Source organism: Schistosoma haematobium, chromosome ZW (genome assembly GCF_000699445.3).
Source record: "Schistosoma haematobium chromosome ZW, whole genome shotgun sequence".
Classification (NCBI taxonomy): domain Eukaryota; kingdom Metazoa; phylum Platyhelminthes; class Trematoda; order Strigeidida; family Schistosomatidae; genus Schistosoma; species Schistosoma haematobium.
Window position 1 is genome coordinate 12,631,204 of NC_067195.1, and position 135,435 is coordinate 12,766,638.

The window sequence follows — 135,435 nt, forward strand, 5'->3', positions numbered from 1 at the left end:
ATGTGCAACAAAAAGACGGATCTAGCCCTGTATGTATCCATATATCAACCATAACTTATAATGATATCTGAAGCATGGACTAACAGTAATATTTCCGACCTAAGTACATCTCTTGATAACTGTTTCCTATACAGAAGTGATAGATTGAATGAACGAGGCGGATGATGCCTTATTTACGCTCACTCTAGCCTGAACTCACTATTATGTGATATGCCTGGACTAAACAAACTGAAGGATTCGGTATAAATTGTTTTAAAGCCATCGAATCCCGTTACCTTACTGTTCGGTTGTGTCTACCGTCAACCTGACTCGTCAATGGGTGAAATAGCAGTATTATCGGGGGTATTACACTAGCATCATCCCTTCCATTCACAGGCAAGCTTATTTGTGATGACTTCAACATGCTCGAAATTTTCTTGGCTCGCAGTCAAAGCGCTGAGACGTTATGAATCACTTATTGAATGTCTAGAGCTTGGACAATGGAATCAGTATGTCAATAGCCCTATCAGACACCAAAATATCTTGGACTTAGTCTTTACCAGTGACCTTGTAGTGGCATTCGGCCCTAAAACAAGGCGATATGGGAAATAGACATTCAACATTTAACACGGAGAAAAACCCAACGATGAAAGCGAGAAGACTAAATTGAATCAGTTGGAGTTGATCGTATGGCATGGCTCGGCCATGCAGGCGTGGTCCCCGCGGAATGTTACTTTATATCTTTTATTCATATTAACTATATTGTTCTATCTCTAGCCTTAGTTTGTTCTCTATCGTGTACTGGTAGATGTTACAATGTAGTGAGTTGATGAAGTCGATGATGTGACTTCCGCGTAAAATCTTATAGATTAGGCAGTTATATCATGACAAGGTCCCACACAAAAGGCTACTCGTAAAACTAAAGTCCTTCGGAATAAACAACCCACTATACTCATGGTTTGCTTCGTTCTTAACAGAACGTAGACAGATGGTAAAGTACAACGACTGTCTCTCGTCACCTAGACCAATTACCAATGGAGTCATCCAGGGAAGCGTATTAGGTCCACTTTTGTTTCTTATGTATATAAACGATATTTGTAACACCATAGAATTTTGGAAACCATACTTATATGCTGATGATCTCAAAATATTATACAGCTATAAGCCTGAGACACTAAGCGAAAGTGTATCCCAGATCCAAAAGGACCTCAATAACTTAACTATCTGGAGTGAAAAATGGAAATTACCATTTAACCTCAACAATTGCGGGACCATGCACTTTGGAAAGCATCCCTATGAACTGCAACATGACTTAAATAAAAGTAGATTCCAGACACTCAAATCAGTACATGATCTAGGAATTAACTACACAGGAAGCCTGAACTTTGAAGAACATGCCTCCTCTGATATTTTTAAATGTAGACGGCTAACTGGTTTCATAACAAAAAATTTCTTCACAACGGAGGCTGAGCTTACTCTCTACAAAATTTGTGTGCGATCTTCCCTTGAATACTGCTCTTTTATCTTCTCTAATATGAACACCACAGACAAAATAAGAGTAGACGTTCATAGACGCTTCACACACCAACTGCTAGGAAGTGACTTCAATCTCGATTACACATAGAGATGTGAGCACCTCTCTTTAGAACCTTCATGGCAACGTAGGCTAAAGGACAATCTAATATCTCTCCACAAAGCAACATATGGACTCTCATTTCTGACCTCCTGCCCATGACCCACCCTATAGACTAAGAAAAAATGCATATACACTACTTATCATAAAACGCCGAAAACAAATTCGTTGTAAGATTTTTACAGTACGGTATAGTTTATTGTGGAACAAGCTGCCAATATCTATCCGTAACTGTGACACTTTTATCAAATTCAAAATGCTAATAACACTATTACTAGACTCTAAAGAGCTTCAAATTTTCCTTGAACTCCCGCGCACCAATGAAGCATTTTATTATGGACCGCCTAATATCTAGACAGAACAAGAATATAACGGACTCGATTGTTGTTAATATGAATATAACTAAATTACAGAACACTAGCTTTATCCTCTCCCATAATTAATTCGCTATTATTCATGGTCTAACGCTAGTAACCCCGACATTCAGATTCCAAATTTCTCTAATGGTTAAAAATATATTATTCTTCCAAAATGTGATGTCCTTTTATCTAATAAAAGCAGAGATAACTCACTAATCATATAATAATAATAATAATAATAATATATTTCTGAATGTGCAGGTACACACCGTTTTTACAGGCAGTGTGATATACTAAATGGATATCTTACCCATAATACAAATGCTTTAACCATTTGATTTGCTTGTAACATGGAACTAGTGGAGACAGTGTATTCTAACTATGTGCTTTGATCAAAGCAGTATTCATACTTACCACAAACGTAGGAGAGCCTAACATCACAAAAGAAAGAAGGGTGGCGTTACTGACCAGCAACACTAATGGTGAGGAGATAACTCCAATGCACCTATATCTGTAGGGCAGAACATTTTGTTTATTTACGGCTCCTTAAGATCTAGTGGAATGTCACGAACCGGTGGTATTGATGCCAATTCATAATGCGAAATACACCTTTAAATCATGTGTGTGACGTTCAATTGGTTTTAATTCCTACCGAGTAATTCTATAAAAAGAAAAAGCAAACAATTTCCTGATAACGAAGCTTGCTTAAGACCCTATAAAACCAATAAAAAATGAGTTGGGATTACTTACATCCTTACTTACGCCTGTTACTCCCAATGGAGCATAGGCCGCCAACAACCATTCTACAAACCATTCTGTCCTGTGCCTTCCTTTCTAGTTCCATACAATTCATGTCCACTTTTCTCAGGTTTATCTCCGTTTCCCGGCATAATGTGTTCTTTGGTATTCCTCTTTTCCTTTGGCCTTGAGGATTCCATGTGAGGACTTGTCTTGTGACGCAGTTAGGTGCTTTCCTCAATGTGCAGCCTATCCACTTCCAGCGCTTCTTCCTGATTTGTTCTTCCCCACAGTTGGTTGTCCGGCCAACGTATCTGAAGTATTTTGCGTAGACAACTGTTAATAAACACCTGTATCCTCTTGACCATTTTTTCGTAGTTCTCCAGGTTTTCGACCCATACAGTAGAACTGTCTTGACATTTGTATTGAAAATCCTGACCTTGGTGTTGGTTGACAGTTGCTTTGAGCTCCAGATGTCCTTCAGTTGTAAATATACTGATCATGCTTTGCCAATCCGCGCCTTCACATCTGCATCAGACCCACCCTGTTCATCAATGATGCTGCACAAATATGTAAAGGTTTTTACATCTTCCAAGTCTTCTCCGTCAATTGTGATTGCATTAGTGCATGCCGTGTTGTATCGGAGAATTTTGCTTTCTCCTTTGTCTATGTTGAGACCTACTGCTGTTGATACACTGGTCGTCTCCTCCTGCATTTGTTGCTGTGTGTGCGATCGAAGAGCCAGATCATCTGCGAAGTCTAGATCGTCCAACTGCATCCTAGATATCTACTCTATCCCGTGCTTCCCTTCAGATGTTGACGTCTTCATGATCCAGTCGATCACCAGGAGAAAGAGAAAGGGTGGGAGTAAGCAACCTCGCCTGACACCGGTCTTTACTTCGAACGAGTTTGTGACCTGTCCTCCTTGTACGATTTTGCAGTTTAGTCCATCATATGAATTCTGTATGATATTGACTATCTTCTGAGGCACGCCGTAGTATCAAAGGAGCTTCCATAGTGTTGTTCTGTCCACGCTATCACGTTTGTCGGTTATGATGCTCCTCTTCACCTACTTGTTTACTTCTGTGTATTCAGCTTGTACCTGGGCTTCTTCTTTTCTTGTTCGGCTGGTATTGATTGCTGCCTTCTTGTTCCTCCTTTCTTGAATCTCATCGTCTGGTCCTACTGCTTTGCCACTCTTTATTTGCCTGATGGCTATGCTTATCTCTTCAATTGTTGATGGGCCAACATTGCTTGGGAGGTCCGTGGGTGCTGCTTCGATGTTGGGTGGGTTCAGTGGGGCTGGTCGATTTAAGAGTTCTTTGAAGCATTCTACCCACCTGTTTCGTTGCTCTTCAATATTGGTGATTACCTTGCCTTCCTTCCTTTTCATTGGTCGTTCTGGTTTGCGGCGATTTCCAGAGAGTTTCTTTGTCATGTCATACAGTTGTCTCATGTTTCCTTCTCTTGCAGCCTTTTTCCGCTGTCATTGCTAAATCTTCCACATATTTACGTTTGTCGGTTATGGTGCTTCTCTTCACCTACTTGTTTACTTCTGTGTATTCAGCTTGTGCCTTGGATTTTTCTGCTCTTGTTCGGATGGTATTGATTGCTTCCATCTTGTTCCTACTTTCTTGAATCTTATCCAGTGTATCAACAGTGATCCATTCCTTGTGATGTTGCTTCTTGTGGCTTAGAACCTCATGGCATGTTGAAGTGATTGCTTCTTTGATCCCCTTCCAGTCGCTCTCTATGGTAGTTCCTTCTCCATTGAGTAGATCATGAAAGGCCTGGAACTTATTGCTGAGGGCTATCTTGAATTTGTTGATTTTGTCAGTATCCAGAAGAAAAGCCGTATTGAACTTTTGTGATATTGTCCGCCCCGTTGTCCAGTACCTCTCGAGTTTCAATTTCATCTTGGCGACCAGCAAGTGATGATCTGATGCTATATCAGCTCCTCTCTTGGTTCTCACGTCTTTCATCGTCCTCCTGAACTTTTTGTTGATGCAGATATGGTCGATTTGGTTTTGCGTGGTTTGATCCGGTGAAGTCCATGTGATTTTGTGAATGCGTTTATGTGGGAATATAGTGCCGCCTATGACCAGTTTATTGAAGGCATATAGGTTTGCAAATCTCTCACCATTTTCGTTCCTTTCTCCCAGTCCGTGTCCCATGTTGTCCATTCCAACCTTGGCATTTAAGTTGCCCATCAGAATGGTCAGGTCTTTGTTGGGCACTTCTCGACGATTGACTGCAGCCTATTGTAGAATTGATCTTTAGCGTCTTCACTGTAGTCGTTGGTAGGCGCATAGCATTTAATGATGTTCATTGAAATGCCATCTTTCTTTGTTTTGAAGGAGGCTTTGATGATCCTTGGTCCATAAGATTCCCATCTTATAAGTGCATTTTGTGCTTGTTTGGACAGCATCAATGCAACTCCTTGTGTATGTGGGGCATTTCCTTCATCATGGCCGGAGTATAACAGAAGCTCCCCTAAAGCTAGTCGTTGTTGTCCAACTTTCGTCCAATGTGTTTCATTGATTCCAAACACCTCTAGGTTGACTCTCCTCATTTCTTTATTAATTTGTAAGAGTCTCCCGGTCTTCCATATTGTACGAGTATTCCGTGTACCTAAATAAGTGGTTGCTCTGGTTGTCAGAAGGAGCGTTGGCCTTGTGGCTTACGAAGGAACTCGGCTTTCATCGTGAGGCGCTATAACTCTTCCAAATGAAGACATTCTGACTCCCAGGGCAGAGTTTAAAGGTTTGAATAATTTTTTCTGGTTAGCGTTTTTTTAGCGAGTTAGTTTTCTACGGGATGGGGTCGGTAACCCCACGCCCAACCCTCCTCCTGAACTGTCAGTAGCCCCAGAGAGACTCCAGGCGGAGTTAAGCTGAAATAGCTTCGACAAAAAAGGAAACAGCCATTTTGTGTATCAGAATTCTGTTTTCAGCACTACATTTTATAACTACACATAACCCCATACTTTCAGCTTCTTTTTGAACCACCTCCATTTGTCTGTTGCTTATCCACTCATACCTTGTTTACACTTATTTTCTTTAACCCATTAGAATGCTCTTGCTTAATAAGTGCCTTGACAAAAGAGAGTTGGACTGAGTAGTCATATCTTCACTATTTCACCGCAAATGACTCAATTTCAATCGGCATGAACATTGTCTGCCTTGTTTTTCGCCCTTTCTTTTTCTCCCACCCTTTCTCAGCTCCATTGAGATATGGCACCGAAAACAGGTATGGAACATGTGACTTCGGCCTGCACCATCATTAATGCCTCAGATGTTTCAGAGAGATTTAGGGTCACGGTTTATAGAAGCTCTCAAATGTACTTGGATTTACTCCCGACTATCGTTTGCTTGTCGCAATGCAACCTTCATAAAGCGCGCCAACTGTGATACTGTCTAAAACTATCTACATTCACATCTTATAAACTGACAACCCAGCTGTGTTATCTTCTACAGTGAAAATTGTATCTTTCGTAACAATTTGATCTTGCCTGTAAACTGGCATTCCTCATGTAATTAACTGTTGTTTGAGAATAAATTAATATTATTATTATGTAAATTAAGTACAAAAGCACCAAAGTACCGTCATCAAGGGACCGAGAACTGGCCGCAGCACTCAAAAACCTTTAGCAACTGGTAAAGTACTGGATTGAATTTTGATGCTAAATCAAATAGTTCATTGTTACTTTTTTAACAGGCTACCAATGGAAATAGTGAACTACCTCGGAAAGCTACTTATAGGGACAAGAATTTTCATTGTGAGCAAGGTACGATTTGCAATTTTGCTCCAAAATATGGCGTTAAGATTAACCACGCGTTTAAGAATATGTCTTAATTGTTAACGGGATAATAGCTCTTTGATTGTTAGTCTGTGTTGTCGAAACCGACTTAAAAACTCCCGACGCTCCTCGTAAAACTGAGGCTTCGTAATTATCTCATTGCCTATCTTTGAATAGGATCTAGTAATCAACAAACCTAGTGATCTACATTAGTAAACCGTGTTCCCACAGTCTTCAGCATGTATTGTTTTACTGTTAATGCTTCATTGAATAATACTGGTGTCAGACTGATGAAGAATGTTACTGGTAAATGAGAGCCAGATTGAAACAAGATGATATTGTACCAAAAAGTAATATTCTATGAAGCAATTAACACTAATAATCATAATTATTAATATTGTCGGTGTGGTAGAATCCAGAAATCTTTAATTTTGGCGATTAGGCTGGTGTTTTGGACTGTACATGCTTTCAGTGTCATATTAGAAATAGATTGCCTTTCACTTCCTCTGTAAAATCTCATCAGTTAAGATCCTCCTAAGGTTCCGGTCCATCTCCATAATTATGAATTTCTCTTAAGCGAAAGATGAAAAATATGGGGGAATCTTACTCACATGTAGTCCTATGAGACCGGAGAAATGTCACGTGGCGCTAGCCAAATCGCACGGCAGTTGGATCACTGATTATCAAACAGTTTAACAATCCTTGTCAAGTTCAAGGACAGCCGATGAGCATCAGTTAATTGAACGTCATGGATTGACCCATGCGGTGGTGATCGCAACTTCTCCCTTGTACCTAGTTTTACTAATACATTTCTGTAATAAAGTCCCTTGTGTCATACGGTCATCAAAGTAGCCATAGTACCTGGGTACGACGAAAGGGTAATTCACGTTATGTACTAACCGTGAAGTGTGACTACGACATTATCCGGTTGGTCACACCATTCCCGTCTAGCTCGAATAAACTCCTAACCTTTTGAAACAGATCATCTGCGCTGGTGATCGACAGACCTTAGGCAACACACTTAAGCTGAAGATATGATAATATTATGTGAAGAAAGATAAGTTGTACCATGTCTGTGAGGCTGAACCGTGCCATCTGACTAAATTCACTTAGTTCTGCCCGCCTTCACCATCACTGATGGACCAAGTCGAGATATATTTGCTGGCGATCTCGTGGTATCGAAAGGATACCGAGATCGTGCCAGGATACAACCTTGGTTACAGAACGTAACCGAATTCGCGCGAAGTTACAATCAGAAAGTGTAAGAATAAGAATGGAAGCACAATATAGTTGTCATTAGCACAGTCAAACAAAAGCACATTAAAACAACCACTGGTACAGTTGGTTATAATAATAATTGCTTTTATTAAACCAGTCGTGTTCTCGTGATAAATGTGAGTCACTACAGTGTATTTATTGCATCGAAGCATACTTGGTCGACTTTTACTCGATTTATTTAGTTAAGGTTTGAGAATCCTTTAACATATCCTGTTTTTGTCACCGTTCTAGTTGATTTTCAAGATGGCTAGATCTGCTCATAAATGTGGACAACCATATTGCTTATTTTCCGTGGAGGAAGGGATGCAATGTGATTAGTGTAATAAGTGGTTCCATAAGATGTGCACCCGATTAAGCCCCACTGCATATAAAAGGTGCTCAAAGCCCAACTCTCATTGGCTTTGTAGTTTTTGTTGCTCGAGCAAAACATTGCTTATCCAGGAAGCAATTATTCTCCTGGTGTTGGCTAATAAGAAGGTTGATGAGGGCTGTACTGGCAACATTGGTACTGATGGCAAAGATTGCGTTAGTGTCGTAAGTGCTGTCACGGCGCAAGCCAGACATCTAACTGTGCAACCCGCTATTAAACCGTCTACCCCGAAACAATCAATGAGTGACACCTCATTAGATATTGGTGGCCATGTTGCTACAGCAGCAACCGGTGACCCAGATAAAACAATTACTGTCCCGAGTGGTTCTAATGTGGATGCTACGGCTGTTGGAATATGGATGACACGGAAACGCAGAAGGGTAGGAAAGGCAGCTAAAACTAATGGCCGTTTACTTGATAAGTCCTTGGTGGACTTGTAACAGCTTAGGTTGGTTGGTTAAGAGTTGACCCCAAACAACCAAGCATATGCCAAAACAGTATTGTTCAAGTATTCATTCACTTCCTTATTTTGTATAAGCGTTATATTCCCTATTATCTTATATTGAATGTTGAGAGCCTTTGTTTGTCTGAACAGATAATCCCACACTCCACTGTGACTGCGCGAAGATCGAAATAAAGACCTATTCACTACTTCTCTGGTTTCTTCTATCAATAGCACGAGGGTTACCTTAAGGCACGAAAGACTCTCAGACCACTCCGCCAAAGTCCCATAGTAAAGCTACGTCTAACATTGGTGTGAGTCACTCGCTCGACTCCCAGGACTCCGTTACAATAAAAACTAATCGTAAGATACCAGTAGTTAATATACAGGATCTAACGTCACGGTCGAAAGCCGTTAACACAATTTCAACAGAAGCAAAACCCTTCTTTAGTTTAATTATTTGGAATCTAGAGGAGTCGAAAGATAACGACCCTTCTAGAAGACATGCACATGAACTGCAGTAAGTGGAGTCTGTGGCAAGGAATGTACTACCCGAAGAGGTTTCAGGGGCACATATTACAAAAGTAATACGACTTGATAAATGGGTTGGAGGCGAGACCCAACCAAGAAGAATCCTGAAGCTTGTTCTTGAGAGTTTTGAAGGAAGAGACATATTATTGAAAAACGCACTAAAAACTCGTGACTCAAATATCCTCATTCGACCAGATTGGCCGCTTGAGGATCGAATCAAGTGGAAGAATGCTCTTACGCAGTTGAGGACTCGCAAATAAAACCTTAGCATTAAGGGTTTTCGGGTAGTCAGGTCTTGGAAGCCAATGCTTCCGAGGCCTGTATGGGTAGAATGATTGATTGCCAAAACACCTTAAGTGTGTGCTACACGAACGCTCGTAGTCTTAGAAATAAAACGTCCGAGCTAAGTCTGATGGTGGAAGAATTATGTCCCGATATAATCGTTGTTACAGAAACTTGGTTCACAGTAGATATGGACTGTTCTCCTTTCATTGCAGGTTATATCTGTATTAGAAGTGATAGAGTTTCAAGTCGCAAAGGGGGAGATATAATATTATACGTTAGGGATCACTTTCGTATACAATCAACCATATCGGAGGCTCATATCAGTGGCACATGTGAGGTTGCATGTTGTAAGATTAAATCTAGAAATGGGTTAGTGACTTTAGGGGGAATATACCGTAGTCCGTTATGTCTTGCTGACGACTTTATCCTAAGACACATCTGTTCTTGGAGTATGGCAGAATGTTGTCTTATCATTGGGGTCTTCAACGCACCGCATATCAACTGGATAGAGCTTACAGCTGCAGGTAGTGGTTTCGATGGCGACCTTTTATCTACTGTCATTCAGTGTGCACTTGTACAATGTATCACAAAACCGACACATATTGATTTCAATCATGATCCGTCACTGCTGGACCTCGCCCTCACCCACCACTGTGAGGATGTCTTTGATATTCAGCACCTTCCCCCACTGGTTAACAGTGATCACGTTGTAATTCACTTTAAGTTTAGGACACATGGTATACAATTCGTATCTGCTCCACCCCGTCCCAATATCTGGCGAGTCAATATTCCGGAAATCAGAAACTGTGCTATCTCGACTGATTGGTTGGTCGACGCGGATGGATTGATAGAAGATGAATGGAATAAGTTTAAGGCTACATTCGAGTTCGTAACGTCGCCGTTTATCCCATGGTCAGTACGTAAGCTATCACATTGCCCTCCATGAATTAATAAGGAAACCCGGAAGCTGTTAAAGCGTAGGAAACATTTCTGGGACTTATTCTTGTTGACAGGTCATGCATCATTTAAGCGTGAGTACCAAAAATACCGTAATATCTGTAAGAAAACCATAGCCGAATCCCTTATCACTTAGGAACGACAGTTAGTATATGATAGCCGTACTTGCCCGAAACGATTGTTTTCGTATGTTAAACGGCGAATGAAACGTAGTGATGGTATTCCCCCGTTACTGTTACACGAAAATTCAGAATTACTAGCTGAGTCAGATCGAGCAAAAGCTGAGACTTTTTCAGACTATTTTAGCAAAGTCTTCTCTACGTTTATCGTACCAAATACTTGTCCCACTCACACCGAGATACCAACCATTGAATCTGTACAGGTGACTGAGGAAACTGTCCTTCCGTTGATAACTAACCTCAAACCTGGTAATATACCGGGCCCTGACGGGTTACATCCACGGTTGCTGACATCTCTTGCGGACATTATTTCAAAACCGCTCGCGACACTCTTCAACATGTCCCTTTCACTCGCTCAACTCCCTAGATATTGGGAGGACGCTATAGTCAGTCCTATATTTAAGGATGGTCAGCGACAGATAGTATCTAACTACCGGCCTGTCAGTCTAACTAGCATAGTCGTTAAGTTACTTGGAAAGATAATTCGGGTTAGGTTGCTAAGCCACATAGATTTACACAATCTGTTAGCTCCTGAGCAACACGGATTTCGTAACAAGGGTTCATGCTTGACTAACTTGCTTATTGCGAGAGAGGAATGGGTAGCAGCCCTAGATAACGGTCTGTCTGTCGATGTGATATTCATAGATTTTAGCAAAGCATTTGACAAGGTTTCACACGTAGGTCTTATGCAGAAGCTCACGAGCTTCGGAATAATAGGTACTGTACATGAGTGGATAAGAAATTTCTTATGTGACCGCAGACAGAGAGTGAGGGTCAACAGCACGCTATCCGATTGGAAGCCGGTCAAAAGTGGTGTACCCCAAGGCACCATCTTAGGCCCTCTGTTCTTCCTTCTCTGCGTTAATGAGTTACCGCTGTTACTTACGTCGTCAACATTATTGTTTGCGGATGATGTAAAAATCTGGAGAACAATAAAAAGTGCGGCTGATCATCTGGATCTTCAAGCTGACTTAGACGATTTAGTTAGATGGGCTCGAGAGTGGGGCTTAGAAATCAATGCTAGGAAGAGTGTACTAATGCACATCGGTCACGGTAATAGTTACCGTTACACTATTGAGGGTAAACCTCTTCCTTGCGTTCAAGAGCATAAAGGCTTAGGAGTAGTATTAAGTCATGATTTAAAAACAACTACGTATTGCAAAGCAGCCGCTGTCAAAGGTTCTCGTGCGTTATGGTCACTTCGCCAAGCGTTCAAATCTTTTGACGAGTAAACGTTTCGAATTTTATATCACATATATGTTAGACCACATTTAGAGTACTGTATCCAAGCAGCTAGCCCGTGCCTGGTAAAGGATACTAACTCCCTTGAGCGTATGGGAACAAAATTAGTGAAGGGTCTTTCTAGACTCCCTTACGATGAGCGTTTAAAACGCCTAAATCTTTTCCCCTTGTCGTATCATAGGACACGAGGTGACCTTATACTGGCGTTTCGTATCTTTAATTATGATTTGGGTGTTAATGTCTTATCTTTTTGCTCCCTCCAGTACTAATAATCTCCGAGGTCATAGCAAGAAGGTTCATAAACCACGATCTAATAAACTTAAAGTGGGGTCCCGTTTTTCTCATCGAGTAGTCAATGATTGGGACGCCTTACCCGAACAAGTGGTATCAGTCCCATCAGTGGTTACTTTCAAGGAGAAGCTGGACCTTCACTGGAAAGCAATGTGTCAGGATTAATACAGGTTCATCAACCTACTATCCTTATTACTGAAGACTGAAGACTGATCATTGTTATTTTCTTTCTTTTAGTTCCTCTTAATTGGTCTGCTGGCACGGCGGTCGGTACTTAGTGAAATGCTACGGTGCCTTTACAACAGTGTGGTGGTCGTTGTGTTTTTCTCACTGGTTGCAAGATCTTCGGAAACTGAAAGTATGTGAACCTATTGTAACTCATTTCTCCATAGTAAAATGTGATACAAAGACAGAAAAAAACTTTTGTCTGCGGTACTTCTCATACGCAGCGACTTTTAAAGATGCTCAGATTGAATGCAAACAACATAACCTCTCTCTAGTTACTTTATCTACAAAATCGCAGCAAGAATTTTTGAGGGAGTTTCAGACAAATGTAAGCTATCATGCTTTTTGATGGAGTACCGTTGTAAGACCACCCAATCTTCCTATTTTGAGGAAATCTTGGGAAAATGGCACAAAATCCCCCCGGAATTGGGGGACCATCCTAAGCTTTGGGAAAGACTCCCCATTGTCATTGGAATTTGTGTAAAATCTCGAAATTTCTCCAAAATCGGGAGTTTGGGTACGGATATAAAGATAAACAGTGATTCTCCATTTCTCTACTGTCAAGTTAGGCACATCGGACCTTTCAATCAAATTCTTCTTATATGTGCTATACGTATTGGGACTGACTACTGTGTCGGCAAGTACATAGATAAGCAAGTTGCCAGGTATTTTGTAGTTGATTCGTGCAAATTATTTTCTCATGATGGAGGGACAGCTCAGTAGCACAAAATAGATAAACAGTTTAGTTATCTTGATCTTGATTATTACCCTGAAAATGTCCAGACAAGACTGCTGGACGGGACTTTGGAATTATTTGAATTTCGACCCCTGTAATTAGTTCAAATATAATTTCCATAAATAATGTTTTTTACACCCGGTGCCCACATTCTGTCAAACTGTTTGTTCAATTATTGACGAATATCAACATAAAAAGTAGCGAGGTTGAGAAAATCAAGGGTTTTCTACAGTACTTTGTTTTCCAAACTGTAAACCAGGTTTGGAGTAGTATAGCTTTTTACTCAGTACGATTTCCATTGTGGATAGTCTTGGAATTCAACATACAACAGGGGTCACTGTAGTGAATCGATTTATAGTGCCCACCTAAAATAGACATTAATTTTCAAGTGTGGCTCAGACTTTTGAAAATTCCAGGGTGTTCATCTCATGACGTTGGCTCGTTTCTTTTCTAAAAAAAATTTTAATGTTTGAAGCATATTTTCACACCCTATACTCACTCATTTGTAATTAACCGTTCTCAAAAATATGTCGGTGCAGATATGGTGTTTTGCACCATTTTGCCATGTTTCTTTGTACATCTCATCTCATCCGAGCTTAAAAACCGAGAACTGCTTCATCAAACGCAAAAATGATCTGATTGGCCAAAGTTTTGCTTTTGCAGTAAGCTAGAGATTTCTTTCGTTGTGTAGTGGATGTTTATTCCTCCTGATGGTAGTCTTTAAGCTTAGTTTTCAACCCGTAAATCAATACGTAATCAAGTACCAAAAAACGTAAGGCCGTAATACCGTACTCTAATTGATTTTTCTGTCATACGCAACTGCGGGCGATCAAGAGGTGTTTCGATAGTGAATATTTGCCGACAACTTATCGTTGCATCTCCCGACTTGAATGCGTCCCAGTTTGATCTCTAAATTTACAGACGTAGTTTCTAGATCAAAAAATAGTACCAAATGTTCTCTTAAACATAATAAATCTTTTGCTAGCCAAAAACTCTCAGGTATATAGTGCATCAATCTTGTCGAAGTGAACTCGAGAAATTTCGTACTTTGGATTCCTACTTTGTCTCTTGACTCTGGTTGGTTAAACGCTAATTAGGCTTACAGTGAGACGATTGGTCTGCTGTTAATAAACCAGAATCTGAAGCACTGTTGAGAATTTGAACCTCACTACCTGATTATGTTTCAGTAGTTTTGTGGTTCCACTTGCCCACGCAGTAATATCTAAGTCAACACCGCCCGTCGCTACTACCGATTGAATGGTTTAGTGAGGTCGTTGGATTGGTGTCGTAGTGGCGTTGCCGCTCGACTGATGCTGAGATGACCTAATTTGACTATTTAGAGGAAGTAAAAGTCGTAACAAGGTTTCCGTAGGTGAACCTGCAGAAGGATCATTATCATAACCCAAAAATATATAATGATGCATGCACCTGGCTTCGTGCTGGACTGTATGTACCCTGGCTTGGTGGTTATTACCCTAGGCTCCAGTGGTTGAAAATGGCATGCACCTGGCTTCGTGCTGGACTGCATGTACCCTGGCTTGGTGGTTATTACCCTAAGCTCCAGTGGTCTAATTAATTGTTTACATAGAATACGATAAAAGTGATTAATTAATCAATAAAATAATTCTATTCATAAGCCATTATATAACGAATACGCTGTAGTTCCCTAACGTCTGTGGTTTTTGATGACTTGATTAGGTTTGGTTTTAGACCTGATATTTACAAGACGAATAAGAGAAGTGTTATTGAATATCGTTATCATTGTTTATCCACTTATAGTTTGAGCCTCCAATCATCGCATCATGGATTGGCTTATTTACTGAAAACGGTCATTTGCGCTGGTCATCTGGATATTCTGCAGTGCCACAAATTTTTATTTCTGGCAGGCCGGGAAGTGTCGAAGGATGTGCTATGTCTAATATATGTAAGTTACAATACCTTAGTCTCACACCATATCATATTTCAAACTGAATTTGTATCCTGATTTGCTGAAATCTTAAAGTTGTTAATTATTTCGCAATTCGAGTATAGTGTTAATACTAAAAATACTTATTCAATTTTAGCCTCAGGAGGTCTTTTTACATGGGAGTTTATTCCATGTGATACAAAACTAAGTTTTGTGTGTGGCAACATTCCTCAAATATCCTATCGACATCCATTTTCTAATCAGAGCACTCTTGTCTGCCCTCACGGTTACAAACTGTTCGATAAAAACTGCTACTTGGTGAGTTAATCATTTCGGTTTTAGTCTTATTGACTGGTAACAATAATATTTTAATTTGTGCAAAACGTTTATAGCTGTATTAGTGTAATATTAGTGATTTTTAATATATCCCGGAGAATCCTCGAGTTTCATTTTCTTGCTTGTTGATCCAAAAGAAGTACATAGCATTGTAATTATCTAGAGTTGCATTAAAAATAACCTGAGTTTATGGCCACGTGTATACAGCCACTGCTGCAAGTCTTACTGCCTTCTCGCGGGGGTAGGGCGTTGTTTACGAAATTGAGAGGATCCTGGGGGAACAGATAGCGTATGAACCAATCGTTGGTCACCGGCTACCACGGGACTGCATTTCCTTACGATGCTCCACTGCCTTGTGGATTAGACCTCTAGGTCACAGGCTCCCGATGTGCCCCCCTTAGAAAACCACCTGCTTCGGTCTGGGCACCCGTGCAGTATCACAGCCCACACACAAATAAGATGAAATAACAATCAATAATGGAAGTAGGTATCATAATAAGAAAAGCGGTAGTCTTCCGTAACTGTCCGCTAGCTCTGATTGGTTTGGAAATAGCCAATCAGCTCTAATCTTTATACCGCTAACATCTCCCCTTCGAGCAGATTCGTAGAATCCATCTGCAATCGCGTGACTGGTCTGTGCTTCCGATTTGTCCACCTGAGCAATAAAGAAGTGGTATCACTCTTTGTTCCCACAGAAACTAGCCTGTTTGTTTGATGGGTTTTAATTTCAAAGGTGTCCAGCAAAACATCAAAATGTATTCTATGTCGGGTGTCATTGCTGATAATCGAAGTTGCTTTTAGTTGGTTAGCGTGACACCCAAACTCCTGAGCCAACTGACAACTCGTAAACCACACTTCCTTTCTTTTGTACGTTTCGACCAGCTGCCCTTGTCGAGTGTTTGCCACGATAGTCCATAGCAAGTACTTTTTGACCCACAGTAAACAATCATCTTTGTACCCCATGTATATGTAGATCAAATTGCTTCTCTAGCAATCTGTTTCGTCGAGAATCAACAGCTAGCATCGGACGAACGGCATCATAATGTGTTCGTACTTTTCTGCCGAGTAAAGCTTCTGCCAATGAGACCCTGTTAATTGTCTGAGGATTTAGTGTAGACGATAATCAGGAACCCCTCTAAAATTTCTCCTGTGGTCCCCTTCCCATTTGGTTTTTTCAGAGCATTTTAAAATGTACTAGCAAAACCTTCTACTTGGAGATTGGATTGGGGATGGGATGGAGGTGTCCGGACATGACTGATTCCGTTCTACCGACAAAGTTTTGAGAAGACAGCGGACGTAAATTGTGTTTCATTATCGCAAACTACCAATTCTGGAATCCCGAAACGACTGAATAGTTGACGTAGTTTTGTGTGTGGCGTGCAGTTGGATGTTCCGTGAGGAAAATTTCTCGCCACTTGCTGTATGTATCAATTACTGAAAGGAAAGTTTGTGAAACTGTTCAAGCACTTCTGGGTTCAGATACTTTGGGATTAGAACAACCGTGGATACACTGATCATTGGATTACACGTTCTGTAGTATTTCTCTGTTATTTTTCTTTTTTCCCCGTCCTTTTACGAAGTAGTAAAGTTAGATTCTAAGTATTTTATTTGAACTTGGTTAATTGAACTAAAGTGATGCATTTCTGCAATCCCCTTAGAAACTGCAGTTGTGAGTATTAGACTTCGATCCACACAATTTATATGACACTTCTCGAACCAGTGTAGGTAAAGTAGCGTGTAAGACGGCAACTCTTAATGGCTAGAATTCGAGTTTCTCAACCAAAAAATCTCTATTTAAACTTTTTCGTGAATTACACATCATGGTTTGCAAGTCACTAGTTATAAGCATTTAACTAACGAGATTATCAAAAAACAATGCTTAGATCAATGATACCTCGTGTTATATTAACTTATAGCTAAGAGAAGTTCCGTCCAGCAGATTAACGTGGGACAAAGCGGACGAACAGTGTAAAGCCTCAAATACTTTTGCATCTCTCGCTACTGTTACATCACCTATGGAACAAGGTAGGTTTAATCCTAATATTTTCTTCAGTTATTTATTTGCCAGTTTTCGTTAATTTAGTTACAGTATGTTATATGTTTAGCTTTTAACGAATAAAAATGATATGATAAACTGTGTTCGTAGTTAGATTTTAGGAATCATTATTGAATTCTTAATAATGGTTCAAAGAAATTCATTCTGTAATAAAAACCACATTTCAAATTCACTAACACATCATCTGTCAACTAATAAAGCTGTCTTTATTTTGTTATATGAAAAACATTCACGTATTTTATAATCCGGTGCATTGCTTTTATTTTGTTTTTCACGAAAAAAAAACAGATGCTATCTCTGTATTAATTGCCCGTTCTTCCCATCCGGTATGGATTGGTATGTATCTTGATCAAAGTGAACGTAAATGGATTCGTGGTGATGTTATCAACTATACAAATTGGTATCCGAAACAAATACTCGACACTGAAAAGGTGAACTATTTTGTGTTCTGTTAACTAGTCAATATTTAACGTATGAGTTGTCATCTAAGGAAAGAAATGAATTTCAACCAATTAACTGCGCATTTCCAGGTGTAGCTGAAGTTAAATACTTGGGACGTTCGATTTTCAATCGCTAGGTCACAGGTTCGAACCCCATTCTATCTACTTCGGTTTAGATAACCAACCACACAGTATCACTAGCTCTCACGCACTTAGAGGGTTGCTTAAAGCCGGTTACGTGAATTTGTGCCTAGTGAACGGGTTAACAAGAAAAAAATTTACTAGATCATGTGTGTGACCATCATGATCCATGGTTGGAGCGGTTGAGTGATATGACTCGAAATCACTACACGGCACAAATACAGGTGTTCTTTTCCTTCCTCTAAGTCCTGGATATAATGTTTTTCCATTTTTTAGTGCTTCAACATCGTTAATTTATTTCCTTCATCTTTAGCCTATCGTTTTGTCAGCTTCCATTCTCTTGGTATCCTGATATGAGCTGTGGCAACTTGGAACGATATGTGCTTTCACGTGTTTTCGATGACCACTTGACTATTGTTTTTTAAATTTTATGAAATATAACGTCGGTGATTTAGTGCTATTGTCATTATTCTTGAGCTGTTATTCTCTTGCCAAACGTGAAAAAATGGATTTTTATTTGATAATTGGATTTGTTCGAGATGAATTTGTTTGTGGAAGTCTATGGTTATTCAAAGACAAGCATCATGTGCATGGTAAACTTAATTCTACTTGATTAGCGTAGAAAGAACACCCGGCTAATAGCTAATTTGAATAAGTAAATTATTTATTCATGAATCATCTATTACAAACGTTTCTTGATATAATGAATCTGTAAATTATATTTTATTTCGATTACGATATTCGCATATAAACGAATATCAGTCAGTCTTGAGTACTGTTAAAGATATGAGGGCGGTTATCACTTCCTGGTTGCCCACACCATGGAAGTGTTCTTCTAGAGGTATGTGAAAAGGAAACTGGGTTAGAGTTGATCCTGAGAGCGTGACCGCAGTGCCCAGGGGACAACTACTTGAGGCTAGTCACACACGATCTTCTGGTGGGTAATTTTCGTGTTAGCTCCGTACTTGTTAAGACCGTATCGCCGCAGACGGAAATCCGCGGGATAAGGCGAGGCGTGCATTTGTAAGGTTGACCTTTTCTAACCACACTCCTCCTTGTGGAAAGGTAACATCGCTGTATTGCTGGTTGTCTCAGGAAAACACCTTAGCGCCGTCGCACCTCTGTACAGTAAGCAGTACAACTCCGCCCTCGGACTTTGGATTTGCTTCTTTTAGTATTACCGCTCTTCAACCGACATGTCTGGCATGGTAGGACCTTGAGGAACAATTGTTCCAACCAGTACAGTCCGATTGGTTCATCACGATAGGTAAGCCTGGCCACCACGTCAAGGTAGCATTATGGGTTGGGGGCTACCACTAAAGCAACTGCTTACAAAAAATATGTACTACATCCTGTTTTTCAGTAGATTGTGTTTATTTATATATTTATTTATTTGAACACATAGATATTGGTACAAGAGGGCACCAAATATATATGCGCCACACAAAACAATGACAATTCGAAGAGAATAAAAGAACAATAACGAATAGATTAGTGTAAGGTAGTATAATAATATTAATAGTAATAATGGGGGAAACGGAAAGATACAGTCAGAAAAAATCTTTTAGTCAGAGAAGAAACAACCATTTTTTATGAAGAAAATAAAAGAAGGTTACGGCAGGATCGTCACTGGCTTCTATTCTGAGCCATATCTGATAACGTCTATAGCCACTGTGTTGCATCATCTCTCGGACCCCAGCCAGGGAGTCGTGAAGGACCAACACAAGCCAGCCCTTTACAGCTTTCTTTTATACCACGACACCATGTAATACACTGACCACCTCTCCGCTTTTTACAACCAGTCCCAGAGTCTGAAAATACTGCACGACGTGGAATTCTCTGGGACGACATTCGTAGAACATGTCCAAGCCACCGAAGTCGGTGTTTCAAGATGGTGACACTAATCGGATTATCGTCACTCGGCCCGAACACACGATGCCGAACTTCTGCATTACTGACATGATGTTGCCCCTGGATGTCAGCAATCCTTCGGAGACAACGATGATCAAACACAGAGGGTCGTCTAACATCCTCAACTCGGAGAGGTCAGGTTTCACAAGCATAGAGCAAAACTGCTCTCACCGACGCGTTGTAGTTCGGACCTTTTACAGCCAGACTGACATCACGAAGGCGCCAAAGGTGGCCCAGATTGGCATAAGCAGCTCTGGCTTTCACTATACGTGCATTGATCTCATCACTCACGCCACCACCAGCACTTATGCAGCTACCTAGATACACGAACTTCCCGACTACTTCTATCTGCTCACCAGAATCCTGCCAGTCTTGTAAAAGTACTTTGCACTTCGAAGGTGCAAAGCTGATACCATAACTACGGACACTAATTGCCAACTGATTAAGTGTGGATTGCATGGCTTGGGCATTATCGCTCAGTAAGACAATATCATCCGCATACTCAAGGTCGAGAAGTCTTTCTCCAGGCAACAGATCCACACTGTCATTACTTACATCCATCAGGGCTGTTTCCAGAATGTCATCGATGGCAAAGTTGAAGAGGAATGTTGAGATTGGGCAACCCTGTCTAACCCCACTGCTCGAATGGAACAATGGAGAAAGGTGGTTGTATGCCCTCACCCTGCCTGAGGTGTTTGTATATAGGGCTTTTAGGATGTTAATAAACTTCTCAGGCACACCCTCCTTCAATAGACAATCACAAAGAACAGTCCTGTCCAACGAATCGAAGGCAGCCGTGATGTCGAGAAACACTACGATTGTTGGCCTGTGATAAGTATGACGGTGTTCTAACACTTGGCGGAGGGTGAAGAAATGATCAATACATCCTCGACGAGAACGAAAACCAACCTGCTCCTCGCGAGTCAATCTTTCTCGGGTTTTGAACAACCTACGAAGTATGACGGAAGCCAATAGCTTGGACGCAATCGGAAGTAGACTTATCCCCGATAGTTGTTACAGGAACGACGTGAACCCTTTTTAAAGATAGGGACAACTATCGACTCATTCCATGACATTGGTACACTCTCTAGTTCCCAGACCTTTGGAAAAATAACGCAGTCAGCTTCTTAATCAGAAGGTCGCCACCATCTTTATAAAGAGCCGGAGGTAAGTCATCTGGGCCAGGTGATTTTTAGCGCTTCAAAAGTTGGAGTTCCCTGTGGACTTCCACCTCATTCGGTGGATCAGTCGTCACCGGCCATGGAGGGCAGGACAATCTGACCGATGTTGCCGGAGCAACAGGCCAGTTGAACTGCCCTTCGAAGAATTCTGCCCATCGTCCAAGACGTCGATGGATGTTGGTGATTGGCATCCCATAATCCTTACAGATTGTTTCGCTCACACCAAACTTCGTGTTGCCAGTGGCTTGGATGAGTTGGAAGAGCCTCCGGTAGTTACCAGATGCAGCTGCTGTTTCCAGCTCATTAGCACGCTCCGACCACCAGGCTTCTCGGTCCTTACGCAAGCTTTGCCCAATTTCCTTACGTAGCAGTCGTCGTTTGTGGTCAAACTCACGGTCACCCGGAGTAGACCGACGGGCTTCAATGAGTTGTAAGGAACCTGAAGAAACCCAGTGCTGAAAAGCGGGACGTTTCGCAAACCCACAACTGACTGTACCCACCATTTTCATGGCGTTATGCAATTGCAACCAACGCTCATCTATGCCTTTCGGTGGAATGGTAGCTAGCCTAGAAACTAGTTCGGTTCGATACTTACTAGCAACATAAGTTGCAACCAGCTTGCTAACATCAATCCGTTGATGGCGGTCACTTCGTTGTCCACTGAAAAGTAAGGTAAGATTGGCGCAGACCAAAGCATGGTCAGAGTCCAGATAGGTACTCCAAAAGAAGCGGCAGTCTTGTACACAACCACGCCAGCGGTAGCTGATCGCGATGTGATCAATCTGAGTCCGGGCTTGAGATGCAGAGGGAGGACGCCAGGTGGCACATCGGCGATGACTGTGCCGGAAGTTAGTGCTAGCCAGAAACAGGTTGTGGTCTGTGCAAAGTTGCAGTAGACGGTCCCCGTTATCTGACCTGCGATCAACGAGTCCCCATCGGCCACCTAAACGACTCTCTTCTGTGGATCAGTCGTCACCGGCCATGGAAGGCAGAGCAATCTGATGTTGCCGGAGCAGCAGGCCAGTTGAACTGCCCTTCGAAGAATTCTGCCCATCGTCCAAGACGTCGATGGATGTTGGTGATTGGCATCCCATAATCCTTACAGATTGTTTCGCTCACACCAAACTTCGTGTTGCCAGTGGCTTGGATGAGTTGGAAGAGCCTCCGGTAGTTACCAGATGCAGCTGCTGTTTCCAGCTCATTAGCACGCTCCGACCACCAGGCTTCTCGGTCCTTACGCAAGCTTTGCCCAATTTCCTTACGTAGCAGTCGTCGTTTGTGGTCAAACTCACGGTCACCCGGAGTAGACCGACGGGCTTCGATGAGTTGTACGGAGCCTGAAGAAACCCGGTGCAATCTGTCAGGGCATAAGCGGAGATGACGAAAATACATCGTTTCTCACGCCGATTTCTTCTCACTTTGATGAAACTCTCTAATCGAACAGCACATAACTGACTGTTAATGGGGATCCAATCGATTAGTGCTGCCTCAGCTCTAGCGCTTAGTGCGACACCAACGCCAGCAACACCAGACGAAGATGCCACAGCATAACCGGATAAACGCACGTAAAACAAGCTTTTCGAAGCGACAGATGGAGAGGGGATTTGTAGTACTTCACTAGAGTCTTGGATACGGGTCTCGGATAGACGGCAGACATCGATATTAAGAATTTCCGAAGACATAGCCAGCCCTATCTGTTGTCCAACCTGCATAAGTGTGCGAACGTTGAAGGCAGCCAGTTTGAATGGTTCACGTCGTTTTCGAAAAACTGCTTCAGTACTCGTATTCGGTGGTAGCATACAATTTTCAACCGGACAGTGACCCGAGAACGTTTAGATAGAGCCGAATTTCCACCACAGGCGAGCTGCTGTATAAGTCGGAAAATAAGTATACACAGAGTGGGAATAAAAAAGGGTGAATAAATGTCGTAGTAAATAATGATAATAATAATAATAATAATAGTAATAATAACAATAGTAATAATAATGTGAGTCATTTGATTGCTATTCGGAGCAAGAAGAATATTTTCCATAAATAGACAGTTCATCATTTTTTGTGTGTGGGCTGTGATACTGCACGGGTGCCCAGACCGAAGCAGGTGGTTTTCTTAGGGGGCCACACCCCGAGCCTTTGACCTAAAGGTCTGACCCACAAGGCAGTGGAGCATCGTAAGGAGATGCAGTCCCATGGTAGCCAGTGACCAACGATTGATTCATACGCCGTTTGATCCTGCAGGATACCGGAGCCCATGTGCACCATTGGTTCGGGATCCGGTTAATGCACCTGAACATTCGTTTTTCGTCCTCTGATTTTCGTAGACAACACCCCCGCCACGAGAAGGCAGTGAGTAGGACTTCCCTGGCAGAGGCTGTATACGCGTGGCCGTGTGAGAGTATTTCGAGAGGGAGAGCGGACTCTCCCCACTCTCGGCCGTACCAGGGCATTTTGGGGCAGTGAAACTGTTAAATTTATTATGCATATCAACAGTACACAAACATAGACGGCTTGAGTAGACAAAAAAATAAATACATATATGGCTAGTATCAGAAGGGGTTTTGTTGAGACTGTAACTAATGATCTGAGTATAAGTTAAGAACGGCAAATCTTACAATAATTATCTATAGATCAAAATGAAGCTTATAATAAGATGAATATAAATATACAAAATCTAATTACTGAATAGTTATACCATAAGAATATATAGATAATATTGGTCCATTAATAGGTCTCAGAAGTTACTCGTAATTTAATCTTCGCTAGGATATAACACTTTTCATCTTCAGAAGTATTTACAATGTTTTGTGCGTTAAAGAAGAAACAAGAGGTGATTAGTTTGTAGTACAGCGCCTCAAAATGATAGCTGGTCGTGTTTGGTTAGCACACTCATTTGGATTCAGTCCTAGGAACCGTATAAATCGTCACCAACTGAGTGTATTTTGGAATGGGATAGTTTATGCTAACTATGCTCTTGTATAAAACTGACCTTTTAATAGCAAAGTTAAAACATTCTTCATATTTCTTTCTTATTAATTAAGCGATTATGTACAATGATGCATCAGCGTCCATTGCATCTTGGACAATGGGAAGAAGTTGATTGCTCATCCTCTTTAAATTATATCTGTCAGGTCGCAGCTAAACGTAAGTTTCTCTTTTTTTCAACGTTATGTTTGGATGGTGTAATAAGAAGTTAAAGATTGCCAGAACTATGTGATGTATTAGCACAATACATTTCGAACATTCTGATCACACATATACTTGTTAGGAACATTAATATATGAGAAATTAAAAGGTCAACTGGACAAGTGAAAAGTAAGCGGAAACAAAGATAATAATCATGAAAACAATGTTAACAACAATCTGAAACTCATTACACTGGATAATAAACTGATATTATCAGGATATTTGAGGGTGAGAACAAACTGTTTTGTGAATACATAAAGGGGTTTTGAATTTTCGTATTCATAAGGCTTTAATAAACCTTAGTGTACGTCCTTCGACTCTTGCATAACACCACAAAATTCGAGTTAAGATCAATCGAAATGTATTACACTAGTGTATCACATAGTTCTGATAATCTTCGTCTTCTTATTACACTATATAAAATGAACTAATTGCTTTAAATTTCTAAAAAGAAGACTCATTCAACGTTATCTGTTCACAAGCGTTAATTGTTCGCCAGCTTATTGTGTAATCTGATTGTTCTGACTTCGTTTTATATATATATATATATATATATATATATATATATATATATATATATATATATATATATATATATATATATATGCCCTCTTACTCAGTGTTATGTTTACACCCTCCAGTCCAGGGGTTTTGTGGAGATTATAGTACTGTGTGCTGTTCGGCTCCGTAAGAACTCGGAAGGATAGAGACGCAAGTTTTCACATTTTCGTCGTTTCTGCCTACATTCCCACTGACTGCAGCCCGAATGAAGTGAAGGATGACCTTTACAGAAAGCTTTCATAACTTCAAAAAGCAATTCTTTCAGACATAGTACACGTAGCAGGTGACTTTACTGCCCAGGTAGGTATCGTAAACCAAACAGAAAGATATTTAGATGGGTATTTTGGTATTCCGGCTCAGCGAACAGATAATGGTGATCGTCTGCTGCAACTGTGCTCAGACAATCGTTTATTTTTAACCAGCACTAATTTTAATTATAAGGAGAGACATCGTCTAACATGGCGACCGCCTGCACCAAACCAACGATGGACTCACATAGACCATATTGCCATCGGTCATCGTTGGAGAGGCTCGATAGAAGACTCTCTCTCGTTCTGGAATACCCGCTTAGACCCGATCATGCTCCAATACGAGCGCGCATTTACTTACGTCTCTCTGGACGCAGGAAAACCACATTAAGAAGACCCATTAGACTTGAACTTAGCACGAGGAAGCCAAAAGTAGATTCCATCAACAACTGAGGTAACACTTAGGTAGTTCTGAATACGAAACTGACCCAGATGTTGCTTGGAAAGATATACGAACAGCTGTGGAAACAGCAGTGATATATATTAATAATTTAAACCATAGGGTCACGAAAACCCAATGGATTTCTACTAAGTTTATTGCACTAATCGATTCTCGTAAACATTCCATTCCATGCTCTGAACACGATGAAGAGCGAAAACGAATCAGATCTTGGTTAACCAAAAGTCTAAAGAACGATCGTGAGCAGTGGTGGGCAACCCTCAATCCCAATTGAAGTTCAAAAAGCCATAGCTAGTCTGAAACGAGGAAGAGCATCGGGTCCAGATGGATTGGCTCCAGAGGTCTATAGTCATGGTGGTCCTATTTTAGCGACTAGGTTGACTGATATTTTAGCTAAAATCTTGGAGTTGAACGTCATCCCATCTGACTGGTCGCAATCACTGATTGTTCCAACATATAAGAAAGTGTCAAAATCATCCTGTGATAACCATAGAGGGATTAGTTTAATTAACATAGCATCTAAAATATTAGCCCCAATAATTATTGGACGCCTAACAAAGACTCGTGAACTGCAAACATGAGAAAATCAGGCTGACTTCATACCTGGTCTTGGCTGCATCGACCACATGTTCACCATTCGTCAGGTCTTAGAACACAGGCATGCTTGTCGACATCAGACAACGATAGTTTATTTTATTTAAAAGCAGCATTTGACTCTCTAGACCGAGAGGTTCTGTGGCATTTTCTGTCATTGAAAGGCGTACCTCAGAAGTACATAAACCTTGTGAAGGCTTTTTACTCGAACACTACTAGTGGAGTCATAGCTTATGGCGAATTGTCATCTGATTTTGCAACTTCAAGTAGTGTCCGACAAGTCTGTCCACTATCTCCATTTTTGTTTGATTTCATCATAGACCTACTGATGAAAATAACGCTCTCATTGACTGAATGTTCAGGAATTGATCTTTTTCCAGGAGGTCCACTTGTCGACTTAAAATACACAGGTGGTATAGTCCTGTTTAGTGAAGAAGCTCATAAAATTCAGTCTTTTGGTAGCACTAGCAACAATGCCAGAATGTTTGGGATGAGCTTCTCCCCCTCTAAATGCAAGCTGCTGCTTCAGGACTGGCCTGCGTCAACACCTGAACTAAGAATAGGGAGTGAAGTAGTCGAATGCGTTGACAACTTCACTTATCTTGGAAGTCTGATCAGCCTTAATGGGTTGGTGTCTGACGAAATCTCAGCACGGATTCGAAAAGTTCGTTTGGCTTTTGCCAACTTACGTCACCTATGGCAAAGGTGAGATGTCCGTCTATCAATTAAGGGACGAGTATACTGCGCAGCAGTTCGTTCTGTTCTACTTTACGGCTGCGAAACGTGGTCATTAAGAGTAGAAGATAATCGTAAGCTACTAGTATTTGATCACAGATGCCTTAGAAATATTGCTCGCACCTGCTGGGATAACCGGGTAAGTAATAGTGAGGTTAGACGTAGGGTATTAGGGAATGATGGTAAATCAGTCGATGAGGATGTGAATGTTCATTGACTGAGACGTTTAGGCCACGTGCTACGTATGGCTGAACACAGATTACCACGACGCGCAATGCTGACTAGTGTAGGGGCAGCCAAACCAGAACGTGGCATCTGGTCTTAGCCATGTTGGCAGATGCAGACTACTTGGTTTGGGTCTGCGCGACTATCGTAACCAATGGTTGGAGACTATGGGTGACATGGCTCAGAGTCGATTACAATGGCGTAGGTGTATACACTCTTTGTCTTCCCTTAAACTGTGAGATTAAAATGGCTTTATATCTTTCTACGAACTGCTTCTTTCTCCCTGTATCATATCCTTTTATGAAATCTTTCTTTTATATTTTACTACCATCAAGTAACTACTATGAATTTAGTGTTCATCTTGTTGTGCTAATGAGGTGTGGCAACTTGGACCGACGTTTATATGTACCTGGTCCTACGTTGTAGCTGACTGACTGACTGACTTGGTGGTAGCCCCGAAATGCTCTCACATCTTCACGCGTATACAGGCACTGCCACAGAAGTCCTACTCACTACCTTCTCGAGACGAGGGTGTTGTTTAAATTTCAGTCCCATGGTGGCCAGTGATCAACAATCGGTTCCATATGCCATTTGTTCCCTTAGGACCCTGGAACCCATGTGCACCATTGGCTCGGAATCAGGGTTTTCCAACTCCCCTTAGTGAACCCTCCGTTTCCACTAACCCAGTTAGAGCACCAGACATTCGCTTTTCATCCTCTCAATTTCGTAAACAACAACCTCACCGCAAGAGGTCAGTGTGTAGGACTTCTGTAACAGTGGCTGTATACGTGTGGCTATGTGAGAGCATTTCGAGTGGGGGAGCTGACTTTTCCCACCCTCGACCGTACCAGGGCATTTGGGGGATTGTTGTTCATTAACAAGTTTTGAATTATTGTTGAAGCGTAAAATGTAAAGTAGCCTATAAAGTTATTTTCAGGTCACCGACTATTATAAGATGAAGTCTTTCTAGGTTTTCCCCTTACTTTATGGGATAAACCTACAGGTTAAAGGCTTGGAGGGTGGTCACCTAAGAAAACTGTCTACTTCAATTTCGATTTCCAGACAGCATCCCAGCGCACACAAATATTTATGTGGAGTTTGTTGTTTTTGATACAGAAATTTTCACCAGATTTCACGTGTATTATATAAATGACTTGGAAAAAGAGCAAAATCAACGAGTTGAGTAGAAGAATGTTCGTATTTCTATGTGCGCTTTCAGCCCATTTTGCAATTTCGATATTAAAACATAAGTTTTAAGCACTCAACGAAAGCCATCTAACAAAAGAAAATAAATTCATGTTACCTAGTTAAAATCGTTCTACTTGGTCTTTTTTTTAAAATCACTATTGTAACTGATTAGCCGTGTATCACTACATTCAGTATATAGATTTTATTATTCAACTGTTTGTGTATGAATTTCAATCAGTCATAATCACAATTAACATTGAACCTTGGAAATATGTACATCAGTTCAAATTGTCACACTACATCAGCACAACGAGGTCCCATATTAACAGAAATAGTAACACTATCAATATTAGTCGAAACGATCGGGTACAGACTATGATTCAAGAAGAAAATATGAATTAGCAGAGTAAAATATGTGAAATAATTTTGAAAATCACCATTTAACGGAGTACAAAAATTACATCCATCTACATCATCGCCACCACTTCTAAACTATATCACACATCTGCAATTATTGGTTGTGATAATCACAATAACCCCATCCAGATAGTCTACATATACAAACACAGCTAAATCCAATGGTTAACTCGATCGTGAATTGATGCCACTTTTTTTTTAGCTTGACCACTCCTTTTTGTCAACCTGCTTATACACCTGTAAACACTGCCCATTCTGGTAGGCGATGATTGAACATACACATAACATGTTCTAACCATCTCAATCGTTTTGCCATTCTTACCTAGTACCTTGAGTCTAATCACAGTATTGTTGACTCAGTAATCCCCACAGACATGAACAATTCTTCAAAGGCGTTTATGATCAACTACTAGCAACCCAAAAATGAATCTATTCTCCTTCTGCAGTTTTTGTTTGCTCGATTCTTCCATAAGTAACTTACATTTTTTTTCTATCTTTTGTTATTTATTTAGCTAAAATTTCATCTGTTAGCAGCACTAGTGTGTCTACTTCATCTCTTATCCTTACTCAAGGTGCATGCAAAGCTAATTATTATGAATACAATGAACGTTGTTATCATCTTTATACTGGTAATGAAACTGAAATTTCTTCACTATGCGGTATCAAATTATCACCTTATTCTAATGACGAAACCGCTTTCATGCGTTTATTACTACAGACTACGCCTGATTTAACTGTTGATCGAGCTTGGACAGGTGTTTCACTTATGTATGACTTAAATTTAAGATCGAAGGTGAAGAAAATTCTGATTAATTGTTAATATCTAGGAATTTTCTTTACTTAATTCACGTATTTTGTAACATAAGAATTTATATTTTTATATTCATTCTTTTGGTTACTATATTGTATTTCTTTATTTTGCTACCAAAAAGTACAGGTTTGTGTACCTGGGTTGTGCCATACTTTATTTGGAATTTAATTATACTAGTAGGTTACCCAAACCAAAGTACGCGAGGTCACCATTCAAGCCTACAATATATATGATTTTATTGAGTTCTCCAAGCTAGATAGTTTATTTACAGACTCTTCCTTGTCGTTCTGTACAACATTATCAGCGCTTACTTCATGGAGAAGTAACTCCCTTAGTTATACTACAAGCGTCTTAGTATCTCTATTTGCGACTGGCTGTTGTTGTAGGATTCGTTGTCTTCATTTGTCCTTGCGTCCAGGTTGGCTATTTCGTTCAATCGACCCCTGACTTTGTGGCCGACTGACCTGAATCCCGTGCTTCTAGGATCTTTCTGGCATTCTTTGCATTTCCTCAAACCAGAATTTCTTTGTTCTATAAGTCAAATTCATGTCCGTGGTTATCAACATGCATTAATGTCAGGGATAATATTCTATGTCGTTTTACCGTTATTTTGTATTTGTATATATGTTCGTGAAAGAGGCTTTCACTAGCCCAATTTAGCGTTCATCACAGTTTGTACAGTTTATTGTATAAATGTTTCATTTGTACACTTCTAAATCGAGGAAGTTATAGCTATGCTAGAGAATTCCTAGAAGCCTAGCTGCCAAATTACTCGAGGTTGATCCGATCTATCAACCCGTACAATAAAGATCAGTCAACCACATTGTCACAAGTCAACTGAACAAGACAGTCAATTTGAATAGCAAGATGAATGAAGGCAGTGAAACGTACGAATGTAACCAATCACAAACAAGGATACCAAATTAAATTGTAGATTATTAGCTTAATTATTGAAACTTACTTTCCAACTATAGGATTGCAGATTCGAACATTGCTGTGGTAACTTTACTTTGAACATTTAGGTATTGTCACTCGTCCTGAGTGATAAAACTATGTGACTCAAATACAAGTGCATGAAAATGCGTCATATTACAGTGCATAACTTCTAGTAAACAGTACTTATTTACAACATATTATAAACAGATTAGATTCATGATTGTGATAAGTCTTTCCCTATCATTCCTATTACTAAGTAACTCTTACTATCATGTTTATTTTGTATTGAATTTCTTATTGTTTCAGTGGGTTTACAAAACAGAGAATAACGATTCGTATTACGCTTCAATGATACACGATTTCTATATTTTCTCGTATAAAAATGTCAATCTATCTACAAGTTCGAATAGTCGTTTTTGTGTATCAATTAATCGTGACAATACAATGATGGATGTTTTGCCTTGTTCGTTGAAACTACCATCAATTTGTGGATATCATTTGCGTAAGTTCCTAATTTATGTATCCCTTCTAGTCGACGTGTTTAATTAGATAAACGTCACTATTTATAACAGATAAAGTATGCCGTAGGTAAAGTTGAATGTCTATTCAAGCTTTTGTAAAACCTTTGATCATAATAATATCAATATAGGGGTTGTGCAGATTGTTGGATTTTTTTAAAATCACTAAGCAGTCTGCGCTAGTTAACCATTAAAAACTTAATGGCAATAGTCAGCTGATTGACGTTAGACTTTTACAATACTGAACCTTGGCTTAGTGGTCTAGATACTAGGTGTTAAATAAAGGAATACTTACTCTAACCATTCACGGTTCACTTGAACCCACTGGATCGAACACACGACGACTCTATGGCTTACTCAAAGTCCACGAGACTAGACTTTTTCTTCATCCAGTTTTAGATATATATAATTCGCCATATCATAAAACTGCAAGGTGGTTAGTTCGAATCCTAGATCCTTACAAAAACTGGTCGTCAACAGAAGCGTTAAAGATACGTTCGATTTCACTTCCAAGGTTGAACATACGAACTTATATGGAAAACGATTATATCTCTAAATGTTGCTTCCTTGTTTACTAATGTACCATTAATTCAGACTATTGACTTTGCCAACAACTACTTGGAAAACGGATCAATATTTAATTCCCGAGGTTAGCCTCAAAGAATTGCTTCCAAAAGGTGTTATGAATATCCATTTTGTCATTAATAACACATATTACAGACAAATTGATGGATTAGTGATGGGTTTACCTCTTTTGTCGTTACATTGATGATACTTTCATTATCGTCGCTCAAAACATTGGAAAAGTAGAACTTTTAGAGCTATTTAACAATAAACATTCAGCAATCAAATTTACGTGTGAAGAGGAACTTAATAAACTACATTTGCTTGACGTTTTGTTAAACATAAAAGAAAGTGGTTATATCTTTAGAAGTGTGTATAGGAAAAGTTCTTCAGCAAGCCAGTACACACATTTCTTGAGCTTTGCGCCCATTCATTATAAGAGAAACCTATTTAGATGTCCCGTGAATAGAGCTAAGAAGATATGCTCAGTCGATTCTATAAACAAACAACTATAGCTCATATATAATATGTTGATTGAACTGGGTTATCCATAAGGTTTCCTGAAGAAACACTTGCATGTAACAAGCAAGAAAATAGCGACATCAATGGCTAGTAAGAAACCTCTCCTCCTGAAGCGGTAGTTCAACGAAGATATAGCTGGTGATTTGCTGCGGGAATAGACTAACTAGAGCGGTTAAAAGGACGTTTAATGCAAATAATCTCTGTCTGTCGTACTCTACCCGATCTATGGTAATTCCTCGACTAAAGGCTAAGTTATCTGGTTCTATGTATATCTACGAATTCAGCTGCTCATGTGGAGAAAGCTACATTGGGTACACTGCTAGACAACTGCGTTAACGAATTAGTGAACACCTCCCTTCGTGGTTAGTAAAAGGTACTGTCAAGACAATACGCAGATCGGTTCTATCACACTTGATGGATAGCGGTCATATGGTAGACAGAATTAAGTCATTTGTCGTATTCCTACTAGTTTTTCTTATGGGGTTCGATCTCGTCTCTTACACAAGCAGACGCTATAGGAATCTGAGTTAACAATCCGAGTCTTTGTGTTAGTAAGGAATTTGCAACACATTTATCTCTCCCTTGGTCTTATTAAATGATTTTATTAATCATTATTTTACATACTCTTTGTTCGTTTATTTTTCTTCATCCCTTCCCACCTATTGTTTTTGCAAATATACGATTCATTGTTTAATTATCTGAACACCTGTTGCACAATCCTAGTTTTTACGAATGTCATTTCATCCTCTATGTTTTTTTCAAATCACTTACTTGATTCCCACTATGAAACATTTCTGTAATATATTCCACTGTTATCACTGAACAATAAACTGCCTTGATTGGTTTAATAATTTCGTATATGCATATAAATATTGCTGTATATTAGAGCAAAGCCTGATGAGGATCTAATCGGAAACAATATTGTTCACTTATATATGTTCTAATTCACAATATAGGAATTTTTAAAATTTCAAGCAATTGAATTAAAGTGATAGTGATTAAGATTATGTTTTACATTTAGTTTGCTTTTCCACTTATTTGATATATCTGAATTTGCCTTATATCTCGTTGATTAATCTAATAGTTGGCGAATAAGCAAGTTAAATACATTTCACGTAATCAGCAGCTATGACTTACCATAGACAATGCACACGTATAGATAGTTTGGTGCACAGAGTTGTACATATCTACTGAGATACTACAAGCATCTATAGTTTATATGATACATTTGACTACTGATAATTAAGTCATGTACCCTCCATGGGACCTGAAAATTTCAGGATCTAGTCTATCCCTAATGGAGTCCCATACTAGTATAAAATATCTTCCCACTTCTCACTGGTACATTAAATCAATCCATGATGAATATCATCTTATAGATGTAAACCATCAAAATTAAAAATTCTAGTTATTTATCAATGAAATGAATGTATGAACATCTTTAAACAAAACAATCTCTAATAAATTAACTTCACTGTGCACTGCATGCATATGATACAAGTAAGTTTAAAACTTGACTGACTGATTAGTATTTATCTAAACACATGCTCGTGTCTACACTAAGTAAAATATGTATTCATCTTCAACTTTTTTAAAAAAAAACATTCAATATATGTTTTGCATAACAATGTATATACTGTCTATGTATCAATGATGTGTATGTATATTATCAAACGTACGAGTGATGATAACTCAGTAATATAATTTATTATGACCAATAGATTAGTATCTAATTGTTTGTATTCCTAAACTCGATCATTGAGTGATAATACGTAACAGTCATCCATTCCTATTGGTGAAATTTGTCTCACACCCGAGGCAGTTAAACTCCACTAACCACAACTCATTAAAACACCCTATATTAATGATATTTGCTAATCGTTTATATCGAATATTAGTAATTGTTACTCTGTCTCATCTGTATAATACTTGACCGAGTTGTATTGATCAACTATTCTACTGTTGACTAAGTGACTTAATAATATTACAGCGCATTTTTAGTGCCTTTTTCTTCTTCACAAGATCTAATTTCATGTTCATGTTAAATTTCAAAATACAAAATATTTTTCTTGATTCACATCCACTACATTTTTGCCTATTGTCATTTTCTTTGTTAAGTAAACCAAATCTTTCCCTAAAAGTGATTTTTTTCCCCAAAAAATTCTTTTGTATAAAGCAAATTACAAACACCCATTACCTCAAGACAGTAATAATTCCATATCATCTTGTCCTCCACATTGGATTCAGTTTGGACATAAATGTTTCTCGCCAATTCATGATACACCTCTTCCATGGTCTGCAGCGGAAAAGCATTGTTCTAATTTCGTTGACGGAAAAGCTCATTTACCATCTGTTCACAGTCCAAGTGAATTAACATTTATTGGTAAACTATACACCGAAGTGAATGTTTGGCTAGGTTTACAAATTCATCGTAAGTTTCTGCTCATTTTAAAGTAATTTTGTTTTATTCTCAGTGTTTTTTTTGTTAATGTGAAATTTTGATAATGAATCAGTTTTAAGTGAAGAGAGTTACACCTAAAGCAATGTGTATTATAACGGGACGATTATTAAAAATGTTGAACATTTGAAACAGCCCTACTTGAAGTTTTTGTCTATATCTTTGTGGCGCTGTCATTAAAATTGATATGCTTGAATGATATTACGAGTCCACCTTACTCGGTAAACAGAACGAAGGCCAAAGATACAGTGGCGCGATAGGCTATTCTAATCCGTTGTCCTCGGCCCTGCTAACTAGATCAAGTCTTAATGAGGTGTAGAGAGTGTATTCTACAACACTCAGAAAATACGAGGTCACTCAGCACGCTAATCAAGCTTAATTATATGATGATAGAAACGCCATTGGGAGAGCCACACAATAGCGTACTAAAAAAAATCCGTCAATAGATGACAGTCAAGGATTTCCGATTGTGGAATATAAGCTGTAGGTCAACTAAGCGTCTCTTGGCGCGAAAACATAAAATTCAAATTTTCAGAATAAAATTACAAAATTAGGATTTTGTCCGAGTGATTTCTGGGGATCTAACGTCCTCAACAAAAATACCTAAATTATTGTATTTTTATACTCTCTAGCTTGTAAGTTTTTCCGTGATGCATAAATTTTTGTTTTATATTGTCTTTTTTAAGTTACTGTTTATTACTTAGTTCTCTCCCACTTATGGTGTAGTTATGCCCATATTGTAATTTCTTAATTATATTGGTGCGTGATCAAGACTTTACTCTATATTACTGTATGAGTTTCGAGTCATGAGTATGATAGAACCTAACTTCTGACTTTTCTCTCAACTCAACACGAGATGCAGAAAAAAAACTTGTTTCTCTTTTGTAATTTACTGTCAGAGTATATGTCTTTTAATGAAATGATAAATATCAATTCACTTAAGACTGTTAAGTTAACTCAATTGATTTTTCAGTATTTAGCGTAGTGACTATTGTTGTGTTTTCCTAGTACTGAATGACTTCTATCTATCAAACTGCAAGGTGGCTTCAGTAAGTGGACATAATATACACTGTGTTGAAATGTGAAATGGTGATTAAAGGTAGTCGAAACTCGGTCGACTACTTCCAAACACAACCGAGTAATCAAAAATCATTTCATGTATGAAAGCCTTGTACACTGTCCGTGTCGATACCATTGGAGTGTGACAATTGAAATAGGTGAACTAAAGTTCTAATATATGTTCTTAATATTTCACTCTCAATCTTATTAATTATTTTAAGCTTCATTATACTTAACAGAAAAAGAGTATTGACTTTTTCTTTTTATTCTTCCTTAAATTCGTGTGTTTTGTTTTTACAGATGAATTTACAGAAGACAGATCATTGGCTTTGAATAAATCAAGCTTGTATTGGTCTGACGAAAGTCCTGTGGACTACTTATCATTTGCTCTTGATGAACCTAGTAGACATTTTTCGAATGGTGATATTGAAGGTTGTTTCATATCACATAGCCGTACACATGATTGGAACGATGTTAACTGTAACAGTCGTCATTTATACTTTTGTCAGTTATTATTGACGAATGTGTCGGCACCGTCACATGATCAGCTTCCAGGTAAATGTTGTACTGCTTTTTAATGTTTCAATACTATGTATTTTATTGTCTTCTTTTACATACAGGAAGGTTTTATGGTCCTTATGTTATTTCAGGGTGGAGTACTTTTGTTAATAAACTGAAAACCACCACGTAGCTAGTGGGAAGGCTGTTGTGATTTAACTAGGAAATTTGGAAACTCGTGACTGTTTGCATTATATGAAGATAACAGTCGGATTTAAAAGAAATATATGTACATATGAAGTTGATATTTCACTTATATACTTTTTATATCCATAAACAAATAGATATCAACATAAAATCTCTTGTAAACATTCATACGCTTTAATTATCACACCTTGTTAGAATGCGTAAATAGTCTATCAAAAATAAACAACTGAGTACGATCATATAATAATCTAGAAGAAATATGCATCTTGAAAGGGTAAACAAACACAAAACACTAATTGGTTAAAGATTTCTGCAGTGATTTGACGTAATTACTCACTCTGGCTGACCAACGTTCATAATTAACAAATCCTCTTTGCGTAGAGTTTTGTGTTTAACGTCAATAGTACACTCGTATTATAGTCTAATCATAGTCGGGCGTTGTTGTGTAACAGACATAATCGAATTATTGCAATTTTTTCTTATTGAAGCCGTGTAGAGTAATACATATAAACGTTTTGCGCAGTATACGTAGGATGGATTGGAAACTTTTTAATATATTTTAAAATTTTCACTACCACAAATTAATATCGATTGAGGGAATTCATTCTTAGTGTTCTAGTGTGAAGCATTGACAACTGAAGTTCAAACATGTAGGGTTTGAGACATCACTACTAATTACATAGACAAGTGGTTGAACATTATCACGAATTTATTGAAACTAGAAATATAACCTATTGAACACCAATTTAATAGTCTAAAGGTTAAGCACTCCTCACAAACTGCAAATCCTAAGTCCGATCCCCTATGGCAGAATCATGGATGTCAACTGTTAAGGGATCCCTTGTCGGAACGAAACAGCTGTCCACTGCTTCCTAGTTTCTAAATGTTACCTAGCTAAAATCATACTTCGCAATATAAACTATGATATTCAACAATCTCCACCACTCCCTACACAATAATAACAATCGAAAACTTATGCTAGTCAAGTGTTGTTCATCTCAAAATAAAATAGAAATCATTTTAATTTTTGTAAATCAAATATTAATTTACGTGTAATTATTTTCATTATTGTCATTGTTTGTTATTTTTTATTATTGTTTAGAAGTCGTTAATAACGAAATATGCACAAACATATCACGTAAACCCTATTGTATACGTTATATTTCACAAATGGCTACTTTTTACGAAGCTGATTATGTTTGTCGTAATTATAACATGACACTAGCTACTGTACCTAGTGAAGAGCATCAAATGTTTATTATGAATACTCTGAAACATGTAGGTGTATTCTAGTTGCCTTTATTTTGTATTTTAATGTTAAGTCAGTAAGAGACCGGAAATGTAGGTATCGTGTTACTTAACACGCATCGGCGAAGTGTACCTTCAGTCATGAAGGAGCAAATACTTCCTGTGCGGTCCTAACCTTTCACCTCATTCAGTTTTACAGTGTGCGACGCTACCTTTGAGCTTTCATTATGATTCTTGGATATTTGATCATGACAGGTCGTTCTCATCACGAGCAGCAGGTTTCAGGTGGAGCATGATTCAAAACTTGAATAGCTGTTTCTTCACATTTTATAGAACTCAATAGTGAACAATCTTGGTCATATGTTGAATCGAATTGTCTGATCTGTTGACATCATTTGGTCATCCATTTGGAATTCAGTTTTTAGCATTTTCGATAATCAGGTTTCCAATGTTTCGATATCCAATATCATTCATCAATAGGAATTATTATTGAAAAACTTTATTCGACTTATCAAAAACTGACAAACAAGTTTATCATATATATGTTCGATGCTTATTCTGAGAGGTTTCATGAAAAATTGATAGATTAACTAACTTCAATCTATTTGCCACTGCGGATTCTTTTTTGTAAATTCATTCACCGGGCACCTAGATATGAACCACACTGTAAATGGAGTGGTGTCTTAAGGCGTTCAAGTTTCAGCCACTAAGTCTCACGTTCGAACCCAGATCCATCTACTTCTGTTTGTGAAAATAGATAGTATCATTAACTTTCACACTTAAAGTGTGTGCCTAATATCAAAAGCATCTAGTGAATGAGTCAACTTAAAAAGTGAGAGATAATGATACTACTTGGTTATTCAAACCCAATTGTATAGAGCGAAGTTAAAATCTGGGACCTAGTTACCAAAAGTCGAATGCCTTAACCATTAAATCATTCCTCTATTACGTCAAGCTAAAAACTGAGAATGAAAAAAACAACTTACAAACAGATTATACGTGACAGTATATGTTTTCGCATTCTAAAACTTTATTTAATCACTAACCGCTTAATGGTTAAATATATTGTTCATATACTTGAGTTCTCCCTAAAGTTCTGGTTGTGATGAGGTATTGTTCTCTGAGCTGGATGAATTGGTCGTGAAGCTTTCACCGTTCTTCTGAACGACATCATCAGCACAAACGTCTACCTGAAATTCTGGTTGTCTTTAGAAGTTATTCAAACTCACATGTAGCCAGAAAGTACCACTTGCTCTCACACACACAAAGTATAGTTCAAAACCGAAAACATCTATTATTTGGTGAGCTAGATCATTGTTTGCAGCTGATAATAGGTATTACTTTCAAACCGTTCTAAATCACTATCTCAGCTGAAGCCTATTTTAATAAATGGTGTTGAGGTAATACGGATATGTCATATTGGCATGGGATTTTAAGCCGAAAACACTTTTTTAATTATTAATGCTTTATGACTCAAAAATTCAATGCCATTTTCCAAAATATATTTTAATTGTTTTTTTTAGATAAAAGATAAAGTCATTTCTTATTTTATTAATTATGTAAATAAATATAGGAAACTAGTCATAGTAATTTGTCTCAGGCTTACATTGGACTTTTCAATTCACATGATAATCTATTGTGGACATCCTCTTATGGTGCCGTGCCATTGACGTTTTGGCAATTGAGATTTCAAAATACTAAAAAGAAATGTGTTTATATCGATACTAGTAAGTGTTTTTTTCTTCTATTTTATTTCTGTTTCGGTTTAGAATATGTTCTCTTCCCTTGAAAATAAGAAACTATTGGCTTGTGAATTATTGACTTGAAAACCTTTTTACTATCTACTCCACATTAAAATGCAGGTTGATGTGCTGACTTTCCTTCCTCGGGTTAGTATCGCTCACATACACACATATTTTCTGGATTAAGTAGTGTTCTCTAGACGTATGCTTGTGGTTATTTGCAACTATAGTGACAATAACAGGAGTATGTATTTATGTGTGTGCTTCAATTAAATTACTAAAAGGAAGAAATGTTTAGACTTTCATTCGATGGCTACTTTAATTTGCATTGCTTATTAAGTTACACAAACTGTTGATAACTTGAACGTTCATACTAAGTAAAACATATTGTAGATCTGATTAATACGCTAAAAAGCTGTACATTTCCGATCTTCCTCTTGTTTCGCCCCTAAGTACCCTGGTACGACCGAGAGTGGGGAGAGTCCGCTCTCCCTCTTGAAATGCTCTCACATGGCCACGCGTATATAGCCTCTGCCAGGGAAGTTCTTCTCATTGCCTTCTCGTGGCATTACTGTTGTTTACGAAAGTGAGAGGACGAAAACTGAATGTTCGGCGCTTTAACCGGATTCCAAACCAATGATGCACATGGGCTCCCGTACCCTGAAGGAACAAATGCCGTATGAACCAGTCGTTGGTCACCGGCTACCATGGGAATGTATCTCCTTACGATGCTCCACTGCCTTGTGGATCAAACCTTCAGGCCTCCTAAGAAAACCACGTGCTTCGGTTTGGGCACCCGTGCAGTATCACAGCACTCACACATATCGAATGAGATTCGTGTGGTGCATATGTATTTGTTGCCTGCTTGTACCAATATCTCTGTGTTAAAAGAAATAATTAAATAAATTGAAATTTTAACAATATCCACAAACCTCCCATGGAAGTATGGAACAATCGGCTTAAACCTCAGTGCGTATGTGCGTTTCCAATTAAGATGTTTCACCGAAGCACTTTAAAAACAATATCCAACCCAGTCCATACAAATGCAGTCAATTTTTTCCTCTTTCTCGAGTAAGGCTATAGGAAAAACAAATCCTAAAATTTAATATAATATAATTGCTTTAAATACTCATCTGTTAACGTCGTGTAATTTAATCAATGTTCTGTTTTTATTCAACAATCTCAAATGATTTTCTGTCTTTATCATTATACATCTCTTTATTTCTTTGTACAGAAATTGATGGTTTACATACATGGGGGACTATTTCATGCTTTAAACCATTACCGTATATATGTTCAACTGACATATCATCCAAAGTTAACTTATCGTCTATCCAAAAAGCCTATGACAATATGCTGTTTTTTAAATGTCCTGAAGGTTTTATGTTGGTATCTGGAAGCTGTTTCATGGTAAGTTTATGTTACTTACGTACACATAGCTGTATTGACGTGATCTCATCTGTTATTTGGCATTTTGCTTACCTTATAACTTTCTGATTATTGTACAGAATAAAAACATCTGAAGTACTGCAATTTATCTGGAAAGCAAACAACAACAAGGATTTGAATACTATTTTGTTAAGAAATGGGCCTACCTATCTTGGAAGTCTCACTAGTCTTTGTGGATTGATTATTAAAAAAATCTCTGCACAGAAGAAGAAGCTCGTACGGTTTTCACCAAATTGTACAGACTGCTACCTGTCAAGAGCTAAGTACACACCTTAACAACTCAAGGACTGTAATAATTTACATCTAGGTAGTGCTGCTTAAGCTTTCGTCTTATAAATACTCATCGTATTTTCTTTGTATACTTTAAATTTTGTCTGTCTATTTTTATCAGTTATTCATTCATTTCCATCGAAGTCTTGGAAGATGGGCAGAATTCTTCGAAGGGCAGTTCAACTGGCCTGTTGCTCCGGCAACATCGGTCAGATTGTCCTGCCCTCCATGGCCAGTGACGACTGATCCACCGAATGAGGTGGAAGTCCACAGGGAACTCCAACTTTTGAAGCGCTAAAAATCACCTGGCCCAGATGACTTACCTCCGGCTCTTTATAAAGATGGTGGCGACCTTCTGATTAAGAAGCTGACTGCGTTATTTTTCCAAAGGTCTGGGAACTAGAGAGTGTACCAATGTCATGGAATGAGTCGATAGTTGTCCCTATCTTTAAAAAGGGTTCACGTCGTTCCTGTAACAACTATCGGGGGATAAGTCTACTTCCGATTGCGTCCAAGCTATTGGCTTCCGTCATACTTCGTAGGTTGTTCAAAACCCGAGAAAGATTGACTCGCGAGGAGCAGGTTGGTTTTCGTTCTCGTCGAGGATGTATTGATCATTTCTTCACCCTCCGCCAAGTGTTAGAACACCGTCATACTTATCACAGGCCAACAATCGTAGTGTTTCTCGACATCACGGCTGCCTTCGATTCGTTGGACAGGACTGTTCTTTGTGATTGTCTATTGAAGGAGGGTGTGCCTGAGAAGTTTATTAACATCCTAAAAGCCCTATATACAAACACCTCAGGCAGGGTGAGGGCATACAACCACCTTTCTCCATTGTTCCATTCGAGCAGTGGGGTTAGACAGGGTTGCCCAATCTCAACATTCCTCTTCAACTTTGCCATCGATGACATTCTGGAAACAGCCCTGATGGATGTAAGTAATGACAGTGTGGATCTGTTGCCTGGAGAAAGACTTCTCGACCTTGAGTATGCGGATGATATTGTCTTACTGAGCGATAATGCCCAAGCCATGCAATCCACACTTAATCAGTTGGCAATTAGTGTCCGTAGTTATGGTATCAGCTTTGCACCTTCGAAGTGCAAAGTACTTTTACAAGACTGGCAGGATTCTGGTGAGCAGATAGAAGTAGTCGGGAAGTTCGTGTATCTAGGTAGCTGCATAAGTGCTGGTGGTGGCGTGAGTGATGAGATCAATGCACGTATAGTGAAAGCCAGAGCTGCTTATGCCAATCTGGGCCACCTTTGGCGCCTTCGTGATGTCAGTCTGGCTGTAAAGGTCCGAACTACAACGCGTCGGTGAGAGCAGTTTTGCTCTATGCTTGTGAAACCTGACCTCTCCGAGTTGAGGATGTTAGACGACCCTCTGTGTTTGATCATCGTTGTCTCCGAAGGATTGCTGACATCCAGGGGCAACATCATGTCAGTAATGCAGAGGTTCGGCATCGTGTGTTCGGGCCGAGTGACGATAATCCGATTAGTGTCACCATCTTGAAACACCGACTTCGGTGGCTTGGACATGTTCTACGAATGTCGTCCCAGAGAATTCCACGTCGTGCAGTATTTTCAGACTCTGGGACTGGTTGTAAAAAGCGGAGAGGTGGTCAGTGTATTACATGGTGTCGTGGTATAAAAGAAAGCTGTAAAGGGCTGGCTTGTGTTGGTCCTTCACGACTCCCTGGCTGGGGTCCGAGAGATGATGCAACACAGTGGCTATAGACGTTATCAGATATGGCTCAGAATAGAAGCCAGTGACGATCCTGCCGTAACCTTCTTTTATTTTCTTCATAAAAAAATGGTTGTTTCTTCTCTGACTAAAAGATTTTTTCTGACTGTATCTTTCCGTTTCCCCCATTATTACTATTAATATTATTATACTACCTTACACTAATCTATTCGTTATTGTTCTTTTATTCTCTTCGAATTGTCATTGTTTTGTGTGGCGCATATATATTTGGTGCCCTCTTGTACCAATATTTATGTGTTCAAATAAATAAGAAAAATCAGCTATTAATTAGTTCTTGTCACCTCGATTGACTTATTTTAACGGGTGTTTTTCAACCTACCTTTCTTTTTAAATTTGTGTAACATGTCAAATTATATTTACTGTTAAGTCGGATGTTTAATCATCTTAATAGCAGGAACTACCGCAGGTTTTGTTTTGATATTTTTGCTAGCTACAACTCATCCATTTAGTCAGTCATAAACACCATAGGGAATGGTACAAATGTGTATCGGTTGAAATTCACACACATTACAAGACATCAGCAAAACATAAAGGAAAGTTAACAAGTGCACTATGAAGATATTGTGTAAGATGATCCACTGTAGCTGACGTCTGGAGATTATTTTCTAGAGATCTCATTCAAAATGTTTTCTTGCTGTCAAAATTGATCTGCCAAAAAGTCATCGTCTTATAATAGTTTACTCATTCACCATGTGGGTACTTGGTTATGAGCTATACTCTTAGTGTAAGTACAAATCATATTATTCATCTGCCCAAACCAATGTACATGGAGCGGGGGTTGGACCTGGGGCTTAGTGGTTGAAAATCGGCCACTGCTTCATTTCATGTTTTCTGCGCATTAAATCACTCATTTTTTGTCTTTTTGCTCATTTAATTGCTTTTTGAATCTATAAACACGTTCTTTTTGTCATAGTGTTTTTATCACTAAACACTGTTTTAATGGTGTTTATCTTAAGCTTCCTACTAATTATTGTCTGTTAAGTCTGATGTTTAAACTAAATTTACTGACTTTTAATAGATAAAAGCGAATAAAAATGATGGAGTGGACTGGTTAACTGCTTCTAACTTGTGTCGAATTTGGGATGCTGATGCTCACCTAGCCACTATATCATCGAATGAACAGCAAGGTAAGCTAATGATCACATACATCTATTGTATTTCATTCGTTAACCTTCTGTTTTGATGGTAAATAACCACAATGTGTATGCATATATTACTTGATAACTATTAATTCATATGAAATTTCATTGAATTTCGAACATATGTGTTTATGATATACACTAAGTATTGAAAGTGTTTTCTTGCTAATTTAGATTATTTGAAGTTGCTGTTTAAATTGAAACCGTATTACTCAGATGATATTTTTCAACTGTGCTTTTGCCAAGCAACTTCGTTTACCCATCAAACCCCACTTAACACCATCTTTATTAGTCAACGTAGTAAAAGTAACTTGATGATGACAGTTCGTAGCTTTTTTCCTACTAAATAGTAAGCTGTACTTACACGAAGAAAAGTGGTCATTTTCAACCAAATAACGTCAGCTTCTTATGAAGTTACTGATTGTTAGCTTGAGCCGTGTTGTAATGTGTGTATAGACTATTTGATTGCGATGTATGAGATAATCTTGACCAGTGGTTTGCGATCTTATATGAGATGACAGAAAATTGGTTGCCCGACTTAGATGCATCCATTCTTTATTTACATTTGTCTTGGGTTTCAGCATCATTCCGTACTTTATAAATTCTCATTGAATTCCTTCTTCAACGAGTGAGGTAACCGTCATGTTAATACACTTAATATTTTCAACCGAATAGATGTATCTCATTATTACATGATATTGTTTTTCTTATCAAATCACTCTTACCTTTAACAGTATATATCAGTGGGGGTCTTTTATCATTCATAAGCCCATTTCCGCCGTATATTTATTTCATCATAAACAATGTTGGTCCTAGCCCAATATACATCAATCCAAGCTGTCACACTTTGGATCAGTTGTAGTACTAATACCGCGAGAGTAGATTTAATTGATTTTAGCTAAATTAGTTGATGTAAAAATAATGTCTATGATAGTAAATCTCAATTAAGTAAAATAGAGTTCAAGATGAACAAATGAAATAAACGAACATAAGAACCTTTTTCGCCCAAAATATCCGACCATTGGTTAGACTTATTAAACAAAACTCCGACCAAAAATTGCGTATATTTTTCACATAATCCAATTTCACAAATCAATGCCACGTCTTGGCTCGGTCAGCCATTACTTTTTACCAGCTTACTTCTATAACGACCGCTACTGCGCTTTGGTTGGGCCATTGTAACTATTAACCTAAAAAATGATTGTTATTACCGCTGCTTAACACTATATAGAATATAAACTAACTGATACTTTGTTGTCATCATTGTTTATTGTCTTATCTTATTATAGATGGTTTAACTGTTCTTATGGATAATCAACAATTATCGGCATGGATTGGTTTACGTTCTGAACGAAATATTCATACATGGATTAATCAACATGATGTTGTCTATACAAACTGGCGCCCCACCGAACTAAATGCTAATGGATCTGTAAGACTGCCAACTATTTATTTTGAGATTGGCTAAAGTTATTATTTTTATAGTTTATTTAAATCACGAACTGGTCTTAGATTTCCACTGAAAATCTGAGAAAACTATACGGCCGTTTTGTCTAAGTATGAGAATGTTCAGCATTGTAGCCCAAAGTCCTGATACGATCAAAAGTGGAGAGAGTCAGCTATCCATCTCAAAATGCTCTCAGATAGCCACGCATATACAGCCACTCACAGAATTCCTACTCACTGCCTTCTCGCGGCAGGGGTGTTGTCTACGAAATTGAGAGGACGAAAAGCGAATGTCTGGCGTTTTAAGCCGGGTTGGTGGACACGGAGGATCCTCCTAGAAGATTAGAAAACCCTGATTCCAAACCAGTGGTGCACTTGGGTATCCTGAAGGAACAAATGGCGTATGAACCAATCGTTGGTCACCGGCTACCATGGGATCGCATTTCCTTACGTTGCTACACTGCCTTGTGGATTAGACCTCTAGGTCACAGGCTCCCGATGTGGCTCCCAAGGAAACCACGTGCTTCGATCTGGGCACCCGTGCAGTATCACAGCCCACACACAAATAAGATGAAATAACAATCAATAATGGAAGTAGGTATCATAATAAGAAAAGCGGTAGTCATCTGTAACCATCTACTAGCTCTGATTGGTTAAGAAATAGCCAGTCAGCGCGCCCCAACACAATCCCGCACGAGACATGCTCTAATCTTTATCCCGCTAACACCTCTCCTTCGAGCAGATTCGTAGAATCCATCTGCAATCGCGTGACTGGTCTGTGCTTCCGATTTGTCCACCTGAGCAATAAAGAAGTGGTATCACCCTTTGTTCCCACAGAAACTAGCCTGTTTGTTTGATGGGTTTTAATTTCAAAGGTGTCCAGCAAAACATCAAAATGTATTCTATGTCGGGTGTCATTGCTGACGATCGAACCTGCTTCAGTTTGAGCGCCCGGGTGGTGTTCCAGCCCTCATACAAATCGAATAATGAAGTTTTACGTATATACATGTGCAGCCTACTTGTACGAATGTTTATGTCCTTGAATAAATAATTACCCATATACCCTTCTGATGTGAGATTAGGTTGGGAGTAATCTAGTAACGGTAAAACCAAGTGGTACCACTTCGTGACGTCATTCACGATTGAACTATGTTGTCTTAATATATGTCGACTTGCTGGTTAGAGTTTGCGTGATTATCGTAAACAATGGTTGCAGAATTTCGTTGACATCGCTCAGAATAGTTAGCACTGTCCCGGATGGATTCAGTAATTGGTTTATTTTAGGACCCCAATCTCAAAATCTCCGTAAATCTTTTTTCTTTTCATATACTTTGTCTTATGTACAATTACTGATACTGTTACCACTTCTACTAATCTGAGAATAATCTTACAGTAAAACTATATAGCTGTACTGATTTGGTATAGTGACGTGGACCAGTGAATATATCTATTAAATTGTACGTTATGCATGATTGACTGACAAAAAAATTTCCACAAAACCCTTTCAAGTCAAGAGTGAATCGAGCAATTTTAATAGAGACGTTCCAGTTTACTCAATAGTAGAATCGGTGAATTCATTGCATAATGATGAATAAGAGTTTGACATAAGTGATGTATTATTTGTGGAAAATATGTATCCATTCATGGAATCTTAGTTTCTCAGCCAAAATGCGGCACTTTCACCCATAGAGTTTGGAATTTAAATCTTAACATACTCTACATCAGTTTGTTCGCCAGTATAATTTTGACTCAAAGGTAGTTTCAGCGGTACCTATAATCATCACTAACTCATTTGTTAGTGCTGTGAAGTGATTCATTTAATTATTTCTCATTATTGTCTCTCTCATATTCTTTTGTTTTTAAAATACATTTTCATAATGTACTTAGAGTTGTGCTGTAATGCATCACGAACTAGATTTCATTGGTACATGGAGTAATGAACTGTGCAACAAGAAATTCGGTTATATTTGTGAGGTTAAACCAAGTATGTTTTTTTCGTGGAATTTACATGTTTATTACCTCCTATCATCCGATCATTCTTAGACAACCATTGAAAATCTGGAAGCACTGGACGGCTGTTTCGTTTTAATATGTGTTGACTCGACAGTGCTCATTCATGACTCAGTATATGCAAATCCAACCCATGATCTTCGGTGTGACAAGCGAACGCTTAACCTCTAAACCACTGAGCCGGCATCCAACAATGTTACTATCTAAATTCAATCAATCCACGACATTGTGTGACCATCTTTCACTGTTTTCAGTGGGTAGCTACCTCACTCTCCACGTGGTTGAACTACATTGGATCTTGACTTAACGATCTGGATATGCCGAAGCCCCTGGATTCTGTCTCCATCTGCGGAGTCGTAGATGCTCATTGCCGAGGGAACTTATACCCAGGCAAAACAGTCATTCAGTGCTTCCAGGTTCTAAAGTTTGTCTAGCTAAGATCAATTTGTGATGTCAATAAAATTCAACAATCTCCACGACCCCATACTGATAAATATAATAGATACCTGCTAATGTGACAAAATGTTGTAACTTCAAGGTGTTAGATACAGTTTAATTGCCAATCGCTTACACGTATTGATGACTAATGTCGAGTGTGCAATTACATCAAGTACACAGGTTAATGTCATTCATTTTGAAGGTCCGTACTTCCAAGATCGCGAGCAAAAAGGCGAGTGATAAAGGGCAACCACCCAAAGACAACTATCGATAAGGCACTTAATAATTCTTGCGAACGTCTGACGGGGGATAGGATAAAAATTTTCAAAGCTCTGAAATTCAGGCAATTTGCTGTTTGTCCCTTTATTTTTACAACTAGTCGAAAACACAGTTCTTTAAATATTCAATGAAGAGTCTACTTTCAAAAAATACTGTGCTTTCTCGAAATAATTAATTTTTTCCCCTCATTTTCTCAGCCATGTTATCCTACACACCTACTTTGAGCACTGAAGCTGAGAATCTGATTGACACTCTTCATAAGTAATATAAGATTTTACAATAATGAAGTTAAGGCAATATGCCTTTTCGCTTTCGATTGAATACCATTTTTATATGATATTCGCAACTTATTTTCAGCAATTGATCTATATATGTCAATAAATGCAAATTAGTTTACGACACATACTATTCGAACTTTTATCTAGCAGTTTTTCGTGCTGCTTGATGATTTAAAAATTCCTGTGGATATGGTGTTTGACTGCGTTAATATGCAGGTGGTAGTTATCTAACTAAACTAAAATAAACACAGTAGAATCTTAGAAACACTGAGTCGTATTTTCCGATTATGCCGCATCCTCTTCAACTCACTGAAACCGGGAAGTATCCCAGTCCTCATTATATATATATTCAAAAAAATGTAACAATGCTGAATTTTTAACCAATAACTGCAAAATAAATTAACATTTAACAGCGGTTGAAATATTGAATTACTATTAATATTGTCAAATGTTTCTGTTGGTAAATTTTTATTCTCTTCTATTTAAAAAAAAAACACATAGTTCCTAGATGTTCATCTTGTTAAAAGGTAGAAATAAACAAATATGGTTATTTCGGATGAGGTAATATTGAAAATTCTCCGATTTGATTATTCCCTTTTTACCCACCTTTGAAAATTGTATCACCTGTGTAGTTTGTACTTTCATAAAAATTAGGCGATCTTGTTAATAAGTACTAAACTATTTTGTGTATGTCCTTTGACGTGAGTTTCACTTATCCCTTCTAATCCACGCTTTCCTGCTATGAGCGTATTTGTCCCACGATCATATGAAGTTATATTTTGTTGTTGAATTTTCACGGGTTATGAAACCAACCTACAAACTCAAAACATAACGGATGTTCAGTCACGCGACTAATGATGATCATATTTGTTACCTTTTTATATTTTTCAATTTTTATCTATGTAGTGACCTGATAATTTTAAAAGTCGACCTTCAATCAATTAGTTGACAGATTCACCGGAAAAGAGCTCTGCTACATTTTCTTCGGTTTATGTAACTGTGTAGTAGTATTGTGTGTGCTTTTTATGTTGTCATAAGTAGTATATAACACTAATCAGAAGTGGAATTCCTGACAACAGACGGTTAAGAAGGTTGAATCGAAGAGAACGCGAACAGAGGGTAATTGTTATAGCAATGAATTTTGAAAGAGTTGATGGAGGATTTTCAAATGATGTATTGAATGTATGGTTTCCACATTTTACCAAAGAACTCGGTAATTTGCATTAAAATGCAATTAGTTGTCCCCACTCGAGTTCTCGTTCGCTACAGTAGTATCACTAACTGTCATACTTTAAAAATATAACTTAACATCAAGTATATTCACGCGTATTTTGTGAGTTACACATTAATTTGTATCAAATACTATTGAAATTAAAAGTATTTAAATTTCTTGTCTTCTGAATTATATAAAGTACATGTTTGTAATGTGTGACCAGATCTGCATTAAGTAAAACTAAATACTGCAACTTAGTTGCTGTTATCAATTTCCAGTAAAATATCGGAGCTACTGTATTTGTTTTTTTCCCTCCTGATTAGTCAGTACTCAAATTACTAATAATATCAGCCTTTTTGTCTATAAAACTCCGAGACCAACTCCCTGCCAGTGTAAACAGGTCTTTAATGAAATTTAGAAGTCAAACTCTTGTTTTGTATTTTCATTCGGCTTTCAGTTAGTTATAGATATATCAAGTCTAAAAATGTCGATTAGGAAGTTAGTGTTACAAACGTTCAATGAATCAGATTTAACAGATTTTTTTGTAATTGTCCCGTTGTTTCTCTCCCCTCTATTTTGTTTATCAATCAATAGCCTATTTCAATTTGATCCTTACTACTTCAGTAATTTCAGTTCATCGTATTCACACAACACTATACTCTAAATATTATTTTTATTTTTTAATGTAAATTAGAAATAGTTATTACCTAGTAAATTCTATGTGAAAAGTTATATTTTTTTAGTGAATATAGATTAACCCCAATGTATGAATGAAGATGTTTTGTGACATTCTATCCGACTTATGTCTGAATTCCTTTTTCGTTTTAGGGACCTCGTTGTGACTCTGTCTGTTGTGTTTTTTAAACAGTTTATGTATATATTCACTCGTGCAATCATATGTGTATATTTCCTTTTCTTCCTTTCACTTTCTTCATTTACATATATGTAGCTAGAACATTGGATAAATCCAACATGATACAACTTTTGGGAATGTTGAAGCATGGTAATTGTTCATCCGATTTCTATATGTTTAATAATACGTGTTATTCTGTGATGCCACCACGAGATTCACAACGTAGTATTGTTGACTTCCGTGATGAAATAAGCGGTCATTGTTCTTTGTTGACCCACGCTACTAATATGAATTGTTTCACAAGTCCTCAATTACTGGGTACCAACTTTTGTCCAGTTATAGCGACTCCACATAGTCCGGTTGAAGCGGCGTTTATGCGTCTTCTGTCTAGAACTATTAGTCCTACTAGTAAAAGTATTTGGGTTGGTTTGAAAATCAACCATACATGGGGTTCGGTAAGTTATATATATGATAATTTATGAAAACCATTGAAAATCCATGATCACTGCCATCTCTTTCTGTATTGTTGTTTTACGTTTTTTCTCTTCCCTAGAGTCATCTACTATCCGAAGATAATTCTTTACAAACAGTTGAAACTAATTTAATAGATTTTTCTAGGCTTTTTCAACATAAGGACAGTAAAGCGATTTCACTAAATAAGGACACTAATCAATCATATTTTGATTGTTTCACTATGCCAATTCATGATGGTAATTTGATACAAATGTCTAATTGTTCAATGCATTTGGAAAGCATTTGTTCATACAAACTTGGTAAGGTTTATGGTAATTTATCTCGATTATGTAATTTTATGTGATGTTTATGTGCGTGTACTCTACTTAGTGAATTGATTTTAATCATATAATAAAGGCCAATAATCCATTCGTGTTCTGGACACAACTTAATATACAGTACCAGATTCGACACTGAAAAGTGCTAATCAAAAGTGAAGTTCCTTGACCAGTAGACCATTGCTGCATTGTCAGAGTACTATGTGCATATATGATAGTACAGTATGGCGTTATTGATCAATACATCCCACTTCCAAACAATAGGTCAGATTCCAACTCTGCACTACCGTCTCATCGACACTTCGATGTGACTGATCTCAGTCCCAAGACCCGTAGTATTTTACCACTGCCTATCTTTATCTCACTTTGTTAGCGGAATATAGACTGGATTGGAGTACCTTCCGTGTAGGATTGTGTTTTCACACACTGGCTATTTCGTATCCAATCAGCGCTAGTGGACATTTGGAAAAAACTCTTCTCATGCAAAGACTGTAAGTATACTAACGTTTTTCTTATTGTGCCTCCTAATTCCATCTACCCTCATTAATTGGAACATAATTTCGTTCCTGTTCCAATCGTGTTCTGATATGGGGACTTGTTGAGTGAATTGGTTTCCAAGATTAGTAAGCAATAGGAATAGCTGGGTCGCAATAGGAGAAATTATAACACTTTGTATTTTTTAAAAAATCCCCATCTATTTTATTTCATCAGATTTTACTGTTTACTATTTCAATATTATTCTATTATTCGTATATATATGCTGGGCTTGTTCACTATTATTTATTCTAAAAATTAGATCTCGTGTTATTCAGCAGTGAATTGATTTGTTTGTATTAAAATCGAAGTAGAATATTTTCTGACTGCATGTAGAAATTTGTTTACCTAACCTTGTTGATTTTACGTTCTTTGAGCTGAATGACTTAGTCACGATGCATGTTTTGTCTTTTCTGACAACATATCAGTATAAACTTCAGTTAAAAGTGGATACACGATATGTGGGCCACATTTGCTGTGTTTTTGCCTATGGGAAGCTGAGTGACTGACTTTAATTATGTTATACGTATGTTTTAATCAGGTGTCTTATCTATTAATATTTCCATGTATTTGCAGATTGATTGAGTCTTTTTTGAGTAGTGAGTGGCTAGTACGTGACATTTCATACACAAGTTTCATTCATTCCGTAGTCATTGGAACGACCTTAAACTGTATTGTTAATTTTCTCAGCCGTTGTGTATCAACAACGATAATGTATAAATCCTTTACTCAGTAACACATATGTTACTCTTGTTAAACATATGGCAGTTACAAACAGTTTAATGTTTATATTCACTATTTAAATATACAAATGTATCACAACTCTCAAAACATATTCTTACTGGTTTTGCATATTGATTAATTTGTACGTTTCACGTTAAGCAAATTGATTTGATGTGTTTAATTATTTTATGTTTTAACTGTTTTTTTATTATTTTAAGATAATTCATTGATTTTTTTTGTTTCAAATAACATATTCATTTTTATCATTCAGCCATTTATCTTGTTTATACAGTACTGAGATAATTTTCGTTAGTTTTTGTTCTAGTAATTATAAGACCACGTTCTCGTTTATATCCAATGAATTTTCCTTTGAAAAATTGTTGGTCAATGAATTCATTTTGTCTGAGTTGCGTTCTTTAGGTTAGATGGATTAATTGCTGAGTTTACATTCACTTTAGAAGAGTTGAAACCCGCTACCACAGTTTTGTTACACGGAAACTTGTAGAAAATATTTTCTATCCGTTTTCCGTAAGCATAGGTACTCTAAAAATTTCTTTAAGTGGTGTCTACCAATCCAATATACTGTCAAAGTACCAACACTGGAGACCAAGAGTGACAGATTTCCTAAACTATTACGAGAAATCTGAAATTCTTTTTTATAGACATCGTCGCTTACGGGCCAACATATTCAAATGATTCCATTCTATGTATTCTCAATTACAGAACAGGGAGAGAAAGCGAATTCAAAGTAATCTGCAAAATAAATTATACCAGTTGCGAGAAATACTACATTTAACACATTGGATATATCCTTTATTTATGCATACATAAACATATGTTAGCAATGAGATGACACGATGCACTGTCTCTTATATCCATGCATATAGTCAACCGTGAATATGAATCCGATTGGAGATACGTCGAAATTTCGTATTGGAAGTACTATTAGAATGCCGGGATTGGCATGTTGTTAAGATCAGTCACCAACCACCAGGCATATTGACATTGACCCAATCCATGCACTCATACAGGAGATCCCAGTCAGCAAATTTAGTCCGTCTGAACCCAGTAATAAGTAAAGATAACTTACCCAAGACATCCGATTACAAAGAAAATCGTCATAGCGTGCTCATATAATATTGACTGGGAAACTTACTTCCACGTGAATTAGTCTCTGAAGATGGATAAAAATGAATGCACTGTAATTAAATCACTTAGCTTGTCCATCTAAACTGCAAATTTTCTCTATCATATTAAAACTAATCAATGATTTACATATCTAGTGACTCAGTTACATTCACCCCTGAATATATTGAGTTGCAATATTTCATTTGTGTGTATTTTTCATTCTGGCTTTCTGATGCATTATTCTCAATGTTTAGTAATTTTCAGTATTGTTGATACCAGTACATTGTTTCGACTCTCTTGTCATTAATCTTGTAAATCTCATTTCATTGTACTAATGTGTTATGACAACATGGACTAACACACATGTATGCCAATCTCTACGTTGATTATATCTAACTGATGCATACCTAAAAGAATTGAATTTACAGAATAAATTATCCATTAACAACTGTCAGCTTTGATACCACAAACTTATATGCCTTTTTGGCTTTACAATTTTAATTCTCATTTTGACGCGGCAAACCCATTTGAATCTAGAAAGTTACATATTCTCTGTATCGAAGTATTATTTGGTTAGTCAACCATATATGCTAATCCTTTGTGTAATAAAATGCCTTTTCTCTTCGAGACAACAAAATGTTCTCTCGTAAACGACCACGACTCTGTCGAATATACTGTATCCCTTCATGTATCACTTATCTCTTACTTCGTTAATTAATTTATATTATCGCTAGATTTGTACCTGTTGTTGAGGGACACACTCAGGCTCTATTCGTCGAACAAGGAAATAGCATGACTTTAACCATCCTTCTTTTAAATTTCACAAGCAGTAACTACATGGATACTCCACATTCTCTTCAGCAAAATTTGGGATAAAGAACAAGTACCAACAGACTGGAAAGGACACCTGATCAAGATATCAAAGAAAGGCGATCTCAGCAAGTGTGAGAACTAGAGAGGCATCATTCTTCTCTCAATACCAGGAAAAGTCTTCAACAGGGTATTGTTAGACAGAATGAAGGACTCTGTATACTCCCAATTTTGAGACCAACAAACTGGATTCCGTAAATACCGATCGTGTACAGACCAAATCGCAACACTACGGATCATTGTGGGACAATCAATTAAATGGGATTCATCGCTCTACATCAACTTCATTGACTACGAAAAAGCATTTGATAGCGTGGATAGAACAACACTATGGAAGCTTCTTTGATACTACGGCGTGCCTCAGAAGATAGTCAATATCATACAGAATTCATATGATGGACTAAACTGCAAAATCGTACAAGGAGGACAGGTCACAAACTCGTTCGAAGTAAAGACCGGTGTCAGGCGAGGTTGCTTACTCCCACCCTTTCTCTTTCTCCTGGTGATCGACTGGATCATGAAGACGTCAACATCTGAAGGGAAGCACGGGATAGAGTAGATATCTAGGATGCAGTTGGACGATCTAGACTTCGCAGATGATCTGGCTCTTCGATCGCACACACAGCAACAAATGAAGGAGGAGACGACCAGTGTAGCAACAGCAGTAGGTCTCAACATAGACAAAGGAGAAAGCAAAATTCTCCGATACAACACAGCATGCACTAATGCAATCACAATTGACGGAGAAGACTTGGAAGATGTAAAAACCTTTACATATTTGTGCAGCATCATTGATGAACAGGGTGGGTCTGATGCAGATGTGAAGGCGCGGATTGGCAAAGCATGATCAGTATATTTACAACTGAAGGACATCTGGAGCTCAAAGCAACTGTCAACCAACACCAAGGTCAGAATTTTCAATACACTTCTGATTACATGTTAGTCTTTAAGCGTTCCAGTCACAAATATACAATATTGACTCAAATCGGTAACTCAGTTTTCAGTTATTATTCTCTCCTGCATGTGAGAATTACATGTAGTTCTTTAGCGGCATACCAGCATTCCTACAGTCCACTGGTTATCAACAAAAAGTGCCGTTCTTGTTGTCAATATATCTCTTTTATGTAAATGCAAAGCGGACTGAAAGTTCTGTAAGAATTTAGAAGATAGACGAGCTTAAAACAACCTTGACGTGTTTTAGTCAGTAGTTAGCCTACTAAAAATTAGCTTTTGTAAATGAATAGTTTATGGAAAAAGATAAATAGTATTATAAAGTGTAATGAGATATTACGTAATTAGTGAATGCATCAAAGTTTACTAAAGGCTGTCTTGTCTATAAATTGAAAATAATAACGACATGAGTATCCATTTATATGCATATAGATTATTCGTTTTCTCAAACCATTATACGGACACAAATAGATTTTTGGAAGTTCCCATGATCCTGGTTACGGTTAGGGATTAACCATCAAATCTAAGATTAAGTGTTTAAGAACAGAGTTTACTTCAGTGTTATACACAATCCAAACATAAATATTTCAATGTTTTATTCACTTAACACCTTTAGTTGGAATTACCCAGTTCTTCTCTGTCTTTTTAACTTTGTGAGCACTATTTCAGCTGCTCACTTATTGGATACTTCATAGATTTCATTCACCATAGCACCTCATGAAATGATTAGAAAGTCGTTCTCTCTTTTGTGACCATCCCTTTCCTATAATTTATTCTTTAATAACCGTTTCGTTTCCATTGTTTACACAAACGCTTGTCGAATGATAGCTACAGCGAGATATTTTCACAATCGATTGGTGGAGTAATATTGACCTATCAAACAAATTATTGATGTAGTTAACACGATGTGGGGAAGTGTAGGAATGCTGAATTCCTGCATTTTACCGAGGCAGAGACGTAACAATATTAACAAGTAAAGTGATTAAATTTGATAGAAATGAAATGTAATATTGAGAACATCCATAGTCTAGGAAGTTATCAAACACAGTATTGACTTGACTGATTAACGTAAAAACAATGAGCGGTTGCCACGTTTCTGATCATCATTTTTGTTCTATTCTCGTAAAAATCAACTTTTAACTACCATCTTAAACAACTATACAAAGTTTTTTCTACTGATTGTTTTATGTAATAAAATCCATTCATTTTTAAGTGTATCGCAATAACCTACTAGATGTTTTCTCGATTCTTATAGGTTTATCCGTTCGCTATACTTTTTCCAAAATTTCTTTTACAAATAATAGACCTTAAATATTTTTTACCAAAAGTAAACAGAAGAAAAACTTGATTTTGGTGTGATAAAGCTTAACATCCACTCTGCATTATATAGACCAAGTCGTGTGAAGACAACCGCATTGTCACATTTTATTACAATCATTGTTATTAGTTTTACTATTATTACAATGCATTTTTCTCTTATCTTTTATACTCACCATGTCTACACTATGTATGTGCTTAGTTTAACAACTTAAATAAGCTAAACAATAGGAAATGAGGTCATTTTTAAAGAAAATTACAATAGTAACATTTTGTGTTATTATTGTTATAATGTTTTCGCATGTGTGTCGACGAGTCTTCATAACATGACTAAAGAAATATGAAGTCACTATTAGGTTACGAGTATTTGATCATAAGTAATGTTATCTTAACAACGTAGACTGAGTAATATTAGTAGCAAATTAGTTGATAAGAAAATAAACCTGCATATTCGGTTGTGGTACTTAGAATATCTTTTAGAAAAGCCCAAACACTACGTAGCTTGATATGTAATGTGCTGGGTACAGGAATTTGAAAAGGTTGGAAGAAAGTTTGAGATATCCAAAACACAAGACATGGAACCAGTTTATGAAGAAGTCGAAGTCTACGGGTAAGAACCATGCCAATAGATACAAACCTCTTCATTTGATTCCATGGGATAATGATTATTTATGATTGAAAACATTAAGTAACGTATCATGCCACGGTGATCATGTGGCTACTTAAGTTTTGGAAATAATGCTAAAATCTTATTGGTAACTGTTACCACAAATGCTTTTATTTTAATTCAGTTTTTTCCTCTTCTCTGGGTGATTATCAAAACTTTTACCTGATTTCCTGTATGCTTGCTAGTCATGCTTTCGATTTTAATTTGTCCTACTTGAATATTAAGTTCCTTCTACACTTTGTCTTCTTCCTGTGTTAACGCCATAAGTTTTGTGTGCCAGCTGTTCTTATCAAGTCTGTAATAAAAGTGTTTTTATTAAAGTAGCTCAACTGTTCCTCAGTTCGTGTGTATCGTAGGCCGACAGTAAACCTCAATAGACATAATCGTTCTTGTTATAATTTAACAATATCTCAAAATCAGTTTAATGTGTTACGTTCACTATTTATAAGGTTATCTTCGCTTAAACGTTCAACTTTGTACCATTTTCTATACGTTTGTGAAATCTTTCATTTTCATTCAGTTTTTCTTAACCATATTTTTGCATTTAACTTTCCGTTACTAATATACATATATATACTGTTAGTTTTCTCTTTCGTTGAGCTAGTAGGAAGTGTAATAAGAATCTAGAGTGCAAACACTCGTGACAGGCTTGATATTGTATCCGACTTTGAGGTTTCAAACAATAAACTACCATTGATCATACATATATTGGAAGGAGGGAAGCACTTGGAGTCCGTTTCGTCCAAGTATGGGACTTCAAAACAGTGCTCATCCACAATTTCAATGAATAGAGTGGGGATGCGCAACATCATGAACTGATCGAAATTAAAAATGTTAACCATTTGACACCAACTCACTGTTTTAAATGTTGACCGCGAATTCTGAACGTCATGTGTTTAATTCCTGGTAAATTTGTGCGTGCGAACTTCTTTCGAGATTCGTAGCAGATCCAAACATTTGTTCACTTCCCACTTTTCAGTGGTTACCTTACAAAGATCAATCCTTTACGTAAACTATAACATTCAAACTGTTGTTCACTGTCTTCATTTTTATATACATATTATAGGGAGAAATCAATTGCCGACAAATATTAAACAGCAACCAGTCGACATACCATTATGTCCAAAAGGTTGGATATCATTCAGAGAGAATTGTTACTGGTTACCGTCGATACACAAAAGAATGAGTTGGCCAAACGCAGAACGTGTCTGTCAAGAAAAGGCCAGTTACTTTGTAAACCACCGATCATTAAACAATGGTCATCTGGCTTCTGTCCATTCTCCAGAAGAATTACAATTTCTAATTAACCTATCATTATCATCATCATTCTGGATTGGTTTGAAAGCCTTTTGTGAGCTTATTTTTCTCTTTCAAAATTTATGTTTGTAATCACAAATCTAACCTTATCTTAAATACTTGGGATGTTTGTGTGTGTATAAATACGGATAAGAACAATCATCAGTTTCTCATGATTATCTGGCTGGCAAGTATCTGGTTCATTTCATCTCTTTTAAATACAAAGGCATCCTACTGCAGTTGGTATTTTTTTAAAAAAAAAAAAAAAAACTAGTCTATTTCTACTAGATACTAGTATATATATATTGATGATAAGAGCGTAAAATGTCTCGATAGACTAGAATATTATCAAAGAGTAACACTTCGTCGATCCCCTTATAAGTGACCCTAACACTAATAGTTTGGAGGGGATGTGAAGGTTGTTGAAAAACTGTTTCAGGAAAAAATGACATCTTAGTGGTATATATACAAAACAAAGCAGCTCATTCTGAATCTAGAGGAAAGTTTATTGTTGATTATAAAAAATTTATAAACAGTTCCAGTCTAAACCTATCTTTTACATCTAACTATATTTTCATCTTCATAGTTAGAGTATAACTGATTTCTATTTCATAGTATGTATCACGGACCACTGTTAGTTAGACAATCACTGAAGATCAGTAAGTACTGGTAACCTCTCTCATCCCAGCATGAGACTCCTAAGCAGTGTGCATCCGTGACCCTGTTAGGGACTGACCCTAGGACCTTCAAGTGCGAAGACGAGTGCTTCTAGTCCACTGAGTCGGCATACACTAATTTACATCCCAAAGTTCAATCATTGTTTTCGGTTGTTTACTGATTCACAATCGGCATTTCTTTTTCAATTTTTTCTTGTATGTTAATTTACGACTCAATCAGTGCAACAATATTTAATTGTTTTAACTGAGATGGACAAAATTTGTGGTTTTGGTGGAGTTAGGTTCTGCATATATATATATATATATATATATATATATATATATATATATATATATATATATATATTCAGCAAACGATAACACGACCAACGTCGACATAAACCAACCAATCAGAATCCAGGTTGAAAGAATAAACTGTTAAAGTTTTATTGTTTAACTTTATCTTTTGGTTACATTTTTTATTATGGATTAGTTAGCCAGAGAATAACACAGTGTTGGTGTAAGTGTTTATTTTTCTTAACTTCAATACTTTAACTATACCGGATGAACTAAAAAATGTTAGATATTGGACATATATGGAGCACTGAGTTGCAGATATGCCGCAAATCCACGTAAAAATAGCCTATTCCATTCCTCTTAAACAGTAAAATGTATATGTGTGTATGCGATGCTGTACTGCAGTAAATCACAGATAAAGACAAACATTTTGTCTTCCTGTTTATTTTGGGCTTAATTTGTATTGATGGAACTGGTAAAAGTATTTTTTATTTATAATCGTAGAAAGCTGAGACAAGTTGAATATTGTTATACATACTACAATCCAATTTGAACCTCCTGTGGCTATTTTTTTCAATTACTTTGTAATTGAACGGAAACACTTAAAGCTGAGTAGTGAGAAACTCTTTTTGATGAATGGTGTATACACATTACTATAGAGTTTACCTGTACTGTGTAAGTTTTTAGTGGTTCTATCATCTAGAATTCTTGTACGGTAATCACTTTCTGGGTTACGTATTTCTACACTTGTCCAGTGTACAATAATATCCTTGACAGAATGTTAATTGGAGAAACTTAGTTGTCAACTATATTGGTGTATTGTCTTTTTCCTATCTCTTTATATTCATCCCCGCATACCTCTCTGTCTTCTTAAACCCTATCAACAGATTCCGGTATTAAACCTACATCTTCGTTGAATTTAGTATGGAGTGATGGTTCAGTTATGGACTTCTCTGTATTTCCTTCAACCGATACTTCTACCACATTGAATGAACTAGAGAATCCTGAAAATTGTATCTCAGTCACTGATAGACATCACCATTATTCATGGGATATTAATGATTGTATGGAGGAAAAAAGTTTTATTTGCCAGTTGTCTAAACTGGATCTGTTACTACAACAACAGCAACGGCAAACTACTGTTATGGATGATAGACGAGGTAAACGTGTATGTTTGTATGTACTTGTGCTTATACATCTACGTTGATCGTGACTGACTGACCTATGGATTTCAGATAAGCCTTGTCACAAAACACTTACAGACATATAACATTAATCCTTGTCATTGTATAGGCGTAATATTTTGTTTTCACTTGTAAAAAAGTCGAGATATTTACTCATGTAAGTTTGCACTTACGAAGCTGAAAATCAGTGCCCATTATCTTATAAACTTAAATCATGCATCAAAAAGTATTTAAACTATAAACTCATTATGATGATCATCACCGATGTGTGTACATGTAGACTCATTTTATTTTATGTAAGGTAGTTAACTCAAAATAGTCATTTTTCATACTCGGTATGAAGGTGACATTTTATAAATACCAGTATTATTTATTATACTCAGTTGTCCTATTCAAAATTAGGACTCAATAACACAAAATGGCAATCGCGTTCATCTCTATCCTCATCGAATCTCTAACCTCATTCTTCTAACATAAACTAGCTTAGATCGACTCGTGACTTCAACTGTGAAATACTAAGATAGTTTATTACTGCTTCGACTAATAATATACACGGGTATTTTTAAGGAAATCTTCAGGTATCTTTGAAAACTAATAACTAAATATATGAGTTCTAAGGCATTAGATCCAAACTTTCATATGCAACTTGTTATAAAAATGTCGATTTTAGTCTTGACGTTGAAGACTGGTTCGGGCTTCATTTTTCTTAGGAATTGTATTCCAGTCAGCCGAACACAACATAGAACCTGGAACATATGGCCTTCCATTCAAGTTGCTACTCCACCTCATCGCAGCGAGATACCAGAGTTTGCCGTATATAGTGACAGTATTAGTGATAATGAAGCAGACTAAGCATAGAAGAACATATTCGAAAAGAAACTGTACATGTTATGCATTTCTTAATCAACAAGTTTATTTATGATTAACAATGTATGTATAAAGGTACTTTTTTTACTCTTAAATTTAACACAGAAATCAAATCGCCGCTGACTACTACTACTACTATTACTACAACTTGTACCGAAAAATCATTCCCAATACGTAGTAAAGTTGGTCCATATTGTTATAGTGGATTGTTGAATGATGCAATAGATTGGAGCAATGCTGAATCAATTTGTCGTAATATGCACGCTAATGCACATCTTGTCTCAATTCATTCACATGCTGAATTAAATGAAATTGTAAGTATCATTGTTTAGTAATTATACGTTAATTACTGTTACGTATACCAGTGTGGATTTGAAGAAAAAACACTTGGGCAACCTGTTGACATATTTACTGATTTCGAGGGTGTATCTTTGATGAAAGTTAGGGGCAGGTAAACCAAAACAATATCAGTTCATGAAATTATTAACTACAGGTCTAAACCACTATACAGGTAGATTCAAACTACCTGGTTGGGATCCGCGCGACTGTCATTAGTAATAGTTGAAGATACTGACTGATATGGCTCAGATTTCTTCACTCTTCGTCCTAAAATACTTTGCTATTTATTTTGAGAATTAGTTCTTTCTCAAATTATATTGTTTATGCTTGTTTTTTTCTCACACCACTGCTACTATTATTACTTTTACTATTCCGGGATTCATCTGAATGGTTTCATCTCTTTCTGTTGATATACATGTGACAACTGGAATCGAGGCAGCTATATATTAATAGTTTCTACATTACTAATGATTGGTTAGATTGACCAAGTGAACTAAATACATAATTCCAATAGTTCCAAGTTCGGAAAATAGTATTGATTTTTACCCTCATCGATTTGTAATCTGGTTATTTGACCAATCATAATTGGTATATGTTAATAGATTCCGGTTGATCAGTTACAAAATTTTAGTTATTAAACATCAAGAAACAATATTTTGCTAGATTAATTTGAAGGTTGTAGTCTTTGAATGTTCTTTGTTGATATTTATTTGTCAGAAAACACCCGACTAATACGAGTGCATTCATAATTCACATATTTTGATCAATAGTCAACAAATGGTTCTATTTTTAACATCATCCTACAGGTAATCTGTTATAACTTGTGTCCTGTGTGACCTGTTAATGTATAACGTAATGATATCACCAATTAAAGAACAGAAAATTATTGACCGGACCAATGATGCATAAAACCCGTACGAGTAGTCTAGAGTCCTTATCGGTCCTGCTTTGCGCCTAACCCAGCCAGTTACGTCCAGAACACGAATCTCAGCCTTTGCAATATGAATAATTTATTTCAAACATACGGGGTTTATATACTAACCAGACAGACCACATCGTACAAATAAAATAGGAAACAACATTTGTACAAGAATGAGTCAAATGTGGCTGTGAATGTGGGAGGTAGTAATCGATAGACAGGGCATAACTCAAGAATGGTAGATCGTATAATAATAGTTCATAGTCCAAAATAAAGCTTATGATAAGAGGAACACGAATATGAATAGTTAAGTTATTTATCAATCCTACGATAAAAATATACACGTAGTATTGGTCCATAAATGGATCCCAAAAGTTACCATTCATTATTCACATCGCGATATAACATAATCCATTTAGACAATCGAGATTACAACCAGCCCTTCATTTTTAACATTTCTGATACTAACCTATTAATCGACAGTCTTATCTGCGTCCTCATGTAATTTCCATATGGTTTCGGTTTTAATCCTGTTTTTAAGTACCCTGATATATCCTGACCCATTCGTTTAAATCCCTCATCAAACAGCGGATTACACGATCTCTAGTCTTAAAGATGAACCGAAGTGCCGTTCTTTATACATACATTTTACCGTTGTTCCTGAAAGCAAACAAGTTTTTCAATGTAAGACAAATGTATCTTTACAGTTAGTCATGCTACTTGTACGTAGTCTTTGCTTTTTATTACAATTGTTCATACTGACACGAAAATATATCCCCTGTTTAGACTGAAATTATCCATCTAGATTCACAATCAATGCGCACTACCTGGATTGGATTGTATGAATCAAACTTTGCTTACAAATGGTCTGATCAAACTGATATTAATTATATACCAGTTTCAGCTGACATCAGTAAAGAGTCGAGACATTACGTGCAAGATTGTTTTGTGCTGGATTCAGGTTTGTTTTATTTATTACGATAAAAAAAATCAAACTAAATATGTATGGGGGCTTTCAAATATTATTGAACTTGATAGTTTATTTTAAAGACTGACGTTGACTGGACAGTTATTGGGAAGCTAACAGATACCGGATAACTACGAAGTCCTAGCATAGAACTACTTATAAAAACCTTACCTGGGATCGAACCCAGGGACCTCAGCCCACTCAGTAAGCGCTTAATGTTTGAGCCATTGAGTTGAAACAGCGGTTTACATTTCTAATTTCTATTAATTCGTGGTATTATCCATTCATCTTCTCCAATGAGGTCGGAGATATGCTTTGCTGAGTAGCCTTATACTAGGGGGAAATATCTGCTCAGCCCTTCTTGGTTTCCAACAGTTGTCAGTTTATAATGTAAACTATGGAACTGAAGTTATGTTTAAATCAGTACTAATATTTTCATTTATTGGTGGCGTGATTTCTATCCGTTTATTTTAAGTAACGAAATTAACGTAAGAAGTTCAGTAAACTTTAATAAATCGCAAAGTTAATTTTTTCTATAGCGCACTGCTGTCAATTGTGTGTACAATAACAACTAGGGATTATTGTTGTTCATTCATATTGATAAAATTGGACAGGTATGTGGTCCTATGATTATTAATGATTGTTATACTATCACACCGATTGTTTAAAGCTGGATATGTGCTCTAGTAAACCGCAAAATCTCAATTATCTAAGTAGTGCACTTACCACAGTACTTAGTAGTTCTTTTGTTCTTTTTTCTATGAAGCGATATGATCACACAGCTCATGAGTTGTATCAAATTACGAAGAAATCGATAGTGACATTTAATGTTTTATGTAGGTTCCTTAACTCAGACGATGTTATGTCAACTTGTCCTCGATTTTGATTGGTTATTGTTGGCCTATAAGCTGTCACTATCTCCCTGTTTATTTTCATTGTATCTCCCTCTGATCTGATTCTTGGTCCTATATCTGTTCATGACTTTTATGACTGGCTAATAAATTGGATCGATTGATTGCTAATTGATCTGATAGTTTAAAGGTCAGCAATAACCAATCAGGATCGAGATTGTCATGACAAGTTGAGAGTCGTATATGTAGAAATGTGAATTTTCTCATCGACTTGAAGTTTGTGCTGATGATGTTGTTTAGAAAAACAATTAAAGATCCACAGTGAAAAATATTCAGCTCAGAGAACGAAATTCTACTAAAAATAATGAGAATATTCCCAGTTCGAGATCAGTCTCCATCTGTTCAAACAATTACAGTTACCTAAGATGGATTAAAAGTGAAACGATCTAGCATCCCTAACGAAATACTACTTGGCTTAGTTTTCTCATAACAACTTGCTATAAGCCTTAGATCTGAATGTTAATATTTTTATGAAAAAAAGTTCAGTTAGTTGGTGGATTTTTCCATCAAACTTCTAAATAACATGAACAAGGTTGTAAATAGACACTGTTACACGTATATCTGTTTCACGTTAACTAAAGAACGTTTTCTCTTCCTATTATTCTAATAGTTAATTCATCAATAAACTGGAAAGCTATGCCATGTAAGAAACCGTCTTTGAGTTTTATATGTAGATTGAATTTGAATCCATCTACAACGATATTACATCCAACTACATTTGATTCATTAATATACCCAACATGTCCTCCTGGTTTCCGATTCCATGGGGACCGTTGCTTCCAAGTAAATTATTATTATGTTATATTTATCTTTTATCTACACATAAAGTAATCCTGTTTATAGTGTGCACCAACTAGTCATTGATTACTAAACAACATTATACTCAATATTGATTGAATTTTAGTTATTAAGTTTAAATGTGATCGATAGTTGACATGTCTGAACATTGTTTGCACTACATTCTCACTGGCTGGTAGTGACTGACAGTAAGCCCTATGGCTTACTGTTGGTGCTCATCCATTAAGCCTACTTTGATTGTTTAGCGAAATAATGCTCCGTGTGTTCTGAACACTTTGTTATTTTGTATTCCAACAAGAGACGTAACCACTAACTGATTGGGGCCGCAAATTGAACGAAAGTGATCGATCCTATCTAAGATTCCAGATATATGCTGCTAGGGTGAGGCGACTAGCACAAAATCCAGTCGCAGAGTTCCTTGTAGACTGCCCCCAGAACCTTCAATATCTAAAGCTTAATTGGGTAATATCTCGAGTGAGCGTTTTTTCCGCAATGCTCCTCTAACGTTACAGTCATACCCATAATCTTCGATTCTTGTACAGTGAATGACCATTTCTCCAACTGGGAAAAATTCCGCCTTGTTGCATGCAATGGAATTTTAGGAAGTAGCAGACGAATATAATGGTAGGTCACCCAGCATGTATGTACATCGTCGGTTACACACATAAGTGAAACCATGCATATACACACATATACAAATTAGACACTTCAATGTTGTTTGTACAGGTAAATTGGTATATCCGAAATCCCAGAGTATTATTATAAATATTGTTATAATTATTTAATCATATCACTGTCATCACTGTGTTATGTTTTGTTGTAAACAATGTTCTATTTTTCTATTTTTCTGTTCTGCTTACTGGAAATGAAATGTGGGAAGTTTTTGAGTTCGTTTGATTCTTTTTTACTAGATATAAACATTAGAATTAAAACATTTCATGCAATGAATGTATTGATCAACAATTTGTCTGGTTAGGGTTATGATAACGTTAATAATGTTATTTTAGTGTTATGTAAATGATCGTGATCCCGTATTCATTCAGTTGTGGGGCTGGTACTCTTACTTATCGGATATTGCTACGTGTTTATTTATGTTGTACTATGCTGTTCTACACTACATAGTATTATGATATACGGTTCAGTAATCATTACAACACAAATGAGCATATACGTGAGTTAAAACATGTTGTTTAGGTGAAAAACACAATCGCGTATTTTATAAGCATTATTCCATTAAATCAAGAATACGGCTTCTTTGAAAACACAACCACGTATCGATGATATCAGTCAATATTCATGCAGATAAACAACATAATACTTCAAGGATATTTAAAACACAAATAGTATGGTTTTAACGTAATTGCATTCCTATTTGTAGGCTAAAATATCGATTGTTTCATCCGATGGTTTTATTTTCTGATTACCAGTCACGTGAATGATCATGCTGTTACAGTTTATTTGATGTTAGGTTAGTGAACCCATTCACTGACTAGTTTGTATATACATCTGCATTATACAGAATGGTTGTCCAAGGCCTCAAAATCACTGAAGCAAATATCTACAACCGTAATACTTGACGATAAATGTTTTAAATCTGTAAAACAGATATTATTGCTCAGTTCTTGATAATGCAACTCGAACTTAGCTATCAGACACAAAGATGATGGCCTTCATGTTCATACAGTGTACATGCTTCACTTCGTTCTATAATATTTGGACATGGCGGGGTTGTAGAAGGTTACATTTTAGTTATCCATTCGATGCTTGAAAGAGGAAGTAAGTAGAAAATCCTCATTTACCTTACATTTTCTTCAAATTGACACTTGGCAGCAAGGTTTACTTTCAGTCTTGTGGCAACTGACACTCCCTGTGTGATTCACATTCACTTCATTAAGTGTGAGATGTGACTTGTAAGTTATTTTGACCTCCACTGTAGTTAGTAACTTTGAATGATGTGGTTCAAAATCGTTTGCGATGGTGCAGTTGCATTCATTCTTTGTCTTCACCGAGATTACAAGCTTGTGAATTCCTCATGACTTTTTCCTTCTTTATTTTACTAATTTATCTTTTCCTGAATCGTATCTTTGATGTCTAATCCTTTTTATTGCTATTGATACTGTTACTAACTCTACTATTTAAGATTTGACTTGATAATTTCATGTTTCTCTGCTAATGAAGTATGGCAACATATGTAATAGGCTCTATGTCGCGATTGACTGACTGACCGCTACTAATCTCTTGTAGAGGTGTAATGTATTTACAGTCGAGTGGTGACTTTGCAGTAACCGCTGTCATATTTGTCTAATCCTTAGTATATATATATAATCACAATTTTTTCAAACTTCTCTGTACATAGTTGATAACAGACAAATTTACGTGGAGTGAAGCCAATGACAATTGTCATCATATTGTAAAGCCATATGCAAATTACAATGGATCCTTAGCCCGTATCGACAATGAACTTGATCAGCGTAAGAAAAAAAATGTATTTTTTACGTACCAATTATTATTTTTACTATTATGGATATTTTGTTTCGTAGGTGGAATGGTGTACTGGTGTGATGGTAATGTTTGTATGGTGACTTGAAACTCATTACTTCCAGTCACGGGCTTCCAGGATGGAAGTCGGCTTTGTTCTTGCATATATAGGCTTCCTGCCGGTCCCAAGCCCGGATAGAGAAGGAGGTTTAGGCATGTGGTCAGCAGCCCATATGCCATAAAAAACAACTTCGCTAAAGTAATCGCCGACTAGAAAAAGTCATTTACAGCATTAAACTATACGTTGGGAGTTGATTTATCTTCATTTTGGAAGAATTATGACGCCTCACGGTGAAAGTTGAGATTCTTTGAAACCCTCAAATCCGGTTTACATTCTAACAACCAGAACAACGATTAATGTAGGTACATAAAATGTCCAGACAATCTCGAAGACCAGGAGGACCATTCAAATAGCTTCGGAAAGGAGAAGCTGCAAGTTACAGGTTCTCGGAATAAGTGAAACCCTTTGAACCCAAGCTAGGAAGAAAAGGATAGATTTGGGAGAGATGCTGCTGTACTCTGTTTACGAGAAAGAAAGTGCTCCGCATACAAAAGTAGTTGCAAGGAAACACGTAAAGCAGTTATAGGATGGGAATCTCATGAATGCGGAATCATCAAAGCATCCTTCAAAAAAAAAGAAGAAAGGGATCAGAATAAACTTTACGCAGTGCGATGCACACAGCAGTGATAGCAATGAAGACAACACCATATTCATAATACACTATTGTCGGTCGTAGAGACATACCCAGGAAAGGACCTGACTATCCTGATGAGAGACCTATACGTCAAAGTCGGAATAGACATTTGGTATGAAGATATCATGGGACGACATGGACTGACTGGGAGAAAGGAATGAAAATGATGAGAGATTTGTAAATTTATTTGCCTTTAACAGAATGGTTTTCTATCACACTTTATTCCCCCATAAACGCATACACAAATCTACACAGGTCTCACAGAATCACACCACAGGAAACCAGACCGATCATATATGTATCACTAAAAAATCAATGTAAGACGAGAATTAAGTGAGGGGCTGGAATAGCTTCAGATTACCACCTGGTTATGTCCAAGATAAAAATGAATCTAAAGAAGCACTGAGCAACTTGAGAAAAATCATTAAAGAAGTTTAGTACAGCCTTTATTCGAGATACTGACAAACTCGATAAATTCAAGATAATTCCCAACTATAGGTTCCAAGCCTTACAAGATCTACTGGAAGAAGACACTACTATGGAGGACAAATGGAAAGGGATCAAAGAAGTACCAATTTCAACGTGTTATGTGCTGAGTCGCAAGAAACATCGTCATAAGGAATGTATATTTATCAAAACCCTGGACCATGATTCAAGAAAGGAAGAATAAGAAAGCAATTAACAACAGCCGAACAATATAGGATCACGTTTTATCCTCTTTGGGACTTGCCTGCTGGATATATCGGGATTCGAATGTTGATATTTACTTTGGGACCCAAAACAAATTCTTATCAATTTAAACACTAACGTGTTTTTCACTGAGCTATTTAGTTCTCGAGAGAGTTACCTAATTGTACATTTCTTACTTTAAATGAAAAAGTCATCGATTAAAGGTATATCTCAAGCACATGTTTTGTTTAATGGATACCGTAATATTCATTAACGAACTTACATTAAACGACTTTCCTAAACACCAGCTCAATGTTCCGAATAATTTGCTTAATTTAAAGTGTTATTAAATTTGAGAGAGTTTTTAACTGTGCTTCTTGTCTTAATATGTATATTGATATTTATTTTGTTGTGTATTGTTTTGACCGTCGGCCGAGTTGATCAATAACCGAGTGAAATCGATTATTGAAAAAAAATTAGAATATGACATAGGTAAAAAGTAAACACATTTAGAAATTAATAAAGCAATAATTCCAGAATATTATGGATTTTGTAACATACGAGGTCAATGTACGCCTTAAAATATTGTTTCGTCTTATCTCTTACGGTATCAATACATTGTTCGCCTACTTGAGCACTCTGAAATTCTATACTATAAAATAATAATGTGCTTATTAGTGATTAACTTTGGTAATTCCTGAAATACAAATGAGAAACCATGACCATTGAAGTTCTGTCATGTCGAGTATGACATAAATATCAGAAACATCAATCGACAACTGTCGCGTAATATCATGAATTGACGAAAGTTGAGAATTTAAACCTTTGATTATCGATTAATTGTTATGAAGTTTGATCACTTGTGACAAGATCTTAGGTTCGTGTATTCGATCCCCAGTAGAGTCGTGGATAGGCCATTTTAGTATGAAATAGTTGTCTACTGCTTTCTAGTTTTTATTATTTGTTTGTGATATTTAACTACGAAATTTTACAACTTCTACACCTCCCTGTAAATGATTACCTATTAATTTAATAGGGCTTTAAAGAACATTTCATCTTATCTCTAATAAGACATTTATTTATTGATTATCAAATAAATTATGTCATTGCACAGTGTACAATAAACTGTTGAATGTCCGATCATGAACGTTAATATTTATATTGCTGTATACTAAATGTCCTCCCATCTAATAGAATCTATGGTAACTTCCATGTGATACATTTGTATTTCACGTTAACTAATATTTGGTAAAACTATCAGTACATCATTTAGCACTGAAACGAATTTTACTTAATCTCTTGTCTAAACTATGATTATCTATTTCGTAGCCTGAATTTTGTATCGCTTTCAATCATTGAGCTATCGGATGAATAGTATGGGGTGTTCCACAATTGTACAGCCAATTATATATATATATATATATATATATATATATATATATATATATATATATATATATATATAGAGAGAGAGAGAGAGAGAGAGAGACTTGAAGTGAACCAACCCTGCTTTATTGATTTGGTCATTCTACAGAGTTTAATCTGAATTCCAACTCACTAAAAGAAATTTAATATTCTTTTGAATAGCTATCAGTCATTCACTAGTTGAAGTAAAAATTTATTCCATGATGAAACATTCTAAAAATGTAGCAAAGGGAAAAAATAGGCGTTTTGATTTTCACTTGATAGGTGTATATGATAAAAGTTTGATGTTTATTTTTAATGAACCAGTTTAAAGTGTTTCTTATGAATAATTTTTTTCTGGGATGGGTCTATTGCAATGAGTATCTTATACTGCGACTGTGAATAATAGTTTCGATAGTTTACAAGTTTTGCTTCGAACATCACAACATTCATTATTCACTAGACGACTTAGCCCTCACAACCACTTTCTGTCTGATAGCTATTATATATGAGTCTAATGATTTGTTAATAATATCCATGGTCGAATTAATAAACGTTATATTTCTTGATCGTCTAATCCACTTGCAGATAAACACACTTCTTGCATGCTTGCTCAACCTACTTTGAAAGTAAGTAGACTGCGAAATGATCATGTTACTGTAATTAGCGAGCCAAGTACAATGAATGCATAACACATGTGTATATACATCTATCTTTCTGATCTAGACGTTGGCAGATATAGATGAAGACCTTAACTAGGTCTATAATTGGCTTTATCTAGTTGCGTGCCTTCCTGTGATCTCGGACCTGCTGTTTGCCCCTTAAATAATGTGTGAACACAGACATTTGCTTATGTCTGGATCCACCCAATTTATCAATAAGTTCCCGTCATATGGTTGACCTCCACTGGTAGATGTTGATTATTTTTTGTTTCATAGTTAACAGTGGTAGGATTCAAGACTCCAGTTTCATTCTCCGTATATGCTTATCTTAGTGCAATAGAGGAGACTCGTATATATTTTATTTATTTTGTTCATCTTTCTTGTATTTTTTTTATTTCAGAGTTTCTAGCTAGTCTTCTAGATAATCTTGAACCTGAAAAATCGTCTGCAGTATGGATTGGTTTGTACCGTAATTTATCACATGGTTCTCACAGTTACGATTGGTCAGATGGTAAAAAGCCTCAATTCATCAAGCCAATTATAAGAGATCATCAACTTTCTGTGTATGGTCATACTTTTGTTTCACGACCAACTATTTCAATCAAGTCGAAATCAATGAGTGTATGTCATTTCCTTGGTTCTTTATTCCAATTAATTTATCACTTGTTATTAACCAAATGATGATACGCAACATTCGTTTTTTCCAGTTTTACGTCTCTAGAAAATCTAATCAAATCGTTGCTTGTACTCCTGGTCTCGAACAAAATATAAAGGGTAATAATATATCACTTGATTGCCCAAACTGATATTAGTTGAGTTGGAGTTTTTTTCTAACTACGTAATTGTTCCCACTGACCGAAGTGGATATTTATGGGGAGTGCTATAAAGGTCAAGGCTCCCGACTTTCATTCACCAGTTCTCAGGTTCGGGCCTCATTCCGTTTAATGTGGTTTTGATATCCGGGTGGTATAACTAACTCTTTAAACATTATATATAGCTCCACAGCTAAATGCAGAAATGTGCTCTTGACAATTAAGTTACAAAAATATTATATAGGAATACCTGTAATCTCACATGAGATTTAAATTTAAAGTCTTATAGTTGCTTAAAGTGTCCTGAAACAACTTAGTTTTCGAGATTATATGTCTATTAGCTTTGAATAAAAAAATGTGCTGTTGACCGAACTATGTAGTAACGATTGCAAATCCTAAACGAGTTTGTGCCATTGACACACTTACTGAAAACTGCGAAACCTCAGTCAACTTCTCTTGTTCAAGCTGAAAATATTTAACGAAGTGTTCAGTACTTAAAAACTCAGGTTTTTTTGTTTATCAGGATGTCTATTTTTCGTGTACATCAACTTATTTCACTGTTAAGCATATCAGTAAGTTGAAGAAAGATTACGAAATTATCAACTATTGAATTGTTTCATGAAAGCGTAGATTTCTTGATTCAGATTCGTGGAATGATCATGTTTAGTTGACTGAAGACACGGTTCCAAATCCAGATCAATGAAATACCTGTTTTCGTTCTTTCTTTTCTTCAATGTTATGGGTTTTTTGGATAGATGTTTCTGTTTAAAATTCCCACCCTCCCTCTATCGATATTATTTAATTTCATTTTGATTCAAAAAGATTTACTAGACCGAATTTTTTTATTAAGTTTATATATCACAAGTTGTTTGTTGAAATTTTCCAAGCATAGACAAATTGTTTTTATTCTTTAAAGTTTTATACTCAACACTTGGTATTGTTAACAGCATACTAGCTGACTGATATTAGTGATCATAAGTTTGATCTATTACTCAGTGCAAGAATACTTCAATTTGTACACAAAATAATTAGATATTTTTGGTCATTATGACATATCATTAAGTTGAAGATATATATATATATATATATACTGAGTTATATTCAAAATTCTTATCAAATATATATTACTCGAGTTTTTTGAATGTATCATGTACTTGCACCAGTTCTTATCTGCATTTATATTATTTTTTTATTTATATACATATATACACTTTTTCTTTATGCCAACTAGCTATGCACGTCAATGTTTCGTGCAACGGATCCAAGATTGAATGGAATTTGGCTTCAATGGTCGTGTGATGAACCAATTTATTTAAGTAGTTTATGTCAAGCTTCACCAATTTATCAAAATAGACATGTAAATCAAATGTTGCTCTCTCCGTATCGAACGGAGACATTTTATTGTCCATCGGGTTTCCAGTTGGGCACAACTGGTCTGTTAAAAGTTAAAGGTCAATCAATGGCAAAACTTTCTCAACCTATGTGTTATCGCGTTTTCAATCATGTCGCTAAAATGAACTGGGCTGTAAGTCTTATGTCTGTTTTTTTACAATCTAAGCGTCGTGAATTAACCAACCCATACATTCAAACGATTGAATATCAACTCAGTGATCTAAAGTCTAATCGCTTTACTCAAGATTTGACATTCCTAGTTTCGATCTCTTAGAAGGGTCATGCACGCGTTTTGTTGAGGAGTTCCACAATCCTACAAAATGAGCTATCCAGTTTTTCCCAGTTCTCAGTGGTTGTTCAACTAACATCAGTTCGTGATGTAAGCTGCTAAATGTCATTTTGTATGAGAATAACAGTGTTTCGCACAAATTTACTGCTTTGTTCTGTGATGGAGATGATATTTGCTAAGTGCTAATGTTTTTACTGATTCCGAGTTCTTGGAATAACTAGATAATAAACTAACAATTATGTAGGAACCACTAAACGTTACTCAACGATGCACGAATAATATTGATATAGACTTACATCATGTTCGTAGCAGTTGTACTATTTCGAGTAAAGAACAAAGTAATACACTGAATCTAATGTTTCATCACCATTTTATTCTAACCATCGAATTATGATTACGTCATGAAAGTATCAAGAAAAATGCTAATGTGGTAATAGATAAGACAAATCATAAACAGTATGATTCGAGAAAAGAGAATGAATTCACGTAACTGAATGTATAAAATAATTTTGAAACTCAGTATCTAAAGCGAAGACGAAGAGTGAATTAGTCCATCCCATTCAAACAGATTCTGAATCATGCTACTCAATGTCCTACAAATTCATGAAGCCACAACCAGGTTGTCTAAACCTACTAAGACAGCGCAATTCAATATTTAATGATATGTTGGACTAATGTAATGTTTATCTGCTCCTAGCCGTCTATTCGTTTTATGTACATCAGTAACAAAATGAGCTAGATTCTAGAATAATAAAGTACTAGCAGTATGTGGTGTAATGCGATATATATATCGAATAATTCTCCATATTATGTAAACCGATGAACAGCATTCATTTGGTTATCCGATATATGTAATGATCTGCTAACATACTATTACGATATTTTGTCTCAGTTTTTAATGGTAAGAAACTTAGCTTCAAAAATCCTTGCTAAGAAAAACAAATCAGTAACGATAGAAACAATTTTTTTGTTTTCAAATTCAATCTTGCTTTTCACTTTAGTCAGCAAATATGGCTTGCAAAAATTTAAGCACTCCAACATATAACGTCAGTTTGCTGACGATTGCATCAGTGTTTGAAGCTAGTTTTCTACGTGTATGGCTTAATCAACCATGTGATGTCAGTGGTGGTGGACTGCCAATTAGTGAAGCAGTTTGGACAGCTTTAAAAGTACCAACTACTTGCCCTGGTTGCTATGCAGTAAGTTAGTTGTCTGATGATCATTTGCTTGATGCTCTTGTTTCCTCCTTCCTCTCTCCCCTTTCATTTACTTTGTTTAACTTGCTTGTTTGGAAGCGTTTCGCAAAGATGATAACGTTGCCATTTTCAGAAATTTAGAGACAGTTAAAGGAAATTGGTTGACTTTGATTAATGTCATTTGCATACTGACTACACAAAGCAATCACTCAAGCATTCGTGCTTTTTACAGCTACGAAGTCACACGCTCGAACTCCGTTTCACCTTGTTTAATTCAGTCAACCGGGTGGTTTTGTGGTGTGTGCTACTTACATTGACATAATTAGTATATGATCTTAGTCGTGAACAGAAGCTCTGGCAGCAGAGAGACAAGAGGATCGAACAGTAAAGAATGGAAACAGGATGCAATGTATATGAAAACGCAAGAACAATGAAGTTTGAGTCATTTTGAGACAATCGATGAACATTTTGCAAATTAAGCAGTTATTTTATGATTGTTAGATTTTATTAACAAGTCCTGTAATTTTGTGTTAAATACATTCGATTGTCCCCACCCGTGTTCTGTTCACTACAGTTTCACAATATACCTCACGCTTAACGCTTATCTTCAAGTCAAAAACACAAGTCTGTACTTGGTGAATGAACTAAACTGTGTTAGCGGTTCGGAATGTTAATACTGCTTGTTTCAGTTCGAAATAAATAGGTGCGGAACTTAATGGTTGAACATCTGTCTGGTACTGATGAATAGATCAGATTCTCCATACGGTATTATACCTGAAACTACAATTGAGTAGATATTTATTAGAGAAATTGTACTTATATTTATGTAAAAATCGAATTTATTTTCATGAATACGACTAACATCTTCTAAGCAATCATTTTATCAACAACAATGCTTGTCGAAAGAGGCTGATATGATCTAAATTATAGATTAGTTAATAAGATGCATTATAATGTATAAGTTTTGTTCACGAAGTGTTAATATGAATAATAATGATATTTTTGGATTGAATGTTCAACATGAGTTAATACCGGTTGCGAAACTCTGCGAAACATTGTTTTGATTTTTGGATTTAATATTAACTATACAATGATCATTTCTCCTTAGATCTATGTCTCTGAATCTTAATGTAATAAAGTTTTTATTTTCATTCACATCCAATCTGTAATATCTGATTTCACTGGTTGTAAAAATTGCTGCTATCCAATCGTTCCTTCTCTCTGTATAACTGATGTTTTTGAGGGTTCATAATCTATTTGAACTAATCGTCGGGTTGAAATATGACCAATTAGGGATAAGATACATGTTCAGGAATTTGTAACACTTCTGAATCTCAGAACCCAATATATCTTCATTATCTAGCATTTTGCCGTTCAGTCAATGCCAAGTTGGAATAAGCTACACTAGCGTGTTTACAGAAGACATGTAGATGGCTTTAGACGATTAAAGCAAAGTCCTTACTAAAAAGTACACTCTTATATAAAGCACTGAAACTACGTTGACAAAAAAGTGCGCGAAAATGTAAAATATCTCACTGCTATTGAACATTGAAAAAATTATGATTGTCCTCAAACTTCAGTTGTTAACAGTAGTTATGTGAACTTTTTTAGTGTTCACTTAACCATTCAGTTTAATTTTCATTGTTAATGTACGTGTATGAACTCAGTCTTTGTAATGATTCATTGAATGATTTTTCGAATATTTTGCATTCACGGTTCCTTATTCATCAGCTCTTTTTTTAAAAAAATGAAAATTACCCACTTTTTTATTATAGAATTGGACATGGGAAACCCATGATAATGAACCGGTCAGATATACAGATTGGTATAAATCACCGGGTGAAAATCCCGGTGGTTGTTATCTGTTTCATCAAGCACCTTACACCACACTTGAAAATAACAGAATTGATTCAGGTATAGGCAGTATACAATTGGCAAGTTCATGTGAAACACATCAGTTTGTTGCTTGTCAGACATTAGCTTTAATGAATGATACATCATCAAAATTGTTGTCTTATCATCGTATTACATCAAATGTTGATGTGCCTTCTGCTCCACATCATCAACCAGTGAGACCGGATTGTTTTAAACCTAAAATAGCAATGAGTAAATTTGAGCATGATGTTATATATGAAACAAAAATTATGCAGTCTGTTACCGGGAGACAATGTCTTAGGTTAGTTGATTGGTTTCTTTTTTAAGTAGTATTAACATTGATATTGGTAGTTCTCAACCAAATTTTACAATTCAGTTCTCCTCTCTTTTAATACCAGTTAATCATGTTATTAGTTTTACATAGTTTGAGAGCAAAACTGCTCTCACCGACGCGTTTTAGGTCCGACCTTTTACAGCCAGACTGACATCACGAAGGCGCCAAAGGTGGCCCAGATTGACATAAGCAGCTCTGGCTTTCACTATACGTGCATTGATCTCATCACTCACGCCACCACCAGCACTTATGCAGCTACCTAGATACACGAACTTCCCGACTACTTCTATCTGCTCACCAGAATCCTGCCAGTCTTGTAAAAGTACTTTGCACTTCGAAGGTGCAAAGCTGATACCATAACTACGGACACTAATTGCCAACTGATTAAGTGTGGATTGCATGGCTTGGGCATTATCGCTCAGTAAGACAATAACATCCGCATACTCAAGGTCGAGAAGTCTTTCTCCAGGCAACAGATCCACACTGTCATTACTTACATCCATCAGGGCTGTTTTCGGAATGTCGCCAATGGCAAAGTTGAAGAGGAATGGTGAGATTGGGCAACCCTGTCTAACCCCACTGCTCGAATGGAACAATGGAGAAAGGTGGTTGTATGCCCTCACTCTGCCTGAGGTGTTTGTATATAGGGCTTTTAGGATGTTAATAAACTTCTCAGGCACACCCTCCTTCAATAGACAATCACAAAGAACAGTCCTGTCCAACGAATCGAAGGCAGCCGTGATGTCAAGAAACACTACGATTGTTGGCCTGTGATAAGTATGACGGTGTTCTAACACTTGGCGGAGGGTGAAGAAATGATCAATACATCCTCGACGAGAACGAAAACCAACCTGCTCCTCGCGAGTCAATCTTTCTCGGGTTTTGAACAACCTACGAAGTATGACGGAAGCCAATAGCTTGGACGCAATCGGAAGTAGACTTATCCCCCGATAGTTGTTACAGGAACGACGTGAACCCTTTTTAAAGATAGGGACAACTATCGACTCATTCCATGACATTGGTACACTCTCTAGTTCCCAGACCTTTGGAAAAATAACGCAGTCAGCTTCTTAATCAGAAGGTCGCCACCATCTTTATAAAGAGCCGGAGGTAAGTCATCTGGGCCAGGTGATTTTTAGCGCTTCAAAAGTTGGAGTTCCCTGTGGACTTCCACCTCATTCGGTGGATCAGTCGTCACCGGCCATGAAGGGCAGGACAGTCTGACCGATGTTGCCGGAGCAGCAGGCCAGTTGAACTGCCCTTCGAAGAATTCTACCCATCGTCCAAGACGTCGATGGATGTTGGTGATTGACATCCCGTCATCCTTGTTTCGCTCACACCAAACTTCGTGTTGCCAGTGGCTTGGATGAGTTGGAAGAGCCTCCGGTAGTTACCAGATGCAGCTGCTGTTTCCAGCTCATTAGCACGCTCCGACCACCAGGCTTCTCGGTCCGTACGCAAGCTTTGCCCGATTTCCTTACGTAACAGTCGTCGTTTGTGGTCAAACTCACGGTCACCCGGAGTAGACCGACGGGCTTCGATGAGTTGTACGGAGCCTGAAGAAACCCGGTGCTTATAGGCGGGACGTTTCGGGAAGCCGCAAGCGGCTTTACTCGCCATTTTGATGGCGTCATGAAGTTGCGACCAATGCTTATCTATGCTTCTCAGTGGAATGTTAGGTAGCCTTGAACCTAGCTCGGTTCGACATTTGGTTGCAACCAATTTACTGATATCGGTCCGTAAAGTAAGATTAGCGTAAATACGAGGATTATCAGAGTTCTGACAGGTAGTCCAAAAGGAGCAGCAGTCTTGTATACAAGCACGCCAGCGGTAGCTGATCGCGATGTGATCAATCTGAGTCCAGGCTTGAGATGCAGAGGGAGGACGCCATCTGGCACATCTGCGGTGACTGTGCCAGTAGTTAGTACAAGTTTGTGGTCTGCGCACAGTTGCAGTAGACGGTCCCTGATATCTGACCGGTGACCAACAAGTCCCCATCGGCCACCTGAACGATTCTCTTCTGTGCCTAGATGCCCGACCGGAGCATTCAAGTCTCCGGCTGGTACTACAATATCTGTCGAACGCACTTATGTAGAAGAACTGTTAACTAGTGGTTAAACTCATCCTTGATCGCATTCGGGATGCAATCTGTCGAAGCATAGGTGGAGATGACGAAAAGACGTCGTTTCTTACGCCAATTTCTTCTCACTTTGATGGAACCTTTTAATCTAATATTGAATAAAGCCATTAATAATAATAATAATAATAATAATAATAATAATAATAATAAACTCTAATCTAATAGCACATAATTGACTGTTAATGAGGATTCAGTCGATTAGTGCTGCCTCAGCTCTAGCGCTTAGTGCGACACCAACGCCAGCAAGACCAGATGAAGAGGCCACAGGGTCCCCGGATAAACGCACGTAAAACAAGCTTTTCGAAGCGACAGATGTAGAGCGAATATTAGTACTTCAGCAGAATCTTGAATATGGGTCTCGGGTAGATAACCAACGTCGATATTAAGACTTTCTGAAGACATAGCCAGCTCTATCTGTTGTCCAATCTGCATTAGTGTGCGAACGTTGAATTGCAGCCAGTTTGAATGGTACATGTGGTTTTCGAAAAACTTTCGGTATCCGTATTCGGTGGTCGCATTCAGTTTTCGACCAGTCAGTGAGTCAAGATCGTTTAGATGGAACAAAGTTTCCACCATAGGCGAGCTGCTGTATAAGTTGGGAATAAAAGACGGTAGATAAGAGACATAATAGTATATAAATATAAATGTGAATTGTTTGACTTTTAATCGAGACGAGAGTAGTATTTTCAGTAATTATCGTCATTTCATTTTCACTTTATTTGTGTATGGGCTGTGATACTGCCTGGGTGTCCAGACTGAAGCAGGTGGTTTTCTCAGGAGGCCATATCCGGAGGCTTTGACCCAAAGGTCTAATCCACAAAGCAGTGGAGCAACGTAAGGAAATGCAGTCCCATGGTAGCCGATGACCAACAATTGGTTCATACGCCATTTGTCCCCTCAGGATCCTGGAACCCATGTGCACCATTGGTTTGGGATCAGGGTTTTCCACTCCCCTAGGAGGATCCTCCGTATCCACTGACCCGGTTAAAGTGCCGGACATTCGCTTTTCGTCCTCTCAATTTCGTAGACAACACCCCTGCCGCGAGAAGGCATTGGTTGTGTGCATGTGGCCATGTGAGAGCATTTAGAGAGAGAGAGACCGGACTCTCGCCACTGTCGGCCGTACCAGGGCATTCGGGGACACTTCACATATCTCTTTTTTTACTAGCACTATGAATTAGGCAAGATAAAATTTAATAATTGATGAATTATGGCTAACAGTGAAATCCGGAACATGCGTTTCTTCTTATTCCCGTCTCAGTACTTAAACTTACCCGCATTCCACATTTGTTCATGTTAATATTCGAACTTTATAACTCCAGCTCGTTATCCAATAATTTATTGGGTCCATGTAGTTACTAATTTGTGCATTGGATATGATGTCTATATCATTATTAGTAAGCTTTCAAGTTATCGCGCTGTTGATAATCAGGACTTAATTTTTGATCGGTTCTTTTTGGTTTATGCGATAGGTTGCAAATGATTCTTGGAATTACAGAGCTCTGATTGCATAATTATAGTGTATTTTTCTCGTTTAAATATTCTTTGCTATTTTATTACAAGATAGTTTGTAACTGAAAGATGAATTTCAAACATTTTGTAGGCATTTTTTGAATGCACTAAAATTAAAAAAATAAGACATTCAAGTGTAATGCTTTAATTGTTTAGTCATTCCATCATATTTCAAGCAGGTAAATTGTATTATTAACTCTCTAAAGTGGACATTTGTATGGATGAACCTGCACTTTCACAACTGATTTACAGTAACATATTATTTTGTGCTATAGACGTTAAGTGTTGTTGTAGACGATAATAAAAATCGTTATTATTACCATTTTGTCACTTATCATTTACAATCTAACGGTTTTTATATTACTAAAATTGTGAGTGTCTTGTTTTGTTTCTTTATATATTTATTGATTTATTGACAAGTTTTGTGTGAAATTAATGAATAAGGTTTGTTTGCACTTAAGAAATCTTATAAACAACTACTTAGTATAGAAAACAACAATTGACTTAGTCGTTGTGGATAGATGTAAGCGGTTAAAGGTAGCTGGTTTTATGTGTTGATTATTGTCAGTCGGTTGATCAAGCTATGAATCTTCATCAATTTGTGTTGCACATGCATTCATGTCTTCATCAAAGAGGTAAGAGTAGTTTCGGAAATACTTAAGTAAGTCTACTGTTATGTTTTGCATTTATCTGATTTAAATACCCATACACACGCTTTCGTACTTTTTTGCGAGTTGACACTAAGAAACGGTTGTTTTTGTTGTTGTACACAATTATATGCATCGAGCCCTCTAATCTAACCAAGAACATATACCGTGACTAGGTGAATAGTCCGTTTTATTCATTAGCTTACTTTGTTTACAATCGCTCACCACACCGTTTGGCCTTGAGATAGTGTGTGAACATAAGCAATCGATATGTCTGGATTTACTCAGCCCATCAAATTGCTTCAAGAGCCACGTCAGTAAGTGCAGAATTCCTGACTGAAGATACTAAATAGAACATAGATCAAACTTATCAAATTATATGACTGATATAACATTCTCTACAAAATCAACAGAATAAGCAAATATTGACTGGATAAATTGATTTTAAATAATTGTAGTCATTATCTCGCGTCTCACATCACTTGGTATATCCCTGTTGGTTCGTCTTTTAAGGAGTATGGTTCCTTAACAAACAGTAATTATTTCTATCTTTTTTATTCAGTGGATGAAAAAGCCAACATATGTATCTCATTTTGATAAACAGGTTATGTATAAACTCTAGTTCCTTCTTTTTAGGGTCAGCTGATTGCAGTATCCTAAGGGTCATTGAGTTGCCATCCAATAATCTCTACACGGTCTAATGCTAGGTCAACTTGGAATCTAATATGATAGTTATCTAAACATTGATATTGATAATTATCACTAGTTTTGCTCGTGGAACAATGATTGAACTCAACTAATGGCACGACTTCCCAATAAAACATTGAAAATCTATTTCTCATCTCGTCAATAGTGCATACACAATTATTAGTTAGTAGTGGATGGTAGTCTCTGGAAATCGGTTCAGTTTTTGAAAAAAAGAGCCGAAGCCAACTGTTTAATGCTCAGTGATTTTCACTGATAACTCCGCCTGGAGTCCCTCCGGCTAAAGTGATAGTCTCCGATGAAAACTGTCAGCCACTTGCAATCAATGTAGATAGGGCTCGGCATAAATATGAGTTAGACCAAGTTGCCATATCACTTCATTATGGCTAGATGAAATTCTTCATAGTACTGTAAAAGCAATCGAAATAATATAATGGGACTAATTATAGCAGAAAAACATTAAGAATATAAGGTTTGTAAAGACGGAATAAAATATATGCTTGAAGCTAAAGAACTATCTTCAAATTCAACTGATCTTCACAAGATTATTGTATGATGATCACCAAAGATGACCTATTGCACCACCACTCTATAAGAGGATTGAATTTGTACGGAACTTCCGAAAGCCCAAGTTTGTTTTTAATAATTCATTTTGACAGAAAAAGATAAATCGAACATCATAGCTTGGTTAGTCACAATGAATACATGAGCTTAAATTGATTACTATCAGTCCAAGGCACTATACAACAAAACATTAGTAGCAAGACAATTAGTAAATGGAGTCAAATATTGCTCATTGTAGTTCAGCCGTTCCGACTTTGAACGTTTGCTATCGCATTGTCAGTACTGTGGAGACATTCACCACGTAGAAGCAACAAGTATAACTTTCCTGGTAGAGACTTTCGCTGCGAAGCAGTATGGAAGTAAAAAGCCGACAGCTTCTCACTCACCAGGATATATCTAATCTCATATCATTTTCGATTTGGAAGCAATATTTGTAGAAAGAAAGTTTTTCATCTAGTTTCCTTATTGTTGTCATCAATACTTTTTGGTTTGTTGTTAAAAAAATTTTCTAGATGGGATTTAATTGATCATAATTTCACTGATGTGTCATTAGATTTCAATTTTATACGAAATCATTTACTGTCTGCTGAAATGGTTCATGGTGGCAGTAATACTTATTCATATGCTGAAAATTATTGTTCACATATACACGATGGAAAAACACAATCTACCAAATTCGGATGTTATATCAGTATAAATCCACCTATGTTTGAGGTATCAACAATTCTCATGTATTATTTTATTAATATTCTGTATTGATTATTTCTTTATTGGGTTATGTACTTAAAATTTATGTCTTGCGGCTAGTGGAACACCGAACTATTGACCCAATATTCTCTTTTATCCACGTACTTTGGTTTATTTGACCGCCAGTGGTATCATCAGCTCTGTCACACTTAGAAGTATGACTGAAACGTGATTACATTTACCTGTTTTTAACAATTGAGTTAACAATTAACAATCAAATCATGATTAATATGAACGCAGAATAATAATAAAAACTAAATTATATACAATGTGTTATAATTTTATTTGTTTATTTAATAAAAATCTATGTGAAGTAGGATTGTTAAATGGTTGTTGGTAGTCGACCAATAATCTTGCTTGACTTATTATTCGTATTACTTCTCACTCGTCACCGAGGCATCATTTGTAATCTCGAGGAGACGGATTACTTTCTATGAGATCGGAACCTTTGTATCACCCTATTTCACAGTGTGCGAGACGTTACTATTGAGAAGTTCAGGCTGCGATTCAGCTCCTGTAAGAAAAATATTTACAACTGACTGATCATTGAATAATAGCCATTGCCATGTTTTTCCAGTCCTTCTAGTCCCGATTGAATTCTATCGATTAATCTGCAGTATAGTGTTACTAGTCTGAGTGACTCACATGGACTACGTTTTGGTGTTAGGTTGCACACTCTATTTCATGCCACTTAGACTGTTAGCTATATTACAACTGGATCGTTAGAATTGGCTCAGTCCTAAAAATCCAAAAGAAGCCTTTGACATAATAACTTTTATTTTTAAAAGTAAATATTCCTCATTGTTATAATTTTTAAAAAAAATTAAAATCAAAGTTATTTTTTACGACGGATCAGAATCAATTGGTATATTTTTTGAAGAAAACGCAAAGCATCGGATAACTATTTGCTTGTGGTTTTTAAAGTGCCCAATAATGCATGTTCAATAGTTCATATAAAACTTAAATTAACTAGATTTACCTTTAAGTTCATCTTATTTCATTGATGCATGTATCTTTATTATTACCAACCTATTTGATTCCTTGGATCACTCCAATTCATAAATGCCCTAGGTCGTATTATTAGAAGAATAGTTAGCCGATAAGAACGAACAAGTCACTTTAAAATGATGTATCCAACGGAATGTTGTCTGTCAAACCTAGGCGATCCGTTTTAGTAACGAAAACATCGTTAGATGCTTAAGGTTGGGTTTTAAATTGGTATTTAAGGTTAGAGCTAAGACTAGAATGAGTTTGGAGTTCAGACATAAGATTAGGGTTTACATGGACTAGTCGTAAAACCTTCTCCTAATCCTAGTCTTCAGTCAACATCCTTAATTTTAAACTGTACATCGCAATCATAGATCGTTAACCCCTAACTCTAATCTTAAAATGTAAATCTTAGTCCTAACATTAGATATCGTTCATTTATACTTGCTGTCTACCGATTGTTTAAATGAGGTCAAGAATTCAACAAGGTCACTTAAGTAGCTGTTTAAGTCTTGTCCTTATAGCTCACATTTACTTTCAATTACTTGTAAAGAGTTGAAGATGTGAAATGGAATTCCCCAGTCTCAATACTTTGTCATTTTCGTCGGTTTTCCAAAAGACATTAGTCTATGATGAAAATCATATTAAAATAGAAATAATCAACATATACCATGGACACGAATATATGATATATTGAAAATACATATCATTCAAAACAATACATGGATTTTATAAGTTGGTTATATATAATACGTGTTCAGACGAAATAATCTCAGTCCGAAAATATTACTCTTGAATGTAACTTCACCTTCTAATAAAATAAACAACTACACAATTCAATTAGTTCCCTTTATGAATTTAAATAAAGCCGGAACAACTACACATTTTGTTACATGTTATTTTTTAAGCTCAATTATTAACAATTTACTGTATGAATGTGACAATAATAATAGTAATAATTTATATTTATATGTTTTAACTGTGGTCTTAGTTTACCATTTAAACTTCAATGGAACAATTCATTTACAGGTAAGTAGTTAATTACAGTTTGATAATAAATACGTTAGTACTTCACTGGAACTAATTCATCATCGTGATGCTCATTTTTGTTCATGAGATAATAAACATCGGCATTGAATTGGTGACTGACTGATCGACTCAAACCTCTAGATAGGCGGGATATAAGCATTGGATCCTATAATTTTATTCATTTATAGCTTGTTATTTTGTTATGTCGTTGAAGGTGATAAAAACACATCAATAGATGTACTTGAGTTTTTATTAAAACCATGAATCGATCAATGCTAGACAACTATTAAAAACCTAGAAGCACTAGACGACTGTCTGGTTCCAGTATGAAACGCCTCACAGTACACATGCACGATCACTCACACGGAACTTGAGTCTAGGACCTTCGGCTTCGAATTTCAAATTGGTCATATCATTGATTGGCATTATTACTTAATTAAACATCATTGCTATGTCTCAATAGGCATCATCTTCCGAACATTAGGTTATCCTGTTGATCATTTCGTTGATTTCTGACAAACTACTTTTCTTTGCTTACTTAATTAACTCATAAACTATAAAATTCAATAATCGTCATAAAAAAATTAAACTAATAATTATACTCTCACTGGTGAATAATTTCGAAAAGTAGTTTCTGGAGTTTTAATGTGTAACCGTGACCAGTGAAATCCAACCATATTGGGTGTGATGCCGTCAGTTGCGTAGTATCACAGATTAACTGAAGTTAAATATATGTCATTGAATGTTGCCTAACCACTCTGGAGATCAACGCGAGATCTGCAGGTCATTTGTCCGATCCGCTATCGGGTCGTAAATGTGCATTCCTGATGAGTTTTATAATACAACACGACAGTTGTCCACTCCTTCCTGGTTTTCAATAGTCACCTAAGATCGGTCTGTAATGTAAACTCATGATTTGATTACACTATAAATTTGAGTTAGTGAATTTGAGCAGTTCAAATGTTATCTATTTCATGTCCCCATTTTTCTACTTTTGAAATAGAATTGTTCTCTAATTCAGTGCCTACATTCAGTTCCTACAGCTGGACAATCTTTTCATTGGTCTAGTGGAATCATGCTGTTTATATTCATTACTGTATGTTGTATATTCAGTATCTACCTGTTTCGACGTATCGGTATTCATAAATGTATTAAAATTCGACGACGTTATCAGCCATTCGATAGGTATCGTACATCACGTAAACATAAAACAACATTATATCTTGGCAGCACAACCAGTACCACCGATATCGTGAACAATAATCATAATAATATCAACGAAGCCGAATCGTCATCGACAACTGATGACATTCCTGATAGTTTTCTGTCATCTGAGCCGCCAATCAAACGAACTGATGTTCATAATAATGATAATCTCACTTCGTTGCAAACTAGTGGACCAAGAAAGTTGAATAGTAGTAATGGTAATAATATGGTTCTTTCAACTAAATCAAATGATAAATTTACATTGTCAGCTTTAAACTTAAGTCGTACCGCTGCTTCAATTGGTTTTATGAATCCTATCTACGTACCATTGAGCGATAAATATGCAGAAGATAATTATGATCCAGAGCCAATAAATTAAATCATCATTCGTACATTTTCTTGGTTGTTTATCTCTAAGATAAACATACAAATAAATAAACAGAGATATACGCGTATATTTTCCATGTCCATATCACAGTTTCAGTCTTTCGGTTATTGAATAAAGTAATTGTCAAAAAAATTTCCTGATGGTACATAGTAAATTACTCGATAACATCACTTAATTTTTCACGTTACCATACAGTAATCATCATCAGCACACATTGTTTATGTTTCATTGCGCTTATTATGTTGCTTTTGTGCCTTTTTTGTGAATGAATATGTCGATATGAAAATATGAAACGACTTTACTATTATTATTATTATTATTATTATTATTATTATTATTACTATTAATGTGTAGTAGGCTCACTCCTTTTTTGCATTGCCAGTGTAATCAGATCTGCACATTCCTTTTCTAATTTCATGAAAAGCTTTTTTTCTCAGTTTCGTTATCCTCCTCACCCATTTCTCCTTCTTTGGGTGTGTGTATTTTTCTTCCCTACCAAGGCGAAACTATTGCTATCGTTTTTCTTGTCCCTCGTACCCTGCCTTTCTAGTACTCATTCAACGTCTTTCTCATATATATATATATATAATACACATGCGCCCATGTTCACTCAGATAATTGAGTAGAACAGTTTCGCTCACATAACTCATGTATTCCTCTTTCACATTATTGTTTCCCACCATCATCCGTCCCTTCTGTTTAATTTATTTGGCTGTGCTGCATACCATTAGATAAGTAATATATTTTTGTTGAACTACTGAAATTATTGTATTTACTAACACAACATTCTCAACTCAGCAACTCACGAAAATTGCTGTTATGTTTAGTGATAGGTGTTTAATGAGAAAAAGAATCTCACGTCCAATCAAATACCTTCTAGCAGTGTTCAAATGAAAGGTTAGCTGAAATGTTGAATATGTATTCAGCCGTGCGAATCAATACTTTTCCAATTGCTGATAAATAAGAATTTCAGAAGCTTAACTGAGATATCTTTAAATCGTGAAATAACTCATCATTGACATGCTGTACATAGTCAGATTTAAGCTAAATACTTCCTTTGACATCTGGTGCATCATGAACAAGGTGAACTCGTTATTAGAGGTGTGTGGGTGATCCCTGCGTCTTGGTCACGTAAATTGCGGATTTGGCCTGACAATTTCATCTTGCTGTGCTAATGGGGTATGGCAGTTTGAACCAATATACATACGTACACCTTGCGACTGACAATGCGGAAGAATACTTCTTGAGGTACCTATAAACAAAACTTGTTTTGTAAGTAGTCTTTCTGACAATAAATGGTATCTGCAGAGGTAAAAGGATAACTAATCGAGGCCAGTCACACTGTTTTTTTCAAGTGGTCCTTGTTGCGTTAGCTCCGTACTTTTAAGTTCTTACTCCTGACAATCGAAGTCCGTGTTGCAAAGGGAATTATGGTATTTCCTGAAACTACGTTTTTAACCCGTTCTTTCCATTGTGCGAAGGCAGATACTTACTTCTGAGTGAAACGTGTTACTGCCATCACAATACAGAACAGTTTGATTTCGCCTTCGGCTCACGAGTTTTTTATTTTGCCACTTTCAAACTGAGTACTTTGGTATGGTAGAAATTTTTGAAGTTGATGTTGTGGCACATTGTTGTTTGATTGGATCACCCCGATATGCAAACTTGACCCACAATTTAAGATAGCAGTTATGGTCAAGCCATCTATACTCACCATCCTTGGGACGTGAGTTGTATAGTGATTTATTTCATTGTTTCCTTAACTGACTCCAGTTAATGATGAAAATGAACTAGAAAAACCTTGATATTTATGATGTGAGAAAACAATTTTACTGCGTATATTCTTCTTTATAAACTGCATTAAATGCTTAAATATCTTGTGTGAGCTTATTATTTAACTATATCAACTGATATGACTCATACATTGCATTCTAAAAAAATACATTTGTATATGAAGTGTGCCGTTTTTACATCTTGTTTTCCGAGAACTGTATTTTCATGGATAATCCAACAAACAAAAGTACTCATTTATTTAACTTCAGTTTAGGAATTATACTAACTATAATATTTAGTGAAAGGAATTTCGCAACTCCAATAAATATTGACTTGTGATCCGAGATAAGACGTTTTGTATTTAAAAATTATTTCAATTAAACTATTTAGGTTATTTGGTTTAACTGGACTGAATTTTTTTGGAAAGCTACCTTATAAGCAAACCTATATCGTCAAACGGTGTTGTGAAGGTGATTTATATATAAACTATATTTTTAATTAAGCGACTAAACTAGCTTACCGAGTTGAGGTTAATCTCTCGACTTCAAGCAAGTCACGTTATCAAGGTTTTGACCTATTGGTCAGAGAGTTAAAAATTATACTTAGTCAGACTTTTGATGTATATTACTAAGTAGTCTGAATAATTCCAGCGAACCAATTTTCGTAATGATTGGCTAGTGACCGTGAATGCTTTTGTTATCATGAACAAAGACTTACTTGATTGCAGTTCACGTAAGATACGGAATTGATTGTTTCCCAGTTGCTTATAATATGCGATCACATTTCTGTTGTAACGGGTGGACTGCAGGTTTTGATAAGCAGCGTATTTATCGACCGATTACAGTGGACACGCAAACACGTAGTGGACGACCTAGTGCCCTGATTGGACCTGCTCCGCTGTCTGTCCTAGCCAGTTGAGTCAAGAACACAAGTCACAGCCTCTGAGTTATGAATCATTGTATTTCAGACATACTCTATTTATATTACCAAACAAGCAAACCACATCGTACCATAAAATAGAAAACAACATTTACACAATATTTAACAAGTGAAATAAACATCGACCAATAGGAAATGTACATTTAAGGTCCAAGGCCACCATAGACTTAACACGATAATTATTGGTATATTTTTCCGACTATCCTAATAATTTCAAAAAGTAATTTCGTAACATAGTAAATTAGTCATATCTACTGTCTGTAGATGGTTATTTTTATGATATTGTAGAACTTCCTTTAATACCATAAGTTATTGATTGGTCGAGTATATTACTCAGTACACAAATCCGACTGTTAATCAGTGTAGAACACTTCGATTTATTCTGGATGTCAAGTACATTCTTATATATCGTCTTCGTGTTTCTACGTATGCGGCGCATTTAACGAGTTCAAGGATCCAGTATTAGTTATATCCCATTATAACTATCGCTAACGTGTTCTGTAGAGTGAAACAAACCTGCAACCAGTTTGTGATTTCAGTATCAGCCAATTCAACTGCCTCGCAGTTATAATATTTCCGAACTGTAAATTTAGGTGGACTTGGTTGTATTTCCTATTCATGCCTAAAACGCTTTCCATGTCGCTGTTGTATATTTGTTAGGGTAACTTATTTTAATGATTCAAACCTCAGAGTATTTATCGTAATATTTATTTCTGTTTATGATGGAACTGATATTCCTTGCTATCGTATAACGTGTGTTACAAAGCTTATAGTAGCTGTTAACTTGATTACTAAGTAATGGCTAGCAGTGTAATCAAGTTATCAGGCGTCATTTAATTTGAAACACGTCACCTAAAATTGCCTACATTCCATCATTGCTACTTAAACCGAGACCCGAACATAGCACTTTGCGTTGCAAGCGCCAACGCGTTATCTACTGAGTCCAGATAACCACAAGCTTTTAGAACGGGTTTGAACGTTTATTGGTTAGGGTTTGTATTTCCTTACTGTTGACAATACGGGCAGTAACTGATTAATCTTGGATCTCCATATTACCATCAAACACTGAGATCTAGGTACATCCTGAAGATGATTCCCACAAAAGATACTCATCTCCTAAATTCCGTTGATAGCCAATGTCCAACTTAAAAATCTTGTGGATAAATGACTCTATCAAACTAATTTGCAATCCTAAATATAAATAACGGGACGATACAAACCTTCATAATTATTTGATCTAGTTATTTGTTCCTTCATTAAAATCACACAAATTTGTAAGTGAAAACAGTTTGTAGTGCATTCTGAAATAATAGGTGGTATATAATTATTATGTTAAATAATTAAGTAATCCGAACTATTTTACAACATAGTGTAGTATATTCTGGAAATCTATAAATTTATAAACACATTGAGCCTAATATCAGAGGCTTTCTATAGGCTTTAACTACTTGTGTACTATTAAATTGACATTATTTTCCTTAATGTAATTTACAGTATGTTGTAAACGATCTTATCGCTTAATAAATATTAGTAGCACAACTCAAAATATACACTAAAAATTCACACATTTATTTCACTTTTGATTATCAATTGGTATTTCTACTTTTATCTAAATGTGTACTGTCAACTTCTCAATGTGTAGCTATCTTGGTTCATTTCCACAACGAATGAATTATAAAGCTGTGCTAACAATTATTCAAGTAACAAATTAGAAATTCTAAATTGGTGTGACAAAGTAATTTTCATAGAGATCAAACTAATTATCTAAACAGAAGACGAGTCCTTTACTAATTATGTTTATACATATTAACATAGTGTCGTTTAAATAATGAATAACTAGCAAAGAAGTAATAAATTGTGTCATACTTTTCTTAGTATTTAAACAGTCCTTATCGTTCTAAACAAAGTGATTCATCATTCAACTATCATATGCCCGTATATACATAAATGTTAGCTGCATCACTCCATAAAAAATAGCAACAAAGTGAAACCTATTTGCAACCCGATATATTTGACCTTCTTAGTCGTTGACTGGTAATTGTACGGACTTATGATTCCTTTGTACTTGAATGCGCACTGGTTACGAATTCAGAATATAATAGGTTCATTTATAATCATCTAGTTCTACCTGCCTTAAAATGAACAATTTCAGGAACTCCTGGTTAGTACATTAACTTAAATATTTCCAACCATCATATTGACGTCATAGAAGGAGCTAGGAATCGGTCGTTTTGATATAGCATATTTAAGAACTCTGACCTAGCCAAATTTCATCGTGTATTTCTTCTTGAGTGATCATGTACACCAACTCGTTTACCGGATAAAGAATCTGAATTGTAATGGAACATAGCAAATTACTAAGCTTCCCCACTTTTTTCTAAGTGCTTCATTCATATCAAAGTCGTTACACAAAAGCATTGATGATACACTTATTCGAAACAGGACTCTAGCTCCTTTTCGACAATTCATCTGAAAATGTTTGAGTTGTAATAAGGAAAATACTGACAAAACGTAGATTGAATTTCTTTACATCTTTCTTCATTTTGACTCTGTAAAATACCATTTTTGACCAAACGATAGTTTATGAGCTAACCGTTCGACAGATGTTTTTTTATATCTGATACCATTTGAATTCACAGTGAAGTGAATTTTTTATTCAGCCTTCTTCCTGATGCACACAGGTTTTACAACAAAACCTTACTTTATATACAGTGAAAATAATTCTTTACCTATGCGTTTCTTCACATTTGACTGCATTTAATCTCGTTTTCGGTTAATTCTTACATAAACGTTAACAAAAATGCTTGAACGACTTTGATTCCTCTTTCATGTTAATCTAGAGATTCAATAAGTTAGGCATTTTGGGTGGTTTGACGGAGTATTATTCATGGGTCCCACAGAGGCAATACAGGACAAACATGACAAAACCAAACACAAGTGAGTATCTGTAAGTTTTGATAGAGTTTTCAAGAAAAAATAATAAAACGGCAAGAATACGACCATCAAATAAACAAACCCTAAAAGAAGCATTATAAGGCGAAAGGTACGATTGCCATTATCACGAACATTCGAAAACCAAGTTAAAATAAACGCTTATGGCTCATCCGTTTAAATGTGACAATCAGAAATATGATGATTAGTACTCCTGAAGAACACGTTTAGGCCGAAGATAAAACATGTTTATTGTGGAAAGGTATGAGGTACAAATAATGACCACGCTCGTAAAGCTGAACCATTTCATTCAAATCAATTATTCCGGCGTTTACCATTAACAAACTTCTCTCCGTGTTAAATGATGAATGAGAATTTTCCTTGTTGTCTTATGTTCAGCATTGAGTATCGTGTGGTTAGAGCCAGTGCTACTACACTACTCTCCTATCAGAATCAACGTGACGTTGGTTCGATTGAAAGTCGAATAAAGCGGCAGCAACTAATCGGGAAATATGTATAATAATTCCAAAATATTTGGTTTATTGCTTAGCACACCTAAAATGAAAATCCGCATGAACATGGTTTAGACTTCAAGTAAAGTGGTATCATAACAAAGAAGAATTATTTAGTCTAGGGATATTTTAACAGGTCATATTAAGATTCATGGTATTAACCGTTGGTTAACAGCTTAATTTGTGGGTAGTATAAGTACTTTGTGCTCATACAAAGGGTAACGATCAATATTATAGAAAATTCGGTGTTAGTACTATCTTTGGTTTAAATTAGGTCAGTCAATGTTTATTTCGGTATCCTGTCTGTATGAGTCTATTCCCAATCGCATCTAGAAACTTTTACAATTACTTACAGTGATGGTTGAGGATCAGCAAGCGGGAAATTGGTACTGTTGTTTGAGGTCATTCGGAAATATCAGAAGTTTGTAGCATAATGGGATCCAAGCTGCCTGATTATACTGCAAATTACGAGCCAGAAATACTTTTTCACTTAGTGTTAATTTTAGTGGTGGGCTTCAGAGTCCTTATTTTGAACGCTTGGATGGCTAACGAATATGCGACAACTTAGTTATTATTTCAGTACAGTACACTAATATATTGATGCGATAACTTTATTATCTGAAATATGTTTAACGTCTTTTGGGTCAACTAATATAATAGCCCCATTTATGAGCCCAAATAGAAATAGCAATAACGACTATGATGGCTTTGTTGTTCAATTCAAATGTCGCTGAGATAATATGATGTGACGGATGTACGTTAATGAGTAGTCTAACGAATTAAGAAAACTTGGCAGAAAAAATTTAAAAGTTGAGACATGACTTGTGGGACGACAGCTGGGAACATGACTATTATAACAGAATTTTCATGCGTGATGTCCACAGCTAACTTAATAACATTCATGAATATGTAATAACCATAATCACCATTATTTGTCTTTTCATCGCGGTAAGTGTTGATTGTGAATTTTCTCGGTCATCTTGCATTCAGATTCGAGGTCCATGTAGTTGGAACCAATACCAAAACAACTTGACATAATTCTTCAAAGACTGACATTTCAAAGTTGGTATTTCTATCTGAATGTTACTGAACTTATGCACCCTAACGAGTAACCCAAATTTCAAATAACGCTCTAGCTACTATTTGAACATCCATGCTTTCCACTCACCACCTAGTAACGTGATGGACTATTACAAAAATCTACTCTTGTCGGTTTCACGTAATAGTCCAACAATGTCAACCCCCACAGTCTCATTTGGGTAACTTGGCTAAATATTTAGTGAGGGGTGCAAATGGGTTGTCTTTCAGGCTCTTGGTTAAATGTCAAATCTTACAATCTCTAACATAGTTCGCTACAACAACCCTATGTTCCGGCCACTGATTTCTACGTTTTATGGCTCCCATCATTTTATTTTGGCTTCTGTGCTTCAAGTCTTCTTGAGCTTTTTTCAAGACATCGCTGACCCTAGACTGTAGAGCTACTAGATGTCTCGGATGGTATGGTCCATAAGGAGGATATAATGCCCCATCTGTCATTATTATGCATTTCCATATGCGCCACAGATGCCTTCTCAGACCACATCTTAAATTTCTTCTGAATATGACTGAGAACCCTGGTTATTCAACGCGTTATACACTATTGAAGTATCCAGATCTTCTGTCTGAACATCAGCCGCATTCATTATCTCCCATAATCTTGAGCTATACTATATTCAGCTTCAGTGTGGCGCAGGAAGGACAGTTTCCATGAGGTTTAGCTGCTCTGAGTGATAAGGTGTCCACACCCAATTGCTCTTTAACGCGTCAATGGATGCATTTGTGGTCACTCTTGTAAGCACACTTGACATAGAACGATTCGCTCTTCGTGATCTCCAAAACTGTATAACCGTATTGCAGCTTTAGGATCGATTCTAATGACAAGGTTACGTCATAGTGAATAATGCCTGAAGTAAAGCACAGAGTAAACGATTGTCTGCATCTCCTCGCGTGTTGTAAAATGCGTTTTCTCTGGTTTGCGTAACAGTTGGCTTCGAAACAATATAACTCTTCTTACTTCCTGAAGAAACCTTATGGCAATACAACACTGATAGCCTGGTCACTTACGTCGGTATCCAAGATGAAAAAGCCAGCAGAAGGAGAACGGTCCTGATGTGCTAAACACAACAATTTGAAATATTTTTGGCACATTAGTTCATTCAAAGTTGACATCCTTTCCTTGCAAGGTATGAAGAGGAACTGTAGTATGTGAAAATTCTTGGATAGTACTGTAATAAGCTACCAAACTTAGGAAGTTGTGGCGTTCATCAACACCCTGTAGAACAATCTCGTCTCAATTGACAACGACTTTTTCGCTATTCGGGTTTCTTCCTTGATCGTCAACGGGATAACTGAGTAATTTAACGTGTGTAGCGGTAAATAAATCCCCAAAATAAATAGCACTGTAAGTTTTCGACATTGGATGCTGACCATATGTTTTGGTGGACTCATCTAACTGAAGGCGCTCGGTCATGCATCCGCACCGGATCACGTGTGGTAACGCCGTGCTCAACATCAACCACAATCGCTAGCCAGATTAGATCAGAGAATTCCGATATATTGGTCATCCCCAAATATACTCTTCCGATCTCCTCGACTCTGTCTTTTGATTTCTCTGGGTGGGAACGAAATATATTAGAAGGTGTTACTGATAGAAGCGTTGTCAAACACTGAATACCTGTGACATCATCATTGGTGAGACCGACGTGATCTGGTACACCTTATGGCAACTGTGAGTCTGTTCCTTTTTGGGATTTTTATATATCATTGCCTTATTTTTTATTTTTTTAAACATTGTGATTTTTTCGTGTTTCTTCTTGGATATATATATATTTTCTCCTCGTTCATTATCATACTTCGCCATGACTGAACGGACACCTAAAGTACTCAAGCTTAAGACTTTGTCCCCGCCTTCGTTTCAACTGATGGCTTTCTTGCCCGACAACATCGAAGCCTGGTTCTGCTACGCAGAAGCCGACTTCTCTGAGCACAGCGTAATCGACACACGTGCACAATTCAACAGGTACGTAACACCCAGTATGTTTACTAGTGATGTTTCTGAACCTTACGAAACCTTAAAGCATTCGATTCTTAAACGAGGAAACCTAACCGATCGACAAAGGTTAGATCAACTCTTCAACAATATCGACCTGCAACGCGGTTCTGCGACGGACATGTTGCAACGGATGAGAGAGGTTATAGGCCCAAGAACTTTCGACGAAGGTCTATTCAAACAACTCTTCTTGTCAAAACTTCCCCAACAGGTGCAAGCAGTTCTGGTCTCGTTCCAGAACAACGCCTTCAGCTAGATGAGTCCACTAAAACATATGGTCAGCATCCAATGTCGAAAACTTACAGTGCTATTTATTTTGGGGATTTATTTACCGCTACACGTGCTTCCTCATCAGGTAAAATTTTGATGGTGGTACTTTTGGACCAAATTTCTGAAGGTGTTCCAAAAATCTTTGCAAGTATTCTAAGTATTCCTAAACAGTTGCTCCAAGTACTATAACATCATTCAGATGCACCAACCCAGACAGTGTTGCATGCATTATTCATTGGAAATTGGAAGGCACATTAGTTAGACCAAACAACATTGTTTGAAACTCTTATAAGCGGGATGGTTTGGCGAAAGCAGTGTTATGTCGATCATTGAGATATGCTTCGACTTGCCGGTAGCCAGATGCTAAATCTAGTTTTGAGAAGCACTTTGAAACGACCCGTGCATTTAATGTGTCATCTATTCATGGTGATGGGAAAGAATCACGTTTTTTGACCTCCTTTAGTTTACGATAATCGATGCTCAGTTTTAAGATTCCGTTCTTTTTCACTAATATAATTGGGGCTGCTCAAGGCGATGTAGAGGCGCTATTATATTACGCACTAACATGTCCTGTGTCATATTACAAGGAACTCTCTCAAACTGTACAGGTGAACAACGATGAAAATCCTTCCATAGCTTTTTTGTTGTACAGTACTGTCATTTATTTGTTTCTTCTCCTTGTCGTGTATTTTACCCTTTGTTCAAAACTTGTTTAACCACACCTTTTGTTCTTCAGTCTTCCTTGTCTGAGCTTTTATCATGTGATTTTGACTAAAGACTTATCTTTGGTTACCTAATTTTTTATTGCATGTTGCCGCACTTTTGATAGTAAAGTCATGTTTGACTGAGCTCAAGGTCATGGTGCGATTCAGTGTGTGGCTGTGTAACGGGGTTAAAATCATCATGTATGATGTTGTTAATAGATTTTGTTTCCTTTCTATTGCAGGGCAACCAAGAATGAATGCTTTAGAAGAAGAAGAGAAGGGTGACTCATAAGACCGTTTTGTAAACTAGTTCCCCTTCCTGTACATAACCCGCGAATTTTAACTTTAAAATAAACGACTGGTGGTCTCCATTCTGTGTTCTCTCTGTGGTGTGAAGTGCTCAGTTAACATTGTGTGTGTTGTGGCTTTAAGTCTTCCCGCCTTCCATTGACTGCTGATTACACGTGTTGCAAATGGTGATGGAGGTGCCTACGGAAAAACGCGATGAGAACTTAGACGAACACCCTCTGATTCTAATCAGGGCTGCACCTGGTTCAACCCCTCGCCAACCACCACTGCTCGAAACGTCGTCAGATTACTCCATGTGGAGATTCATAGTCACAGCGTGTCTACAGAATTCCAATGACCGAACATTTCAACTATCTCGCTTCCTATTTGAGCGATGAAGCAGTACGAAAGGCCATGGCCAATGGTTTTGCGACAAGTAACACGCTTTCACAAAACTGGAGAATTTTAGACGACTGTTTTTCCATGCCCGTAGACAGCCAACATGTGACAATTCAGTACTTATCACGTCACCAGAAAGCAAGCGAGAGCCCAATAGACTATCTTCATTCCCTGCAGCAAGTCGCGATACAAGCATTCACTCGGTTAGATGTAATAGGACGAGAGGAATTGGCACGCTCACGTTTTGTCGAAGGGCTGGTGCCCGGACCACTAAAAGAACACTTTCTTCGAAACCCAATAACTTATATGTCTGACTTAAAAAGAACAACGCTGCGTTTCCTGGCCACTGACAAACTAGTGAATTTATCGGATGAACATCATCAGTAACGACTGTGGAACGAGCTACAAAATCTAGTGGCCTGGACAGCTGTCAGACGACAATGGCTGTGACCGACTTTTCCGGCCGGGGTGCCAGTCGCGGACAGACAAATTCGAGATGGAATAGACAACCAGCATGGGGCAACTACAATGGGCGTCAAGCCAAGTGTACATATTGCAAAAGGTTTGGCAGGAAGACCAGAAGATTCGGCCACAACCGCCATCGTAAACCAGGTAAGTGGCGTTTTGGCTATTTATCTTCCTATGTTAACCATGTCAACCCAACTACATTTAAGGGTAGAGTACAAAACATTGAGCTAGACATACTATTAGACACGGGAGCTTTAGTATCCCTTATCAAGGAAGACTTCTTGCAGAAACTTAACCACAGCACTCAGCGCAAACAGTGCTCCTATACATTGATTACGGCAAGCGGAGATCTCTTGAAAGCTTGTTCTACGATAGGGTTAGAGCTAACAATACACAAGAATTATTTTCGACGTGAATTCTTGGTTTGCCCCACACTGACCTGGAACATGATACCCGGGGTTGACTTCATTATAAATACCAGGTCTCTATAGACATGAATAAGTCGGAAGCTAAAATTGGCGGATTTGTCCTGCAACTACAACACCACGAAATGCCAACCGAAACCGTAGCCCAAGTGGGAATTGCAGAGATTGTACGTCAGGTACAAGATAATCAAATAATAAGCGTAAAGGACCGTCGAGCAACCATTGACGTACTCCAACGATTTAGCTCTGTTTTCTCCGAGAATATCTCTGGAAATCGGAAGACCACTGCACAACATTCCAGTGTTACAGGTGACCACATGCCATTAAGCCAATCGCCTCGCAGAGTACCAGTACATTATCAGCCTCACTTAGAATCAATGATAAAAGATATGCTAGAAAAAAAGATTATTGTACCATCTTCGTCACCATGGGCATCGCCTATTGTTTTAGTAAAAAAGGAGGACTCCTCCCTACGACTGTGTGTAGATTACCGACGTCATAATGCTACAAATATGCGTGGTTCTTTTCCACTTCGACGGATAGACGCTACATTAGTTGACATGACGTGTGCTCGCTGGCTCTCGACTCTAGACTTAGCATCAGGTTATTGACAAGTGGAAGTTCGACCCCGAAATATAAAAAACCGCAGTTAAATTGCCCAATGACCTATATGAATTTCAAGTAATGCCTTTCGGGCTAACTAATGCCCTAGCCACCTTCCAACGACTAATGCAGACAGTTCTACACCATCTCGTGACGCACTAATGCTTAATTCACCTTCATAATATTATTGTGTATGGCAGAACGCCAGAACAACATAATGCCAATTTGAAGGCAGTCCTGCAATGTATTAGGCAGCATAACCTAAAAGCGAAACCTAAATATCGACCATTGCAAATAGTAGTGCTCTCTTTGGGGCATCGCATGACGGAAGATGGAGTGGCAACAGATAAAGAAAAGACACGTGTGACTGTTAATTGGCCGCAACCAAAATCACCCGAAAACGTTCGTAGCTTCCTTGGACTAACTTCTTATTAAAGATGCTTTGTACGCGATTTTGCACCACTAGCAGCACCTTTACATCGAATAACCCACAGAGGACAAGACTTTTTATGGACCAGAGAGTGTCAATAGGCGTTCGATGCTTTGAAGGCTCGGTTAACTTCTCCACCTATATTAGCCTTCCCAGATACTTCAGCAGACGGAGGCGAATTTAAACTTGATATGGATGCTAGTTTCTCGGCTATTGGAGCAGTTTTATCACAAGTAGCTCGAGATGGACACAAAAGGGTCGTTGCGTATGCTAGTCGACGACTAGATAAGGGTGAAGCACGATATTCCACAACACTTCGAGAGATGTTAGCACTAGTAAAATTCTTACAGCACTTTCGTCATTATCTTGTGGTGACTCCTTTTTATCACGAGAACACTATTGGTTTAATGAAAGCAATTATTATTATAACCAATTGTACCAAAGACTGTTCTAATGTGCTTTTGTTTAACTCTGCTAAAAAGCATCCGTTGTTGTGACCTCGCGCGAACTCGGTTACGCTCTGTAACCAAGCTTGTATCCTGGCACGATGTCGGTATTCTTTCGATACCGCGAGATCGCCAGCAAATATATCTCGACTGGGTCCATTAACTGCCTTCTGATATTTCGCTTCCGGGGGATTTAATGAATATCCTGGCACGCGTTCCTTTGTAGTGGTGTTCATAGTCTACCGCGACTCAACACCACGCTACGATCTAATAATAATTTATTCTCAAATAACAGTTTGTTACATGAGGCATGGCAGTTTACAGGCAAGATCAAATTGTTACAAATGATATACTGCCCACTGTAGTAAATTACTCAGCTGGGTTGATAATTTATAAGATATGAATGTAGATGGTTTTAGTCAGTATTGCAGTTGGCGCGCTTCATGAAAGTTGCGTTGCGAATGTGCAACTGATGGTCAAGGATAGGTCCATTGAAGGTGGGAGCTTCTAGAAATCGCAACCTTATATCCTTTTGGAATATCTGAGGCTTTAAGGATGGTGCAGGATGAAGTCACCCGTTTCATATCTCAAGGGAGCTGGAAGAGGGGACAAGTAAAAGAAAGGACGAGAGGCAGAGTAACCAATATTCATGAAGGAATGTTTAAGGTATGATTACTCAGTCTAATTTTCTTTTATTAAGGTATTTGTTGAGCAAGAGCATTTTATTAGGTTAAAGAAAATAAGTGTAAACAAGGTATGAGTGAACATACAATTGACAAATGGAGGCCCCAGACAACCAAAAAGAGAAATAAAAGCGAAAGGGAAATAAAGGGGTAAATGCCTTGGTAGCGAAAGGGGAAATACGGGGGAAAACGCGCCAGAATGTCGCCTGTCCAGGGGAAATAATGCGGATTTTCCATTTTTTCGCCGTTTTGTCGACAAACTACCGAATCGTCGCGTAAATATCCGCCGAATTACCGACTTTTTGCCTAAATTTCCGCGGAATTGCTTACTCATATGCTTAATTGTCTACTTTTCGCCTAAATACACAGAGAACTCCCTATTTTCGATCCATTGAAATAACCCCTAAGGTATCCTATGTTCGCCTTTATTTTCAACAACATACCGAAATAAAACTGCAATGCACTGAAAAACCGGTGTATTTAAAAAAAATCTTATTTAAGAGGAAAATCGTATTATTGTACAACATTAGAGCAGAAGCTTGAGGATTAATCGTTTTGTACATCCATTGTAATTGCCAATTCATTGTTATTTGAAAAGATCTACAAAAGATAAAACAGGTGATGTATTATTCACAAGGCATTTGCATCTAATCTAACCCACTACGCACGGAATCCTTAATTTGTCTCATATAAGACTCGAATGGAAAGGCTGAAAAACTATCTAAAGGTCCATGAGCACGAACGTCGTCAGGGTGGTGCTGTAACGAATGCATGTCGTAAACTAAGTTTCCACACCCATAACACCATTCGTATTCATTCAGGAAGTTTAGTAAATCCATTTTGGCGGTTTCTACAACACTTTTATGTAATTTGGGATGTGCAAGCAGATACATGGATAACGCTAAACGCCGGAAATTAAGATAAAAAGGTTGTGGCAATGTTTTTTCAACCTACATTCAGAAGCTTTCCATGCCGATACAAAGTCTAGTGTATGGCATTTACGGGGAAAGTCAGAAAAAGTACTTGCCACACAACCGGATATTAAATTATTTATGTCTCTAATTGCACGTGAGTTAAAGTTCTGCAGTCTTCTGTGTGCTAAATCTATCCATAAATTAGCTAATTTTCTGTGATACCAAGATACACCATGTGCATAGGATCTAAAGGAAAAGTTATAATCATATTAATTGAAAGCGTTTCCATAATATAATGTCCTTGATGGTGAGTTGATTGAGTTTGACGACGGAAGGTATCGTCTGTTCTTAAAGTATATACTGCATTTAGAAAGGTCGTTTTCCCCTCCAGCCGTCTCCCAAGTACAGTACACCTATCGCAACCTGCCTTACCATTGTGATTTACCGTGTACCTAACAGAAGACCGAGCAGGTGCGTCACATATAGCAGCCGCCAACCTAATAGCTATATATTTATTAAACTTAACACTAAAAAGACCAACGTCAGTCATTTCTTTTATTTCAGAAATTGTGTCTGCAGAAAATTCGTTGAATTCTGCCGGTTTACTATTCCCTCCGTAGATCCCTATCATGAACGTCACTAAACCTAGGGGCAATAATCCGTCCTAGTATAGGCCAATAACTGTTGATTGGAGCTTCTAGACATACAAAGTCCATCAAAAGTACACAACCAAAGCTCAACGTATCTTAGCAGATTGGTTTTCAATCCTAGATGGTAGTAAACCCCACTGCCGATGAACTTTGGTTGAACACTTGGACAAGTCTTCAGAACACCTCTGATGCTTTTCGGTATGTCCGGGATAAGAAATCGTAGACCATACAGAACCCGATCAGCATCTCTTATGCTCAGAGATGTTTTTGACATTATATACATCATAAAGTCGTTTATCAGTTCTTTGAGATTCGCGATCTTTTGAGAGCACAAGTTCACTTCAGGAGATCCTATAAGATATATATTCACGTATGAATTTAATATACATACCACTAGTATCTGGAAGCCTTGGATTGATGTTGTTAGTGGATGGTGTAACAGTTGAAGTACTGTCATCACAACTGATTTCTGTCTTTACTTGTATCAATTTAATAAACAGCAATGTTGAACTCAGTTACCTTTTAGAGTGCTTTTATTAGCAAACTCACTGAACGAAAAGAAGTCATATTTTTTCATGAAAGCAGCTCTCATTTTATTCCACCTCCTATTATAAGTGGTTCTGTGACAACCAAGGGAACGTGACAAGTTCACAGTGGCCCTACGTCTACGAACATTCTCACTGACTTCAACAAAACTCATATTATTGGCCTAACAAGGTACGTGAAATTCTGAGAGCACGTCACTCACCTGCAACACGTAAGTTTTTTGTGATGGTTCCCAAGCATGTCGGAACACTTTAGCTAAACAAATAACGAAGTCAGTGTATATGCGTCTCAACCGGATGCCCGGTTCCGTAATTTGTACCTTGTATTTATGACATTAGTTATGTTTTTTTATTAAGTGGTGCCTTAATTTGTCGAAGTTTATGAAAACATCAGTTCTGGATGCGGTTCATTCAAATAATGTACGTTACGTATAATTGTCGACAAATTTCCCCCAAATACACAACGTAAGGGGGAAAAAGCGACATTTCCCCTAAATAACCGACGTAAAGGCGAAAAAGCGACATTTCCCCTTTATTTACGCTTTCGTCCGCTTTATTTCCCCTTTTTGTGTTGCTTGACGCAATTCAGGAAGGAGCTGAGAGTATTGGATTATGTGTGGTTATAAAATATAGTGCTTAAAACAGTATTGTGATATACAATTGGCTACCTTTCTTTTCTTTTATCGAAGCTATTGGAGCCCTTTTCATTTTTTTGCACCATTATTTTTCTTTCTTCTTTAGGTATCATAGGGTCTTGAGTAGGCTTCGTATATTAGCGAATTGTCTAGTTTGCTTGTAATAGGATTTCTGGGTAGGAAGTGAGACCAATTCAACGTTCGTAACACAATTTAGTGAGGGATTTTACATGATAAATCAGCATTAATACCATAAGTTCGTGACATTCCACTAAACCATAAGGAGCCATAATTAAACAAAATGTTCTGCCCTACAGACATTGGTGGATTGAAGTTATCTCCCCACCATCATGTTTGCTGATCAGTAACGCCACCCTCCCTCCTTTTGTGATGTCGGGCTCTCTTACGTTTGTGGTAAATATGAATACTGCTTTAATCAAAGCCCATAGTTGGAATACACTGTCTCTACTAGGTCCATGTTACAAGCAAATCAGATAGTTAAAAAGTTTCTTTTATGGGTTAGATGTCCACACAGTATATCACACTGCTATGAAGATAACTAATGGTTTAAAGAAGTAAGGACTAATAGCAAATCAAAGGATGTGAGAGGGTATAAATTGTAGAAAAGAAAAAAGGTTTTAGGGTAAGAAAAATAAAACATTGAGAAACTCACAAGACTTTGTGGCCAAATTTTAAGCTTTGTATGATCGGCCTTAGTAGATCAGCATCCATGAGATTAATGAGTTATCTGTCAACTTTCAATAGAAAAAAGACATGACTTTTAGGAATATTATTGTACATTTAACCTGTAGAGAGATTTGGGAACTGAAAGTGAGAGTACGGATCATAAGGCCGTGATTAATAAACAATGAATGATAGGAAAGGACAAGCCATATATTCTGTGATTTGGTTATATTCATATTAATAACGGTCGGGTTCGTTATATTCTTGTTCTGTCTAGGTACTAGGCGGTCCGTGATAAAGTGCCTCATTGGTGGGTGGGAGTTCAAGGAAAAGTTGAGGTTCTTTAGAGTCTAGAAACAGGGTTATTAGCTTTTTGAATCTGGTAAAAGTGTCACAGTTACGGATACGCATTGGCAGCCTGTTCCACAATAAACTATACCGTACTGTAAAAATCTTACAACGCATTTGTTTTCGGCGTTTTATGATAAGTAGTGTATATGCATTTTTTCTTAGTCTATAGGGTGGGTCATGGGCAGGAGGTCAGAAATGAGAGTCCATATGTTGCTTTGTGGAGAGATATTAGATTGTCCTTTAGCCTACGTTGCCATGAAGGTTCTAAAGAGAGGTGCTCACATCTCTATGTGTAATCGAGATTGAAGTCACTTCCTAGCAGTTGGTGTGTGAAGCGTCTATGAACATCTACTCTTATCTTGTCTGTGGTGTTCATACTAGAGAAGACAAAAGAGCAGTATTCAAGGGAGGGCCGTACACATATGTTGTAGGGAGTTGTGAAAAAAATTTCTCATTATGAAAGCAATTAGCCGTCTAGATTTAGAAATAGAAGAGAAGGCATGTTCTTTAAAGTTCAGGCTTCCTGTGTAATTAATTCCTAAATCGTGTACTGATTCGAGTGTTTGGACTCTACTTTTATTTAAGTGAAGTTGTGGTTTATAGGGACGTTTCCCAAAGTGCATGATCCCGCACTTGTTGAGGTTAAATGGTAGTTTCCATTTTTCACTCCAGATAGTTAAGTTATTGAGGTCCTTTTGGATCTGGGATACACTTTCGCTTAGTGTCTCAGGCTTATAGCTGTATAATATTTTGAGATCATCAGCATATAAGTATGGTTTCCAAAATTCTATGGTGTTACAAATATCGTTTATATACATAAGAGACAAAAGTGGACCTAATACGCTACCCTGGATGACTCCACTGGTAATTGGTCTAGGTGACGAGAGACAGTCGTTGTACTTTACCATCTGTCTACGTTCTGTTAAGAACGAAGCAAACCATGAGTATAGTGGGTTGTTTATTCCGAAGGACTTTAGTTTTACGAGTAGCCTTTTGTGTGGGACCTTGTCAAAGGCTTTCTTAAAGTCTAAGAATGGGACTTGTAGAAGGAGTCCGCTTTCTCGTTTCAGAGTTATATCATTCAGGTAGTCTAGTAGGCATGTATCGCATGATCTGGACCTAAGAAGTCCATGCTAGGAGGTCGAGATGAGATTGTTAGTAGGTAGATGTTGGACTGTCGCCGCCTTAACTACTTTTTCCATCACTCTGGATACTACTGAAGTTATGTTTATGGGCCGGCAACTGTCAACATTTGCTTCAGGTCCTGTTTTAATTTTGGGAATGATATGTGTAGTTTTCCAGGCATTAGGGTAACACTCTGTAGATAGTGATATCTCAAGTATTTTGAGAAGTAAAGCACATATCATCACCTCAACGTTTTAGCATGCTAGCCGGAATATCATCTGGTCCATCAGTGTATTAATTGCCTCAAGGATATTTTGTACAATAAAGTATACATTAGTAAATTCACAGGAAGGTACTGGGATTGGTTCTGAATCACCCAATGGTTTTTCGTTGGTTAATGAGAAACAAAAGTTCCATAACAAGCTTAGGATCTTCGTATACTTTTTTGTTGTTAATAAATATATTCCCTTCCCATTTAGAACGTTTAAGTTTATTTTGAAAGAGTAGATGAGTGCAGAGAAGTCATTATTAAGTTCGATAGCACGTTTTTTCCGTGCGACTGTTTTTTGTGTACTTGTTGCCCCTGTTCGGGCAAACATTTCTGTCATCGTTACTAAAGAGGAAAAGTCATTTAAGTTGTGGAATCGAGTACAATGCCTTTGAAGACGTCTCCATGTACCGACTGGTATATAGAGATCTTTAGAGAATATAGGTTTGCAGTATTCTAAAGGTGCGATTTTGTTGATGATACTTTTGATGTTGAGATAAAATATATTGGTTAATGTGTCGGTAATGTTTGAAGTAAAGAAAGTTCCCCAATCGGTGCTTCATAGGTAATTGTGAAAGTTATTCCAATCAACCTTGCGATAGTTTCTACGAAGTGTCACGGTTTTACGTCTACCGGTTGTGGTTTTTACATCAAGGCTGCATATGACAATGTTATGATCACTACCTGGAAACGTTTTCCAATATACAAAGTATTGGGGATGAGGCCACTGGTAAAGACTAAGTCCAAGATGTTTTGATGTCTGGTAGGGCTATTGACATACTGATTCCATTGTCCAAGCTCTAGACATTCAATAATTGATTCATAACGTCTCGGCGCTTTGACTGCGAGCCAAAAAATTTCGGGCATGTTGAAGTTGTAGTGACTCACGTTTATCACGAGAACACGACTGGTTTAATAAAAACAATTATTATTATAACCAACTGTACCGGTGTGTGTTTTAATGTGCTTTTGTTTAACTGTGCTAATTATAGCCATTTTGTGCTTCCATTACCTTCCATTATTGTTCCGCGGTTTTTGGTACTGTTCGCACGTACTCCTTTCTTCGGCTTTCGTTTGTACCATTCCTTGGCACGATCTCGGTATTCGTTCAATACCACGAGATCGCCAACGAAATAAATCTGGTTACGTTCGATCCTCGCCTTCTGATTTATCTGGCACGTGTTTCTTGGTAGCGGTGTTCATAGTTAATCTCAACTCGACGCCACGCTACAATTGGTAACCCGTATTTTGGAACACGCCTCAGCTTCTGGTCAAATCTTCCAAGGAAGCCAATTCGGTGAGTCTATGATTTATCTATCCACGTCTGTCGTATATTTTCATATTAATTTTTAATATATAATATACACGACATGACGGATAGCGAGAAGAATACTATTAATGTTATAGACTCAGACGTACAGGCCATTCACTTTCGACCTGTATCATTCATCCCCCACGACCCTGAGGTCTGGTTTGCTGCAATAGAGTCTCAGTTCGAGACTTGTCGTATCACGAGCCAAAGGCAAAAATACGCCTACGCTCTCGAATCGTTACCCGGGGACCATTTAGTAGCTGTTCGTGAGGTCGTCCTCAATTCTAACGTGCCTAATGTTTATGACCGCCTCAAGGAGGCAATTCTCCGACATTTCCTCCCATCGAGGGAGGAACGATTGAGGACCCTGTTAGCACGTCACCCCCTGGGTGATGCTAAACCAAGCCATCACCTCACGCGCCTGCAATCTCTTGCAGGACCAACAGCATCTGACTCAGAGATAGTTAAGGAATTACGGCTCGAGTCACTACCAGCCCATATCCAACCTACTGTGACGGCACTGCTCGAGGACTCACCGCTTAACCAGGTAGCCCTCATAGCAGACAAAATTTTGGCGAGGACTAGTAATAGAGACACCTATGTAGTTGCTTCGACGGCACGTCCTAAAGTAGACATGGACGCCGGTCATTCCTCAGCTCATGGTGACAGGGCCGGGTGTATTCACACGCGTCTTAGTTTTCGAGACCGTTGTAACGTACCCCAACCCTACGTCCCCGAGCTCGCTCAAGTTCTCGCAAACCCGTCACCACTCGCCCAAAAGGGCATCTTCCAGGCCACGCCGAAAGGCGGCTACGGAAGCGAGTGACAGTTGGTGCTGGTTCCATAGGTCCTTCGGGTCTGGCGCCCGCCGTTGTCGAGCACCATGCTCATACAAGGCGGGAAACGCCAGCGCCGGCGAGTAAAAGCGGCCGTACTCGCCGGCCCTTCTCCCCAGGTTGGTCGCCTATTCTATGTGCACGATTATCGCACAAACGCTAGGTTCCTAGTAGACACTGGGGCCCAAGTTTCTATCGTACCACGAGGTAGCAGCAAGTCACAAGCCACAGTGCTTCGACTACGCGCTGCGAATGGCTCAGTCATTCCTACCTACGGTACACGACAACTCGCGGTCAACCTGGGCAACCGACGACGGTATCTGTGGACGTTCATCATTGCTGATGTTCCCACAGCCATACTAGGTATCGATTTTCTACAGCACTATGAATTGCTTATCGATTCACGTAGGCTGCAGCTAATCGATACTTCGTCGAACAGCAAATTCATGGGCTGTAAAGCCCACATGAACGCGTACCGAATCCTCGGCACTTTTTACTCGCGTGACGATAAATTCCACGCTTTATTCGAGAAATTCCCCGTACTCACTAAACCACTCGAAGAGCTTCCATCGGTGACCAATCGTGTGGTACACCACATAGTCACCCGCGGACCGCCAGTCACGGCACGACCTCGCCGACTGGCACCGGACAAATTAGCTTTTGCTAAGCGTGAGTTTGACAATTTACTAGCTACTGGTATTATTCGTCCTTCTCACAGTCCATGGGCCTCTCCTCTACACATGGTGCGCAAAAAAGATGGGGTTAGTTGGAGACCATGCGGCGACTACCGAGCTCTAAACGTAGTTACGCGCTTTGATAGCTACCCCATCCCCCACATACACGACGTCACGGCATCGCTCAAGGGCACGACTATCTTTTCTAAGATCGATCTGGTACGAACATATCATCAGATCCCAGTCGCTCTTGAAGATATCGAAAAGACCGCCATCACGACTCCTTTCGGTTTGTTTGAGTTCCTATGAATGCCATTTGGATTACGGAATGCTGCTCAAACTTTTCGAAGGTTTATCGATAGCACTGTACGAGACCTCGATTTTGTTCACGTCCATATTGATGACCTGCTAATCGCATCATCAAACGTAGATGAACATTATCAACATCTTACGCTATTATTCCAACGCCTTTCGGATAACGGAATAGTAGTTAACCCAGACAAATGCGAGTTAGGTAAACGAGAAATAATATTTCTGGGTCATGTTATCAAGCAAGAGGGTATTCTACCTTGTGAGGACAAAGTGCAAGCAATAAAGGAGTACAACGTGCCGTCCTCACTCAAGGAACTGAAGGCTTTTCTCGGTTTGGTTAACTTCTACCGTCGTTTCATCCCACACGCGGCAGAACGGTTACGACCACTAACCGACTTACTACGCGGCAACCCACGCAGATTGGAAATGAACGATTCTGCACGTACTGCATTCACTGAAATCAAAACGGCTCTTGCGCAAGCCACTCTTCTCGCCCATCCCGATCCATCAGCCACGCTTAGTATAGCGGTTGATGCATCCGATGTTGCTATAGGAGCAGTCATGCAACAAAACATCTCCGGTAGTTGGCAACCTCTTGAGTTTTTCTCACGACGCCTTACTGCCACGGAGACGAGATATAGCGCTTTTGGTCGCGAGCTGCTAGCAGCCTACTGCGCCATCAAACATTTTCGGCACGCAGTAGAAGGACGTCGGTTCATTTTATTCACCGACCATAAGCCCTTAACGTATGCTTTGCATACCAAGTCTGACCGCTACTCACCACGAGAGTGCAGACATTTGGACTATATCTCCCAGTTCACGACAGACCTTCGTCACATCCAAGGCAAGTCGAACTGTGTTGCCGATGCTCTATCACGAATCCAAACGAATGCAGTTACTCTGCCGGTGCTCGATCTTCCTGCTATGGCCGCTGCCCAAGCAAACGATCCCAGCTGTACAGAAGCACCACACTCTACGTCCCTTCAGTATCAGGAAGTACCTCTAGCCACGACTTCTGGCACCATTCTATGTGATACTTCTACCGGTCTTCCTCGACCCATCGTACCCTCTGCTTATCGCCGTCTCGTATTCGATGCCCTGCATGGATTATCTCACCCAGGTATCGCAGCTACATTACGCCTCATCGCTGCACGATACGTCTGGCCGGCCATGAACAAAGATGTTCGTATGTGGGCTAAGCAATGCTTACAATGCCAACGATCAAAAGTGCACAGGCACGTAGCCGCCCCCCTCGGCACGTTCGCTACGCCTGATGCTCGCTTCGATCACGTTCACTTAGAAATTGTAGGACCACTGCCACCATCGCACGGGTATGATCACATACTCACGTGCATCGACCGCTTCACCAGATGGCCCGAAGCTATACCCATCACGTCTATCACGGCGGAGAAAGTTGCTCACCGCTTCGTAGAACGATGGATAGCTCTATACGGTTGTCCCTCGACTGTCACGACTGACCGAGGACAACAATTTGAGTCTGCACTATTCTCCTCACTTACTCGGCTGCTTGGTACGGAACGCATACGCACTACCGCCTACCATCCAGCTTCAAACGGTTTAGTGGAAAGGTTTCACCGTCAACTTGAAAGTGCTCTTCGAGCACACGAAAACGACGACTGGTACGAAATCTTATCGCTCGTTCTTTTAGGTATCAGAACGAGTTTAAAGGCAGATATCCAATGTTCCGCCGCTGAACTGGTATACGGCATGACATTGCGTCTGCCTGGAGAATTCTTCACACCACGGAGCAGACATGATTTCGCTAAATCAGACTACGTCCAACGACTGTCTGCATTTATGCGAACGCTGCCTCCGGTGTCAACTCGAATACAACATCGACAGGTCGCTCTCCCTCGAGAGTTATCTACCTGTTCACATGTTTTCATACGAGTAGATTCGGTACGCAAACCTTTGCAACAACCTTACGAAGGCCCTTTTCACGTGATCGCTCGTCACGAAAAGACCTTCAAGGTTGATCGACATGGCCGCGTCGAGATCGTCAGCATTGATCGTCTCAAACCAGCACACGTCGATGACAGTGCCCTATCTGACAACCTGAGATTCAATGCTAGACCTAGCAAACCTAGCGGGATCCTTAAATCTTCTTCAGGTCCCACGCTAGATACATCTGAGACCTCATTCTCACGTCCCAGTCAACAGCACGCGTCATCTGCACCGTCTACGGATGAGACGACAGTCTCACGTCCAGATCAGCAGACCACGCCGCCCTTGACTTCGGATGAGATTGCAGGCTCACGCGACGCGAACGAGACTGCCGTCTCACGTTCCGGTCGCCGAGTACGGTTGCCCGTACACTTCCGCGAATAGTCGCGCAGTCAACAACCGATACGGTGTAGGATTATTCCTATACTACACGTATGCTACACTCTTCTTTTTTTTGATTTTCTTTTTGTTTCCTGAGCCCACGCCTTCGACCATCTCCGTTTGGTTCCGTCGACTTCAGTCAACTTTGGCGAAAGCTGGCCTGATCACCCATGCTCTTGTCAACGCACTCAGTCGATATATTGGTTTCGAATGCTTGGCATACGCTTGGTCTCCGAAAACGACCTTCGTTGGCAACTCGACGATCAACGATCGCTTTCCTGTTCGCCAATTCTTCCGTCCTACAATCGCTCGTCAGCCGATCAGTCCCACGATTCAAACCGCTATTTATCGAAAGTGTAAACCCTTTCTAGCGGGGGGCTCCTGTAGTGACTCACGTTTATCACGAGAACACGACTGGTTTAATAAAAACAATTATTATTATAACCAACTGTACCGGTGTGTGTTTTAATGTGCTTTTGTTTAACTGTGCTAATTATAGCCATTTTGTGCTTCCATTACCTTCCATCATTGTTCCGCGGTTTTTGGTACTGTTCGCACGTACTCCTTTCTTCTGCTTTCGCTTGTACCATTCCTTGGCACGATCTCGGTATTCGTTCAATACCACGAGATCGCCAACGAAATAAATCTGGTTACGTTCGATCCTCGCCTTCTGATTTATCTGGCACGTGTTTCTTGGTAGCGGTGTTCATAGTTAATCTCAACTCGACGCCACGCTACAAAGTCATCACAAATAAGCTTGCCTGTGAATGGAAGGGATGATGCTAGTGTAATACCCCCGATAATACTGCTATTTCACCCATTGACGAGTCAGGTTGACGGTAGACACAACCGAACAGTAAGGTAACGGGATTCGATGGCTTTAAAACAATTTATACCGAATCCTTCAGTTTGTTTAGTCCAGGCATATCACATAATAGTGAGTTCAGGCTAGAGTGAGCGTAAATAAGGCATCATCCGCCTCGTTCATTCAATCTATCACTTCTATATAGGAAATAGCTATCAAGAGATATACTTCGGTCGGAAATATTGCTGTTAGTCCATGCTTCAGATATCATTATAAGTTATGGTTGATATATGGATACAAACAAGGCTAGGTCCATCTTTTTGTTGCACATCGATCGGGCGTTGATAAGACATCTATTAAGCAAGTGTCCTACTAAGTTAAAATAGGTGAGGGTATCTCGGATAAAGTCGTCGTAACCCTCGCGGGTGTGAGATGAGTTTGAAGTGAGGGACTGAATGTTCTTCATTAGCTCAGTATTTTGGTAGCAAGACTTAGTGGGAGATGTATCGAATGAGCTAGGGAAGTTGATTGGGGAGTTTACCCAGGATGAAATGGTGGGAGTACTTCCTGATGGAAACTGTACGGAGGGAACAAGTTTATGTTTTGCATGTGGCTTGAAATGACTTGGGGTATATGCTTCAACAGAGGTGTCACTAGGGGTCTTATTCCGAAAAAATCTTGTACAAGCCTACTGTGAAGTGTATGGTTATTTGCAAAATGGTCTTGATAGTTAGACTCGTAGCCTCTGCTATGACTATTTACGTTAGCGTGAGAGGGGTCTGCTGCGCGTAACTGGAAGGAGTTGCGACTGTTATTATACATGGGAGCCGTTTTTATGTGATGGGTTGGTACTAAAGGGTGTGAAAAGTTTTCTTTCTGAGAATAATTACAGTTGTGATCCTGGGGGATGTAGATAGGGTGTGGAGTGAAAAACCTATTAATACCATTCTTATTAATGGTTTTAGGATTTAGAGGGTGATTTGGGTGGCCAGTTCTCTGGTAGTTTTCGTTAGTCTGCATGTAAGAAGGCTTGTTACGCTGAAACCCACCACCCATTTTGCAACCTAGAGGTGTTGAAGGCAAGTTATACGATAGCAGCGGGGAGAACCTGTTCACTGTTCTTGGGATACCTATAGAGCAGTTGGGTTCAATCTTACGTGTTTCCCTATTCGGTATCGTGAGTTTTGTCTCCCCATCCTTTAGCGTCAGAGCTGGAGTCTTCCGTTGTCTATGTGAGATGAACTTAGGTTCATTCAAGTCTACTTGTGGGGTATCTTTAGGAGGACAAATTTTCAAGTGCATAGGTTTAGTTGAATGTGTTGTCACACGACTCATATTTTAGTAATTTACTGAGCGAACAGCTGAGATTGGTCATGTTGTTATGGTTTTTGGTATCTACGACTGTAAAACAAAACGTAGAACACTAAAAACGGACAAAAATGGATAAAAACGGGTAGTACAAAAGGTAAGGATAAACTGAAACTAGCATTGATGTGAAAAACTGAAAAACCGAATAGTAAGCTGAAGCAAAACCACAGTTAACTATTAAGTTAGGTAAGACTCAAAAACAAAAGTAATCTGCGGAACATAAAGCTCAAGCAGATTCTCTAGAGCCTAAGGACACAGCGAAATTTTGAGAAATCGAAATCGCCTTCGAACTACCCGTTCGTAAAGCTCGCGAAAAAGTTAACTTTGACGAATCAATCTTTTTCTCTTGACAATCTCACTTATCCTTTCCTGGTTTTCTTGCTGTCTAGAAACATTACCTTTGATTCTAAATGGTGGATTGTGTGAAGTCCTCTTTTCAGCGAGGAATACGCCACTTTAAACTGCTTTATTCATATCACTTTTCGATTTATTGATACCCTCAAATCTTAGCTCACCTAAGGTTAGACTCTCCCTACTCTGCTTGATTCACATATTGTCGATAAACCGTCTGCAATATGAAGACATCCTCGATAATGTAGAGTATGATTTACATGTATGAAATCGATCTAAAACTCGTCATTGCATTTTGGTTATTCGAACTCTTCTGCTGACACGTGGGCCACAATGTTCTCACTTCCTTCTAAGTTGAGCCGTTTACCTTTCAGAGGCATCCCAGTTCCTGTATTCACTGCTTTAGCCTTAGCACTTAGTGATAATTCACGTGATGCGTGATGCGTAGAAGTCAGGTTACCTTTCACCTATCTATACTAGTTCAGTGTAAATAACTTAGTTATGGTTACTAACCTATAAACCACAAGTCTTTTAATCGTGTTATGCTATAGAGCACGACTAACGAATTCGTTCAATAAATAACTGAGGAAACGAAAATAATTAAGTATTCTTGTACACACCTCCACATTTTAGCGCACAGAACAAAGTCTGGTAGTTCTGTTCTAGGTATGATAGCAAGTTTCAAGTGAGCGACATTGACTTAGTTGACAGAAATGTTTAATTGATCTGACCATTAAACGCTTTCTTAAAGGATATATGTGACAACACCATATGCAGGCTTGAAAGCATCAGCGGAACAATGAATACTGGCAGGTAATGACACAAACTTTGATTTTAATCTTTCAGCCCTTTTATATACCCACACAAAAAACTCCATTCTGCTTGGCAATCGGTGATTATCTCTAAGTCTAAGTCTGGATTTTCATTATTGGGTAGCTCATGTTCATGCTTCCATCACAAGGATATTTGAAAATGCCCATCTAACACTTGTACTGACTTTGATATAGCATTGAGTGCCGTAGGATATTGAAGATGGCACAGGTATTCAGTGTTTGACAACGCTTTTACCAGTAACACCTTCTAATATAATTCGTACCCATCAAGAGAAATCAAAAGACAGAGTCGAGGAGATCGGGAGAGTGTATTTGGCGATAACCAATAAATCGGAATTCTCTTATCTAATCTGGCTAGCGATTGCGGTTGATGTTGAGCACGGCGTTACCACACGTGATCTGGTGCGGATGCATGACCGAGCGCCTTCAGTTAGGTGAGTCCACTAAAACTAATCTGGTCATCATCCAATATTGAAAACTTACGGAGCAATTTATTTTGCGGATTTATTTACCGCTACAGACCACTTCCCCCTAGTGGGGTGGTGATGACCCTAAGACGTGGCCAGTCAGAAGTTTAAACCCAACGGGTATGTCGTTGGCAAACACTCTTCTGATAGCTTGCTAGGTCTAGCAGTGTCTGGTCGTCTTTCCTTACTATATGGGACCGAAGTACAAAATAGTAAAAAATACACTCGTATGTGCGTAAAACCACAATGTCGGCGAAAAAACAAGGAAAATAAACTCAAGCACACGTAATAGCTTTAAAAAAATTTATGTTTTTTGTTTGTTTTTTAAACAAAAATATAAATATATAAGCATATTAAAATTTTTTTAAAAAAGATATAATATATCGTAAAAACAAAGATCGAGATAATATAAAATGTCGAGTAGTGCCTTACGTGCAATGGTCATTTAAATGTTCTGAAAAGCTTACTCTTCTTCCAGAACGCGTCGTTTTAGGTTTATTTTCAGATACTGTCGAAGTACCATCGTGCGTGTTGGTTGTTGGATGAGTTGTTATAAGTGTCGGAGTCGTGTCGTTCGATTGTACCGAAGGAAAATCGACGTGGATAGGATTTCCTTCTAAATACGCTGCTTTGAGGCGATCTATGCTGATGCTATCGTTTGTTCCGTTCTTATCGACTACACAGTACTTAGATTCACGTTGAAGAACTTTGAAAGGTCCTTCGTATGCTGATTCGAAGGGTCGTCGATGCGAGTCTCGACGAATGAAAACGTGTGTACTATATCGTAAGTCAGGTTGAACGAAAACATCAGTTGATTGAGGTCGAGTGGAAGCAGGTTTAACTGAACGCATTGCGTTTGTAAGCCTGTTCGTGTAGGAGGTTAGATCCATGTTCATTGAAGAGGATGAAGGATCCACGAATTCTCCTGGAAGTCGAAGTGTCGTTCCATAAACGAGTTGAGCCGCAGTGTATCCAATGTCAGCTTTCGCTGCATTGCGAATACCTAGTAAGACAAGTGGAAGAGCGTCGGTCCACTGTGAAACGTTGGCAGCTGATAGTGAAGCTTTTAGTTGTCGGTGAAAACGTTCTACCAACCCGTTTGCTTGTGGGCGGTAGGCCGTCGTTCAGAAGCGAGTGATTCCTAATAGTGTGGTCAGACAACGGAAAAGTCCAGATTCAAACTGACGTCCGTGGTCTGTAGTGATGGTTGAAGGGCAGCCGAGGTTTGCTACCCATCGTTCGACGAAGGCGCGAGCCACTGTTTCAGCAGTGATGTCCTTAATAGGTACTGCTTCTGGCCATCGAGTGAAACGGTCTACGCAGGTTAAGAGGTAAGAGTATCCATTTGAATCTGGCAAAGGTCCTACCAAATCCAGATGAACATGGTCGAAACGAGCATCGGGAGTTTTAAATGAGCCTAAGGGACATTTATTGTGTCTGATAACCTTAGATTTTTGGCAGTTTACACAGGAGCGTGCCCACTCCCTCACGTCTTTATTCATTCCAGGCCAGCAAAAACGTTCTGCTATAAGCTTGATGGTTGCACGAACACCTGGATGAGAAAGTTTGTGCAACGTATTGAAGACGTTGCGTCGATAACGTTTCGGCACGATTGGGCGATCCCTACCTGTAGATGTGTCACACATTAAGGTTTCCTTACCTGTTCCATCTGTTTGATTCTTAGCTTGTGTTGTAGACGATAACTCGTGCTGAAGATCAGTGTCTTCTTTTTGATGCTGGGCGAGTTTAAGAAGGTCGATTCCTTGGAAACTGTCCGAGGAAGTTATGCGAGACAAGGCGTCTGCAACTACATTGTTTGCTCCAGAGATGTGTTGGATGCCTGAAGTAAACTGCGAAATGTAGTCCAGTTGTCGAGACTCACGAGGTGAGTACCTGTCTGAAGAAGCTCTTAACGAGAAAGTAAGAGGTTTATGGTCAGTAAAAAGGGTGAATTCACGGCCTTCGATATAGTGTTGGAAATGCCGTACAGCACAATACATAGCTAGGAGTTCCCTACCGAATGTGCTGTACCTCGATTCGGTGTCTAGCAACCGTCTAGAGAAAAATGCCAAAGGTTGCCAGGAGTTGTTAACCCATTGTTGTAAGACTCCTCCGATTGTTGAATCGGATGCGTCTACTGCGATGCTAATGGGTGCTTGAGTGCCCTGATGAGCAAGCATTATTGCTTTAGCGATAAGTTTCTTAATTGTGGAGAATGCTTTTCGTGCAGTGTCGTCCAGATTGATGGATTTCGCATTTCCACGAAGTTGATCGGTAAGAGGCTTCATAAGCGATGCGCATTTCGATATGAAACGTTAATGGAAACTTACCAGGCCGTTAAACGTGCGTAATTGCTTGACGATGGTCGGTTCTGGGTAATCCAGAATGGCCGCCACTTTGGTTCTAAGGGGTCGAATCCCTTGAGCATCGATAGTGTGTCATAGGAAGTCTAATGAGTCAGCTTTGATTTGGCATTTCTGGACGTTTACAGTAATGCCATGTTTTTGCAGTCAATCGTAAACAAGATCCAGATGCCTGAGATGCGATTGTCTGTCCGGACGTGCGATTAGGCAGTCGTCAACATACGCATGTACGAAGTTGAGACCTCGAAAAACGTCGTCTATGAACCTTTGGAATGTTTGAGTAGCGTTTCTTAGACCGAAGGGCATTCGCAAAAATTCATAGAGTCAAAGGGGAGTAATTATAGCTGTTTTCGGAATGTCGTCAGTGGACGTGGGTATTTGGTTATACGCTTTAACCAAGTCGATTTTCGAAAAGACAGTTGTACCTTTCAAGGTAGCTGTCAAATCGTGAATGTGAAGCAACGGGTAACGATCGGGAATGGTTTTCGCATTCAATCGCCGATAGTCACCAGTTGGACGCCAATCGTTGCTGTCCTTTTTAGGGACCATGTGCAACGGAGATGCATATGGGCTATTTGACGGTCGTATGATTCCTAAGTCTATAGTGTGGTCAAATTCGTTTTTGGCCAACCTTAGCTTTTTGGGTCTAGTCGTCGTGCTTTAGAGAATACAGGTGGTCCCGTAGTCGTGATGTGATGTGTAACGTTGCTGGTTGCACACAGTAGTTTCGCTTGCGTTTGTTGTATCCCAGGATACTTATCGAGTAGTGGTTGATAAAGTGGATCTATCGTATGCTTAATTGTGACCGGGGATAATCTGCAACCAGAAAAAGAAGTTAAGCAAACGGATAATTTAGTGCTTCCGTCTACTAGCCTCCATTTGCGCGTGTCGATGATTAGATTACGGTGTTGTAGAAGGTCCATACCAATGATTGGCATAGAAACATCTGCAACAACGAAAATCCATTGAATGGGTTTGCGTAAACCCACGTTCAGGTAAACGTACCTTTTGCCATACGTAGCGATAGGTTTTCCGTTTGCCGCCTGTAAGTTTGAAGACAATCCGTGAAGTCGGTCGTCAGAATCCTCTGGGAGAATGCTAACTTCTGCGCCAATGTCGACGAGGTAACGAACTCTCGTTGTCAAATCTGTGACGTATAGCAGACGGCTGTGTTCGCCGTTAACGCGTGCTGGCTTGGAAGTTTCCCGAGTTGTTTTTCGAGTCGGCTGGTTTTGAGTTGGGAAAATTGCAGGGATTTCTGCAATTTCTGGAAGACTTTCCATACTGGTTATGATACCAGCACCAGTCCGGGTTATCCGTCTCTCCTGGTCTAGAGACAGATCGCTTACTTCAAATGCTTCTACGTGGGGTGTGTGATCACTTGCGGTCGTTACGAAAATTAAGATAACGCGTAAGTGTATGAGTCGTTTGAGGCTTTTATTTGACTGAAAATACCTCGATAGTAGATGTTTTCGTAATTTCTAAGATACGATCAACAGACGCAGCCAGTTCGTCTAAGGCGTTGTTCTGAAACGAGACCAGAACCGCTTGCACCTGTTGGGGAAGTTTGAACAAGAAAAGTTGTTTGAATAGACCTTAGTCGAAAGTTCTTGGGCCTATAACCTCTCTCATCCGTCGCAACATGTCCGTCGCAGAACCGTGTTGCAGGTCGATATTGTTGAAGAGTTGATCTAACCTTTGTCGATCGGTTAGGTTTCCTCGTTTAAGAATCGAATGCTTTAAGGTTTCGTAAGGTTCAGAAACATCACTAGTAAACATACTGGGTGTTACGTACCTGTTAAATTCGCTCGGTAGTGCCTTGACTACTGCGAGGAATTGTGCACGTGTGTTGATCGCGCCGTGCTCGTGGAAGTCAGCTTCCGCGTAGCAGAACCAGGCTTCGATATTGTCGGGCCAGAAGAGCATGAGTTGGAACGAGGATGAGGACATAGTCTTAATCTTAAATACCTTAGGAGTGTGTTCGATCATAGGGGAATATTAAGTACGAGAATACGAGTGAAGAATATATAGATATCCTGAAACGCGGGGAAAAAATATATCACAATCTATAAAATAAAGCAATGACATATAGAATCCCAAAGTGGAACAGACTCACAGTTTACGATTTGGTGAACTAGATCACGTTAGGCTCATCGATGATAATAGCACAGGTATTCAGTGTTTGACAACGCTTTTACCAGTAACACCTTCTAATATAATTCGTACCCATCAAGAGAAATCAAAAGACAGAGTCGAGGAGATCGGGAGAGTGTATTTGGCGATGACCAATATATAGGAATTGTCTGATCTAGTCTGGCTAGCGATTGCAGTAGATATTGAGCACGGCGCTCCCACTCGTGATCCGGTGCGGATGCATGACCGAGCGCCTTCAGTTAGGTGAGTCTGTAGAATTATGGTCTACTATGATATTAGTACTGCTCTAATAATAGACCTAATCCTAAATTTGTAGATTTGTCGTGATATAACTGCCTAATCTATAAGATCCTACGTGAAAGTCACACCATCGACTACACCAACTCACTGTATCGCATCAATTACCAATACATGATGTAGAACAAGGTTAGGCTAGAGAAAGAACAATATATTTAATATGAATAGAAGATATAAGGTAACATTCAGCAGAGACCACGTCTGCATGGCCGAGCCATGCCACTCGATCAACTCCAGACCATTCAATTCCTTCTTCGCGCCTTCTCCATTGTTAGGTATTTATCCGCGTTAAATATTGAATATCTATTTTCTGAGTAGTCTCGTGTTCAGCTTTGTGGATTGTGCGGTTATTGTTCAATGCCACTACACTACTCTCCCACCAGAATCAACGTGATGTTGGTTCGATACCGAATTGGATGGGATCGTCGTGCGCCGAAGGTTACCAAGACTAGCAAGGATCCTCCGTGTATTGATAAGCTGAAAGATAAATCAAAAAGACGGCAGCATCTGGTCGGGAAATACATGTAATAATCTTAAAATATCTGCTTTCATGATTAACACGCTTAAAATGAAAAGTTGGGTGAAGATTATTTGAACTATAAAGAGTGGCATAACAATAATAATAATAATAATAAAACGATGCGTGTTAATAGCCGTTGGTTAATAACTTAACGTATAGGTAGTAAGTATTTTGTGTTTAGAAATATTAAAGTGATGAATATTGTAGAAATGTTAATATTGGTACTAGTTTTGGTTTAAATTATGAAGTCAGATAACGATTATGCCGGTAAGTTGTCCATAAGAGTTGAATTCCAATTGCATCTGTATTAGTAGGCTAACTGAAGGAACAAAAGTATACCGTGGGGAAGAATTCCAACTAGTGTTCCAGTTAGTTTGATACGGTTTATTTAGTTACGGGGAGATTTTCTCAACCTCATTTTTACTTGACCGTGATAGAATTTAGTAATACTACTAATACACATGAATGGTTATCAAAACAAAATTTAAATACATGAGTGATAATTATATGGATTTTGGACAGACAGCTAGGAAAAATCGTTAAACATGAGTGTGTTCGTAAGAGACATGCTCTAGACTCAATGTTCTGATCTGCGATAGACTATTTATTTATATTTATACTTGCCGGCTGATGGGCATACAAGTTAGTTGCACGTATGTGGGCAGAATACGATTTAAATGAGATATGGTGATTATAAGTTACTGAAATCAGTTAAGCCTGTGTCACATTACTAAGTGATGTGGTGCTGTAAGATGTACTCGACCAAATACGTTTTTACAAGATGATTAACCGTGAGTGATGCTCATGTGATTATCAGGGAGTACATAAGTTGTAACCAAGGGGAGTACACTCCCAACTCATGTCTATGATAATGGCTTGAACCTTAGTCAGTGTTGGGGTAAATTCGACATTAATGTTTTCAGTTTGCAGGAGATTTGCTCGACTGCTTATACTGATTATTTGCATGCATGATTGTGTCGCTAAACCATCAATTAGACTGACAAGGTTTTGAGATATTTACTGAATGAACAACTGAGAGAGAAACATACTGTAATCATCTGTGATGGATGAAGAAAAAAGAAAAACAACACTAGTGATAATTGTAAATCAATTTGCTGACCGATTTTGTTAATAGTTTCATTAATTTTATCAATCATATTACGTGATTGTCAAGTCATGACAATGCTTTATGACGATATCCTGAAACTATTACGTTTAACTAGTTATAGTGTTGATTGAGGATTAGTCAGTAGAAAAATAGGTATTGTTGCTTTAGGTGACTCGAAATTATCAGAAATTTATAACGTTAAAGAATCCGAGACGCCTAATTTAATTATAAATGTTAATTCAGAAAGATTCGTTTAGTGTTAATTCTAGTAGGCTACGGAGTTTTGATTTTAAACGTTTGTTTAGCTAACAGCTACCTAGGGATTTAGTTATTTTACTAGTGCAGTTGATAGTACCTAAATTTTTAATCTTATTATCTAGACTATGTTCGCATTTTAGGCTGCTAATATGATAAACCAATCCATAAACCCAAATACGATTAGCAACAACGACTATGATGGGTTTATTGATAAATGTTAAAGGTGATTCAGATGATTCCTAAATTTAGGAGACATGAAGATATAGTGTAACGTATGTGCGGGCCAGGCTAACAAGCAGGTTGTTGACGTATATGACAATTTAAAAATAATGAACATGACCAGAAAATAATTTTAAAGTTTAGACTGCTTGTGAAACTTCAGGCAGGAATATGATGCGTTATAAACCTTCCATAAGAAGTTACTGCATTTAGCTTAGTGACACTTACAAATATATGGCAAAAGCAACTGAAAAACATATACATCTTAGGTACAAAAAAAATCATCCAGTAAAATAGTTGAACTCGCCTTGATTATTTTTGAAAATTAGATTATTCAGTGGACGACATATATAACGCCATTCGTGAGTAGTATTGATCCAAAAGCATCCAGAATAAAACATGCAGTATGGCAATTAATTCCAGGGTGCTTGATGCTGTTGAGGTTTTTGCCACTCGCTCGGATCAGAACAATCGAATGAACCCATATAATTGTGTGGTTGTCATTGAACGAACCATCTAAAAATGACCTTATGATTGCAGAAAACTTATAGCTGGAACTCACCGTATGTTTTTGGAGAAGTGTCATCCTTGTTGTTTGGCAATGGAACTCGAGAATATGTAATTAGGCAGGCAGTGGTCGGAAGAAAAGATATTACAGGATAGTGCATAGTTTAAAACAGGATGAGGTGTTAAGCGAAGGAACACTAAGAATTAGATCCAGATAACTATTCAATCCTTGATTGCATTGTTAGTCAATGTATATTTACGCTATTTACAGGTCATATTTGCTAGAGCTTGATGTTTGAACAAGTCTATGTCGCTGAAGCAGGTAAATGCTATTAAAGCTTGTTAACGAACCATCAAAGCTAATTAGTTGATATAGATGATCAACTTTTATTATCGATTGAGCTAGTAACTTATGTGAACTAATAGATATAACATTACGATAATATATGTGACCATTAATCAAAGGACTATTAGAATACTGGGTTTACAAAAATAAAAACCGATTGAGAAGGTTAAGGTGGAAATAAAGATTAACAATAATAGGTTGCGCTTCTTTAGTTGGGCTCACCAATGTAGAATTATGGTCTACTATGATATTAGTACTGCTCTAATAATAGACCTAATCCTAAATTTGTAGATTTGTCGTGATATAACTGCCTAATCTATAAGATCCTACGTGAAAGTCACACCATCGACTACACCAACTCACTGTATCGCATCAATTACCAATACATGATGTAGAACAAGGTTAGGCTAGAGAAAGAACAATATATTTAATATGAATAGAAGATATAAGGTAACATTCAGCAGAGACCACGTCTGCATGGCCGAGCCATGCCACTCGATCAACTCCAGACCATTCAATTCCTTCTTCGCGCCTTCTCCATTGTTAGGTATTTATCCGCGTTAAATATTGAATATCTATTTTCTGAGTAGTCTCGTGTTCAGCTTTGTGGATTGTGCGGTTATTGTTCAATGCCACTACAAGTCCACTAAAACTAATCTGGTCATCATCCAATATTGAAAACTTACGGAGCAATTTATTTTGCGGATTTATTTATCGCTTGAAACTCAAGGTAAATCACAACTACATAAATTGCTTGCTAAAAAAACATGTAATTTTGTTATTTATCTATTCCACATTCCTGACTAAATTCATTACTGTTTTTTATATTTAGAATGCAACAGGCGTGAGCCTTCACAGATCCTAAGAACTGTTTCACCCTTAGAACTATGGCCCAATGAAACTGTTTACGAGAGACCCAACTAACAGCAGATTATAAAAAGGATGGTGGACGTCTATTTTGGTCTAACAACTACTTCCAGTACTTTTTGAGTTACTTATTTTACCCTTTCGTTTGGAAAAAAACAACAAAGACTGCAGCTTAACATTACCAATGCAACTTTTAAACAGGGACCCCGGTTAAACCTATGTTTGATATTCGATTCTTGATGAAAGTTCCTGAATAAATTTCTAAATCTAATGCTACTTAGTTTTGTCTACTTAATCGTTGCAAGGAAGTTGTGATACACGAGCCTCTCAGCACCTAGTTCATATGTAGCAAATTCAAGTGATTTAGCACATATTTTCGTCATTTTCTTGGAAAACCTACAGACTCGGGTCCTCTCATAACTTATTCTCACCACCATGAGTTGTCACGGCAGCTGATGGATGGACACGCGTTACACATCCTAACCGTACCTGCGTCTAATCTCATAGCTCCTTATTCAAATGCCATATGATAAGCAAGCAATGCCCCTACCCGCACTAATGGAACACTAGTAACTCAAAGGCACCCTGTATGGTACTTTACATTGGTCTACGCACTCGCTTAGCTCTTTAGTGAGAATATTACTACAGTCCCGCTTAAAATCCCATGAATCCCCCTATCTCCATCAAAACAAATAAGTCTGTATTTGCTGCATATAGCAAATTTATTTTTCAGAAGTAAGATATAACAGTTAGAATTGGAGTAAAATGGCAGTATACAGCAGATGTACATGGTACATATCTTCATCGGTTAACTGAAATGGAGAATACGGATATTAGCTTAACAGGTTTATTCAGAGCGACTAATATCTACTTTGAACTTACTGCGTGAGAGAGTTATACTGGAACTACGATTAATGTATGAATCTAGTCTCCCAGGGCGTACGAAGCACCCAAACTGGAAGACAGTTGTCCAAAAATAATTCGAATATGGAGGTGAAAATTTGCAGGTATCCTTCATCGTAAGGGTGAACATATTAGGTAACGGTTGACATCATACCGTAAAAAAACACAAATTTGTGAGTGGTGAAATATGATCTATGAAAAAGTGAGCTTAATAACAGTCAATTACCTCTTGACTCCCTGATCATGACTCTTCGGCTTCCTTTTATGACCAAAATTACACACTGATAGTACATTTCCGGCTTTTTAATGCTAAGCTTGCTTTAACGCACGGTGTAATGAGTGCAACCCCTCTATTACTGCTATATGGCATATTTTTCATAACAAACCCTTTGCAAAAGAATGGTAGTGTAGACCACCAACGTAGATGATCTATGTCGAAAATGATTGGAGCCCTACTCGAGTTAGACGTGAATGGTGTGACAAACTAGTTAACGTCGAAGTCACACCTTGTGGTCAGCACGTTACGTGGACTACCCCCATTGACGTATCAAGGTACTATAGATGCTTTGAAGACTGTACAACACAAAGGACGTTATTACAGAAATATATTAAAGTAGATACAAGCGAAAGTAAAACCACTGCCTCATGGGCCAGTCCATGGCATACGACTAACTGATGCGCGTTGGTTGTCCCTGACCTTGACGAAGATCGATGATTTGATTGATATTCAATGACCCAACTGCCGGATGATTTGGCTAGGGCTTAGTGACATTTCGCTGGCCCTACAGTAGCATCTGTGACTTCATCTATGGTTTTCGGAAGTCTGAGTCCTTTCGAAAACAATACTGATATCTCCTACTGCTGGGCACTCAATATTAGTTTGACTCGTTTGTGGGATAGTGTTGTGCATAGTACTGAAGAAAATTGAAAACCGAAGATTGTCTCCTCTCGTTTTGCCGATAAAATCATAAAGGGCAGTTAGGAACAAACATGCGGACAGTCAGTCTCAAGCCGCAGCAACAATTATTTTAGCTAAAAAACGATCTCCGGCTTTGGGTATCTAGAAAACAAGTCAAAACAAAACCGATTACCATTTTAAAACATAAGACTAGCCAGCTCGGCTGAAGAAATACATTGACTCCAGTAGCAGCAGCCAAAACCCAGAAAACAAAGCAAAACTGGGAAACATTTTGCTCCAACATTTAGAGTATCACATTGACTTCAGCATTTTAGCACACTGAAACATTAAATTCTGTAGCTACACAAAACAAATAGCGGAAAAATCACAGAACAAAGAAAGCCGGCCGCCAATGCATGCTAAGATGGCGGAATAATAATTCCCGCTTTATTCTGATTGGTCGCTAAGCTGACTGTCACGTTTACGAAATTAAGTTGCGTTTAATAGCAGCCGTTTAGCCAGACTAAGTCTGATAACGTCTAACTTTCAAGCAACGAAAGCGGTGCCATCGTAATGATGCATGATATAGGATGAATCGACGTGACTAAAATTTATGGACGACCTTTGAACGAATCGTAAGTGACCCTGATAAATATTAGTCAATCAGCAAACAGTAAGTATAGAGTAAAAATATATTGTACAAAAGCAAAGATTTAAAGTGGATACACTTGTTATACGTGGTAAAAAACTCGTCAAGGTTAGAAAGAGGTTTAGAGGTTCTAAAATCGTAATGCATGCAGTAGAGGAAGTCATTCATATGGCTACAGAATAGTCGGCCTCTGCAGCCATGATAAATTCTCAAAAAACTCTTTCAGCCTCGACCACATAGCTTCAATATAGTTTATGTGCAATCCGATTGTTGAGTATACAAAATGTCACTTGTGGATAACGAGACGATACACATTACCAAGCTTATGTAGGAGTCTGTACGCTCTCCAAACATCCCTATATATTGTAGTACCTGGCTACAGCCAGTGTTACTGGTGCTTTTATTATCCAGTTCTCGATAATTGTCATAATTTGCCTTAGTTGAGAATTATATATGGGGTTTTCATCACGAACTGACATCAGATATAATGCCAGAAATGTGTTTAGCCAAATGGATGGAAGGCTTTCGCGTTAAAATCCGAGATCTGTTAACTTATACCTGGTTGATTCGTTCACAAATTATAGTCTCGCTGTTTTATTTGTTGTAGCCACTCAATCATCACGTTTTGTATGAAATTCCATGTGAACTGATCGGACTTTAGTATTGTATAGCGTTTACTTGCAATCAGGAGCGATCTGAAGCACAACACAACAGTCAGGACCGGTAAATGCCACTGAATTAAGAACACGACCTACTGACACAACAGAAATATATTTAAACTTGAAAGACGCTGTTCGAGTGCAAAAAAAGAAGCTTATTACAAAATGGTTTTATTCATTGTTCTGTTGGTTCAGCTCGCGTAAGGCTTGTTCCTCTTCTCCTAGCACGTTTACTCTTTGTTGCCCTGTAATAAGGAAAACAAACTCACATTAGTAACTTCACATGTAATTATTTTTAATATCGCTACACTACCCCCCCTCTCCATGAAGCACTGTCCTCAGTGCCTGGTGCTAGACATGAGTATGCTACCCCTCCTTCTGGTGGCACTTCATAATGGCTGACCGCAGCCGAGAGGTTGACAAACGAGGTATCAAAGTGCACCGCTATTCTGTCTGCATTTAACTGGTTGTAGTGTGCTGTCATAACATCGTCTTGGGGCCGTTGGAGGTTACGTAGGACGAATGCAGTAGGAGACCGAGTAACACAACTTTATAAGGTCCTTGCCAAGGTTGATGGGACTTGCTTCATGTCCCTGGTGACCAGAGGGCGGTGCAGTCAAACACGATTTCCGGGTTTATACACGGGCCCGTTCACCCTGCGGTCGTACACATCTTTTTGGTGTTTGCTAGCATTTTGTAGGTTGATCTTAACTAAGCGATATGCGTCGGCTAGACGGCTGAGGTTACGGACGTATAATACATGATCCTGAGCCTCGCATGGTAACAACGGTATTTATAGCTCAACAGGTAGGCGCAATTTATGTCCAAAGAGTAAGGTCGCGGGTGAAAATCCCGTGGATTCGTACGCTGATGCGCGGAAGGCTAAGAGACATTAGGGTATCACATCATCCCAACATTCTGTCGACGGCTTACTGATAAACGATTGTAGGAGGGTTTTGATGGTCCTGTTTTTCCTTTCCAATAAGCCGTTACCTTCTGGGTGGTATGCGGTAGTGTGCGTTTTGCGGATTCCCAATAATCGGCATACCTGGGCGACGAGATGGCTGTCGAAAGCTGCACCTTGGTCAGAATGGAGCGAGAGTGGAGCGCCGTACCGGGATACCCAATGGTCATTAAAAGCCCGAGAGACTGTGAGGGCATCTTGTTGTGGTATAGGAACGGCTTCACACCACTTGCTAGAATAATGTACCATCACCAGTATATAGAGGTTTCCGTTCTTTGTCGTTGTGAGTGGCCCCATAATATCGGTACCAACTCGCTGATGTGGACCATCTATCGTCATTGGAACTAAGGGTGCACGGGGTAATTGTCGGGGTGACTTAATGGCATAGCACGTGCTACAACTTTTGCAGAGTTCCGCTACGTCTTCATGGATGGATGGCCACCAAAACCTCTGGTAGATCGCATGTTTAGTCTTCCGTTTTCCCAAGTGACCAAGTTCTCGGTGCACCTGCTCCATAATATTCTGAACTTGTACACGTGGCACTATCGAAAGTGGCTGTTTTGATTCACTGACTATAAATAACGTGTCTCCATGCAATCTCAAACTGCTCAACTTGGCACAAAGACGGCGCGTCGCCAAGGTATGATCCTTCAACTCTGCCATAGATGGTTTATTGTTTTCATGTTGTTGCCTTTAGTAAATGGATCGCAGATCAGGGTCTGCTGCTTGAAGACGACCAGTCGATCTCATAGGATGTGCTAAGGACAGCACTAGTGGTACTATGAGAATAAGGTATACGAGACAGAGAATAGGCGTTTGTGTGTTGGCTTCTGGGTCGGTATTCGCAAGTAGAATTGAACTGCCGCAGTTCCTCTTGCCATGCTTGGTAGCCATCATAGATAAATTATGTGATGCAAGTGAGTGACGTGCTCTCTGCTCTTCATGTTCATTATAACTAATTACCACGTTAGTCCTTTACGATGAGTTCAATTAAAGTCACTGAGAGAGCTCGTAGACGTAGGGTAACTGTTAGTTTGTCAAGTGTCCTTGGTTGTCATAGGTCGACTAACAACAGACGGTGGAATAAAATGCGAACAGCCTTCATGAAAAAACAACTTGTTCTCGTTTAGTCAGTTTGCTATTGAAAGCGCGATCAAAGGTAACTGACTTTGACAGTGGTGTATGTTAAATTGATATAAAAGAGAAATTAATTGTAATGAGAATCTTTCAACCGTAACACCATCTACTACCTACAGAAACGAAAGGCTTCTAGATAATAATGGTATGTATATAAAGTGAATAAGCTAATATATTTCTTATAGCATGTAAAGACGTTAATTTGTGCTCTCGGAATTCCGTAAATCGTAAAATTGTGGTCCAGGTCGGTATTATAACACTTATATTTACTACTACAATAATGGACTTAATCGAAAATTGTAGATTTGTCATGAAGTAACTATCTAATCTACAAGATCTTACATTGAAGTCGCAACATCATCTATACCTACTCGTCCTTTCATGAAAGTAGGTAGTTGCCGCTGAAGGATACACTCGAATTTAGAAGAGAATAATATACTTAATATGAAAAGCAAATAGTTAGGCAGTAGTGGCCACATCTGCATGTCTGAGCCATGCCCAAAACCTTTAGAATGTGACTACAACTCTTCTTGGAAGAATTAGTCAACTGTTTGCTGCCTAGATCCTGTGTTTAAATAGATTGAGTGTTTTCTTGGTTACGGAGAAAGGCTAAAATTATCATGCCTACCTTTCGAGGCCGGATAGTTAGCTGTGCCAAAACATATCATTCAGATATCGTTGTGACGTTTTTTGTTCTTTACACTTCATGATTCACAAGATTATTTTGATTCTCAATAGCCTAACAGGTGTGACGAAAAGAAGTAATCCATAGAATATTTTCAACGTTCAACTTATTTTTCAACAAATACTTTTTTAAACATGTGCTTACTTCCTTACTGAAATGGGAAATTTTAACTAAGTGTTGAGAAAGTGTTTTTGATTTTCAGTGCACTTGCAATTAAGTATACATACCTTAGTAATAATACACAACCTTTTTTCTTTTGCAGATCTTTTCAAATTACAATGAAAATGCATAACGATTGATGCTCAAACTTTTGTCATGTTTATGATGCGCTTTTCATTTTCAATAAATATATTTGAGCATATACCATTTTTCACGTGGATTACACATTTGGTGTGGTGTGTTGTAGGATTATGGGCGAACATAGGAGACATTTGAAGTTATGCTAATGGTGTAGCAAAAGGAGATAATTCAGCCTATATTTAGGCGAAAAATAGACAATTAAGCGACATTTGAGAGACAGAGTGACAAAAAGGGGAAAATCCGTATTATTTCTCCGGACAAGCAAAAGAGCAGGCATATTAGCGCGTCCCCTCATTATTTCCCCTTTATTTCCCAACGCATTTTCCCTTTTCTTTCCCCTTTTATTCGCCTTTATATCCTCTTTATTGGTTGTTTGGGGTACATAAGTTTATAGGACTTCTGTGGTTGATAATTATCTTACAGTATACGCACACTAAGTACGTCATGTCAGTATGTAAAAAGAACAATAATGGCCCAAATCTAAAGTATTTTTTCGCCAGATATGTTTGTATTTATCGATATAAACGCAGAGAACCAGAATCGGATGCTTGTTTTCAAGATGTAAATGATGATAGTTATTGATATTCTCTCGAATAAAATACACCTAACTCACCACCACAACCTAGATAAAGAAGACGACGGCGGTCATCTACGTATACTTTATTCCAAATGAATTTATCATTCAGGTCGAAATACTGCCGCTTCCAATCTGAATTTTGGGTCCGTGAAATAAATGGTGAGCTAGAAGTCACCTCTTGCACAACCGCCTCTGCTTAGAAGGGTATATTTCTGTAGATGCTTGGAGACGATAGTTGTTGTTAAGTGAACGGTTATATTTAAGACCCCTTACATGGAGTATTACTCCCACTCGTAGCATACGACATCTGGTTTATTGGAAGTTCCACAAAAAACTTAACAGGGACGACATCGCCAAAATGCGATCACAATTGTACCCAGGTTGTTAAACTCACATTCTAATTAGTTTAGTTCAGACACTAAAACCATCAACGAGATTTTACAGCACGTTCAGCCAAACATTGAAGTAAAGATATTCAATGAAAATGGGAATATATCCATGATATGCTTCAGTTGCAGAGAGAAAACATTTATTTACCACACGTTTCCAGAGGTAGTATGTATTGATTCGGCTTATCAGACCAACAAAGTTGGGAAAATAACGAATAATAAGAGATTTATTTTAAAAATTTCTGCTGTCCCAGCTAGTGGCTACTGATAGTCTTGGGCGAAGGCACACTGTTACGTTTGCTCTTTGCAGGCAAGAACGGTGTGAAGTTGTTTTAAGATTACTCGAATAATTAAGACATAATATGCGGTACTTATGATACACGCGCTTTCGTTATGGATTTCGCGGTACAGTCTACGCACAATTATGCCGACATAATGCTGTGTCTTTTCCATGTTTTAAGAGAATGTTTCAGGAAGGCAAGTGTTAACTGTACAAATCAAGGGCTGCAGTTCAGAAATCCCGATGTTCGCAAATTCTTGGAACATCTCGTAATAGTCAGGCCATCTGAAATGTGAGCTTCTGTTTTCACAACTCATTATATTCAGCTTTGCTCAGAAGTACGAACACTTGAAAGCCCATTCTCACGGGCATATGATTATATAGGAGAAAACTGAATTGCTCGGAAGTCAGTGTGGGCTCGCTGTTACTAGCGGCATGTACTAAGCCTGGGCAACAACACAAACAATCGTGTCGAAAGTGCTCATAAACGCTTAAAAGAATGTCTCAGAAGAGGCTTTTTTTTATTGACGTTCTGAAAAATCTGGGGCAAGACAGACACTGTCTTACGTTTGCGTCCATTTGATGTTATAAAGGATCTTTAAAGTTTTCCAAAGATTAGGTACGAATTATAGTTAAATGTATAATTAATTCCAGGTTCCAAGGACATTACAAACTCTTTTAAATGAGCTCACAGCTTTTGCAAATAAATTGTAGCTGTAATTTATAAACATGTAAAGAAAATGAGACACGAATTTGTAGCAGGAGAATACATCCGCCGCTACAACAAGGGCATGGTGTATTTTGTTGATATTTCACGTGCTTGATGTGCTTGCGGGCGCTTAATGACTACTTGCCGCCACGTGGTCACAATTTGTATACACATTCCAAAGACCTAATTTGTGAAGGTGTTTTTTGTCTCTATGAGCATTATAGATTTATTTCAACATAGCTGTTAGCGGACAAGGAACTACATAATGGAACTGGTTCTCCGTGCGTTGGACAACAGATCTGCCAAAGAACTCCACTAATAACTACCATGCAAATCATGTTCTTTGTAAACCTCTGACCGGTAAACTTATCCGTTCATGTATCGAAGTATTGAAAAATATATATGCACAAGTTATGACCACCTGAGCAATGAATTTTCAAGGAATTTGAGATACCATGTACCGCAAAATGGAAAAACTCTTTCTCACTTAGTTTTGAAGTCAGAAAATAAACGTTCAGATCTAATTATAATCGATTTAGACTTTGGGCTATGCACAAAGTAGAAATAAAAAGGGTTGCTCCAAAAATGTGTCGCGATACCACAGTGTCATTGTCCACATGTAGCTCGTTCAGTTTTCTTGTGGATTCTGCTGCTATTTTTTATGAAGATAAACAAAAATGAGTGTAGTGGGGACTTTGTTTGTCTTCATCCTGTTTAGATGGAAAGATCTATTTTTGCGAACTAGAATTAAATAAAAATTCCAAATAAAAAACTACAGCTTGGAGAATGGTGTTACAATCGTGACCACAGTTAGTTAATTGAACTGCACTTATTATACCTCTGAGACTATCCTATAAAAAGCCTACTTAATGCTGAAAACACAACTTTTGCAATGAAATTGGGCTGAACGGGCTTCCGTGTATACATCACTCGTTTACACTTCAGAAACAAAAAAACAAGAAAATTGATCATTGATAAGCAAGTATATTTGATCAAACAATTGCGCTCAAGAATATTTGTCCGTTAGTCCTTCTATTCAGAGGAGAAGAGGCATTTTATGCAAAGCTGTTCGGTGATCTCAAGTCGATACATGTACAAACAATGAAATGTCACTGAGGCCTAGAAAAATCATCCGGCATTTGAGTCACTGAATTTTGAACAGACCATCGGTCCCTGTCAAGGTCAAAGACAACCAACGGGCATCAGTTCATCGTGCGCCATGGACTAGTCCATGTGTTGGTATTCGTGCTTTCGCTTGTACCTACTTTAACTAATATATTTCTGTAAAAACGTCTCTTGTGTTGTGCGGTCTTCAAAGCATTCATAGTGCGTTGATACGGCGAAGAGGTAATCAACGTTGAGTGCTGACCTCGAGCTGTGTCTTCGACGTTTGCTCTTGGTCACACCATTACCGTCTAATTCCAATAGGCCAAATTATTCGACAGGGATCACCAACGTTTATGATCTACGGAGATTTTGCTTATATTGCATGTACAAGTATTTTTTTAGTTTTAGAAAACAACAATATGCCATGATTGATCATTTAATCTATCATGGTGTGCACTGGTGTCTAATTCTCATCAATGTGGTACTTTAAGCATATTACAGAGCTCAATTTGGTAAATTCTTTGAACATGGCTACCGAAACTCGGTCAGAGCATAGAAGGTGACGAAGTATTTCCATCGAAATGTGGTGTTTATTTGGCCTTTGCATAATATAATGATTTTATGGTACTTGATTGCCGGTTGATTTCGAGTTCAGTACGTTTATCTATGCTCGCCTAGTTCTTCTTTGTCTAAATTGCGCTATGCCTGAATGACCGTAGTCTTCTGTCTCCGAACAGTGCCGTTTGTTTTTTCTCAGGCAAGCCTTATTGGCCTATAGTTTGTCTTTTGGGTTTATAGGCCTGATTATCTATAGTCAGCTATCTTAATTAACATGTCTTTTCAAATGAAAAGATTATTACGGCATCTCTTTACTTTAGTCTACTTGGTTGTCATGTAAATCTACTTCTTTTTATGTCCAAAACAACAGACATACACAGCATACTGATAGCTGTATAATGATTCGAATAGTTCTAATTATCACTAGTTCAGCATTACTCACCAACATACTAAAAGAGCATGGTTTAATACATTGAAGCCCTGTTTTGTGGCCAGAACCAAATAAAAAAAAGCTAAAATAACATTACTTTATGAGACACAAGAAGGAGACTCAAACTCTGGACAAGTATTGAATTAAAATACCAGTTAACTAGATTTTGCCCATATTTGAAGTTTATTATTAATATCTCACCCTCAAGTCTGCTTTAAAAACAACTTCAGCTAAAATGAAGCTTGTAGTTGCAATAAATTCCTCCTTTTTGAAAGTAATTCGAAGAAAACTATATTGTTTTTATTACGTGAAGGTGAAAATCCGATTAAAATCGGTCTAGAAGCAAAACGAAAACTTCATCAGGCATAAAATACAATGTGAATAAAATCTAAAGATCTAAATATAGGATATAAAAATTTGATTCATTCGGAACGCCCTTCCGTTGGAATACTCATTCTACCGTTCACCTTGAAAGACGATCTCGATCAAACAACATTGAAAGACGCAGCACGAACTGTAAGACAGTTAATGTATGGCCAGAAATCTCAACTAAGCAATTACCGAGCCATCTGAAGATTATAGAATAGAATTCATAATTTTTCACATCGGCTCCTCATCCTACTGAATAAACAAAGAAAGCTTGATGTTGTTTCGATCAAAATTACAGAATATTTTCGTAAAATATGGGAATCATACTTTAAATGCATCGTTCTCAGATCTTTCATTAATTGTCCTTTATATCATCTGATTTTTCCTATTCACACTTCCTTTCCATTTCTTTT

General features: G+C 37.9%; 1 protein-coding gene across 1 annotated transcript; it reads left to right on the plus strand.

The window, feature by feature from the left end:
• Positions 1–12,348: 12,348 nt before the first annotated feature.
• Positions 12,349–92,249, plus strand: NDE1_1 (NADH:ubiquinone oxidoreductase). Its single transcript, XM_035729976.2, has 32 exons — positions 12,349–12,441; positions 12,476–12,636; positions 14,824–14,968; positions 15,108–15,268; positions 17,203–17,311; positions 17,631–17,773; positions 24,051–24,153; positions 29,136–29,416; positions 30,677–30,872; positions 34,151–34,405; positions 35,792–36,046; positions 37,299–37,474; positions 39,018–39,171; positions 40,421–40,596; positions 43,691–43,799; positions 45,101–45,243; positions 47,145–47,241; positions 50,425–50,783; positions 50,882–51,101; positions 58,376–58,660; positions 60,446–60,718; positions 61,715–61,923; positions 63,654–63,828; positions 65,356–65,528; positions 67,900–68,014; positions 71,912–72,132; positions 73,555–73,848; positions 75,006–75,203; positions 76,976–77,376; positions 83,490–83,691; positions 86,744–90,505; positions 90,551–92,249. Exons 5-31 carry the CDS (start codon positions 17,302–17,304, stop codon positions 87,323–87,325), a joined length of 5,805 nt encoding a protein of 1,934 aa, XP_035589337.2. The 5' UTR covers positions 12,349–12,441; positions 12,476–12,636; positions 14,824–14,968; positions 15,108–15,268; positions 17,203–17,301; the 3' UTR covers positions 87,326–90,505; positions 90,551–92,249.
• The last annotated feature ends 43,186 nt before the right edge of the window (positions 92,250–135,435 follow it).

Excerpts from the sequence above, each read along its gene's own strand:
- NDE1_1 (XM_035729976.2), top strand. Across the intron at positions 50,784-50,881 it reads TCAACCATACATGGGGTTCG|AGTCATCTACTATCCGAAGA; the intron begins GTAAGTTATATA and ends TCTCTTCCCTAG. Across the intron at positions 77,377-83,489 it reads ACCGGGAGACAATGTCTTAG|ATGGGATTTAATTGATCATA; the intron begins GTTAGTTGATTG and ends AAAATTTTCTAG.